The sequence below is a fragment of the Dermacentor albipictus genome, chromosome 3, assembly GCF_038994185.2.
Source record: "Dermacentor albipictus isolate Rhodes 1998 colony chromosome 3, USDA_Dalb.pri_finalv2, whole genome shotgun sequence".
NCBI classification, from domain to species: domain Eukaryota; kingdom Metazoa; phylum Arthropoda; class Arachnida; order Ixodida; family Ixodidae; genus Dermacentor; species Dermacentor albipictus.
In genome coordinates this window covers 148363289-148507467 of record NC_091823.1, presented here as the reverse complement: position 1 = coordinate 148507467, position 144179 = coordinate 148363289, and the positions used below count along the sequence as shown (strand labels likewise).

The following is a 144179-nucleotide window of genomic DNA, read 5'->3' as shown; positions in this document are numbered from 1 at the left end:
CGCAGACGAAATTTCCTTTATTAAATTAGTAGAAAAATACACCACACCTCATTTCATTCAATGATGTGAGCGTTTCTTGGTACAAGAAAAAAACGTATTTTTGCATGAAAACAGCAATATAATCATAGCATTCTACTTTTACAAAATACGCTACAGTGACAAAGCCAACTACGGGTGTATTATATGCACCTTACAATAGCCAAGACAGGATAAACTTGGGTTCATGTGCAGCTCACCGGGAGATACAACTTTGCAATCAACTCATTTCTGCTTGCCGAATATCTGCACTAACATAAGACTACAAATAAAAAGACCCTCTTTTTCATAAAACACCGGACTCAAAATAGAAAATCCAGTAGGTATAGCACAAATTCTCTACACAACACAGCCAGGTTTTGTGCGCCTAGTAGGATTTACTATATAAAGGTTGCAGCAAATTCATGCTTTTGAATATTTACAACCGTGAAAATAAAGATGACAAAAAATAATAGCATTATACATCGGCTTATACTGTAAGCCAATGTGTTTCCGACTTGACGCCAAATGCACATTTAATTTGTTCTGTTTCAGCGCTTTTAAAGGGTTGTGTCTGTTCGCTCGTGCATGCAGCCGCCTTACTGCTACGAAAATATCTGTGCTGCCACATCGCCTGACACTGCCATACAGCGTGGTAGCGTTTTTATTATTCGCGGTAATATACCTAAAGCGCTAGTAAATCTTCAGAATAGACTACTGTTTTTTCGACAACCTGTCTTCGCCAGCGAAAGTCACACTGGTCACACTACACTTCAAGTTACGCAGTACTTGGTATTCTACGGATTTTTCGATGCGACAGGCCACTCGTCATTGGAGTCGTTAAGAACGGTGTTTATCTATGGCAGTACAGCTTTGCTATAATTTCAGATGCTCTCCTGAGGCTTCCGTCTGCCAGTAGTATTTTCGCATACATACGCCCACGCATGCCTAAGAAACGTCTGTGAACTGCCAAGAGAAACGTGGCGCAAAATGTAGCCGTGCCGGAAGGGCCGATTACGCGCCGTTTGTAAACTCGGAACAAAAGCTGATATGCTTACCTGAGAGGTTAAGAGAAATATGGCACAGGTCACTCTCCGCTGGTAGTCTTTCGTATGCATCTGGTCGTCTCTGCGTTGCGATCTCCCATATCACAAGGAAAATGCAGTGCAAAACGCAACACTTCCGGCGCTGCACTTGCTTGATGTCGGCAAAGACGAAATCGGCGACACGCCGCTGCTGGCGGCAGTCGTCCTCGTCGCAATCACACAGCACGGACAGAAGTTCCCACCGTAACTTGCCGCAACGCCTGGTTGCAGTCGCCCCTAACACAGCGCTTTCAGAACCATTCCATAGAATAAAGAACCACCACTCGACGACAACGTACTCGCGCGAGATGCAACACAACTGAAAAATGGCGTCATACTATTGACGGCTTCGGCTTTGGATCATTTGAATCCGCACAACTAGTTTCGGTTTTCTTTCCTTGCGTTAAAACAAAAACTGTTTAGCTCACTGATAATTTTACGTCACGTAAGTAATGCTCACGAATGAAACAGCCGTGAATTTAACACGCGTCTTGAAATACCCGCTACGTTCATTTCGCAGAAGCAAAATTTGCTCGTCCGAGTGCGGTTACGTTTGAAATATCTACCGTTGGGCTGTCGGAGCGTGCTCGAAGTGGGAAGACGCGGCGCAATTGTTCTTAATTTGCTTAGCTATAACGGTGCGGCTGCCCTTGATCTCTGTCGAGTGCAGTTTGCTCTGATGTAAGGTATAACTACAAAGCCGCCGACGTTACTGAATAATCTAGTGCACCTGAAGCTGCCAGAACTCCGGTATTTTCTCCACAATATCTTGCGACTCCGTTCCGCTGTCACCAAATGCGAGCGTAGTGTTTGACGGAGATTTAGCAATACATTTTCCCGAAATATCGTTCACCGCTGTATCACGACGTGGAGAAGCAGCGTTGTTGGTCCTCAGTAAAATTTTCTGTTTATTGCGAATTTTGCGATAGCAGTTATATGGGCACAACCGTCGAAATATATCTGTCGGTTTTACCACGAGCTTACGTATAAAGTCAAGTGCGATAAGATCCCATCCCGCGCCGTTGACTGTGCGCGTTAAAGGAAGTGTTCGAGGCTGAGCCGGGCTGGATGGGCGCCCCAAGTCAAGTATGCAAGGAGGTCACGTGATAAAACGCGCGCAAGCCGGGAGAGGGAGGCGCTAGTTTAGCGCGCTTCTCCTCCTCTAGCCATTGCTCTAGCCCGGTCTTGCGCCACCCTCGCTCTGTTTTGGAGATAATTTCCGATGGGTGCAAAGCTGGGAGTGGGGGGGGGGGGGGGGGGGGCGTGGAGGTAAGGGTGTGCTCAGATAGCGCAGATTTTCGGAGACGCTTTGAAGGAAGAGGCAGCGGAAGCGTTCGGTCCGCTCTGCTCGTGCCCTTCATCACGCCAACGCAGTGAGATCTGTTGATGTTTGCACGTGCGCGCGTGACCCAGTGCTTGCTAATTTCAGGAGTAAGCGAATGTTTACTCCAGTTTATTCAGCCGATCGAAACTACGAACCTTGGTTCGTGCAATAGTTCGTGCAGTGGTTCATGCAGCATTGGGGTGAAACTGCTGTGGTATTGTTTTTATATTTCTAGGGGGTTCCAAAGCAGTGTTGCGTACACTAATATTTGTTTCTGGTCGCGGAACGCAACGCACTGCGGTAGCCCAGTGGCTTTGGTGTTGCGCTGCTGAGCTCGAGGTGACGGGTCCAACTACAACCGCGGCAGTCGCATTCCAACGGGGTCAGAATGCGAAAATGCGCGTATACCGTGGCTTCCGTACACGTTAAATAACCCGAGCTGCTGAAAATAAATCTGCAGCTTTCCATTACCGTGCGCCTCATAACAAGATCTTGATTTTTGAACTTAAATCTTCAAAATTTAATTTTAAGTCGCGGAATTACACTTACAATCGACACTGTTGAGGGCGCCTACTGAACTTATCTCGTTGCTGTGCTCTCTTTAGTAGCCAATACTTTTTTTTAGATTTACTTATGGTCAGAATCCAGTGTGGCAAATCCAGGTCTTCTTTAGCATAGGAAACCAGCTATCGCTTAAGCGTGCGAGGTATCAACAAACGTGGTCAAGGAAAATCAATATATAGAGTGCGAAGTAATTGCAGAACATGACAAGGATGAAAGAATGATACACCGCATTACAACCAGGACAGGAACCCGAGGGCCTGCCTAAAACAGAAGAGTTTATCTGGTATTTCTTCTCCTGCATTAAAATCTTTCTCTCCGCCAGACTCATCTCAAATATCAGAGAAATGGCGATTTTCCAACGACGACTCTTCGCGTGCTATTGAGAGTCAAACGACCCATGCGCAAATGTTGACTCCTGTTTTCTGACTCTACTCGCGTAAAAGTGGGTCTTCGGAAGAAAAAAGAGAGTCAAGTTGCCGTGACTCACTTTTTACTCTCTTTTTTTCTTAGAGTGTGGGCAGGTATGAAACGCGCCTGCATGCCTCTTTGAAAGTGATATTTTTCTTGACTTTAATTCTAACAATTTCCTTTTCTTTCTTCCAGGATGGGCACGACCGCGAGTACGCGGCGTGCTCCCCATCGCAGTTTACACAGCGGAGAATGTTCTCACAGGTTTCAGTGGTGTGTTCTTTGGCACGGCATTTAGCACAAGTTTGGCGACCTCGGCAGCTCTGCGAGCTGTGGCCGAAGCGCTGGCATTTGAAACATCGGAGTGGATTAGGCACGTAAGGCCTGACACGGAGCTTTATGTACCCGGCCTCGATTGATTCGGGCAGGACACTTGAATTGAAGGTGAGAATTAGGTGTTTGGTTGCAATTTCTTTACCATCGCGCCTCATCTTTATTCTTTTCACATTAACAACATTTTCCTCATTGAAGCCCTCTAGGAGCTCTGCCTCTGTCAGCTGAAGCAGGTCATCATCTGAGACAATGCCGCGTGAAGTGTTCATAGTGCGGTGCGGAGTCACTGTCACTTGAACGTCCCCAAATGACACGAGGCTGGATAACTTTTCAAATTGTTTCAGATCCTGGAGTTCCAAGAGGAGATCTCCACTTGCCATCCTTGTCGCCTTGTAACCTGGACCAAGGGCCTCAGTTAAAGACTTTGATACTAGAAATGGGGAGATTGCACGCACTTGTGTGTCTGACTTTTCCGACTGCATCACATGAAATCGTGGGAAGTTGGGTCTTTCACGACCAAAGAACTTGAATACATCTTCGGTGCGCCCTCTTTTGTGAGGGCGATCAAGGAGGGGAGGGAAGGAACTCGCCATAGAATAATGTATTTATTGGCAATAACACCAACCACCCACCGTGGAGCCCTACAAGGGGACGTTACAGGGACTGTAAAAACGGGTCCTGCAAGCGCCATCTGTACGTTATCACTATAACCTAATATGAGATAACCTAGGTTGGTTATTCACACAAGGTTAACCCTTGCTGCCAGGAAAAATTGCAAGTAAACGGAAGCTAGGAGAAGACAGGAAAGGCGGAAAGTAAGAGAAAGACGAAGGCTGGAGGGAGAGCGAGAGACAGGAAAAGGCAACTACCGATTTCCCCCGGGTGGGTCAGTCCGGGGGTGCCGTCTACGTGAAGCCGAGCCCAAAGAAGTGTGTTGCCGCCGCCGGGGGGCCATAAAGGCAGTGGCGTAGCTAGGTCGTCTGGCACCCGGGGCCCATAGGTCTTCTGTAACCCCCCCCCCCCCCCGAGGTGTAGCCGGCGGAAAGAGGGGTGTCTTCAGACGTAAATGACACCCCCCCCCCCTTCCCACTGGCCCCTTGCACCCGGGGCCCACGGCCCCCCGGCCCCCCGGCCCCCCCCCCCTGTTGCTACGCCACTGCATAAAGGTCCAAACACCCGGCATTGGCTCAACCCCAAGTATCTCTTTTTCCCCGGACACGGCTAAGCGGCGCACGGCTTCGCGCGGGAGGGTCCAACCCTCGTGTGCTCGGGTACATGGTGTCGCAACACACCAAACGCCTGCGGACGCAGACGCCCCTGCGGGGGCCTTTTGGTAGAACTTTAGTTTCAGCGAAGCGGGTGAGATAGTCCGTCGCCACGACGATCCACTTATTCCCGGATGTTGACGTCGGAAACGGCCCCAACAAATCCATCCCAATCTGCTGGAATGGTCGACGAGGAGGTTCGATCGGCTGTAGTAATCCTGCTGGCCTGGTGTCTTGCGCCGCTGACAGTCTCGGCATGTCTTGACGTACCGGGCGACGTCGGCGGTGAGACGCGGCCAGTAATACCTTTCCTGTATCCCCGACAGCGTCCGGGAGAATCTGGGGTGCCCAGCGGTTGGGTCGTCGTGTAGGGCGTGCAGTACTTCTGGACGCAGCGCTGACGGTACAACAAGAAGGTAGCTGGCGCGGACTGGTGAGAAGTTCTTCTTCACGAGCAGGTTGTTTTGTAGCGTGAACGAAGACAACCCGCGCTTAAATGCCCTAGGGACAACGCCGGTGTTCCCTTCCAAGTACTCGACGAGGCCTTTTAACTCCGGGTCTGCTCGCTGCTGTTTAGTGAAGTCTTTCGCGCTTATTATTCCAAGAAAGGCGTCGTCGTCCTCGTCGTCTCGCGGCGGGGGATCGATGGGGGCACGTGATAAGCAGTCGCGTCGGAGTGTTTTCTTCCGGACTTATATATTACCGTGACGTCATATTCTTGTAATCTGAGGCTCCACCAGGCCAGCCATCCTGAAGGGTCCTTTAAGTTAGCTAGCCAGCACAACGCGTGATGGTCGCTGATGACTTTGAATGGCCTGCCATAGACGTAAGGGCGGAATATTGCTGTAGCCCAAATGATGGCAAGGCAGTCCTTTTCAGTCGTAGAATAATTGCCTTCCGCTTTTGACAGCGACCGACTAGCATAAGATATCACCCGTTCAAGTCCGTCTTTCCTCTGGACTAGGGCGGCACCGAGGCCTAGGCTACTGGAGTCAGTGTGGATTTCAGTATCGGCGTCCTCGTCGAAGTGTGCAAGTACCGGCGGCGACTGCATGCGTCGTTTGAGTTCTTGAAATGCGTCGGCCTGCGGCGTTTCCCAGTTGAACTCGACATCACATTTCGTAAGATGTGTTAGCGGCTCCGCGATGCGTGAAAAGTCCTTCACAAAGCGCCTATAGTAGGCACACATGCAAAGGAATCTGCGCACTGCCTTCTTGTCGATTGATTGCGGGAACTTTGCGATGGCAGCTGTCTTCTGTGGGTCGGGGCGTACTCCAGATTTGCTGATGACGTGGCCTAGGAATAGAAGTTCATCGTAAGCGAAGCGACACTTTTCCGCCTTCAGAGTGAGCCCTGACGACTTGATGGCCTCTTACACTGTCGCAAGCCGCTTAAGGTGATCGTCGAAATTTCCGGCGAAGACGACGACGTCATCCAAGTAAACAAGACAGGTCTGCCACTTCAATCCTGCTAAAACCGTGTCCATCACGCGCTGGAACGTTGCAGGCGCCGAGCACAGTCCAAATGGCACAACCTTGAATTCATAGAGGCCGTCTGGCGTGACGAAGGCGGTCTTTTCGCGATCCCTTTCGTCGACTTCTATTTGCCAGTAGCCAGACTTGAGGTCCATCGATGAGAAGTATTTAGCATTGCAGAGCCGATCCAATGCGTGGTCTGTCCGTAGGAGGGGGTATACGTCTTTCTTCGTGATTTTGTTCAGTCGACGATAATCGACGCAGAAACGCAGGGTTCCGTCCTTTTTCTTCACTAAAACAACTGGAGACGCCCACGGGCTTTTCGACGGCTGGATGATGTCGTCGTGCAGCATTTCGTCGACTCCTTGTCTTATAGCTTCGCGTTCTCGCGTCGAAACTCGGTAAGGGCTCTGGCGTAGTGGTCGAGCGCACTCTTCGGTTATCATGCGATGCTTTGCGACTGGTGTTTGTCGAATCCTCGATGACGTCGAAAAGCAGTCTTTGTATCGTCGAAGCAGACTTCTGAGCTGTAGCTGCTTAACCACGGGGAGACTTTGATTTATGTTGAAGTCTGGCTCGGGAACTACGGTCGTCGGGGTAGATGCAACAGAATCCAAGAGGACAAAGGCATCGCTGGTTTCCTGAATTTCCTCGATGTATGCGATCGCCGTGCCCTTGTTGATGTGCTTGAACTCCTGGCTGAAGTTTGTCAGCAACACTTTCGTGTTTCCTCCGTGCAGTCGAGCGGATCCCTCTTGCGACGCAAATTTCACGGTCGAGCAGTAAACGTTGGTCGCTTTCGATGACGCCTTCTACGTCAGCGGGTGTTTCGGTGCCGACCGAATTAACAATGCTGGAGCGAGGCGGGATGCTCACCTGATTTTCGAGCACACTCAAGGCGTGGTGACTACGAGGGCTCTCCGGCGGTATCGCTTGATCTTCCGACAGCGTTATTGACTTCGACTTCAGGTCGATGATTGCGCCGTGTTGGTTCAGGAAGTCCATACCGAGAATGACGTCTCGTGAACACTGTTGGAGGATAATGAAGGTGGCAGGCTAAGTCCGGTCATGAGTGGTTATTCTTGCCGTGCAGATTCCAGTCGGCGTGATGAGGTGTCCTCCAGCGGTCCGAATTTGAGGGCCTTCCCATGCAGTTTTAACTTTCTTCAACTGCGCGGCGATGGGTCCACTTATGACGGAGTAGGCTCCTGTGTCCACTAAAGCGGTGACTGCGTGGCCGTCGAGAAGCACGTCGAGGTCGGTGGTTCTTTGTCTGGCATTGCAATTAGGTCTTGGCGTCGGATCACGGCTGCGTCGGGTTGAACTGAAGCTGGAACGTCACTTCATCAAGTCGTCTTTAGTCGGTGTAGTCTTGGCTACCTGACTTCGTCGGGACGGCGGCGTGTCGTTATTAAGTCGTCGAGATGGTCTCTTCGTCGTCTTCATCGGCGGCGGAGGATCTTCGTCAGTTCGACGAACAGCAACCGCACCTCCATCGGTTGCTGCTTTTAGTTCTCCGGATATGGGCTCGCAGAGCGGCCCCGGGCTGGGCTGGTGTATGGTCGGCGCTGCGGCGACAGGTAGCGGCCTGGTGACGGCGAACGGGACGGTCGTCGAGGGCTCCAATGAGTAGCGGCGAGGTAGTCGGCGATGTCACGAGGGCGTTCACCTTCCCGAGGGCGCGGTGCGTCGACGGCGAACCCTCGCAATCCCAGGTCGCGGTATGGGCATCGGCGGTACACATGGCCGGCTTCGCCGCAGTGGTAGCAGAGCGGGCGGTGGTCGGGGGCTCGCCAAATGTCCGTCTTCCTCGCGTAGCTGCGCTGGGCGATGGGTGGGCGTGCTGGCTGCGGCGGCGGTGGACGACGGAATCGCGGCGTTGCAGGGCCCTGGCGCGGTCGCGGAGGGGGACCTTGACGGCGTGCGACGGCGGCGTAAGTCATCGCTTCTGGCTGGGGCTGCGGTACTTGTGGTTGCACCTCAGGAACTCCAAGCGATCGGTGCACCTCTTCTTTCACGATGTCGGCGATAGAGGCCACTTGAGGCTGCGACGATGGCAAGACCTTGCGCAGTTCTTCGCGCACAATGGCCCTGATGGTCTCGCACAGATCGTCCGTGGCCAGTGATTGAATTCCGGCGTAGCTTGTCGGCTTGGTGCGTCGGTCCAATTGCCGGTTCCGCAATTCCAGTGTCTTCTCGATGCTCGTCGCCTCACGAAGAAACTCGTCGACGGTCTTCGGTGGGCTTCTTACCATACCGGCGAAACGTTCCTCCTTTACACCACGCATCAGTAGGCGTACTTTCTTCTCCTCGGACATTTCTGGGTCGGCGTGGCGGAACAGACGGCTCATTTCCTCAGTGAAGATCGCGATCGTCTCATTCGGCAGCTGCGTTCTGGTCTCCAGTAGAGCTTGGGCTCGCTCTTTTCGCACGACGCTCGTAAATGTTTGCAGGAAGCCGCTTCGGAAGAGGTTTCACGTCGTCAAGATGGCTTCTCGATTCTCGAACCACGTCCTGGCGGCGTCCTCCAATGCGAAATAGACATGTCGTAGCTTGTCGTCGCTTGCCCAGTTGTTAAACGTAGCGACCCTCTCATACGTTTCCAGCCAGCTTTCTGGGTCCTCAAATGTGGAACCGCGGAACGTCGGTGGTTCCCTGGGCTGCTGCAGCACGATGGGGGACGCTGGGGCTGCCATTGGGGTTGCCTTGTTCACAATCTTCTTGGTCTTGTCCGGTAGAAGTCCGTGCTCCGGGGGCAGCTGTTGAAGACGGCGGCTTGCTCGGTGGTCCGGGACTACGTTGGTGTTCTCTTTGCGGTGCGGGCTTGGATCACAGCTTGTCGGGGGCGTCCGGTACATGAACAAATAGCCCCTCCACCAGATGTCACGTGGTAGTGACGTTAAAGAACACAGTAGCAGTACTGTGAAAGACAAAACTAGCTTTTATTGGGCGAACCTGTGCCCACAAAAGAGGCTACACTTAAAGCGCAACGATAGCGGCGAACACAGTCGGCGATCGTCGAAAATCTGATCAGCGGGTCAAGCGCGTCGGCTTTTATAGAGCAGTCGTCGAATGTTCCAGACTAATCGTTCGGACCCGCGTGCCTTCCACAAAGTTCTACACCATTCGCGTCAGGCGAATAAATCACATAACACAAGGTTCGGCGACAACAGACTGCGGATAGAAGCATCGATAACTTTCCAGAAACTTCGGATACATGCAAGCACGTCCCGTGCTGTGCGATAAGATTTGTTAGGCGGCGAAACGCGGTCGCCCGATAAATATAAGTACACGTGTCAATATCGTTTATGGATGAATAAGAGGGGTGTTCGCGGTTAGAATTTACTTTGAGGAAATATGTAAAAGTGCTATATAATCTCTGAAAATGGAGTGACCATAGATTTGCTTCTGCATAAAGGCTTTGTACGGGGCTTGTCCTGAAGGCTCCAGTCGCGAGGCGGATTCCTAAATGATGGACAGGATCCAACATCTTTAAAGCACTTGGTGTAGCGGACTGATATAGCGCCATAGTCAAGACGTGAGCCGATAAGACACCTATACAAGTACAAAAGACATTTCCTGTCACTGCCCCATGTTGTACTTCATAGAAGCTTCAATAAGTTCATTGTTTTGAGGCATTTAGCCTTCAAGTATTTATTATGCGGGATGAATGTTAGTTTCGAATCCAGTATGATGCCGAGAAACTTGTGCTCGGCGCTTACAGGTAATCTGCTACCAGAGAGCTCAATAGCAGGACATGGTACTATTCCTCTCTTATTCGTGAAAAGAACACAGGTACTTTTCTGTGGACTCAACCTGAAACCATATTCGTCAGCCCATTTTGCCACTTTATTTAAGGCATGCTGGACATGTCGTTCGCAGATAGTTAAGTTGCATGATTTAAAACCAAGCTGAACGTCATCTACATATACAGAGTATGAGATCGTTCGTGGGATAGCCATGCCCAAAGAATTCATTTTCACAATAAAGAGTGTGCAGCTCAGCCCACCACCTTGTAGAACATCAGTTTCTTGGGTGAAAGACCTTGACAAGGCATAGCCCACCCTAACACGAAATGTGCGGTTAGAAAGGTAACTTTCAATGATACTTAACATACTCCCGCGGATACCCATAGCGGTAAGATCTCGAATAATACCGAAGCGCCATGTGGTGTCGTATGCTTTCTCCAAATCAAGAAATACGGAGAGAAAAAACTGTTTGTGTATGAAGGCATCCCTTATATTTGCCTCAATGGGGACAAGGTGGTCTGCGGTCGACCTGCCTTCTCTGTAACCACACTGGTAAGGATCTAGTAGTCTATTGCTCTCAGGGATATAGATTAGGCGCCGGTTTATCATCTTTTCAACAAGATTGCAGAAACAGCTTGTCAAAACGATAGGCCTGTAACTACTAGGTAAGGACGGGTCCTTACCCTGTTTGAGTATGGGTATTATTGCAGCTTCTTTCCAAGAAGATGGAATATACCCAGCGTTCCACGTGACATTAAAGAGTGAGAGGAGTGTTTTCTGTGTTTCAGGATGCAGGCATTTGATCATTTCATAAATTATACGGTCACCACCTTGTGCTGAGCTGTTGCAACTAGCAAGAGAAGTTTTGAGCTCAGCTAAACTGAACGGGCGGTTGTAATCTTCATTTTGGGCACATTTCCGATCAAGGCGCTGCCGCTCTGCACGTTCTTTGAACTTCAGGAATGACTGTGAGTAATGCGATGCACTGGATATACTCAAAGAGTTCCCCCAGACAGTCTGCTTGGTCTTCCAGGCCATCTCCATGGGTACTTACTAAGGGCAGGGGGTTCGTCTCTCGGCCTTTTAGTTTATTCACCCTATTCCACACTTTTGCCTCGTCTTTGTAAGTATTTATTCTAGATATGTACCGCTCCCAGCTCTCTCTCTTCTCCTGCCTTGAGATTTGACTTGTTTGAAATTAATAAGGTTTTCAGCTGTTGGAGAATTACGAAGCAATCCCCAAGCTTTCTTTTGATTTTTACGTGCATTTCGACATTCGTCATTCCACCATGGGATGCGACGGTTCTTTGCCAGTCCGTTTAATTGTTTAATGCATTTTGTTGCAGCGTCAATAATAAAACCAGTTAGGTATGCCACAGCATCGTCTATATTAAAATCAGAAATGTCGTCCCATCCTAAACACGTGATTTCTCGAAACAGTTCCCAGTTTGCTAATTTGAGGTTCCATCGAGGGGAATGCGACGAGCATGCATCTGGTTTGGTTAGGTTTAATGTAATTGGGAAGTGGTCACTCCCATAGGGTTTCTTGAGAACAGACCACTCCAGGTAAGGAAATAGTGAACTCGAAACGATGCTCAAGTCTATGACCGAGTACGTGTTATGTGTAACATTGTAACACAATGGTTCTTTTTCGTTCAATAAACATGCACCTGAAAAAAACAAAATTTTCTATCAGGCGCCCACGCGCATCGGAACGCGAGTCGCCCCACAGGGGGCTATGTGCGTTTAAATCACCAACGACTATGTATGGTGGAGGAAGTTCATCGATAAGGCTTTGAAACTCTGCTTTAGAAAATTGACAGGAGGGGGAGACGTATATTGAACAAACTGTGACTAACTTACCAAACAGCACAGCTCGGACTGCAACTGCCTCAAGGAGAGTTCGGAGTTTGATTTGCTGACATACAACGCCCTTATCGACTATTACGGCTACACCCCCTGAGGAGGTGAGTGCATCTTCGCGGTCTTAGGGAAAAGTGGAATATTGCCTAAGAAAGTTGGTCTGTGTTACTTTTAGGTGTGTTTCTTGGACACACATCACCTTTGGAGTGAATATGTGAAGGAGTTCTTAAACATCATCAAGATTGTGAAGAAGTCCTCTCACGTTCCATTGTATTATTTGGGTATCCATAACGGGAACGAGGTTAGTGCTGTGAGTTTAGAAAGAGAATTTAGGTTACAGGACCCTTTTCCGGTTCTGTAATGCGATGTTTCTCTTTTTTTGAGCGGTCGAGCGATTCTCGCCGCTCCTTAGGCGCTAGTGGCGCCCTTTGACTTGGTGTCATGTCCATCGCCTCCTACGAAGCGCTGGACACCCGCTCTTGTGAGCGATTTGTTTGTTGAGAAAGCCTCTTCTCAAAGGATGAGGCCCTTGAGGCCACCAGCCCGGAGGTCGACGGCCCCCTCATCGGATGACGGAGCAGCGCTAGCCGCAACCGCCGAAGGGGCAGGTGACGTCACTGCCGGCTCACTAGGTGTGGGCCGGACAGCCGCCGAAGGCCGTTGTGGCGCTGCCCCCTGACGCGCCACTTCGGCAAAGCTATTATTCGGTAAGAAGGATACGCGCCTGCGTGCCTCCTTAAACGAAATGTTCTCTTTGGCTTTGAGTGCCACTATTTCCTTTTCTTTTATCCAATGTGGGCAGGACCGCGAGTACACGGGGTGCTCCCCTTCACAATTTACACAGTGTGGAGTGTTCTGGCATGACTCGGACGGATGTTCATGTTCGCTACATTTGGCACAGGTTAGTCGGCCACGGCAGTTCTGGGAACTGTGGCCAAACCTTTGACACTTAAAACATCGCAGGGGATTTGGGATGTACGTCTTGTATGTGCACCATCCGTCGCTGGTACAACGTCACCATCGGTGATGTCAGAGTTAACTGCAAGGAGTTGTTCGCAGCCAGGGGGCACCATACAATTGTCAGCAGTTCGCATGCGAAGGCGCGGTTCGTGCACGTCGTGGGAATTGTCGGCCTCTGTCAAGTTAACGCGGCTTTGACGGCACGAGATGAAAGCAGACGCCGAAGAGAGAAAGTCCCACCCTAATATAAGCATGTGAGCACAGGAAGTCACCACTGCGAACTGGATATGGTGGTTTAACCCGTCAATCGAAACTCGAACGGTGCTTTGCGCCTATGGCCGAATCACAACATTATTTGCACCACGTAGAAGGGTTCCATTGTACGGTGTAGTAACTTTGCGTAGACGAGAGCACAAGTCAGCGTGAATAATAGAAATAGCTACTCCCGTATCAATCAATGCTGTAACTCGTACACCTTCTACACAAACGAATAATGTATTGACCGAGCACGCTGTAAGAATAGTAGTCTGTGCGAGCTATGCAGCTCTCCCTCCATAAACTGCACCATCCGATCGGTATTCAGGAGTGCGCATGGCCGGTTGCAGGGGTGATGACGAGCGTCGGAGAAGGAAGGGCGAGCGGCGGCGCCCTGGACGGTAGTTGCGAGGCGCTTCGGGAGGTGGCACAAGTGAGCGTGGGGAAAGCCGGCGCTAGTAGGGGCTCAGAGGAAGCAACGGGTCTCACACATTAACGTCGTCGCCACGGCGTTCGTCCTGTTGTCGTCTTCGACAAAGACGCGATATGTACCCGCGAAAACCACAATAAATGGGGCGGAGCGAAGGCCGGGTAGTGTAAAATGCTGTGGCAGGCCGAGGGAGGCTACAGCAACACCTTCTAGAGAACTTAAAGCCTTCTGGCTGACCCTCTCCCCTTGAGCGACGTCACGCACAAGAGGCCAACATAGAAGATCCGTGCAACGTGCTACGAAGCTACGAGCGGCGCACCAGTTTTGAAAATGAAGCGCGGAAGATACACAATGGTTAACCTCGGCTATTCGGAGAAGACCGAGGGGACGAAAGCGGCAACAACAATTCGATTAGTTCCAGGAGCCCTGCCGCTCCTTGAATAGCTTCGGGGTTAAGGGCCGATTTACGCTCGAGCCGCCCATCGCCGCAAGCCGCACCGCACGCGTGTGGTTGCGTGAAAAATTGCACGTATCCAGCACATGTGCACAAATTACCGTTTACACTGTGTGCACAGTGTACACCTTACACATTGTGAACCGAAATTTGTGCACAAGTTCTTGATACGTGCAATCTTTCGCGCGACCGCACGCGTGCGGTGCGGCTTGCGGCGATAGGCGGCTCGAGCGTAAATCAGCCCTAAACAAGTCCCGGCATGCTCGGCCATGCTATTGCATGCTTCCGAACGCCCATTTTTTCTAGACGTGACCAGTGCATGTAGTCTCAACACTTGTGCTGTGCTTGCGATTGTGTGTGCCGCGAGTCTTCACTGCCCCGGAATGTGGAGTGCCATGCCAAGATATGCCTAATAAGTGCTGCGTGCCCGATTGCCAGAGCAATTACATGTACAAATCAACGCAGAAAAATAATGTCGTCAAGTTTCCGCAAGATGAAGAAGCCCAGAGTGCCTGGATTAGGGCGTTACCACGTGCAGACTTTATTGTATTAGCGCACTCCAGGGTAAGATGTTCAGAACTTCTTTAAATAGTTACTTTTGAAAAATACGGAAAGGTTAATTGCTCAATTACAGCAAGTGCATGTACAGAAAGTGATGATTCTTCAGAGTTCGACGCCTGCGAGGATAGACATAAATCTGAATTTATGTTAAGGCACCTTTTGTGGTGTAGCACGAATATTTTATTGAAGTACTGCTGCACGATGAATGACAAAATATTGGATGCCAATGCTAAGGCAAGGAAGAGAAAAGCTGAAACTCTGCACAATAAGGCAGCTGTTTTCGTGTAAATAGCTGCACAAATGTTTTATATCCCATTTTTAAACTCATTTGAGTTGTTGTAAATTAGTGGACTGCGGTAATTAGTGCATCGAAAGCGAAATTATTCGTTTGACCATAATCTAGATTGTAATAAATACATGTGTCCCCAATGAAAATGTTCATACGCAATAGTGAAGCTAATCGAGTGCATTACATTCGTCATTGCCGTGCAGTAAAAACCACAAGTACAAAATACGGAAGGAGAGGTTTTTATGGATTCAATTTACTTGAAGTAATAGGTATGAAGTATGGGGTATAATAAATAATAATAATGATTAACAAAAAACGTACATTACAAAGACGACAAAGCGCGATGCTATAAAAGCTTCTGGCATCAATACATGCACAAGCTTTACAAAGCTGTTTTGTATCTGTGCCTCTAAATAAATGCTTTGTAAGGTGCCTGCTGCTCATTCCGCAGTTTCGACTGAAGAAAACGTGTGGAGTGGTCAATAAAAGCATACGGCTGCTAGGTGAACCAAGCCGCGATCCCTTCACTGAACCCGTATCCCCGAGCGTGCCGATGGCCTCTTGCCCGTGACGTCACTCGCCGAGCACTCCGGCCTTCTAGTCTAAGAGGTGTTGGCTACAGTCGCCAGATGGTTGGGAGCAGTAGTGGGAGCAGGAGGCGCTGTCAGAACGAACGCTGGTTGCATAGCCACAACCTGAGCATACGAGGTCGATGGCGAAGGAGGGGCACAGCTCGCAGCGCAGGTCATGGAGGACAGCTCCTCTTTGATGATGTCGCGCAGGCCAGGATCCGAAGGCTGAGGCTGGAGAACGGGAGGACTGAGCAGGCCACACGCTTGGAGCGCTTCGCGTATGAGAGCCCCAATAATCATACGCAAGTCCGTATCCCAGCAAGGAGACGTGTCACAGGCGACAGGTTGTCAACAGGCGGCCTGCAGTGAGGCCAGATGTTGGCAAGTCGCGATCGTGCACATCGTTAACGGTATTCGGAGTCTTGATCGCCACTGCATTGAACGCGACGTGAGCAATGCCCTCTAGGATATGACGAACTCGATCAGATTCCGTCATGGTGGCGTCAACATGGTGACAGAGGGCGAGGACGTCTTCGATATAAGAGGTGTATGTTTTCGCGCAAAGCTGCATGCGTCCATCAAGCGTTTTCTTGGCGACCTCACAGAGGACGTTGGAGGCACCGAAAATCTGCCGAAGCTGGTGTTTGAATGCCGCCCACGCAGACAAGGTGCTCTAGTGGTTAAGAAACCAAGCCCTGGCAACGTCAGTGAAATAGAATGCGACGTTGCGAAGCTTGTGAAGATCATCCCACAGGCTAGACTCACTCACGCGGTCATAATTGTCCAGCCAGTCATCCACGTCGTCCCTACGAGGGCCAGCGTACATGGTGGGGTCGCGCTGCCGCGTGCTGACGGTCCATGAAGGAACGGCCGGTGGGCAGAGACGGTGACGCCGGAGGCTCCTGGTGGATCTTCTTGGTGCATAGTGGCGGTAAGGTGGAGCAAGCGGCGGCCTGAACGAAGCTCCAGGGAAACTCGAAGGCGTAGAGGACCGAGGGATCGAGAGCAGCCTTCACCACTGTCACGCAATGCACTGTCATGCACACGCGCACTCGGTTGTAACGCCCCCTTAGATAGTATGTATATAAGAGTGTGTTTCGTTCAATAAAGTCCGCCATCTTTTGACGCACTTGATTGCGTGCAAACCCCAACCAGTTGCGAGACAGCTATTAAACCTCGACGGTTTATTTTTCAGGCCACGCGCTGAAGACGATGACGCTGGCCATGATGAATATATACAGATGAAGATGGAGTAATATAATGCACACCATACAGGTGCTCAAGAACTTGCACACACCGAAGCTGAGCCTAAAGCAAGGTAGCCGAGCGTATAGTAGTGTCTACGCTCCAAAATTCAGATAAAATAGAGAGCTTAAAGCTTCTTCAGTACGATATCTTAGTAGTAGTGCATAAAAACGGAACGAAGAATTACGTGCGTACATCATCTTGCCATCGTTCCTCTTGAAACTTGATAAAACGTCACGGCTGTCTTTTCTAACTTTGACCTTGGCTGTATGTGTCGATAAAGAGTACACAAAATATGCATAGCCCAACAAACACGCACTCAAGCCCTTCAGTACAAGTATTTCATCGACAGCTGCCGTCATGACGAATGGGTCGAGCGACACTTCTCCTATGTCAGTCCACTCAGGCTTCCACAGAACTGGTTTACTCATGCATAATGAATACCTGTTCAGAAAATAAATAGAAATACTTGTCCTCACCTGCTGTCGTTCGGAAGCCTGAAAAACATCGCAGAACTGGAATTCCTGGTTCTAGAAAAAAAAATTTAATTTTTTTATTTAACTCCTGCGGGGACGGTAGAGTATCCGTCTCCCGTGCAAGAGGACCGTGGTTCAAATCCCGGTGCCGCGCAATTCTCCACCAGAAAATACAAAAAAAAACCGTGTGTTGAGAAAATTGCACAAACAGGCATGGAGTGCGGCCTGATCCCGGTGACCAGAACCGGTAACGCACTCTCTCACCATAGCAGGATTGGCCACCCTGGTGCAGTACCTGGCCACAACCTCCTATATGAATACAACGATCAAGCCCCGGCCCTCAGTCCCCAGCAGCCGCGAAGCAACTGACCACGGCGGCGGTCAGATCTGTGACGCTGCAGAGGGTGCTAAGAATACCTGGCTCCGGACAGGCCGCCATTGGAATCTGAACCGGGCAACGTTTAACGTTAGAACGTTATCTAGTGAGCCGAGTCTAGCAGTGTTATTGGAGGAATTAGAGGGTAGTAAATGGGATATAATAGGGCTCAGTGAGGTTAGGAGGACAAAAGAAGCATATACAGTGCTAAAAAGCGGGCACGTACTGTGCTACCGGGGCTTAGCGGAGAGACGAGAACTAGGAGTCGGATTCCTGATTAATAAGGAAATAGCTGGTAACATACAGGAATTCTATTGCATTAACGAGAGGGTGGCAGGTCTTGTTGTGAAACTTAATAAGAGGTACAAATTGAAGGTGGTACAAGTCTATGCCCCTACATGCAGCCATGATGACCAGGATGTGCAAAGCTTTTATGAAGACGTGGAATCGGCGATGGTTAAAGTCAAAACAAAATACACTATACTGATGGGCGACTTCAATGCCAGGGTAGGCAAGAAGCAGGCTGGAGACAAGTCCGTAGGGGAATATGGCATAGGCTCTAGGAATAGCAGAGGAGAGTTATTAGCAGAGTTTGCAGAACAGAATAATATGCGGATAATGAATACCTTTTTCCGCAAGCGGGTTAGTCGAAAGTGGACGTGGAGGAGCCCGAATGGTGAAACTAGAAATGAAATCGACTTCATACTCTGCGCGAGCCCTGGCACCATACAAGATGTAGACGTGCTCGGCAAGGTACGCTGCAGTGACCATAGGATGGTAAGAACTCGAATTAGGGTAGACTTGAGGAGGGAACGGAAGCAACTGATACACAAGAAGCCAATCAATGAGTTAGCGGTAAGAGGGAAACTAGAGGAATTCCGGATCAAGCTACAGAACAGGTATTCGGCTTTAACTCAGGAAGAGGACTTTAGTGTTGAAGCAATGAACGACAATCTCATGGGCATCATTAAGGAGTACGCAATAGAAGTCGGTGGTAACGCCGTTAGACAGGAAACCAGTAAGCTATCGCAGGAGACGAAAGATCTGATCAATAAACGCCAATGTATGAAAGCCTCTAACCCTACAGCTAGAATAGAACTGGCAGAACTTTCTAAGTTAATCAACAAGCGTAAGACAGCGGACATCAGGAACTATACTACGGATAGAATTGAACAGGCTCTCAGGAACGGAGGAAGCCTAAAAACGGTGAAGAAACTAGGAATAGGCAAGAATCAGATGTGTGCGTTAAGAGACAAAGCCGGCAATATCGTTACTAATATGGATGAGATAGTTCAAGTGGCTGAGGAGTTCTATAGAGATTTATACAGTACCAGTGGCACCCACGACGATAGTAGAAGAGAGAATAGCCTGGAGGAATTCGATATCCCACAGGTAACGCCGGAAGAAGTAAAGAAAGCCTTGGGAGCTATGCAAAGGGGGAAGGTAGCTAGGGAGGATCAGGTAACAGCAGATTTGTTGAAGGATGGTGGGCAGATTGTTCTAGAGAAACTGGCCACCCTGTATACGCAATGCCTCATAACCTCGAGCGTACCGGAATCTTGGAAGAACGCTAACATAATCCTAATCCATAAGAAAGGGGACGCCAAAGACTTGAAAAATTATAGACCGATCAGCTTACTGTCCGTTGCCTACAAAGTATTTACTAAGGTAATCGCGAATAGAATCAGGAACACCTTAGACTTCTGTCAACCAAAGGACTAGGCATGATTCCGTAAAGGCTACTCAACAATAGACCATATTCACACTATCAATCAAGTGATAGAGAAATGTGCAGAATATAACCAACCCTTATATATAACTTTCATTGACTACGAGAAAGTGTTTGATTCAGTCGAAACGTCAGCAGTCATGGAGGCATTACGGAATCAGGGTGTAGATGAGCCATATGTAAAAATACTGGAAGATATCTATAGCGGCTCCACAGCCACCGTAGTCCTCCACAAAGAAAGCAACAAAATCCCAATAAAGAAAGGCGTCAGACAGGGAGATACAATCTCTCCAATGCTATTCACAGCATGTTTACAGGAGGTATTCAGAGACCTGGAGTGGGAAGAGTTGGGGATAAAAGTTGATGGAGAATACCTTAGCAACTTGCGATTCGCTGATGATATTGCCTTGCTTAGTAACTCAGGAGACCAATTGCAATGCATGCTCACTGACCTGGAGAGGCAAAGCAGAAGGGTGGGTCTGAAAATTAATCTGCAGAAAACTAAAGTAATGTTTAACAGTCTCGGAAGAGAACAGCAGTTTACGATAGGCAGCGAGGCACTGGAAGTGGTAAGGGAATACATCTACTTAGGGCAGGTAGTGACCACGGATCCGGATCATGAGACTAAAATAACCAGATGAATAAGAATGGGTTGGGGGGCGTTTGGCAGGCATTCTCAAATCATGTAGAGCAGGTTGCCACTATCCCTCAAAAGGAAAGTGTATAACAGCTGTGTGTTACCAGTACTCACATATGGGGCAGAAACCTGGAGGCTTACGAAAAGGGTTCTGCTGAAATTGAGGACGACGCAACGAGCTATGGAAAGAAGAATGATCGGTGTAACGTTAAGGGATAAGAAAAGAGCAGATTGGGTGAGGCAACAAACGCGGGTAAATGACATCTTAGTTGAAATCAAGAAAAAGAAATGGGCATGGGTCGGACATGTAATGAGGAGGGAAGATAACCGATGGTCATAAAGGGTTACGGACTGGATTCCAAGGGAAGGGAAGCGTAGCTGGGGGCGGCAGAAAGTTAGGTGGGCGGATGACATTAAGACGTTTACAGGGACAACATGGCCACAATTAGTACATGACCGGGGTAGTTGGAGAAGTATGGGAGAGGCCTTTGCCCTGCAGTGGGCGTAACTAGGCTGACGATGACGATGACGATGATAGCCGCGCAGCGCATGTGATGCCCCGCTTTAACCATCTTCATTTAATGCTTGGTTGACCTGTTTCCCGCATCTCCCGTTCGTTGCACGCTTGTTCAAGCTTCTGTCTTATCTGCCCTACCTTCATAATAGGCACGACAAACGAAGCAGATGACCAAGCGCGATCCGACTTGTGATATCGCTGAGCGAGTGGCAAGGGTGAGCGGAGGTAAGCTCGACGGACGCACGAAAACAACCACTTCCCGCGCTTCACCCGGCTTAAAATTAACAAATATAAATATACAAAATAAGTTAACATATCCGGCAACCACTTGGAGCGCGCATGTCCCTTGAAACCAAAACTAGCATTCGGCTTACGTGGGTTGATAAAGCTACGGGAACAGAGGAGCCTTAACCGACCCAGCGGTCGGTTAAGGCTCCTCTGGCCTACCGGAAGCCCTTGGGTTCAGCGATAGCAGGGGGGAAGTAAACATGCTTAAAATCTCACTGCACTCGTTAACAGCCAGGTATGGCACCGACAAACGAAGCTCGTCGAACTTGCTAAACGCATGTGCGCCGTGATAGCGCGATCAACACGTGACCCGAGAATAGCGGCCGGAAAAAAAGTAAAAAAATAGCTAAAACAAGTTTCATGACGTCTCCTTGACGTGAGGGTCAGCTGATAGGGCGGTTTCACGCGCCGTAGCCGATCAGCGTGCGGGAAGCGAATTCTTTTTTTTCTTTTTTTTTAGAATTTTGTTTGGGAAGCCTGCAACAGAACTAAATCGGAAAGAAATGGAGGGGGTCGGTAAGCTCTTTCATAAGGGAGCCAAATGGAAAAGAGTAAACTCAAAATGTTAAGAGCATCTTTATTTATCATGCACAATGAGCGGAAAGAAAACTTGGCTAGGCGTAACCTATTTGTGGACCGGAAATAATTGCGGAAAGAAGAATGAAGAGTTAGTGGAATTCCTAAGCGCTGATATTAAGGGTTCCGGGAAAGACACCGAAATTATTCTACTAGGTGACATGAATGCGTGCACACACAGGATCTAGGTGGCTATACAGGCAGCAACGGAAAGTCAATTCTAGACCTTTGTGAGCAACATAAACTCGTTATCGTGAACACATGGCCTAAGTGTGAAGGGCAGATCGCGATAGAAGTGGGAAACCCGCAATCGACCATTAATACCGTCTGATAACAGAAGGAATTTATGATAAGTTGAGAGAAATGGTCATTGACAAGCATAGGCAGTGACCATAAACACATCATTTTGAAAATGGGATATGTAGTTGGGAAAGAGAGCAAGCAGCGAAGAAGGACCAGTCCAAATTTAATAGATCTACTAATAACAAATATAGTCATAAGAGCCCAGGAAGTACTTGGCGAATGGCCAAGCAGGATGGGCATATAGTGAGTTTCTAAGTCTAATTACGACAGAAATGCGGAATGAGAAGTAACATGCTCGTTGGAAAAGAAAAAGAAAACCGAAAAGCTGGTGGCACAGGGAGATACGAGATGCGATCGCCAAACGACAGAAAGCATCCAGAGAGCATAGGCAGATGAAAAAAAGCGCAGTAGCCGCAGGACGAAGTAGCCACAAAATGGGAAATATACCGGGAGAAAAAGTCTATGGTTTAGTTAATGGTGCAAGCAAAATTAAAAGGTGAAAGTGAACGTTGGTTGTCAGAAATACGTGAGAGAAACAAGTACGCACCTAGAATATTTTGGAAGCACACGAACTTGTTTCGCAGGAAGTCTGGAACAATACAACATATCCTAGACGAAGATGGAAACAAAGTGGAAGGGGTCGCGGCATTAAACTACATCCGAAAAATAATAGCCAAATCTTTCCAAGACAATGACGAGGTTTTACTTGAGGAAAAAAAAGAGAATGAAAGAGAACCAGATGGAAAAGAAGGTACTGCTGACAAATTTCAAGTGGAAAAAAGCCGAAGAGAAAATTCTTAAGCGTACAGCCACAGGGCTAGACGAGGTTCCCGTTAAGCTAATTAATGAACTAGGACCAATAAGTAAAGAAGCTCTGTTGAAAACAGTAGAAAAGATATTAAGAGATAGACGAATACCAGACAGTTGGCGACAAAGTAGAATGGATTTAATTTATAAAAGTAAGGAGGGGAGAAAGACAGAGTTCACTCGTATTGAGCGTTGACCATCACATCGGTGACATACAGGTTAGCAATGCAAGCGATTAAATCAAATCTGCAAGCATGGTCAGAGATTAATGGTATATTGGGAGAACTTCAGAATGGCTTAGAATCGGTAGGCGTCTGGATGACAACTTGTTTGTCCATACTCAGTGTATTGAAATATCAAGAGTAGACAGGAGACCGTTATGTGTGGCTTTTTTAGACATTACAGAAGCGTATGACAACGTAGGCTCCAATATTTTGTCGGATATTCTGGAAGGAGAAGGTTTAGGCGACGATCGACTACAGCTTTTGAGAGAGATTTACCGAGGAAATACTGTTCGCGTTGAATGGGAAGGGACGAGGAGGGAGGAGAAAGTTGACATCAACAAGGGACTGAGGCAGAGGTGTCCTTTATCCCCGCTGCTCTTTACGATGTACATGGTGATGATGGAAAGGGCGCTAGAAGGAAGTAATATCGGGATTAGTCTCTCATGCAAACAGGCGGGTACAGTGGTAGAGCAGCAGCAGCTTCTAGGTTTGTTTTATGCGGACGACATTGTGTTGCTAGCTAACAAGCAAAGTGATTTGCAACGTCTGGCTAATATTTGTGGACAGGAAGGCGAGAATTTAGGTTTGAAACTTAGCGTTAGAAATCGGAGATTAAGGTATTTAATGAAAACAGTGAACAGACAGTGGCAGTACAGGGCCAGAAAATATCTCGGGTAAAAGAATATAAATACCTTGGTATATAGATAAACGAAGGCAATAGATATATGGAAACACAGGAAAAGCAATAACAGCAAAGGGGAAACGAAATGCGGTCATAATAAAACACAGAGCGCTATGGGGATACAATAGGTACGAGGTGCTCCGGGAAAGGTTAATGACTCCAGGATTTACATTTTCGAAATGCGGTTGTTTGCATGAAGTTAGCGGTACAATCCGGTGTCAGGCGTACACTCGTGTTTCACCTCTTTATGCACTCGCACAAATCTTCGCTGTATACAGATTCAAACTCGTTGGAACAGCTGTATTTCTGTTTCTTTCAGTCGCACGGCCGGAGTCGCCGCTGCCGCGCGGAGGCGAGCGCCATCTGGCGGTGCTGCAAGGAACCCAACGTCGCACGTACTCCGCTGCGATGGGTTCGCTTATTCGGCAAGGGAACAGCCAGGCCGCAGCACCCACAGCCACGAAGCCCGGCTAGGTTCGCAAAGGAAACTGCTTTTAAAACGTTGGCAGTGGCGAGTGTCGAACTTACGACCCCACATTCAGAAGCCGTGTGTCTCATCTAGTAGGCAAATTGTCGCTTGCAAAAGGTGAATATATCTGGACCATGTGAATGTGTTGTACAGGCAGTACAAAATAAATGTCAAAGGAGAATAGTTTCTATGAAGGCTTTGTTGAAGGATTTGGTGATGGTGGAATGAAAGCCGCCTTTAGGACCACATGTAGAGCCGACTCAGAGCCTTGCAGACATAGGAAAATTCCAGTTTCGCCAAGGTTTACTGCCAAACACGCCACATCCCCTATAAGTTTCGGTGGCCGCGGGATGCGCCTTCCGTTGGGGGCGTTCCTTCAACGACCGAAATGCTACCGACCTCTGAGGGCTCATGCGCTTCGCGTCGCACAACACAGACAGGTAAGCAGTCAGTGAGTTGGTAAGGATCTTAAGGAGTGATGACGGGGTTATATGGTTCTTATCACGGTTGATAATGGTTAGACATGGATAAATAAGGTGCTAAAGAGCGATAAAGGCTTGTAATGGTAGGAACAATTATAAGGTTGAGAAGGACCGATAAGGGTCGGATCATGTCTGATAAGACTGACCACCAATTATGGTTAATAGGAGTGAGACCGAATCCAAGGTTGACAACGACCGATAAGGGTTCATAAGGATTTACACAAGTCAGATCAAGTTTTATAAGATTCGTAATGACATCGGGCTACCTGGAGATGAGCAAGTGGCCCAGTGCTTTCGTATAATTAGACAGCTCCAGTGGAGTTTCTGCCTATGTTCTTTAGTGAAGCGAGTCACATGACTATTATTGTTTTGGAACAAGATGCGCCCTGACGTACGTTCGTTTTTAAAGTGTATACACTCTTTAAATGTTTCGACACGTTGGGGCTCATCTTGTTCCACAATAATAATCTGGTTTGATTTCGTTTCGTTTCTTGAAAACTCTGCGCTGGAAGCGGTCGCACCTAATGAAATTAAGGACATTCGGATAAATACGCGCAAAAATGTCCTCGCAGTCGATGGTTTCAACGGGCTCGAAAAATGCGCTTGAAAAATACGCTCGAAAAACTGAAGCAAATCTCACAGCTAGGACGCATCAAAGTGCTTTTCTGTATGTCGATGGATGACGCATCCACAACAGGTGTAATTTATGACATTGATGTCGCCATTCCCAAAGCGGACTTGCCTGTCCTCGTCGAACCAGCAAGTGAGTGCGTTGTCATCACGCATGTGAGCCACCTTGGAACATCGCGCTGCATCAGATTTTCAAAGGAGATTGCTACCATCTCAGGTCAAAGTCGGTCATCTCCGACACCCTGTTCGACCATTCCTACAAAATCCTCTTCAATACCATCAGTGCTTTAGGCTTGGGTATGTCAAGGGGGTCTGTCCAAACTCGTTACTGTGTCCCAGGTGTGTTGAACCTCACGCGGAGGACATCTGCAGGGCTACTGTCCTAAAGTGCGGCAACTGTAATGGTTGCCATGCTGCCTCGTCTAGGGCCTGCCAAATGGTTCGGGACAATTCGTCACACAGGAAGGCTGCTGAAACGATCCAGCGTCGGCGTCACCGAACCTCCTCAAAAAAGGCAGAGACACGGAAGGCGAGGGGCCCTTCCATTGTCACCCCCATATTCTGCAGTGAGGCCACAAAGGGGCTGAACAGCGCAAGACAGTCAGCTGAAAGGAATCCTTCTCAACAAGAATGGCTCCCCAAAGAACCACAGATTGTCAGGCCCATTCGGGAGCCTACTCCGGCCGCTGACACGAAGCAGATCGTCAAGTTATTTCGATGCTGCGTCCCCTCATAGATGCCATTCGAGTGAATTTGTCGAACCTTGGAACCACGTCTGCTCGAAGTGCACTGAAAGTACTGGACGCCTTAAGCCCAGTGCTTGAATCTCTCGAATAAAGACATAGCCAACCATCGCCCATCCTCTCGGGGAAGTCAAGGCAGCGTCAATCATCCAGTGGAACGCAAGAGGACTACAATCACGCCTTTCTGACTTTCGTCAGTGTATATATATATATATATATATATATATATATATATATATATATATATATATATATATATATATATATATATATATATATATATATATACACTAATTTGTTCCCAATCATTGTCATATGTGAGCCTAACGTGTCAAAACCAGTCAGATTATCAGGATACGAGGCTGTTATGCCCGCAATAACGGGTGCATGCAGCAAAGCAAGTCATCGTTTTTATTCGTCAAGAACTGACCTCTGTTCACCAGCCGATTCCGACTCACGATGACAATGTTTGCCTAAAAATTGAAAAGGGGCAAACTCATGTTTACACTTGTAGGCCTTTATATATCGCCTTCAAGTAATTTTGATTCCAAAATATTAACGAACATCTTGTCGGTGTGTCCTGCTCCATATGTCATCATCAGAGATTTTAATGCGCATCATATAGCATGTGGAAGCTCAAGGACAAATGCAAGAGGGCAAAGACTAGCAAACTTCGCCTGCAACCGCGGCCGTTCACTCCTGAATGACGGCAGCCCGTTTATACGAGGCGTGAATTATGACAGCTGTTTTGACCTAGCTTTCGTCTCCAGCTCTTTTACAAGATGTGTTAAATGGTTTTTGGATATCGAGACACACTGGAGTGATCACATTCCCACGTACCTTATCATCAAAGGGATGTCCAGGTCCTTCCCACGGAACACCATTCCATTAATTGACTGGACTAATTTTGCTTCTGCCATGGAAGATGCTTGTCGAGAGGGCTTGTCCTCTGGATTAGAGGAAACAAGTCTGCAATGCGAGACGCCACGCGGACGGTTACGGTTGAATCACGCGGATTTGGATATAGAGTTGGAGCGGCTTCGTGCACTCTGTCGTCGTGCGGAGCGGCGATTCCGGCATACAAAATCCATCAATGACCTTAGGACAGCGAGACGACTACAAAAGAAAATTCAATGTCGCGTGGATAGATTGGCATCTCGACGTTGGACAATGTTTTGCCAGTCACTGGACACCCAAAAGCCACTTTCCCACATCTGGAGAAGCCTGCGTTCCCTCCTGAACAACGCTTCCCATTCAAAGTGCTGGCGCTCTCCCAGAGGCTACTGGATGCTGACGTTGCAAAAGACTTTTGTGCAAGGGTCGCTGGCCAAACAACCAGTCCAGGCTCTCCCGCCCCCAGCGACATCCTTGTTTCGCGTGATTGCCGCATGGATATTCCTTTCACAATGGAGGAACTTGAAGCGGCTCTTGCTCTATGCAGGCGTTCTTCATCCCCGGGACCAGATGGAATATCCTACCGCGCCTTGAACAACCTGAGTAAAGGTACACCAGAGAGAACTGTTAGATCTCTACAACGTATCCTGGCAAGATGGCATGGCTCCCGAAAAATGGAAGACAAGCCACTTGGTCCCTCTCCTGAAGAAAGGCAAGTCCCCACTTGAACTCACCTCATAACCCAATAGCGCTGGCCATCTGCGTGGGGAAGATAATGGAAAAGATTATCCCTGCCCGCTTGGAGTGGTACCTGGAACACTGCATGGCTGGTTTTCGTCGAGATCGCTCATCAGTAGAGAGTGTTGTTGATCTCGCTGCGTACGTCCAGCATCAAAAGTCATATGCAAAAGATTATCCGCAGCTTTGTTCTTAGATATCGAAGGGACACACGATAACATATCTCACAAGACTATCCTAGATGATGTTGAGATGGTTTGCCTAGGTGGTCAAGTTTCTCAATGAATTTCTCATTACCTTTTTATGATATCGTTCTTTAATTGCACCGGCGATGGCCAAACTGCACGACACTACGCCTATCGAGGTGTTCTTCAAGGCGGTGTACTAAGCCCCACCCTATTCAACCTCACACTTATTGGCGCGTTGAATATCTGCAAGCAGCGATCAAGATATCAATGTACGCAGACAACATATGTATACGGACTTCAGGTGTGACACGTCCTCAGATACGTGCAAGACTTCACAAAGTTGCTACTCTGACAGCTATATACCTCCGCAATCAAGGTCCTGAAATCTCCTCAGACAAATGTGCACTGATGGCATTCACTCCCAAAACAATGACACCCTACGCCATCTCAATAAATGGCCAGATAATTTCTTATGAGAAGACACAGATTTCTTGGCATAATCATTGATAGAGGTCTCTCATGGAGCCCGCACGTGACCTACTTGATACAGCGTCTGACAGCAATCTCCCAGCTTTTCAAGTTTCTGGACGGAAAGACTTGGGGAATGTGAGTTCAAGCAATGTTGGAATTGTACAGAGCTCTTTTTCTGGACTTCTTGAGATACAGTTTGCCCGTACTGACCAACATTTGCCGGACAAATCTTCGTGCTCTACAGGCTATTCAAGGTCGGGCTCTCAGGGTTTCTCTTGGTTTGCGAAAATGCACATCGACAGTAGCGACTATTGCAATCGCCCGGGACAAACCCATACAAACACACGTTGCGGTGGAAGTGTTGAGAGTGCCCATTAGGCATTTTGCCCGTGCCCGTTCCCATCATCCGGCAACACTACCGTCAGAAAGGCCGCAGGCATCATTTTGTGCAACGATTTCGGATTCCACCCGCCTTCCATCAGGCTTCAGCCCCGCAACTAAGCCATCGATTCCTCCATGGTGTTTGGCTCGACCTTCAGTGCACTTCACTGTACCAGGAATCAGGGAAAAATCTGAGATGTCATCGCCTGCTCTTAAGCAACTAACTGCTTTTTTTTGGAAGAGAGGTACGCCGACCACGTACATATGTACACTGATGGATTGGCAACTCCCCAGTGTTCCTCTGGAGCCGTGGTTTTCCCAGTGAAAGCCACCCCCATCACTTTCAATACGTGACACCCAACGTCACCGACGGCTGCGGAACTTACAGGTCTTTGCGCTGCACTTCGTCTCGTCAGCCAAAAACAACCTCGAAGATGGTAAATATTCAATGACTCGAAGGTAGCACTGCAGTCTTTGCTATCAGCCCTGCGGCGTGGACTGCACGAACAACTTGCATTCGAGATTAGAGAACTAATCCATACCTTGACTGAGAAAGGACACCACGTGATATTTGAGTGGCTTCCAAGTCACTGCGGTGTCATAGGGAACGAACACGCCGACAACGCTGCTCGGTTGGCTCTTTAAGGCGACGAAGAGGAGCCGATACCGTTATCAAGGACAGATACCGCTAGAAAACTTCGTATGCTCCCCCGTGATATCACGTTCTCCTTGTGGAACGCAGGAAGTTTTCAACACCTCCCCCCCCCCCCTACCGGCTGCACAACCTACTCCTCTCTATGCCTTTGCATTCGAGCTGTACTCTGCCGTTGCGAAGCTACTCTGCTTTGCCTAACATGCCTAGGGGTGGCCTTCACTAAGTCCTTTGCATTCCGAATCGGATGGGCCGACGACGCCTCGTGTGATGGCTGTGGCAACGAGAAGACTCAACACCTTCGCTCTGAATGTCCTCGCTACAATTTACAGAGACGACCGCTTGAAATCGCGATTTGACCACACACGGGCAAAACTAAAGTCCTTTCCAGTAAACCCCTTTTGCTACTCTGAAGGACCCTTTGCAGAAAGGAGTTGCGCCGATGACACACGGCACCGCACTGAACTTCTTTAGGTAGTTCTTCAAATTTACGCCGCATGAGAAATGGCGCTGGCTGTTAAAGCCACAAGAGAGAAAACATTCTTAAAAAGCTGCGTATTTAATTACACTTAGCTACTGTAGAACCTAAAAATATATTTTTTTTCATTGTTTATGGCTAATAATGCTTATAGTCGTTTATTTTATTTGCGTTTTTGCGTTGTTAGCAGCCATTTAACTTGGTCCAGCAACTATGTGCAGCCGGTGTTTTGCTGTGCGTGCTGTTTATTCTGGTGATGTCCACGTTTCTGTCCTCTTTTTTCACGTCTTTGTCGTCCCTTCCTTTGTGCGCACAGGCGTAATGCGTTTTATTCAATATGTTATTCCAACAACTGTGGTTTCTTCTGGGTATTTCCTGCGGGCGCTGATTGTGCAGTCTCCATCTCGCGACGTGAACACACCACATGCGCGCAGCTAACGACGCCGACACTGCCGGAATTCAACATGGCGGCTCTAGCGACGTTATGCGAGCGTTTGAGAGTATAGCTAGAGGAAATCTTCACTATTCGACAAACTGTATTACCGCTAACAATTAAAACATTTTCGCAAGGTAAAAAAAATACCTGTGGGCACCGTAGTTGTGTGGCAGGTTTCCTTCTATTGACGAGTTGTGCACGCTGTGTGCGAGAGTAACTCCTTTTCCGCTCGAAAAGTAGTTGCGCGATCTCCTTTCCCGAAAAGGAACTTTGCCGTAAAGGAGATACTCCTTTGTCGTGTGTCACTGCACTTGAACGCCTTTTCGGTAGATGTCCCCTTACCTAAAGGACTTTAGAGTGCCCGTGTGTCAGGGGATTTTAGAATGCCTACATCACAAGGCCATTGCAGCGGAGGGCGATGAGGGCACTGTTGCACTTCTTTAAGGGCAACAAAATTGGACAAGCAGCTGTAGCCTGACCAGATTTTTATAGTGCTGCAAGTGCTACTGTGCTGCGTGGTGACGGTATGCGGCTGTGATTTGACTGTGATTGTATGTCTACGCTCATTTCTTTTTTATCTCTACTTTGCTATCACCATACCTCCCCCTCCCATCTCGCCCCAGCGTAGGGTAGCAAACTGTGTCTACCCATTTCGTTAACCTCCCTGCCTTTCCCTTTCTTCTGTCTCTCTGCGCTCCCTAGTTCCCTTTCTAGACTATGTGGCGCTGATGACGCGCATGCGGTTCGCGACCTAGAAGTACTAGGCGCGCAGAGTTAACAGGATAAGCCTCAAAGGGTGCAAACTTTTTTTAGAATAGCCCACCATTTTTTAGAATAGAAAAATGAGATAGACAATGCACACTAGCAATGACCCCTACAATCGCTTATCACGCGGAACGTGCACTTAAAAAAATTCTGCTATCTTGAGAGTGGCTGCCACAGAAACGCACACAGTAAATTAGACTCCGGAGATTATTTGATCTATTTGACTACGCTGCGAACTGTTATGCCCGACACTTTCAAGGAACCCCTGCACACGCTTTTCACTTCATTCATCGAGTAACGTTTCGAACATACTTATATCGGTTGCTATTTATGGCTCTAGCCCAAGCAAGGTTGTTCGCCGAGTTCTAAATATTCCCTGCCTCAGACAAGTGCAAACAAACATAAATTTGCGCAAATCTTCATTTTGCGCATTCTGCACTTTTTTTTGTTTTATGGAAGAACGATTTAACAAGTGATTTTATGTGTTCGCTGGCAAAAGCCAACAGCGAAGCAATGGTAGGGAGCCCTGCTTGAAAGGGCATGATAGCCGCTCGATCCCCGCGGCATGCCAGCGCAAGTGTTATTTTATCAACGCGAATATTGAAGCGCGTTGAAAGAACGCGATCGGTCCATTTGCGAGACTAAAGTCACTGTTGGCAGCAAAAGCGCCTATTGGTCCATTTTGGCAGACCACTAACAGGGAGATAACACTTCATTAGCCGGATAGGTGAGTAGGATGCCGGGGACTTAGCCCAGACACCACTCAAAGCTTTCTCCAGCACGTCGCCGATAAAAACCACCAAGTATACAAGCGCGGACAAAAGTAACTGAAACATGGGCGCTGTGCCCTAACTGCCATTAGGTCACAGTTGTGTTCACTTACATTACCCTTGACCAAATGTGTACAGGCCGCATCTTTCTAGAAAAAAAACGAAATAAGTTTTTTACCTGCACAACTGAAATTTGAAGACTGCACTGTGATGTTCGTATGGTAAACTTTGGAGTAAGGTACTCAATTTCAGGCTACGCGTATGCCCAACCAAGCTGTGAAAAAATTCAGCTTTTCCCTGGAACACGTGGCCCTGAACTTTTGATCAAGAGTGTGCCCTTGGTCTTGGTAAGGGCTTGCCGCCGTTTGACAAACCCGCAAGTAGCTATAGCAAATAACGCCAGGCCACGCTGCTATTCGAATATCAATTAAATGTTGTTTAAAGTATGGGCAATTTTCCGCAGACTCACAACGGGCCGTCTCCAATCCGAGTGACCCGGTGCCTTTATGGAAATCAGGTCATCACTGCAAAGTCTTGAACAAACCTCCGTTCCGAGTGTCCTGGAGCTTTTCATGGGGATCTGGTTATCGCTGGAAAGCCTCGAACAAACCTCCGATCATAGTGCCGCGGAGCTTTTCATGGAGCTCAGATCATCGCTGCAAAGCAATGAACGACAAACCTCCAGTACAAATGCCCCGGAGCTTTTATGGGGGTCAGGTCATCGCTGCAAAGCCTTGACCAACCTCCTATCCTTGTGCCCCGGAGCTTTCATGGAGGTCAGGTCATCGCTGCAAGGCTTTTAATAAACCTCCGATCCTAGTGCCCCGCAGCTTTTCGTGGAGGCCATCGCTGTAAAGCCTTGAACTTTCGATCGTAGTGCACCGCGCTTTATGGAGGTCAGGTCATTGCTGCATTACCTTGAACGAACCTCTGATCCTAGTGCCCCGGAGCTATTATGGAGATCATCATCGCTGCAAAGCCTTGACCTCCGATCCTAGTGTCCTGGAGCTTTTATGGAGGTCAGGTCATCGCTCCAAAGCATTGACTAACCTCCCTTAGTGCCCCGGAGCTTTTATGGAGGTCAGGTCATCGCTGCAATGCCTTGAACAAACCTGCGATCCTAGTTCCCCGGAGCTTTTCATGGAGGTCAGGTCATCGCTGCAAAGCCTTGAACGAACCTTCGATTCTAGGGCCCCGGTGCTTTTATGGAGGTCAGGTCATCGCTGCAAAGCCTTGACCAAGGCGTTTGGAAGGCCTTCCAACCGATAGTCAGTCGACTCAAAGGTCAAGTTCGAGCTGCCACACGGGCCGTTTCGAAGGCCGTCGAGTCAATAGTCTATCGAGTCAACGGAGCACCTTACAACTGTATCGAAATCGCGACGGCCTTTGAGCAACGGAAGCGGAAACAGCGCGTACATGCCCTCTCGTTCACAGTGTGCTCGTACTCACGGTTAGAAAAAAACATCAAACCAAAATGCTCTAAAAATACTACATGAGTGTTATTAATTATTTAATAAAGTATTTTTGCCACTTGACATGTGCGAACACACACCAAAACGGCGGCCGCATCGAGCGGTGAAAGCGTTGCCGCAGTTTCGCTACTCCACAACTTGAAAACTAAACATATATGTATGGCGATGTATAAACAAACAAAAGAAATTATAGGGCTTTTAAGAGGTTTTAATGTTGTTTAACTTTTCGTGACATGAAAACGAAAATAAAGATCCGCAGCGCCACACAATTTTGCGAGAAACGCCTGAACCGCTCAACGGCCTTTCAAAAGTGCCGTGTAGCAGCGCGACAACTCCTTTGAGTCGATAGAGTTGTGGTGTTTCGAAGGCCGTCGACTGGAAGGCCTTCCAAATGTGCCCGTGTGACACAGGTATTAGTGCCCCGGACCTTTTATGGAGGTCAGGTCATCGCTGCAATGTCTTGAACAAACCTGCGATCCTAGTGCCCAGCAGCTTTTCGTGGAGGACAGGTCATTGCTGCAAAGCCTTGAACAAACCTGCTATCTTAGTGCCCCGAAACCTTTCGTGGTAAGGTCATCACTGCAAAGCGTTCAACAAACCTCCTATCATAGTGCCCCGGAGCTTTTGAGGTCAGGTCATCACTGCATAGCCTTGAACAAACATGTACCGCGGTGCGCGACAACACGTGCGTCGCTGAAGTGAGTGGTCTCGCAACATTTTAATGCGGACAGAGATAAAAAAAAGCAACATACCTTTATAGCCATGCAATCCTATCAAGCCCGCAGACGACAGAAAATAATCTCGGCTCTGGCAAGGCCTCTTGTCGGGCTTCGTTAATTCGCAAAGGGCGCAAATGAGCGTGTGCCACGTTTCACACAGGTTACATCGGAAGTTTATTAATCGATTGAAGATGAAGACACCTTTGGAACCGCCCGGTCATCTGTCTCATTTCTGACAAAATACTATGTACTATATTACACCATTCGAAATTCCTCGCAAACCCTTTCGGGAGCATGCCATTGACACAGACGAAAGTCCGTTGTAATGAAGCACCCGGCAGGAAGGCGATGCGGCGAACACAGCATTGCGGGCTAGCGAGCAGGCCGTTTTGAGTGTAGCTGCTTTAGCTGTGGTCTCTGCTGAGGCAGAGCCATTTGAAAGCTCATTGATGCCTGCTGACCGAGCCAAAATTGGTAGTTAGCCTTGCTAACTGTGCGGGTGCTTCGTTTCCAAGCATCTGGCCTCAGCAAGATTATAAATTAATGAAATTCTAAGGTTCTACCGGCCAAAACCCCGATTTCATTACGAGGCTCGCTGTAGTGGGGGACTCCGATTTGACCTTGACCACTCGCAGTTCTTTAGTGCACCCAACGCGCAATACATGGCCGTTTTCGCCTTCCACGACAGCCGAGATTTGATCCCGCGACCTAGTGCTTAGCAGTGTAACGCCATGGCCACTAACTATGCCACCACGGCGGGTTCGCCTCAGCAAGTGTAGTCACCAATTTATACCACCTTCACAGGATAATTAATGGCAACACAGTGTCTCGTGTGCGAGGCTGTATCCCGCTGGGGAAGACATCTTGGATAGCGGTACAAGGGAGCAGTACACGACATGCACAATTCCGTAAACAGGCTTTCACACGCTTGCAATAACCAAAATGGCCGAGCTCCCACTGACAGCAATGTTTAAGATGGGAGAAGTGTTCTGATTGCTTGGATGGTGATCATCATAGCGTGTTGGTGAAGCAGCGCAGTGACCAGGACAAGGCAGAGACAATAACACACGTCTCTCCACCTTGTACTTGTCAGAGCTCTGCTTCACCAACACGGTACGATGATTATTCACCAACTCGCCCAACCTTCCACATTACTGAGCTTGGATGGTGCAGGGAACGAAGGGCAGCTGTGACGGTGGCAAAAGCAAGCCCCGCGCCTGGTTTGAAATTTTAGTTTAAGGTCCGCCAACTTGTTTAGACGAGATATGCAGAGAAGCACAGTTGCCGATTTTGCATACTGTCTACAAAGGCCTCGGGAAGGCTAGATTCTGTTCCCCGCTGAAAACGCCGGAAGATATGGAGTAGCCCACGTTCCCCCAAGGCAGGTAAGCGACCTCAGAAGGGCAAGGGAGGCCAGGAGGCGCAGCAGGAGCGGTTGGCCTTCCACCAAAGCCTCGCAACGCCTACTCCGACACCCCTAGGGCTGCTTGCAGGTTTCGCTTACGGTCAGCACCGGGTTCCCAGCACTGCGCGTCTGAAGGAGGCACAAGATTTCGAATACTTTGACATAAAAAGCGTACTTTCATATCGCCTCTGCAAACTGCGCACTTTCCGCGTTCATGTCCATAGCCTCGTTGTGACATCCCGTGACGAGCAATCACGTGACATTATGTCGAGCATCGGAGCCGGGTGCCGTCCCAAAGCGCACCGCGCGACCGCGAGTCATAGTGCCTTGCAAGGCATGACTCCTACTGTAATCAGCCATTCGACGTCAACGTGCCCACACCACAATTACATTTAATAAATTTAGTTCAGTATATTACATAAGTGCAATGGCACTAGCGATTTTGTCAACAACATATATGGGAATATCTTTTGAATGAAGCATAAGATATATTCCTCGAAGTGATGTTCTAAAGATAATGCACGAAGGTTTCATTCATAAGTGACGCAAGCAGCGAAAGTAAAGCTGTTCGTCCAGAGACAGCCTAACGAGCAGCCATATCTCTCCTATCTCATGTTATGATAAGGAATTGATGAACCAGCACCATGTGCTTGTGTCGTGGACGGTAAAGCACTTCTCTCTTCCTTTCCTTTTGTTCAACCGCAGCAACGTCGGTGGACCATCTCCGGTAGATCCACACGCTCACTTCCGGCCATCCTTACGCAGACCTTTGGAACCGAAGACGTACTTTTGCGTCGCGTTCAGGTAACCTGAAAAGGAGCATAGTCCAGGAAAGTCACAAAGCCACTAAATGTTTGGTCACCGCGGCATACAGTAGAACGACACAAGTTCGCAGACCTCGAAGCAAAACTGCCGCTCGAACTCCATCTACCAACCATTTTCCCCTAGTTCAGCAAGCCGGTCAACGCCCGCTTCGCCTACCTGTAATGTGTGGTTACGCTCACAACAACGTAAAGCACAGAGAGAGCAAACGAGTCAAGGAAAGAGAGCTCCGCTCCCCACAGGCGCTTCCACCAGATTCGCAACCTGATGCAAGCATGTTTCCGAGACGAGCCCATTTGCAGCACCCAAGGGAGGAGAGAAACAGACGTCGCAGTTTCGCCCGAAACGCCGCAACCTCGTGCTTTTCCAAATTCCCTGAGTTTTCCAGGTTTTCCCTGAGTACCTTTGCGAAATTCCCTGAGGGACCCAGAACTATTTTTTTATGTCAAGACGGGCTGAAACCACGTCGCCCGATGCTGTCGCTCTCTAGTAAGCATATGAAAAAAATTCAAAGTTATTCAAAAAGAGAATAGAAAGGAAGTGTTACTAAAATGCACAGCAAATAAAATGTCTTCGAAAAAAAAATTGCAAATCGAGTCGGACATCCTAAAATACGAATAAAAAGGAGATGCATAAAGAAGCAAATAATTAGAATATGAGATATTTATATCAACTGATAGCAAGCTCAGTGGTATGAGGCCCGAACTTTGTCACAATTGAGATTCTCTCCCAACAGCTCGTAAGTCAACGTCAACCATCCTGACACACTCTCAGCCCGCGTACGACGCCTCAGTGTTGTGTTTCACTGCTTTAAAGAGTTTATTTTGGTTTGGAGGAGGGACGCCTGCATCTCGGCATCAGCCAGCATTTGCTTTTTTTTTTGAGCTCAAGCTCCTTCAAAACGGCGGCAGCACGCTCCCTTTCCTGTTCATTCCTCAATATGTAGGTTCTTTCTGTTCTTGTCCTCCTTCCGCCACTCGTTCGCCCCACGGCCGGACCATTTGAAGCATCTTCTTGGCCAATTGCACAGTCCAAGTCCTATTTTTCGAACTCCCTAGGGACCACGAAAACGTCCGAAAAATCATCCAGTTGGAAAAAATAAATACACGTCATTTACTGCCCTTAAGGGGCTCAAACCGTCACAGCACATTCGAAAACGCTCTGAAGGCCGGTCGGTACGCGTATTAGGCATATCGGTGCTCGTACTGTAACAGGAGACACCGGATGCACGCGTGTATAATCAAGGAATATATATTGTGTCCCGTGGCAATAGCCCCTTCCCACAATTGTTATGCTTCACTGCAATACTTTTTCGCATGCTTCACCAAGTAACTTTCTGTAAAGAGGCGAAGCTGACTTTCGGGAACCGGCATTATGCAACGCACCGTGCTTTCCAAGCTTCTAAGCCAATCACGAGGAGCACAAAGGTGCAGTCAGTACCAATGCTGACAGCAGCGAATTCTTTAAATGAAAAACACGGCACCCAACGGCAAGGAGCTTAATTGCGAACGTCGAAGCAGCTAGGTCAAGCGTTGCCGCAGTTGTGGCTAAGGCTGCCAGCGGATCTGCATGCGAGAGCACCCGGTTCGAGGCGGCGATATAATGAAAATTGCAGCGGTGGTGGCTTTGATTAATGCCGTTTCAGACCTGCGCTCACGACAAAAAGTCAGGAAAATCGGACGGCGAAGTGGTCTTGCATCCGAAATTTCAGACGTTCTGACACACTGACTGGTGGTGGTGGTGGTGCCGCGAAGCCGTCCAAATTATCGGGTATCCGGAAAGTCGGTCGTTGACTGTACACTGGAAACTCCTCCACCCGACGACAGGGCGTAAAGACGATTCATTGCGATTCCAGTCTGTTACTCGAGCCAGCATTACCGCGACTTTCAACCCTTTCAACAAAATTACCGCTAATTTTCCCTGATAGAGATACAAATTTCCTGAGTATTCCCTGAGTTTTTTCCAGACTACTAAAGATCCCTGAGAATTCCCGGTTTTCCCGGTTGGCAGACACCCTGGCACTGCTTATCAGTCCAACACCATAGCCACTAAGCCACCACGGCGAGTAGCGCGATATGCATCTGCCAAAGGAGCAGAATTCCCACTGCGGCCTTGCGCCCGATGGAAGACGGCGCGCTTCCTCCCCGCCTTGGTCCCTTACTTTACCGGAGCATCATGGCGACGGCGGAAATTTGCCTGGAGTGTCCATATTATATGGACCGCAAACGATCGAGAGTGGAGCGCCACCACTGACAACCGTCGCGAGTGGAAAGGGGAAGATGCGTAGGGACGACAGAACAGGTTACGGCCCGCGCAAAAGAGCCGGACTCAATTAGCCCCGAGAATTAGGAGTGGCGCCCTCTCGCGAGTGACGTCACGGCCAGGACGCCGCTCGCTCCGGCTCGCTCGGCTGCCGCGCGCGCTCGTTCCCTTCGTGTATGCTTGGGGTATGGGTGGTTCGAGCTGTACGTATTGAAGAATACGTCGGCTTCTTTCAGCTGCCATACCTTAACCACAGTTTCTTCTTCAAAAGCGTGTGAGTCGAGAAACTTTGCGGCTTGGATATCGCAAGCTAAGTAGCGTTAAAGGGGTCTACTAGGTTTAGCAATGCATATATGCGCCGTGTCTATCGGTAAATTTTGACTAAAAAAAGAATATCTGCAAATTCAACGCGCGAAGTTGTGTATGATGCTTCGCTAAACATTTAACATTCCTTTAGTATTTAGCTATGAGAGGCATTGCATTTTACGTGGAAGAAAAATATGGTAATTGGCGTCAACATGTTATCTGATTTTAGAAAGACACTGCCCAGCGAAGCTCTCATCATGATTCCTATTACTCTGGTGTGTTGTTCTATTCAAATATCGCCATTCATTAATGCGTAAAAAAATAGTTAGGCGCGCATTTCTTATGAAAAAGTTTGCTGCTACTTTCATCCCCCTCTGAAACAGGCCTCCAAAAAACGAATTGCTCATGGCTGCTAACACAACGGCGCGTCATGTAGAGTATTTACATAGTTAATTCACAAACACCATAGTAGCAATCACCTGAGAGAAAAGTTTCGTTGTTAAGATCGAGAGCCACTCAACTGAAAGTGATGAAATGTTTCATAGTGGCCCTCAGTAGCCTTTATCGACAATATGGCACACCACTGATCACGTAACGGTAGCAATCGACTGTCCGTATGGCGAGGCACGCTATGTTCGCGAAACCCATCAGTTCACTACAACTTCGAATTAAAACCATAAAGCATGTTTTTTACAGCGCCAACTGGAATGGCTAAAGTATTCTCGAGCTACTACACCGCAGCTTAGATTTCATGTATACAAAAGAAAATTCACGGAACTTCTGTCTCACCATGTCTCGATCCAGCGTTATTCAATTATAGAAACGGATAACAATTCGCTTCGTCGGTACATAAATGAAAACCTTGCAGGCAAATTAAGTTTGCTCCAATCCAATCGCAAACATTCATAAAGAAAGCACCACAAGCCTTACATATACTTTCACTTGATTTCTGACCCTCCACTGGGAGAATTTCGATATATTCAATATGTCCCATACTACTAATCATTGACGCTTCGACTTCTTTCTGGCTGCAGCTATGCGGTCCAGCAGGCATACTTCACTAAAAAAATTGGGCCGATTAGCCTGTGTCAGTTCGCCAAACAGATTCGTCATGTATATTCCTCAAGCAGCAATCACCAGTAAATTTCTCAAGTGAGTTTGATTTGATTTATTAATTTCCATTTACACACACACATGTACAGAGGAGTGGTAAGTGGAGGTGGATGAGGGAAAAAAGTCGCACAGACGCGGCTTGAGGTAACCTCACCCCCTTAGGTACAATATGGCTGCATGGGGTAACACATCAAGCGCCATATAAATTACATTTATATAGTGGCCATAAAACATTGCAGTTATACAATATATGAAAGAACAGTGAAATATTTCCACAATAACAATGCAAAACACACTGCGGCATTGAAATAAATAAATGAAATACACTTGGTAATATAGACAAAAAAAGAGGAACATAACTTACATTATTAATCATTAACAAACGCACCCTAAAGAGGTGAGTTGAACGTGTAACACGGAAAAGGAAGTATATATTGGTACATTCCTATTTGTACTCTGTAAATAGCTGTACGCGTTCATTAACTTTACTTCAAATTTCCGCCGCTTAAAAAAAAATAAACCCGTGAAAAACCGCCTAATCTTGACAGGCCGTTAAAGAAGCAAGTGAGGAGTGTAGAATCTAAACTCCAGTATTAGTTAAGTCCCCGTGCTACTGCCGAGCGTTTCTGTGAGGAAATGCAAAAATTCGATATTATACCATGAACTACTCGTCGTGAGCAAACCTATTTTAGCGGAATAAAATCAACGTAACTGCTGTAGAAGTCATATATAGCCAGCTTTGTGACATACTTGTTGCACCGAGGCAGGTATGGTATCATAACTGGATTCCTATAGGCTATGCTTTTGCGATTGTCTATCCGCGCATGAAAAACCCGCAATGGGCTGGTCTGCGTCGCTTCGGCTGGCACTGTAGCGTTGCCTTCGAGAGCTGCATTGTTGTCTAAGAAATTAGCTCTTTGAATAAATGTTCGCAAAGGAAGACGTCGTAAAAATATATTTGAGACGGCCACCATAAGTATACAAGCAGAGAGAACGAGGTCGAACAAACGAAAACACCGCAGAAAGCGCCCGGACAACGCCCGAACTGTAGCAGACGACAGGCGCGAGTCCGTGCCCTGACGTCACGCGAGCGACGCTCGCAGCGCCGCTCGTGTTCGTTCTCGGGGCTAATATCCAAGGGGTCTGGCGCAGAGAAGCGAGGTCGCCGCAGAACGGACATCTAGATGCGTACAGCCTCCCAACTCTTTAACACTATCGCGCAAGCATCAACCGGCCGGTATGTCAGCGCCTATTGACAGCCCGAAGCAACAGGATCAGCGACAATAAGCGGTTGCGCGGGAACTTTACGCAAAGCGCGTCACCCGCTATGCTGCAAGCACGTCTCATATGTGACGCGCTTTGGCATTGGCGGCAATACGGTATCGCTATATTTGCTTCAATGCTAAACGCATCAGCGTCGGCATTCATCGTGAGATGGATTGTCGGTATCAGCACTGGCGTGTTCATAGAGCCTGATCCATTCGTCAACGTCCTGTGTCTCCAGGCAAGAGAACACATCAGGGTGGCCATGTTGGGCAACCGTGACGATTGGAGCAGTCGGACAAGCCGAAGCCGTTGCACAGGCGGTCTAGTCACCGGGAGGCATGGCGACAAGCTTGATGTACCGACCACTTCGGAGTTCCGTGGTGAGGACGGGGATCGCTAACCTCCACCAGAATGTTACGTGTGGAAAGACACAGACGACAGAAGCTATTTACAGGCTATTTACACTGGAGCCAGACAGCCAGGCCGCCACTCTCTCGCGCCAAGGGCACCGACCCACTTCATCGTCGTTCTCGCGGCGGCGCCTCTCTTGAGCATCTCTCGATGATATCGTAATAGTATTTTTTTCCGTCGTCCCCCTGCCTAAAAAAGCAACAAATACATAACTATACTTTGTATTTCTAAAGCAATCGGCTTTAGAAATAAAAATCATGTTGTTGAGTCCCGCTGTGGCGGTCTCCTTATAGTCACGTGTACCAGATAACAGCAACAAATGCCACTGACGCGTAAACACTACTACGCCCGTGCTGCCAAACGCCACTCGCAACTCGACGGGAAAAGAGGGGGAAGCGTGTCTCCCTACATTTCCAAGAGAAACGCCCATTCGGCAGGTTTCGGCGACACGGTCATCGTATGGCATTCAACCGCTGCGTTAGGCTGACTGGCGGCTTCTTAACTTGTCTGCGATAACACGTGACCACCACCTCCACTTACAGTGACGTTCGGATCCTCCTTTTTTTTTTTTTTACGTCCGACGCCGCACCGCACCTGATACACATTTCGAACGGGTCGTACGAAAGGTACTGAATTGATGAATCGCACAGTTAATTGTGCAGCCGACCGCCACCTCTAAAAAAGCAAGAAAGCGGTACTCGAAAGCTTCGCGTCAGTAATCATTTAAAGAAGGTTCATCTCAATTCAACGAAACAAGATTCGCCGAACAAGAAAGGCGGACAGACGATTTACAAAACCGGGAGCCTTCGCATGCGCCAACTGCACGGGCCGGGTAGGTCGACGCGTCGGTGCAGCCGCGACATAAAAGCTGCTGGTCTATGTCACACATATAGTGTGTGTCGTTGCAGCAAATCAAAAATGGCCCAATCGGATAATGGGGGAAAAGACGCACCCCTCTCGCGGCACTCCTGCGTGTCGGGAAAGTCGAGCTCCCAGAAGTTCTCCGGCGTCGACGGAGGAGCATGGTGGGCCCGGTGGCGCGAACACTTGCGCAGCAGGTCCTTGCGCTGGGCTTCGGGCAGGGCCAGCCGCCCGTAGAACTGCGAACGCACGGCGTGCACACTTTAGCGCCATAGTAGGAACCGAGATTTGATAATAGAAAACTTCGGCGTGCCCATATTCGTGTCACTCTACAAAATACCATGTTACCTATATTATACGTGTTACCCTACAAAAATACCACGTTATATATATATATATATATATATATATATATATATATATATATATATATTCATTAAGAAATCTACGTTGACAAACCAGTTTATTTCGATGTTTCGGCTTGATATTTTCCAATGTGGATTTCTTCAAATACTTATACATCTAACAGGAAATGTTATCTTTCAAATATATATATATATATATATATATATATATATATATATATATATATATATATATATATATATATATATATCCGGCCTTCATCAGAACTTTCTGATGAAGGCCGGACCCCGGCCGAAACGTCAATAAACCGCTTCATACGCGCGTCTACTTCACTGTGAATATTTACCCGGACCCAGAACTGCTTTTTTTCTGGTGTATATATATATATATATATGCACGGGGCTGTTGTGGTACTTGACCGGCTCCCTGCACGTAGTGTATGTATATATATATATATATATATATATATATATATATATATATATATATATATATATATATATATATATATATATATATATATATATATGGTTGGTTGGTTAAATGGGGTTTTATGGCGCAAAAGCAGCTAAGGCTATGCTGCGCCAAACACGAGGTGTTATAAAATCCAGTTTATGAAGGAGAAACCTGTATTGGTAATCTATATTTTATGTAAAAATCCCGTGTCGTGTAGTCATACAGTCTTTTAAGATAAATCTGAAACTGTAAAAGTAGACATAGCTACTTCACGTGTTCGATTAACCCTAAATAAATTATTGTATAAAATTATTATTGCAGTCGGGCAGCCATGCGACCAAGATCAGCAGCGTGGGCGATTCGTCGTGAAGGCGCACGGAGAGCAAGCAAGGCACATCGGTCGGGGACCGGGTGGCCTGTTTCTACTTACGCCCAAGCCCAGCGCTCCGGGTGCATGCGTTTCAGCCTTTGCGATTCCACATCTCACCTACTTACGGAGCACCGGAACACCTGGGCCATTAACGGCGTCACGGGGACGGTGGCGATATCTTGTGGCTTTTTTTTCTTTTTTTTTTGACAGAGGAAACTCACCAGACTGACTAAACAAGCAGCTAAACTTCATTGCAGCGTCTTGCTGTAATAGCTCTATGCGCTCTGGTTTAACTCGACATCGCAAGGTGGCGCCACCGACACTGCTGTTGACGTGTACGTCTCCGCCGCTATTCTGTAAGAAGTAATATATATAAGTGGGCAAGGCATTATTCGAATTACTTGCACCTTTTAAATGAATTTCTGAGTCACTGTCGCGGTGGACCCGATTACCTAAACACCCGCCGATTCAATACCGCATATACAAAAGAAACAAGGGCTGCGATATCATGCGAGAAGTTATACGACAGGACATACGTCAACGAGGAGGGAAAGGAGGTGCGGATGAATGCAGTTTACGGCGAGAGCGATCACGGTTCTTTTCATGCACGGTTTTCAAAAAAGGTTTCACTACGCCACAGTCATAACGTGAATATCTGGTGCCGAATTCGCAAAGCTTTTCGTTCGTCAGTGCTTTGTCATTGGCCCGTGATCATCGCTAATAATGCGTCCAGCATCAGGATTGGCTGTCACTTGCACGTACGCACAATTCTAGCGTAAAATTTCTTCGTGTGTGAATGCGGGCCCCGATACCCAGGAAGCGCTAAACAATTACAACGATGCTGCGACCAGGGGCCAGCATGTTTCTCCCGAATAAGCTTCCAGGCGATGGCCGGCAGATGTTCTATTGTAGCCATTTCCTGACCCCGTATTTTTTCAATCCCTTCCACGGGTCGCCAACCATCACCAAGCTAACATAACCTGCGGATTCCCCATCCCCCCACCCCACCCGCCTTCCCATGGGGAGAGCAGACGAGAGGCACACATGCAAGGCGCGGCAGCGCAAGCCTCACCTCCTGGCACTCCTTGCAGTCGTGCGCCGGTAGCCGCTGGCGATCCGCCTTCTTGCGCACGGGGCTGTTGTGGTACTTCACAGGCTCCCTGCACGTAGTCACGATACATGTGCAAGACGCAAGTTTACTTCGTGTAGCGCGCACTGCACCAAAATGAACCCATACCAACTAGCCCAACCCTTAATCCTTCCCATATGCCTTGGGTACCTCAAATATTATAAACGTTTAAGAGCCATCTGAAAAAATTTTCTTTCTTTACTTTGGCTAAAGGGTTTGTACATGAGTAAGTATACGTAACGCGAATTCCAGAACCACCCTCCAAGATATTCAGCGCATCGCGAGTGCCACCGGATCTCGGATGCCAAGTTGAATTCCGGGCTCTGCTTCATCTTCGGCGAACAGTATGACAGCGTTCAAGTTGATCAAAACCGACTCTTCTTTCTTTTTTCGAGCTTTCCGTGACATTCGCACTCGTACTTCAAACGCCGAGTTCTACAAGGAGGCCGCTGCATACGTGCACTATATGAAACTCGGCGCTTTCCGAGGTCCAAAATTTCATTGCGTTTGGCTTTTCGAGGTTTCAAAAATATTTAAAAAGATTCACCGATGAGACTCCTTCGTTACCCCGTCTGACTTTTACGGCGACTTGTTCTTATATCTGGCTGCTATTCCAGAAACCTTTTTTCCGAAATTCCAGAAACCTTTTCCAGAAATAAATGAGTAAAAAAACCTCTGATTTCTTTCTAATTTTGACGCAGACGGGTTTTTCTTCGAGTGTGCGCTATAATGCTATCACGTTATAACAACTAGGCGCCATAGTCACGAGCCTAGCTTTATTTTGCCGAGGCTGCACGCCGCGCCCATGCACGGAACAACGGACTCGGCAGTCGCTAGCGTTCTTACGTACCAGATGGCGCTATAGAGGCGGCGATAGTTGGGCCGCCCTCGCGGACTTTTTACACGCGCATGCATGGGTTAGCGACAAATGCTATGCCGCGGTACCTTCCGAGTGTCGCTACGTTACAACTTTAGATTTCGAAGGACCGAAAAATGCCTTACTCTATTTTCCGAACTTCCCGATTTAACGAAATAACTCGAGCGAAGTCATCACTTCGTTAAATCGAGTTTCATCTGTATATGAAAGGGGGCCGAGGAAGATGACGATGGCTGCTAGAATGAGCATAGTGAGTACCGAGTATTCATGCCTATTCATGCCGAGTATTCATGCTGCTGCGTGAAAACGACTGCGGGCGTTCTGTTGTAGTTCTCGCCAAATGTAAGTACTGCATTGCCCGCTACAGCTTCTTTCGCCAATAGCGTAACTGGTTACAAGTAATCGGTTACTGAAGAAATGAAATCAACTACAGTCGGCGTTACCGAGTTAAGTAACTAATCGATCAATTACAGATCTGCCAAAGATGCAACTGATTACAAGTAGGCTCAATCCATAACAAACAATTCGTCACATGCAAGTGTGCCGACTGTATACTACAACTGCAGACGTGCCAAACTTAGAATGTGAAGAATGCTACAGTTGAAGCAAAATACTAAAATCTGGTTAATTATACTAACTACGTTTTTGTTTAACGGTTCGACATTCACATCGAGGTCAAGCCCTGCCTTGAATATGGTGTCCGGGCCTCTGTCAAGCTGCAGACAACAGCTTTTAGCCCTGTCAACCACAAAACTTGTTTTGGAAAATAAAGAATTTGAATTTGAATTGACTGATTGTTTAACATACTGATTGGTAACGTTTCGCAGGCTTTGTTCTGCGTAAGGACACTGTGGATAGTTACACCGCTTTATGTAGTCTCAACAAGAATGATCTTCGCCCCATACAAATAGAAATGGTTATGACATTTATTTATAAACGTAAAAGCAACCAAAATTACTTTTCCCGTTATACATTGATTTTATAAGTTGGTTTCGTTGCTGCAGCTAGGTCCGAATAATCGACGGGTCCGAAAAATCAGGCTCTGTAAAATCGGTACGCGACAGCCTTTGTAATCTTTTGAAACCAGTTTTTCCCTATACTATAAGAATGAATGAAAAATCGCCAAATTACTCGCGTCAATACAACTGTAAAAAAGGTCCGAAAATCTGGAATTTTACGATAACATTGCAGGGTTCAACAGACTAGGTTCAAAATGTAAGTATAATTAAAGCAACTCAAGGATTCTAAAGGCTAAAATTCAAGGAAGGCGAAACGAACATCATATGAACAAATATTCAAATCTCCTTCTAGCTGCACTTTTTTTGCAGCTTAGCTGCTGCTGAGTTGGAGATGTGCTTCGTGCTCTTTAACTGGCCTTTCAAAGTCGGCTTGCCCAATGTAGTGATGTTATAATAGCCTTCAGGTTTATACAATACAATACAATACAATCTGTATTGTGCATATGGAAAACAAAGTACATATACCAGGCGTATATGTACAGGGTGTTTCAGCGAACACTCAATATTTTTAAAGGTTGCCTGTGGCAGATAGCTCAATTGTAGTTTATGAGCCGGTCTACTCGAAGTGGCGGACACTACTTGCACAGAAAATCGAAATGGAAAATTGACTAGTTTACAAGAATTCACTAATTAACTTTTAGCTAATTATATTGTGACCCATACTGCAGTTTGCAAATTCTAGTAGTGGACTTCGCAAGGCGGATCAACTTGGAACGAATTTTGTCAGGACGACAACAGTTTCGAGATATAAATTCCCGAACTTTGCGTGGAAATGCATTGACGTTCCAGTTACTTGTGTGCTTCAGTGCATGAAACGACGTTTTCCTAACAAATTATACGTCGTCGTCTTTCTTGTGTGTGCTGTTTTGGCGCAAAATTTCTTTAGTACCCTGTAAATGGCACGCATCTTTCGATTATGGTTAGCAGGGTCTAGCTTCACCCAGTGACAATACTGGGCACCGTCCCAGTCAAATGGCTGAAACTTAAGCTTTTCTCCAGGTATTTCTAGAGCCCAAGACCTTAACGTAGAGCAATAATGGCCACGACGAGAGCAAACAAGCAAAATAACAGACAGTTCGTCACTTTGAAAGTTCTGCTGTGCACGAGTCGCTCTACAACCCCAGTTCTCAAAGGATTCAAAGATCAGATTTATCTTCAAGAATTGTTAAGTACACTTTGAATACCCCCTCCCCCCTTCCAAATCGAAGGATTTGCAAGGATTTCAAGGATGTGTACCTTTTTTATCGCAAAAGTTGGCCGGCATGCTGTTGCAGATTGACCGGGATAAAAAAGCGCCATCTGTGTTGTTTTGCTTCGGGATTCGCCCTTGTTTCATTGTGCGAACGAGAGCGGCGAGTGGCACTTACATGACGTGGAAAATTGAGGATCATGGCTGGGCAACCTAATGAAGTATCCTTCGCTACTGAGTCTACCTTTACAATTCCTTGAAAAGAGTTAGTATAAAGGTAGTAATCGAAAACAAATTGTTAGTAACGGCGGCAGTAACGATTTCTGACAGACAGTTACTAGCTCGTTACTAGCTAATTACTAACGCTATAGCAATTTCGAGTGCATTAGAAATAAGTTAGTAATGGCTACGAGCTCATCTTGCCCGTGATGTATTGTGCTGCGTGACGGTATAGTCTCGGTGCAACGTTTTAAATGAAATGTGGTTTCTTTTACAAGTTTACATTAACGGTTAGCGGTATCCCGCAGCACGCATGTGCTCATACGTCAAGTTATAAAAGAATACTACAGCTCTATCCATCCAAATGTGCAGGCGCTCACCGGCACAAAGTGGGATCGCCAAAAGTGCGCTGTACATAGTTTGCAAGCGCGTCACCTTCCTGTCAGTTCTGCGAGCGCCTCCACCAATGCTGGGTACCTGCACGCAGCTACTGCATCGCACGGGCATACACTCGCGCTGCTGCGTTGATATGCCGTCGCTTCTCGCGTCGCGGTCTCTGCGCAAGCTTTTTGGTTGCCGCGCAATAAGTAACACTGCCAAGAAGCCAAACTATTGCAGCACCAGGCATGTATAGGTCTGCACCGTTTATTGAGTTATAACAGGGGAGCGCGAACGAACACCTGTGCTGTCGGGGGAAGAAAAAAAAGGTAATGCCGAGGGCTAGCTCGGAAACTCCGATAAATCGGGAGCAGTCCCAGAACACGAACAAACCTTTTTTTCCAGATTTAAGTGAAGGCACTGGAAAACCAAAATTCGCGAAAAGCAGCGAACGCTTGATTTGTGTTTTACACGCACACGAAGGAAAAAAAACAATTGTGCCCGCTCGGTTGAACCTGTGTGAGAAGCAGGCCGTCTGTGAACGGAGCAACTCAAATAATAATGAGTCGAGAAAGTTTTCACTGGCGCACGCGGAGGAAGTTGCTTTCACTGATTTCGCTGAGGACGGTTACAATTAAGACACAGATGCTTGGCTACCAGATTCCTCACCCAAAATAATTGTGAACCTGCAGCGTTTTGCGGGTATTCATTTCTTGCAGAGTGCAGAGTGAAGTAGTTCACAGACAACACGACGCAATTATAATCATATCCTCGTGCGTCGTGGCTGGCAGCACCTCGGGTGCTGAAGTCGCGTTCACACCGACGATGCACCTTGTCCGCGTCCGCCGGACAAGGCGTGGACGCGTCTTCATAGCGAGCCCGCGCTCCCCAACACAAGCCCGTCCACGTACGAAGGGCCAAATTCGGGGCTTCGAACTTTTGTAAATGCACAGCTGTTATAAGACCATAAGCGTGCGGCGGCGCGTATGCATCGAATCGAACGGCGAACACACAGCGCCATACAAGCGAGGTACACAGCGATGGCAGATGGTCAGAACGGACGACGGATGTGACATCACGTGCAAGCTTGCTATGTATACAAAAAGAAAAGAAAAGAAACGAGTAAAACATCTGCGGATATCCCGGGGGCCCGTGGAGATGGCTTTAAGCAAAACTTCCATTGGTGTTTCTGTAGAAAGCTATTGTTGCTTAGCGATCATTTGCAAGTGGAGCCCGCACAACCCAGAATGACATTTCCGCTGAGAGCCACCTCGCTCAACATAAATTTGTTGAACTATCTCTCTCTGCCTTCTCCTTTTAATCCCTCGTGCCTTATCTCCTGCGCAGAGTAGCAAGCCTAACGTCAGTCTTATTAACCTCCGTCTTTCCTTGTTTCTCTAACTCTCCCTGTTCAGCGCGATCATGCACGTGACATGTACGACGAAGATTGAATCACAATAGAACGACCACACGATGGCATGAAGATGACGGCATCGTGACAACGCAATGCAGCGACAGAGTGGAAACGGCGTAGGTATCACGGTGACAGGACAACGAAGGAATGATCCCAATGGCACGAAAGCGATGAATGAGGATGCATGACAACGCCGCGGTGTTTGAGCTCGCGTGCATCAATCGCTTGCCGCCACGAGCCGCCTTATTTCGCATTATATCGGGTGTTTGCACTATGTCCGGTACGCGTATTTCGAGTCCCCGCGATACACACAGGCGAGAGCGAAAGCTAAGGCGAGGAGGAAAGGAGCCGAGACAACACCTCCTAAAGTCCACTAGAGGGTGTTGGCCGAGCGCCATCACTAGTGGCACGTGAAACCCAAGAAGGCATCGTACCTTGCAGCTCAGTAGCTGTGGCCATCTATGCGACGTGAAATGTGGGTCTGCGTAACATTACGGTTCAAGAACCTTTGCCACTAACCAGCAAATCTTTGCTGGCTGAACTTGAGCAGCGTCTGTGTTTTATCACTCGTACAACGCAAGTCAGTCATTATGGCTGCACCCTTCGTTAATTTCCCGCATCGTGGCGCGTAGCATTGTCTCTGTCTCATGCGTCCCGCAATGCACTGTGATACAAACATTCAAACTTGCTGTAATTTTGTGTTTTTCGCATCGCAGTCACCCAAAGAGACCACAAAGAATGCAGAAAAAGAAACGCTCGTAACTTCATAGCCTCGCTACAGCCTCGGCGGTCCCAGCTTGTGCACCACCCGCTTGACGGTATGTATTTTTTTTTTCGCATGCTGAATAATCTCTTAGCACCATATGGCACTGTAAACGTAAATTCCGTTCCGCCGAAATAAGCGCGGAAGAAAGAATTGGCGCCATATACTATACTGAAACACGGAGTGTGTCCCTTCAGTGCTACGGCTGTAAACATGCGCCCTCTCATACCGAACCCAAAGCACTAGCCGCGTGGTTGGAGGATGGCTGGTCACGTGACCACATGCGCGCCAATAGCACTCGAGTTCCATCAGCGGTAGTCAGTAGTCCCCTCTTTTTCCTCTCGTCTGTTCGTTTCTCCTCGCATGTTGCAGCATCGGCAGAATTCAACGTACGCATCCGGTACCGAGCAAAAGAAAGAAAATTGCGGCGGAACTCGTCTCACGTTGACTGTAGACGGTAATGCGTCAGCATTGAACCAATATAGCAGCACATTCCCAGTAGCACGTATGTGCACTCGGAATTTACGTGCACGTTAGAGAACACCAGTAGGCCGAAATTTTCCGGAGTTTCCCACTACTGCGTGCCTCATAATAAGATCGTGGTTTTGGCACGTCAAACATCATAATTTAACCCTAAGAATACTAATGCCATAAAAAAATGAGCGGCAGTGTGTTGTGTTGGCCCCTCACCTACCCGAGATCTGTGAAGCACGAAAGCGCTTCCAGCTCGGGGCCAGCCGTGACCTGCCCCCTATTTCGAGAGACTCGGCCATCTTACAATTAAGCCCACAACCGCACCGGCAGCGTGCGTGCTCGCTCAGCGCACGTGACCACCCCAACCGGGGCCAGCCACGTTCGGTTCCCATGTGGGACAAGTTGTTTTTTCATCCACTTTAATTTCCATTAATTTATCGTTTCTTTATTTCATTCATTAAGCACAAGTAATTTCCCCTATGTTGCCCTTGGTGTCAGTGTTTGTTGGCTTCTCATGATATGACTAATAAAGATTGGGCCCCTCGGTTAACCCCCTTTCTTCTCGTTCATTACATAACGAGGGTCTCGAATCCGGCTACATTGATGCCTTCAGGTAGCATATGTGGGTGTATTGACCAGTTGCCTGCACCCAAAAAGATCACGTTTTCGTGACGCCTGCGGCATTAAGGACGTTCAACGTCCGCCGCCAAGGTCTGTGAGTGGTAACGCTGGCTAACACTCCCAGGGTTTGTGGGGATGCGCGACTCTCGCGCGTCCCCAGATATCTTGTTTTCCCCCATCTCCTGCAATCCCGCTTTCCCGCGTGGTTTGCATGACGCCCGCGGCGGTCGATGTGGTTGAAGCGCAGCGCGAGAGATGGCGCGAGTGTTGCGCTGCTAACGCCGCCGACAGGCGCGGTTACTTGGGCGCCGAAAGGAAGGTGCTTGCTCTCTTGGGGGGTTCGGGAAGCAAGCGGGACGGACGTGCTGTGCCGCGCGTGCGCCGACCCATGCTTCTGCGAGACCGTCTCGCGTGGCCGCCTTGGAATGCGCCACCGTTCGCGTGACCGTACACGCGAACGACCAGGCGTTGGGATCCAGCATGGGGCGAACATATTCGCTCGCTATGCGGTCGCGGTGAGTCACAAGTCTAGATTTGTCGCACGCCCATCGGCATGTTTTGTGGATAGCAACTCATCTAGCAGGCATTGATCTATGAAAGGTGCAATAAATGCCCTTGTGATTGTTTGCACTACTGTGTTGTCGTTCCTTTGTCCCAAGAGCACGGGAGGAGAACCCTACAGGTTCTACTAGGACACATATATACCCAAGAAAGTGGATGGGGAAACAGCGCCGCGGTAGCTCAATTGGTAGAGCATCGCACGCGAAATGCGAAGGTTGTGGGTTCGGTACCCACCTGCGGCAAGTTGTTTTTTCATCCACTTTAATTTCCATTAATTTATCGTTTCTTTATTTCATTCATTAAGCACAAGTAATTTCCCCTATGTTGTCTTTGGTGTCAGTGTTTGTTCGCTTCTCATGATATGACTAATAAAAATCGGGCCCCTCGGTTAACCCCCATTCTTCTCGTTCACTGTCAAAACGAGTTATACAGGGTGTTTCAGTGAACACTTTGAAAATTTTTTAAACGTTGCCTGTGGCAGATAGCTCAATTCTAGTTTATGAGCCGGTCTACAGGAAGCAGCGAACAGTACTTGTACAAAAAATTGAAATGAAAAATTGACTAATTAACGAGAATTCGCTAATTAATTTTAGCTAATTATGACCATTATTGCAATTTACAAATTCTAGCGGTGGACTTCGCAAGGCGGATCCACTTGGAGCGAATTCTCAGGACGACACCAGTTTCGACATATAAGTTCCTGCACTTTGCAGGAAGAAAGTTCGGGAATTTTTATTTCTAAACTGGTGTCATCTTGAAAATTCGTTCCAAGTGGATCTGCCTTGCAAACTCCACGGCTAGAATTTATAAATTGCAATATGGGCCATATTGAAATTAGTTAAAAACTTAATTGGTTAATTTTTATTAATTAGTCGATTTCCGATCTCAATTTCTTGTGCAAGTACTGTTCGCCACTTCGAGTAGACCGGCTCATAAGCTAGAATTGTGATATCTGCCACAGGCAACTCTTAGAGATTTTTGAAAGTGCTCGCTGAAACACCCTGTATATGAGGCGCCTACTGCAGCGGAATTCCTTTTTCGCGCATCCCTAAGAACACTCGGCGCCATCCAGGCGCTGGTGCCGCGAAGCCTGTGCGTGGCCTCCGAAATGCATTGCGCGCCAGTGCGTGCGAACGCCGAGAATCTTTTCGTCGCTTGCCGCACACTTGATTCAATTTGGCGATGTTCTCAGTGCATACCCAGTGCGTTCGTGGCCCGGCTCCTCAAAGTGTTGGCGTGAAAACCGTTCATTGAAAAGCTGCACATACCCAGTGCATTTGTGGCGCAGCCTGCTAATGCGTCAGGTTGCTGTTTTTGGTGGCCCTTGTGGCACTGTTGACCGGAAATCCATTGAGACTACAAAAAGGAGTATAAGTCGTGCCTCAATCATGCTTCTAGTGAATCGACATTAACTGTTTCCCAAAGACCCAAGCGTCCTAAGGCATTTGTTTTATTGCGATAGCAATTATATGGACACTCCAGGTGCAATTGTGCCGTTGCCCTGAGGTTCCGTTTAAAGTCAAAGGGCGATAAAACCGTAACCACGCGAAAGTATGGGGTATGTGCGAGTGAAAGCGTGCGAGGGTAAGCCGGCGACCACGGCTCAATCTCGCGCACGCAAACGAGGAAAGCGGGGAGGAAGCATATATATATATATATATATATATATATATATATATATATATATATATATACACACACACACACACACACACACACATTTGCGTTTGCATGCTCTCTGATGACAAGGAAAAGACTATGGCTAATAGGCTGCACTACTACGTATCAATGAGAATATGCCAGCATGCAAAAGAAAAATCGAAAAGTGGAGGACAAGAATAAAAAACTAAGAATGCTATCAAAACTGGTTTGAATTAGCGCTTCGCAACAAAAGGCATAGGTCATATTTTGTGTTCACATACTCTCCTGCGCTCAATTGTGCTGTCGTGGTGCATTTACTTATTTGTACATTTCAACCTTGAAAAAGTAGTCAGTTTCTCGCATAGCATAATTGTATTATCCTCCCGTCCACTCTCTTGGGCATTTGTGTACGTGCAGAAGACTAGCCCTGGCCAGTGTTAACCAGCGCCACCACTCACGGCCATGGCCATGAACGGCACTGAGGTAGTGGTGCTGAAGGAAGCCTCAGCATAGGCTCCTCGTTGCGGCTTTCCTTGTTCACCGATCAACTCGTCTCCCGTCTTCAGGTATATCCTTTTGTATTCTTCAAAATGCAATCATGACACACATGCATGCATGACATGCATGAGCGATCTGTGAAGCCTTTGCCATTGACAAAGAAACAGGGAGGGGCATGTCATGGGTCACTTCTCTGTTACGCTGTTTACACAGAAACTCCACTACCGAACCATATTGGTATCTGAAACAGCCTCGTCCTTTTGTGTTATTCCATTTCCTGCAATACTGTTTCACAGTTTGATATTTAATATGGCACCTCGTCATCAAATATCAACAGTTGCCAGTCATTGCCCCCCTCACTTCAGTCTCGTGTTTAATTAAGCACTGCCTTGCTCAATACAGTGTGTAACAGTTCCTTCCTCACAAAGCTAGAATGATGTAAATATGACCTTATCTAAAAGCACGATGCAACCAATGCCTCACATGAAGCGGCAACAACGAACAGTTTGCAGAATACCACAACACATTAAACTTCTACACTCACAAGACAGAGCACAAAAGCTTATTTTCGATGTCTGGCAACTTCTCACTCAATGATCTTCACGATTGAGGTTTCATCTTGAAGAACAAACAAACCTATGCCTAACTTCAATAGAGCCATGCAACTTTGTGACAAAACAACAAAGCCCTCACTCTTGACTGCTGCTGCTGCTGGCTTCTTGAGCATGGTTGGCTCCAGCATTGTCGGAATCTGAAATAGTGGTGCCCAGGTGTGAATGCTGCGAAATATATATTTCCAAACATATATTTGAATAGGAAGGCATATAATCTATACTTCCTGCTAGTACTAAACTGTAAGGCTGAAACTTGAGCATTTAGCTTGGGGCTAAATCTAATTGTCCTGCACAAATAGTGCACTCAAAATGCAGGTATGCTTTATGAGACAACTGTTCAACTAGTTCGATTGAAATTAGCTGTATTTGAAAGATAAATTCTAGTGACTCTAGGAAGCAAAATTTTGATATTAGCATGGAATCTTTTGCTAAATTTCCTCAACATTGGTAACTTAAGAAAGACTGAAACACAATGCTTTACAAATTGATAAATCTGCACAAAAAACAGATATCGCAGTTCTGTAAACTGCATTTGTTAGAGCACCTCATGTGGATAAAGTTGACATATAAATTTACAGCCTATATGAAATATAAATTTACAGCCTATGTGAAATTTTTATGACATTTTGAGGGGGTTTAAAAGATATCTATTCACAAATGAGTAGCACATTTTACAGTTGTGTGTAATACATCAATTTTGTCTGCTTTATGCATATTATTATGTGCAGTTTACAGAATTGTGAGTTTTTCATTTCCAAGTTAGAGTTGTAAATTTTACAACTGACTTTTCTTAAACTTTGCAATTTTCAATAATCTTTTTTTAAAAATTGGCAGCCTAAATAAAGATTTGCTTCCTGCAGTCCCTAAATATAAATTCTTTTTTTTTTACCCTTTAAGTGCTATGAACAAGTCTTACTCGGCTACAATTTTTTTGGCAAGAAAATGCCAAGAACGAATCTCTCTCAACGTATTTGGGCACCTTTTCTAAGCTCTGGTAGTGGTTCGGGTTTATCCAATCCATTTTGACATTCTGGAGAGTACTCTCTTTGGCCACTAAGGTACCTACGAAGTCCAGTTCTTCCAGCAGGGATTATAAAAATCGCCGCTGCCAATCACATGTTGTTGCCCCCTCAAGTGTGCATGTTCTTCAGAAGCAAGCCTTGCCCGTCTTAAGGTGCTGCACTTCGTGGACTTTATCCCATCTACAGCAGTCAAAGAACATCCAACAAGGTGGTGCATTGTCTGTTGCAAAGTCGAAACAACACTGGCAATAAAGTTCAAAAAGTAACATGCTTCTGGTGTAAGAAGGGTGGTATGGGAACTTGCCCTGTATCATGTTTTGGGATCTATAATACAAAAGCACTATTTTAATTCTACAATGCCATTCTTTGAGAAATTTGAATTTCTGCACTTGCAAGCTTTTCTAAGCAAATGCTTGTTCTAAAATGTACCTTAGCATTGAGAGGTTGCAACAGATATGAAACCCTATCAACTCTGGCATTTCTAGTGAATGTAAATGGTTCTAGTTACTTTGTATTTTCAGACACAAGTTCCACATTGACTACCCCCCCGTATATATTTTGATTCTGCAAAACATTTCCTATCAAGATGAGTAATAAGAAAGAATGTCATTTATGGAACGATATTTCAGAATCTTTTGCTGGCAGTTAAAGCATTAAACTGCAATAAATCTCATCAAAAGTGATGGAGGGGTTGCCGAGAAAATGAATTTATCTACTCCCATGTATTCAGGTAGGAGCCCCCAAGATAAGCGTTCCTCTTAAAAGGATAACAAGGAAGCTTGAGGAGAAACTATGGATCGTGCAATGAGCAATGGAACAAAAAATGATAGGCATAACATCAGGAGATAGGGTTATGGCAGTATAAATTAGAGTTCAAACACAGGCAGCTGATCCTTCGACTGAGATTAAGAGGAGTGATTAGGGAGTTGAGCAGGTCACGTAATGTGTAAAGCAGATATAACAAATGGTCTGTCAGACTATCACATCATGTCACAAAGGACAAAAAACAGTCAAGGGCACCAGAGGACTGGGTAGATTGACCAAATTAGAAAATCTTCAAGCATAGCATGGAGTATGATGATGCGAAGACAGGGGTAATCAAGAATCACTGGGAGAGGCCTTCAGCCTGCTATGGACCTAAATATGCTAATTAAATAAATGAATAAATAAATAAATAGCACTGACAATAGTGATCGGAAATGGCACAACATGGGTACAGGCAACCAGGCAAGTGACAAAGGGCTTTGAATATTGTTATTATTTACTGGGCGAAGGCCTGCCTGCAAAAGAATAATAGCAGCCATACAGGCAGCATGGTCAGTTGTCATCTGATTGAATGACATTGCCGGTAACGCACCTTTGCTTATTGGGTGCCATTGTAAGTACCAGGTCATGGAGGTGTGCCGACTCACCTATCTTGCAATGCATTTGGCACATAAAACTAATGCCTCAACAATGCATTATGCCTAGCTTTCTGCCTAGCTTTTTGCCTAGCTTTCTGCCATGCTCTTTTTTTCCTCTGCTCATCTCTTCTCTTGTTGGCATCTTTGTGACATGTTCTCATTTTTTTGCCCTTCAGAAGATGCAAGTGCTTAATATGCAGGCCACTGTAGGTGCAGGGTAGGGGAAAACACTACCACACAAGAAGGAACAGTGCTCGCCAACATCACAAAACTTGGAAGTCTTCACTAAAACACGTCATCAGAGATCGTTTTTACTTGTTTTTGGCAGATGGGAAACAGCACCAGGGTGTCTACCAAGTTGACATTTACAAATTCCCCGAGTTTTCCAGGTTTTCCCTGAGTGCCATTGCAAATTTCCCTGAGTGATGCAGAACTGTTTCATATCAACACGGGCTGAAACCATATCGCCTGATGCTGTCACTCTCTAGTAAGCACATGAAAAAAAAGCAAATTAATCCAATTTTAATACTAAGAAGCAGTGTTTATGTTATTCAAAAAGAGAATAGAAGGCAGGGGTTAGCAAAATTCACAGCAAATAAAGTGTCTTCAAAAACAATTGCAAATAGGGTCGGACATTATCAAATACGAATAAAAAGGAGATGCATACAAAGGTAAATATTTTCTAATATGAGCTATTTCTATCAACTGATAGCAACCTGAGTTGGATGAGGCCTGAACTCTGTCACAATTGAGATTCTCTCTCAACAGCTCGTAAAAGTCAACCTCAACAGTCCTGACATACTCTCAGCCCGCGCACGACGCCCGAGTGTTGTGTTGCACTGCTTCAAAGAGTGTATTTTTGTTTGGATGAGGGATACCTGCATCTCGGCATCAGCCAAAGCTTTACTTTTTGAGCTCAAGCTCTTTCAAAACGGCGGCAACAAGCTTCCTTTCTCGTTTATTCCTCAAAGCGTAGGTCACTTCTGTTCTTGTCCGCCTTCCGCCACTCGTTCGCCCCAAGGACCATTTGAAGCATCTTGATCAGTTGCACAGTCCACGACCGATTTTTCGAGCTCCCTAGGGGCCGCGAAAACGTCAGAAAAATCGGCCAGTTGGAAAAAAATAAATGCGTGTCATTTACTGCCCTTAGGGGCTCAAACCGCCACAGGCACGTTCAAAAACGCTCTGAAGGCCTGTCGGTACACATATTAGGCATACCTGTGCTCGTACTGTGACAGGAAATGCCGGGTGCCCGCGTGCATAATTAAGATATACATACTGTATCCCACGCTTGTTATGCTTCACTGCAATACTTTTCCGTAAGCTTTACCAGAGTCCTTCCATGTTTTTAGAAGGACTCTGGCTTTACCGAGTAACATTTCTGTGCAGAGGCGAAGCTGACTTTCACGAACCGGCATTATGCAACGCACCGTGTTTTCCAAGTTTCAAAGCCAATCGCGAGGACCACAAAGGTGGAGTCCGTGCCATTGCTGACAGCAGCGAATTCTTTCAATAAAAAGTTCGGCACCCAATGGCAAGAAGCTTCATAGCGAACGTCGAAGCAGCTAGGCCTAGCGTTGCCGCAGTGGTGGCAACGGGTGCCAGCGGATCTGCTTGCGAGAGTGCCGGTTCGAGGCGGCGAAGTAATCAAAACGGCAGCGGTGGTGCCTTTGATTAATGCCGTTTCGGACCTGCGGTCGCGGCAAAACGTCCGGAAAATCGGACGGCAAAGAGTTCTTGCGTCGGAAATTTCACACGTTCTGATACGTTGACACTATGGGGTACGAGGTGGCGCCGCGAAGCCATCCAAATTATCGGGAATCCGGAAAGTCGCTCGTTGACTGTGCACAGGCAACTCCTCCTGCCAACGACAGGGCGTCAAAGACGATTCATTACGACTCCTGTCTGTTACTCGAGCCAGCATTACCGCGACTTTCGACCCTTTCAATAAAATTGCCGCTAAATTTCCCTGATAGAGGACCAAATTCCTTGAGTTTTCCCTGACTTTTTCCAGACTACTCAAAATCCCTGAGATTTCCCGGTTTTCCCAGTTGGTAGACACCCTGAGCACAGTAGGCCTGTTGCTGTGCTTCAGAGTCACTATGTTGTCAGTACTCTGACATGGCACAGAAAGCCTGTGACACCATCTCTGGCAGCCCAGCCCTTTACCTGTAACAAAAGCGAATGTGTAGGGGTATGCAAACAGTGATTTTCGAGACCCAATCGAATAGTGCTAGAAGCAAATCAAATCAAATACTTTTTGTATAACTTGCAGACTACCATGGAAAACACGGGGAAGGCGGGAGATGGAAATTCAAGACGATGAGCAAAACGAGAACAAGGTAAAAGCGGGAGCCAACGTTTTGACAAGTGAACTTGTCTTTTCCAAGGCGACATGTGCTTTCCTCGGCACAGTATATATAGGTAAGGTACTTCTAAAGGGGAGAAGACGACTAGCCAGCCACAAGAAGAGGTGCACCAGCAATGGCTGCGATGGCTCTGGCAAGACTCTTCCACCTCTTCTCTCGCTTGTTTCACTGATAGCTGCATTCATGTGACAGTGAGCATGATGCTGAATGTCAACAAATCTTTTGTACTACTTGCTGCTTATGGGTAGGTCAGCTCAATGCAGTAGTTTCAAGGTACACTGTGACCTCACCGAAAGTGGAGAATATCATGAAGTATTATGTGAAATAATACCAGGCTGAAAAGAAAGCTCCCCATTTCAAGAAGTGACAACAGAGAAGCAGGCTTATCCTGTGTCGACGATCAAAAGGTGCAAAATGGAGGAAAGATTCGTTGACGTGGGCAATGCAGGCTCATAACAGGGACTAGAGAAGGATTAAACCTTTCCCTGATGGTTTGTTTTGCCAACTGCTCCTCAGCCCTTGTCATTTTTTTTTCATGCTGATTCAGAGAACATTTCACACTCATATAATCTGATTCTCTGTCGTCTTTTTTTTACCAGTTCAGAATTCAAGCTGTTCATGAATTCCTTCATCTGACAAAGTACTGAAGGACCTGCTACACTGATTAGCCATTGTAGGCCCACTGAGCTTCAGCTACTGCTATTTTTTTTCTTTAAAGGGGTTGGTTCAGCAGACATATTAAGCTATATAGAAACACGCTTTTCTCTTGCTGTGTTGTTCCAATCAAGAATTCATCCCCAGTTCCTAGACCCCTTCGTCTGTCAAAGAGTGCAAGGACATGCCACACTGATTCACCATGGCTGCTCTGCTGAGACAGAGCAACAGAGTACTGAGACATCTGCTCCACCTGCTGTCAGGAATTTAACTTGCATGCCTTGAGTCTTTAGATTACGTCTCCATAGATGGCACAACAGCTATGCAACATTCTTTTTTGCACGAGCTGTTTCAGGAAAGGGAGGGAATACGCCAAAAACACAAAAGGGTTGGAGTACTCAGGAGTGGTAGGGGTTGTGCAAGGGTGGGTGCTTGAGTTATCTAGGGAGTAATAGCCTGAGAGTTAAGGGGACAGCACACAAAGCTGCAGCTTCCCTCTAGACACTCTAGAGGGTGCAGCTGGTTCTGTCTTGAAAAAAAAAGAAAGACAGACAAGGAAAGATAGCGCTACGTAATTAGTTTTAAGGAACTCTCTGCAAATTAACTTTTTATTCCTGAAACAAGCCAACACAGGAATCATCTTCCCACTCCCGTGGTCTCCATCACTGATCCAGAAGTGTTACGGTCTGCTGTCTTTGACATTGTGCTGGTCTATTAGAATAGGTTATTTATCCTGTTACCACTCCTCTCTTTAACGCATTATAGCCCTGAGTGTAGACAAATGAAAAAAAAATCTATGCTAATACTGACTTGGCAACTGCCAAGTTTTTTTTTTTTCATAGGAGTGGAAAACCCCACTGTTTTAAGCCTCAAAAACACTTGCAAGGACCGTGGTAACTCCCGCGAACATATTAGCAAAACAATTTTTCAGAAAGACCTAGAATGAACGTTGATACTTTGAGCGTGATATTTACATTTCTCATTAGCTCTCAATGTCCTCCGTTCCGGAAGGGCAGAGAAGCATCAGTGGAGGTAATGCCCGGCAATGCCCTGCCTATGCCGTTACAGCAAGAGAGCTCGTCACTGCATCCTACAATGGCCACAGCATTTACGCTACACAGTAGACACAGCTGTGCATGGCACGGATGGAATGCATGATCGCATGATCCAGCCAGGCTGTGCTATGTAGTGTGGACAGGCTTTGTCCGGCATCGATAGTAGGCCAATCCAGACTGCGCCTACATTGTAGCGCTGAATACAAAGAACTGCTAGCCAGGAGCGGCTGGGAGTGATTGTGCACTGGCAGAAGTCTCTTGTAGATGCTAACTAGATTCCTCCCGAGGTACAGCAGGCACAGCATACGTGTGGGCTTAAGTTACGCCACAGACCCTTGTGATGGGGATTCTGTTCTGCTCAGCACCAAAGATATTTAAGGGATCTTTTTTCGTCGTTGCAGAGAGGCACGTTTCCAGTGGCACTTATCTAGCTACCCATGTTGGTGTCAAAGACATCACTGAAGAGTGGTAAAGGCTATGAGGCACATACCCAGTGCTCCAAGCCACTGTCAAAGAGTCTCATTGAACAGCTCTGCAGTGACCCATGTCTGGGTAAAAGAGGTTCATTGAACATATGTACACACTGCCATGCCATATACTCAGTGACTCAAGTTGGCCCAATGGTTGGTTTCGAATCTTGTTCCCTCAGCACAGCAGCCTGATGCACTACCCATTCAACCATGGACTACCCAGTGACCCGATATCTTCGAAAGGTGCGTGGAACTGTCAGGGCCAGCGTGTCTCGAAATATTACGCTCCTGACAGAACTTCTGCAGAACACCGATTCCAAGGTAAATGATATCAGCCGGCGCATCAACTTTTTCAAATGCACGCAAGCTGAGCTCCGCAAGCTGATTAAGGATATCCTCGACTTTATTGAAGAAGACTCTGCAGAGAACGAACTCGAGGGTGTTGCTGACTACAATGAGAAGATCCTCTACACAATCTCCGATGCCCAGTCGTCCTTGAGCAACACCAACAGTCTGCCAACATCGGCGGCCAATCTACGAGCAGACAGTCCAACCACCAGGCAGCAACCAGCCAGAGTAGCAACAGGCAGGCTGCTGTGTTGCAAGGCCAGGTCAGTGCACCAAGTTAACAGTCGGTCGCGTCCCCGAGGCTACAGGTGCCTAGGTATGCTGCTGATTTACGTCAGTGGTATATGTACTTCCAAATTACATATACTAAAATTGGAACAATACGTCAGTGGAACGAATTCTGGAATCACTACAGTGCAACGACCCACGAAAACCACAAGCTGCCACTTACAGAAAAATTCAAGTACAGTGAACTTCCGTTAATTCAACTCCGATTAATTCGATTTTCGGTTAAGTCGATCCAGACTGAAGGTTCCAGCCAGTGTCCAGACATTTCTATGGGCCCGAACCCGAACTTCCGTTGCTTCAATCTGAAAATTGACCTTCGCCGGATAATTCGAACTTAACTGGTCAGCTTCGCCGCAATACGGCTTTTTTATGGGGTGAAACATACCAAGAATGGAAAGGGGCCTCTATCACGGACCATAATACGTGTAGACGCGCACGCGCCTTCTCCAGTAACAGTATGGGCACCTAGAGGCCTAATAAGCATACTGGCAGCTATTCAGTGATGTTTCTGACGTTGCTGTGGCGATTTGAGCCCTCGTTTCGCCCGCTACGCGTGTCCAGTATATGAGACCACTAGCGATGCCCAATACACGTTCCTTATTTATACGCGCGCACACGCGCCGTGCACCGAGCGGCGGAGAAAGACCATGTGTGTTTTGGAAAATTTAGTGAAAAGGTAAGGCGGTAAGATGAAGCGATTAAATGTCAACAAAAGAGCAGAGGTCTTTCTAAATTTCTGAAAACCTGCCGGTAAACTTATCAGGCGTCTCGGTGCTCGTACTGTGATCGGAGATGGCGCATGCGCGTGTGTAAATAAGGAACACTTGTTATGTCGCGTGACAATGGCCCCATTCCCCCCGCTTTGTATGTTTCACCGCATAACACAGCTGTATTGCGGCGAAGCTAACCTTGAAGGCAAATGCTTTCAAGTGAATTAACGGCGTGTTTCGGCGTTCTTGCTGCTCTTTATTTCGACCCGCCGGATAGTTCAACCAATTTTATTGTTCCCTCAGGATCTAATTAACGGAAGTTTACTGTATTTAGTGCCGATAGCAACTACCACATCGTTGTCAAGATATTGAGAGAGCGTAAGCGCGCTCGAAGGCCTGGGAGTACCACCTAATCAGGATACTGTGGTGTTCAGCAAACTCCTGATGAGGTGCCTGCTTAAGGACATGGCAATTTTGTACCGGCAAAAGAAAAAAGTCGCAGTTTCGCCCGAAAGGCGAAGCATAGATTGCAATAGCAAATTAGTAGACAGCTATACGAAGTAAGGATAGTAGTTTTATCGGCCGCATGAAGTTACAAACATTCGTTTACTAACTAAATTAACCATCACGGTGTCCCGCGCGCACAGGTAAACATGAACACATCGCGCTCGATGACCGCGGAAACTCGCTCTCAAAATGCTGGAGTAAGGCAGCGCGGTAGCGGCAGCGGGCGAATTGACCTTCGTGTTGTCTCTCGCTTCAACACGAACTAAACGTCGACAGCACAGTGCATACGAAGCTACCGGCACTCGACGCATGCACTCGACGCACGCATGCGAGAATGAGCCCCGATTGTCAGCTGACCCTCGCAAGCTTTCACTCGCTTGTATGGAGCACGGCGACGATGTTATCGTGACGGCAGAAATGCGCTTGGAGTATCCATATAGTTGCTACCGCAATAAAACGAGGAGGGTACCCAGGATACGACACCTGAGCACGACTCCTGAAGCAAGAACACACCAGGCAAAAGACATTTTGTTGTTTTTGCGAATTCAGGTCGAAGTGTTAGAGGAAGGCAAGCAACAACACTAATTTTTTCAAACCCACCACTCAACTACGAAGGCTGACTTTCTGAAGAAAATGTCAAAGCGTGCATCTAGCATTCCATCAGTGTCTGCTAGCAGCGACAGAATCCGTGCAGCCATGTTCTCCTCGCCCTATGTGAAAGAGTAGCCAAATGTTACTGGTTATGCACTATGCAAGGACAGTCTTTCACAACAGAGGTCTGAGCTCTCCAGGTAGGACTGCCATCAACATCACCAGTCCTTCGCCTGGCTCCATTCATGGGCGCAGATGGACTACTTCGTGTTGGTGAGCTACTGGACCTGCCCAATGCCTGTACTGGAAACTAGGAATCCCATTCTCTTGCCTGCTAATCACAATTTCACCCACTGCTCATGCAAGCTGCTCATCGCACTCTTGATGGTGGCATCAAGGTGTTAAGAATGGCGAGCTGCAATGCAAGATTGCCACCCAGTTACGACCGGGGAACAAGACGCGCATCCCCCACTCTCCGTCGCTTCAGCTAGGATGTGTTCGATGAAGCGGGCTTTGTGCTGACACCGCCGCCTTCCTCTAGCCTCATCGCCGTTGTGACGGAATGAGTTCAGCGGGCGAACTATTGTGTCCAAACTCCCCAGCGCGGACCTGATCTGCTACGCGTGCGCGAGCTGCCGCGGGAAAGCCGTTTTATGTTGCTTACCACGCACCGACCGGGACGCAGGACAACGAGCTACCCAGAATGGCTCCGAGCTACCCGGAACGGCTCCCCTCTGACGTCGGTTCCGGACATTCGCCCGTGGGTGCCTTTGTGTGTGTAAACTGTCCTGCGGGGCGGTGGCGAGTTGACAATGAGTAAACGAACGTTCGTGTCACCTTGTATCGCGGGAGGACCGAGTGTTTAAAAACTGCTGTGGTGCGAATGCTCGAGACACTCTTCTTAAGCAGTCATGTTGGACTGACACTCTTTTTCTTAAGCAGTCATGTTAGACTGATGCACTTTTCTCAAGCAGTCATGTTAGACTGATTTAAATACTGTAAATAAACCCATATTCCTCGTTCTCGATGAGAAGCAGTTCTTCCCTTCATCAACGTCCTCAGCGTGGATAAGTTGGACGACGGCATGGGCTAGCTACCTTCGAATTCATACCGGACTCCAATCTTGACAACGGATCACGAGCGATGGGATTGAGCCCCCAATCCTGACAAAGGTCACACTGACTGAGCTTCGGGAAAGATTCTGGCTGGTGAAGGGACGAAAGGGAAGACCATAAAGACTTATCACAAGTCACCCTGCAGAAGATGGCTGCTGACTGCAGAGTGTGCCCCAGCAGCACCATTACCACCCGAGCAATAACAGGTATGCGCGTTTTCAGTTGTCGGCATCGACTACTGTGAGCCCCTTTATGTTCGTGAAGCTGGTTATTTTGTCAAGGCCTTCATTCTGACATTTGCATCCACCATAATGTGCTATCCACCTCAAGCTAACGTCAGATATGACTGCGGCAACCACATTGCTTGCCTTTGATCGGTTAGTCGCGCGGCAAGGTTTTCCGTCAACGGTTTACTCGGACAACAACCAGACATTCCGTTATCGTGTGCAGAGCTTCAAGGCACTTGTCCTTGCAATATACGCCACCACAATGTGCATACACTGGAAGTTTATAGCAGAATGAGCTCCCTGGCGGGGCAGATGGTGGGAGTGCCTTATTCGATCCACTAACGGCGCTTTGAAGCAGTCTCTAGGGCGCAGTAGCCTCGACACAGAAAGCCTCACGATGATTTTATATGAGGTTGAAGTCGTCATAAAGAGCAGGCCCATTACGTACCTTGAGGCCAACCCCAACGAACTGCAGCCTTTAACTCCAGCGCACTTTCTGCTGGAAAAACGAGCGGTCACCATGACGGAAAGTGATTCTACAGCAGAGATATCAACTTGTGCTGAGCTACAACAACGTGCTTAGTACCAGAAGCATCTTATCATGAAACTTTGCCAGAGATTGAAATGCACATACCTGTTACAGTCGAACCCAGATATATCGAACCCACATATAAAGAATTATTGTGTATATCAAACAGCTGTAAAATTCCCTTGAATATCCCATGCAAATGTCTAGGGCTGGTGCACAATTATACAGAATTCCCGTTCACCAGTATATTCAATATATTGAACGTGACAGCATGCCAGAGACCTCAAAGTGCACAAAGTCTTCTGGTACCAGGAGATGGAGAAAAGAATCAGCGGGAGGAAAGTATCGAACAGCACGCTATTTCCAGTGACTCTAAAGCGCGTGGCAAAGCAATGCCACCTAGAGAAAAGTCTAAGAGGCGTTGAGCGAAGGGGGGAAGGAGAAAGGAGGCGAAGCGACACGGTGACCGGTAAGCTTGTGCATCACCCGTGTTCACGAAGTGGAAATGGAACACCACTGTAACATTTTTTTTTTTTTTTGCGCTTCTTGCATGCCTCATGTGTGCAGTCAGCTGAGCCCCGTCGAGCTGTTAGGCTAGTCCGCATGCTATCTCGAACATCCACATTCCTTCTCTCCGATTTTCGTGGAGTCATTATGCAGCAGTATGGAAAGCACACGGCTTTCGCACCTCAACAGTCTTGACAAGCTTGAGATAAGCATCTTCAACTTCATTTCACAGAAGAAACAAATCAAGATGAAAAATTTTTTTTTCACGAAAATAAAGTGTGCTTGCTTTTTTTCCAGAGTCGCGTGAAGTAACTAAGCGGCCTTCAGACGCACCAATTGGTAAGCCGCAATTTGTCTCAGGGCCTATTATTTTAATATCAAATTAGCTACATATCGAACTTTTTTTTAATCCCTTTCAGATTCAATATATCCGGGTTCAACTGTACTGTTCAGATCAGCACACTACCACCCCAGACTAAGCTTCATCGCAGATTCACGTCAGCGACATTGTGATAATGTGACGAGTGACTTCGCTGCATCCTGGATGAGCATGTTTCGATGCACCTTGCAACAACCGGCCACATAGTCAGTCGCCCAGTACTGAAGTTATACATATTAGACACTACCACATAATCTCAATCACTTTTTTTCCCTCCTCCTGGAGGATGTTTCAAATAAAAGAAACGGGGCACAGGTCTGGCATTTGACCTTGTCGCATTATTGCCCCGGCAGAAGAAAAGCATCGGCCCGATGCTTACTAAACTAGAGAGCACAGAACAAAAGAGCAGTGTGTGCACATGAAGTGCCGGACAACACTGGACGTTATGCGAAGTGAAAGTGTAGAAGTCGCGTGAGGGTCGGGACTCCGCCCCCTTAACGCACAAAATACAGATTGTGGCGAATAACATGGACTATCTCCGAGTGGTGCTGTCGACGCCGAGGCGAAGCAGCACCATCCAGAATGACCTCGTAGTTTACTTCCCCAATGCAACATAGCACTTTGAAAGGTCTAAAGTGTCGACTAATCAGCTTCTCACACAACCCCTGGCGACGGAACAGAGTCCGCAACCAGACTTGGACACCTGGCTGGTACTCGACTTGCCGATGCCATAGGTTGTAGCGCCGTGCATCTGTACCCAGCTGCTTCGTGATGTGTATGCACACAAGCTGGCGAGCTTCCTCTGTGTGTTCAGTAATTTGCACAGCGTTGGCAGTAAGTGAAGCGTCGATGTCGTGCGGAAGCATTGCATCTAGCGTGGTCTGGACCTCATGCCTGTAGACAAGATAGAGCAGCGTGAATCGTGTGGTTTCCTGAACGGTGGAGTTGTAAGTGAATGTAACGTATGGCAGGACCTGATTCCATGTTTTATACTGAACGTCTACATACACAGACAGCATGTCAGCAATGGTTCTGTTCTACCATTCCGTCAATCTGTTGGTCTGAGGATGGTAGACAGTCACCTTGCAATGCTGCATGCAGCTCAGCTTGAAGATGCCCTCTATCAGTTGGGCTGTAAAAGCAGTTCCTCTGTCGATGATGACGTATGATGGGGCACCATGTCTGAGGACTATGACTCCTATAAAAAACTGCGCACCTTCATAGGCTGTTGCACAGTGTACAGCTTTCGTCTCGGCGTAGCATGTTAGATTGTCCGTGGTGACTTGTTTCTAGTGGCTGACAAGGGAAAGGGTCCCAGCAGATCAACGCCGATTTGATCAAACAGCATGCTAGGTGGTGCGATGGGTTGGAGAGACCCCTCTCCCCCAGGCTTTATAGACAGCAATTTTCTGCCTTCGCCCTCATGGTAGTTTTCCACGTAACACTTGACCATGGTAGAGAGTCTGGGCCAGTAGTACATCTGCCATGCTCTGGCAAGAGTATATAAAAATCCCAAGTCTCCAGATGTGGGGCCACGATGGAAGGCAAGGAGAATGTCATCACGGAGGTTTGCAGGTACAACCAGCAGATACTTTTTGTCACTGGCACTCGAGTTTTTCTTGCATAGGACAGCCTTGCGAAGGCAGAAAGTCAAGAGACTGTGAGAAAGGTATTGAGGTATTGTAACATTTTTGCCTTCTAGGTGATCGATGAGAGGACGTATTTTGGTGTCCTCACACTGCCGTAAGGTCCGGTCAGATGCGGTGAGGCAGGCACGTACCCAGGGGGGGGCCCGGGGGGGCCCGGGCCCACCTTGAAATCAAATGGCATACCCCCCCCCTCCCCTCCCTCCCCACCCACGCCACCACTCCTCACACATTCCTAAAGCGCTGCCAGATCAATGTTGAGACTTGGCAGCTATTCATCAGTCAGCATTATGCTGCCTTTTTCACTCCTTTTAGATGGCGGTACATAGTTATCAGCATCTCTTGGGATGTGAAGGCCAGTTTTCTCATAGATTCGGCGCCCGCGCGATTAACTCGAGATGCGTTCATTTGTCACCATCCATTCAACTGTCACGCGCATAGCTGTTGCTTTTGTTAGTTCAACCTTCTTTGTTTAGGCTCATCCTGGGACCAGGAAAGGGATGCGGCTGTTAGTAAGCTGGTCTGTACTCTCGTAGAACGAGTTGCGGGTGGAGAAAACGCCAATTGCGTTTAACTTTTCCTTTTGCTTCAATATTTCCTTGAATGACAGCTCGCCGCGACGCTGGCAGATGCCCGGAGTCATATACACGTGATGTGGATCAGATAAGGTGGGAAATAAAATAATGTGAAACAGCGTCCATCACGAAAACCTGCAATAACCCTTAAACCCATAATCAAGATGACTGTCGCCCGTTACCTCGTCTGGTTTTTCCCTAATTGTATAGCACTTTTCATGCAAAATTGGCAACTGCAAACAAAAATCGCAAGGAGTTGAGAAATCAAGCGATCTACTAAGGGAGAGAGCCAAGGCAACAACCAAACTTCAAGGAAAAGCGAATTTAACAACAAATCTAACAAATATAACCGTTGCCTATGAAAATATTTATGGATCAACATCTTTTTATTTAAAAAGGAAGTAGAGAAAACGCCGTCGGAAGCGGAGAACAATTACGTGTTTTGAATGACGCTTCTACAGTTATCGGTCGAACCGCCTCACGTCGCCACTTCTCTATTGTGCTTATGTGGGTGTTTTTCTAACCTTTCGCGGTGGGCGCAGTACGTCTACAATAGCAGTATCCTGCGCTCTACGCGGTTGTATGGGACTGGCGGCCACACAGCAGTATGCAACTTCCCAAATAACAACACGAGTCGTTTTCGCACTTGGAGCAGTAAACGAGGAATCCAAAAGAACTGTGATTGTTCTGCAAATATAGGTTTTGCTATAATTCTTCCAGAGCTAATACAAAAAATGTTACTATAGTCGGAGACAACTTAAGTCTACAATGAAGCCTCGCCCACGCCCTCATTACAACCAGCCACTGTTCCTCCACGAGGCTGCAAATAATCCGTACTTCAAACTTTTCCTGTCACCCAAATAAGGCGGTAACCACAAAAAAGCAAAATTATTAGCGCTTAATTTTGCACGTTTTCCCTCGCCTATTACAGTGGAATGACGAAAGCCTAATTCTTTATTGAACTCAAATGCTTGCTTCGCTGCAACTATTTATTGTCAAGTTTCACTTCAGTTGGCAGTGAAGTTTCATGAGTAAACCGGCTCAGCAGAGAAAAGAACTGTACCGCAGACTTTTGAAGAGTGAAATATACTCAGACTCCGTGCACTTTGTCCATGTCTGTTGCACACCTCATTGCTTCCGCCGATGGAAAGACTCTTCAAGAACAGCGGACGATCCGGAGCTATCAAGCACCACGCCATTTTGATAAAGCCGCATGACGATGATTTTGTTTGCTTCTGTGATTAACTGGCGGAGTAATATTGCCACATGCGTGTGGTATTTGTTTTAACGAGGCGCGTGGGTGCCATCACTCCAGAAAAGAGGAGGAAGTACGAACTGGGCTCGCGCTGTGAATCTAACTGGTCAGCGCTGCAAGCGTTGTTGTAAATATAACATAAAAATAGTTTCTCACCTTACTGACTCGTCTTTCGCGTAAGAATATCTACAGAGGTTCTACAGCTACCTTAATTCTACACAAGAAAAGCAGGGCGATCCCTATAGAGAAAGGGGTCAGACAGGGAGACACAATTTCTCCAAAGCTATTCACGGCTTGCTAAGAAGAATTCAAGCTATTAAGCTGGGAAGGCTTAGGAGTAAAGATCGACGGCGAATATCTCAGCAACCTTCGGTTTGCTGATGGCATTGTTCTATTCAACAACAATGCAGATGAGTTACAACAAATCATTGGAGACCTTAACAGAGAGAGTGTAAGAGTGGGGTTGAATATTAATATGCAGAAGATAAAGATAATGATAAATAGCCGGGCAAAGGAACACGAGATCAGGATCACCAGTGGGCCTCTAGAGACTGTGAAGGAGCACGCTTACCTAGGTCAATTAATCACAGAGAACCCTGATTATGAGAAGGAAATTCACAGAAGAATACAAATGGGTTGGATCACATACGGCAGACATTGCCAGCTCCTGACTGGAAGCTTGCCATTATCATTGAAAAGTAAGGTGTGCAATCAGTGCATTCTGCCAATATGGGGCAGAGAGTCGGAGACTGACAAAGATGTTTGAGAGCAAGGACCACGCAAAGAGCGATGGAACGAAGATTGCTAGGCATAACATTAAGATACAGAAAGACAGTTGTTTGGATCAGGGAGCAAACGGGTATAGACGATGTTCTAATTGGCATCAAGAGGAAAAAATGGAGCTGGGCAGGTCATGTAATGCGCTGGTTAGATAACCGCTGGACCATTAGGGTTGCAGAATGGGTTCCAAGAGAAGGAAAACGCAATCGAGGACGACAAAAGATTAAGTGGAGTGATGAAATTAGGAAATTCGTGGGCGCTAGTTGGAATCGGTTGGCGCAGGACAGGGGTAATTGGAGATCGCAGGGAAAGGCTTTCGTCCTGCAGTGGACTTAAAACAGGATGATGATGATGATGATGATGATGATGAAGGTGGTGGGCCCCCCCCCCCCCCCCCGAAAAAAAATCCTGGGTACGTGCCTGCGGTGAGGGCTCCAAGGAATCCACCATCTTCGTGCATGTCATTATTGCAAGGTTTGACGGGAGTGCCATAACGTGTCGGCATCTTTATGCTTGCTGTCCAATTAGTAGACAATGGCAATATCGAACTCCTGCAGACGGAGACTCCATCATGCCAGTCTCCCGGATGGGTCTCGCAGATTGGCCAACCAACACAAAGAATGGTGGTCTGTCACCACCTTGAAATGGCGACAGTGGAGATAAGGCCAAAATTTCATGAGGGCCCAGACAACTGCTAAACACTCTTTCTCAGAGGTAGAGTAGTTGATTTTGGCACGTGAAAGAGTGCAACTGATGCAAGCGATCACTCGCTCAACACCATCCTGGTGTTGAACAAGTACAGCACCAAGACCGATGTAGCATACGTCGGTATGCACTTCGGTTTCAGCATCCTCGTCAAAGTGAGCAAGGACAGGTGGTTCCTGCAGGGGCTTGGTGAAAGCTGCGTCTTGCCCATCAGACACCGCAAACACGACAACATCATCTGGATACACTAAACAACTGTGCCACTTCGGACCGGTCAGAACAGTGTCCATCATTTTCTGGAACATTGCTGGTGCAGAACACAGGCCAAATGGGAGCAATTTAAATTCATGCAGTCCATCCAGGATAACAAAGGCAGTTTTTTCCTGAGCTCATTCATCAACTTTGATTTGCGAATATCTGCTCTTCAGATCTATGGATGAAAAATGCCTGGTTCACCGCAGTCAATCTAATGAATCATCGATCGGTAGAAACGGATAAACGTCTTTTTTTGTGACATTATTAAACTTTCTGCAGTCAACACAAAACTGAAGCATTCAGTCTTTCTTTTTGACAGGGACCACCGGCGACGAGCAAGCGCTTTGGGACGGTTGTATAACGTCATCATCTTCAAGCATTTCTTAGGCTCGTGCATTAATCCCATTGCTCTCTTTCGCCGAAAAGCAGTAGAGTAGTTGTCATATAGGATGAGAATTGTCATAGGTGATACAGTGTCTTGTGATAGGCATCTGGCATACCTTAGAAGAAGATGTAAAGCACTCTTTAAACCGAAGCAGCAATTTCTGCAGCAATTTCTGCAGCCCTTTCTGCTTTTCCTCTGAAAGGCCTGAATTGAAGTCAATATTGCTGGATGCCGGGGCTGGGCTGTCCATTGTCATAGACACACAGCATTCAGCAACGTCTGCTAAGGGCTCAGCAAAAGCAATAGCAGTACGACGAAATAGGTGCCGATGCCGCTGGTTGAAATTCATTACGAGAAGTGCACCTCGAAGCATGGCGAGACTACGGGATGCACAGACACCGTGAGTCAGCATAAAAGAGAAACACTGGAGGATGATTGTCAAAGTGAAGCTATAGCTTGTCAATGGGAAGCTGCTTATTGGTTAGCTCCATTGGTCAATATTATGACGTGTAGAGATGTTGCCCCGTTACACTGCCACCAGGGTCAGTCGACATTACAAACCACAATAAAAACCTTTCGAGGACTTGTATTGTGCGCTGGTATCAGTATTGGCCCACCGACTCACCTTCATTGACTACACTGTCTGTGGGATGAGCCCACGTTGCTTGGATAAATAGCTGACCATGCAAAGTGGAGGGAACAGCCAGAAAAAGGTTCACTTTGAAAGTGGATTTTAAGCAACATACTATTGCCAGAGGTTGACGACAAACTAACATCCCGACAAAGTTCTATAGTGAAATATTTTTCCAGTGCACCAACCTGGGCAAGAACTAATTAAAATTCTAACCTATAATAAATAATAATAAATATATTATAGCACTTTTGTGAAGAACAAAACATAACTAGTACTTGGAGTATGTCAGCCAAAAGCTGTGAAAAACTAACCTTGTTTAACTTCAGGGGTGCCACCATTTTCCAGAGCACCTGGCAAGCCCGAAATTGTGGCCGCAGGTGGCGTCTTGAAATCTTGCAAAAGTCCGGGTGAAACAAATGTCTCGTCTAGGTCGACGTGCTTCCTCTGCATGGAGAAAAGCGAGTCCTCCGTGAAATGAGTGTCCACGTGTGTCTGCGACAATTCCTTTTTTGTGGATCTGCTGGAGGACCTGGTTGCAGGGACTGTTGTACGGTTTATTGAGAGGAAGTACCTGCGAGACAGCACAGAAGAAGAGACGATGGTAGACGTGAAATTTCCTTGAAGGAATACTGATGCACACTTCCAACATTGTAGAGACCCTGTCACAACCTTCTCACACGAAAAGTGTGGTACTTAGGAAGATTAAAGGTTGAGAAACACTTTAAACAAAATTTAATGTGGTGTTACACACTTCGTTTCATACATAGCAGGCAATGCTGCAGAAACTACACAAGTAGTGCGGCCATTTATAAGTCTCCCTCCGCACTTTTCCCACTGCAGTTGTTCTTATTCTGCAATACTTTTTATGGAATAGCTACTTCATATGCCGACAACTTGTGGACACAAGCTTATGGCAGATGAAACAATATTTGTGCACTTTTGTGCTTCCAGTATGTGGCACTTCATTAATGCAAGTTTTTAAAGCTTTAGCTGTAAAATCAACTTCACGAATTCCCGGAGCATCTCTGGGGGATAGTATCTTGTCACTAAGCCCATCCCCCTTGCGCAGAAGGAATCATCAGCTCTAGTGTTTCTCAGAGCGCTGCGAGATGCCTGCAGCCTCTGCAATATCGCAAGTTGTTTAGCAACACGACAAACAGTACAGCAGTGTTTCCTGCCTAATGTGTTCCGGCACGCACACCTTGATGGCTTTTTTGCCACTCAAACATTTTATATCGAAGAACACTTGAAGTAACTTTTGCCTTGGCCAACATGTTCTTGTTTTTTTTTGGCTGCGTTTAGTTCAGTATTCTTAGCTTGCGTTGTGTCAGCACCCAATTTGGTGTTTTTGTTGTGGCCAATTATTACTGCCTTGTGTGGCATGAACAGTGATAACATGAGTAGCGGTATAGTTGTACTAAATGCAAGACCGTCTATCTTTCCTGTGCTGTATAAAGTCTAACTTTGATAAGATCCTATCACACCTCGTGCGCCGCCTGCTGTGGGTGCTTGGAAGGGAGTGGGGGTATCAAAAATGACTGATTGCATCATCCCACTGTGGGTGACGCTATCAGTCATGGCAGCAAAGTGGATGCAAAAGCTTCGTTTTATACCACTGATGTAAAGATATAGTCGACACTGCATGAAACCGAACCTTTGGTCACCAACTCTCGATGTCAACAAGAATATTTTTTTCTCTTAATGAAATTCATGTTTTCATGATGGCATGATAACTCGCAAAACTTCACAGCCTCTTCCATGGCAAAAATCCGTCAGCAACTATACTTATTTGCATAAAAGATCCAATTCCAATATAACGAAGTAAAGTGCCAGTTCTACGGACTTTGTTATATCGAGGTTTAACTTATATAAAGACCAAGAAGTTTTAAATAAATAATAAAGTGCAATGCTTATACATCTCAATACTGCACAATGGGCTATGAAGGATGCCACAGAAGACTTTGGATTCATTTTGACTACCTGAAGTTCTTCAACGTGTTCCTGAACCTAAGTACACATGCTTTTCGCATTTTGCCATGATTGAAACACAGCTGCCATCGCTGGGACTTGAACCCGTGACCTCACAGGCTACAGCAGAACACCGCAGCTACCGTGGCAGGCGCAAGAAGCTTTGATCACACAGTGCATAATAGTGTTCGTCAATGTTGCATGCACATTGTAACTTCACCTGTATTCTAATTAACCACCAGACAAAGTAAAACAGCCCTTTGCAAGGTACATTGCAAAAATAGTGATCCTTGAAATAGTGTTTATGGACTGGCAAGACCGTAATATTGTGTTGTGAATTCCTCCAGGTGGAGTTAAATTACCATTTTTAGTGCGATGTGCAGCGAGCACTGCCAAAAATCTGACATGTCCGACCAGACAATGCTGACTCACGCATTAATTAATTAAATTCTAGCATATTTTTGTGCCAAAACCATGGTATGATTATCAGACACATTATAGTGGGGAACTGCAGATGAATTTTTGACCACCTGGAGGTTCTTTAACATGCACTTAATGCACAATACACTGGCATTTTTGCATTTTGCCCGCATCGCAATGCAACCGCTGCAGTCGGCATTTGATCCCGCGACCTCATGCTAAGCAGCTCGATGCCAAAGCCAATAAGCAACAAAGGGCCACTTGCATATGCCGCACCTTGATGATACTACACGTGTGACAATGCACTACAACAAGCTTTTGGTTTGTTTTGCTATCATTTTTTTTCTCTGTGAGGGGGGGGGGAGGGGGTAGGGGGCTGAGGCTGGCACTAAGATTTCTCATGGCTGCAAAACCTCTGTACTCGCACGATCAGATGACTGCCTTCTTTCTTTTCCTAAAAGCAAGATTCACCATGAAAGGTCGTTTTTATGGCAGTACCCAGCAAACCATGACGTGACACTTGAGCCCACTAGCATGGAGCGACCGGAGCATGGCAGACACATCCATGGCAGTGGGCAGCTTCCTAAAGGAACTACTTCAATGGAGACAGGGTGGATGTCGGTGTACCCCTGTTCCAAGTGCAGCACAGTTGCTTTCCTAAAGGACCTTATAGCACACACTTTTTAAGAGAACAAGCCCAACGTACTGTACAGCACCAAGCCACAATCATCTATGCCGAAAGTTACTGCACAATACATTGTGGAGAATGGTAAACTTGGAAGGTCTATAATGGCTCATTACTTTCACTGTACCTGCAAAGAGAACATAATGCCAGCATGACATGCCCGTACACAAAACACATACAGGCAACAACACTGTCTGAAACAGTTCACTAGGGCTCACCTGTCAGATAGCTTGGTCTGTTTTTTCCGTTTTGCTCTGCTCGGAGGCTGAACAATGGACACATCGGCAGCCTCGGTAGGTGACGCACGCCGCTTCCTCAAAAGGGAAAGCTTGCTGCCGCTCGGCAACACTGATTTGGGATCCAAGTCATCGTCACACACAGTCACTTCAGTGGCAGGTAGACCAGAGGAGCCCACCACTTTCACCGCCACCTCACTCGTAACAGGGGCCGCAGTGCTCTTCGGTGCAGCAAACACATCAAGTAGACTGGGCGATTTGTCTCCATCATCCATCACATTGAGTATCTTGTGGCATGACACTTCAGACAGAGATTGTGCAGGAGTCGTGCCTGACGCAACACTTGTTGGTGGCACCTCATCATCGTCCCATGTCTCACGGGGCGGCACAGGATGTGCAACTTTGTCCTGCTGGAGAAGACTCGGAGACCCCTCTGACTCAGCATCGGTGATTCTGTCTTCCTGTTCATCTATACCCAGCAGGCTTGATTCACTCTCAGGTGCTTCAGCGCCTGTTTTTTCTTGTTCCTTTGCACAATCAATGAACCTTTGATTGTTTGCCACTTCGGTAGGTGCATTTCCCCTCGATCGAACGGAATCCTCACCGCTGCTTTCCTCTTTCTCCGCGATTGCTGAAAGCGGCGGCTGGTACGACGTAATTTCATTAACGACACCACCACAGTAGAGTTCTATTTCCAGTGTCTCTGGCACCGTCTGCACCGCGAGTGGTGGCAACTTTTTGCTTTTACCGTTTATCACAGCCGTGCACATGGCTGCCTCCAGGGCTTCCTCGCACTCAGCAGGCTCGTCAGTGGTGGTAGGAGAGGGAGGTACAAGACAGCTTGTGTCCCTTGGCGAGTCTTCTTGCAGAACCGAGTCCCACAATTTGGGGCTGACCGAGCAGTTCAGCAACTGCCGTCTACATTCGCTCCTGGTTGACCGTTGTGGAGTGCCACTGACAACGGGGCTGACATTTCTGTTCACAAAGAAGAAAAAGAAAAGGACTAACTTGGCATGCTACAGAGACTAGTGCAGTGGTCAACTAGAGCGATAAATAATGTAATCCCAAAACCAACAAAAAATACCTTTTTTGCAACATCAGAAAAAGCTTCCCTTTAAAAGAAATGTCTACCAATCTTTGATAGTTGTAAAAAGTTCTGCTTTGCTTAAAAGCAGATTCCGATTCATTTTCGCCATAAATAAGAAAAAACTAACCCAAGGCGATCATTTTCAATATCACCCACATTTTTTGACAGACCCTTTAAAATAGAAAATAGTAAAATAGCTGCATTCACTCTACGACATGAAACCACATAAAATGCTTGGCACCTGCTCGGCAAAGCATGATGTGGGTATTGCCAAGACTTGCTGCGCCACATTTTTACATTGAAGAGCCCCTAATGGCACTCCTATTTACTGAAGACTGTGTGCTTACTTACTGCTGTTATTTCACCCAGAGTTACATTTTTGTTTGCATGCACATGTGTGCATATTGTCTTCTGCAACTGACCTCCCCAAATATTATAGACCATGCTCAGCACGAACATCTGTTAATCTTATTAGAAACTTAGAAACTAAGTTTAACAAATGTGCACAGGGATTGTTAGGAACTAAACAAAGACATCCAGAATTTATCTCAAGAAAGTCCATTTTAAATGACTTCTGCTATAATTATCACATTGCCCAGAATCGCGCACTCCACAGTAGTCATACGGGAGCATCAATCACTGGTGCTCCCATGTGCACACAGCCTACCATCAGGCTTTTCTGCACATCTCTAGTTTAAAAGAATATCTAAGAATAATAGTAAAATTAGAGACAACAGCAAGCAATAAGTTAAACTGGATTGTTAAAGGGGCCCTGAACCACTTTTTATCGAAGTGGAGAAAGGCATTTGAAGTGAAAATAGGCTATTTCAAAAATACTTTGCCGCAAAAAGTACTTCAATGCATTCAGCAAAAGCGGTGTAATTGGCAATCAAACGCAGCCTCCGTTGTGCTCCCGTTCCTTCTTCAATGCCTTGCACTGTGAAGGCTGTGGCGCAGTGAGTTGTGTCCACAACGCTCAGCTTTGTAAATGTCACCGTGGCACGCAGTTCAAATTTCATTTTAGATGTTAACGTAGATGCCACAACTTCTGCCTTTGGTGCCTACAACGTGCTTAACATAAGACAAACATGGCTGTCCTCAGCTAGCCACAGCGCGCTTAGCCAGTGGACTCGTGACAGCACCCCCCGGCGGCCGCTGTATCTAGGGAACGTCACCAACCATAGCTTGATGTCAGCTGTTGTCCAATAGCCGCCGTTTAAGGGAATGACAACATAGTGCGTCCAATGATGAAATAGTACGCCTACAAGCGAGTGAGGACAGGGCCTTCTGTTGAAAAGAGAGCATTTGAGATAAAGGTGACCTCGCGATCCCCTTGCGAGCTCCACGCACCACGTACGACACCAAACCTTGGCTGAGATGTTCACAGCAACGTGTGCTATCCGCAGACTACACTATTTCACCAAGCCCGAGGGGTGGTTCAGGGCCCCTTCAAGATAAACCTTTACAAAAGCGAAAATTTTGCTCTTACCAAGAACAGAGGCTTTTGTAGAACAAAGGCCAAACTGAGGCAAAAATACAAAAGACAGGTGACAGCACTACGCTTAAGTTCCTACAAAAGTTCCCTGTGCCTACTTTTGTTATTCCGTTCATTGTTTTACGGCTACACGTTCTTCCTATATTATCATTGCACTGTCACAGCCATGTAATAATTCACTGCCTAGTGAGAGCGTATGCACCTCCTAGTGCAGTTGATTCTACTGTTTACTCATAATTGCTTTCAGGAAGCTTGCCAAAAAGAAAAAATGGCAAGTTTCACCAAAAGGTGAAGCATCGAAAGTAATAGTAAGGTTTAACCCTTTACTGCACCTTGTTGCATTCGCGCAACATTCTGAGGAACGGCGTTAAAAACCGAAGCAAAGTCTGTTTGGAGCTGCCTGTACACGTTGTTGCATTTCCGCAACATTAGTCTGTAAAACGAGCCGCCTAGTGCTGCAATGTGTGCTCATCCTCCTCCTCTTCTACCAAAACAAACGTGGCGGAGGCTGCGCGCGCCCGCGAGCAGTGATATAGGTAAGTTTTACAAATTGTAAATGTATTTCTCCATAAGACAAAGCGCAAAAAAAAATTCTGACGCTAAGCTCCACATCCTCCTGACTCTGTAGATTCAAAAAAACATTGTAATTTCGGAATAGTTTGTTCCTGGCGATGGAACGTTGCTATGTTGCACAAATGCAACAACGTGTACATGGTTTATTTTCTTCGGAAAGGGAAATGGCTCCCAAACGCTGGTATGGGCAAGCAATTCCTCCTGATAGTCAACGCAGTGACCTTTCAATTAGCCATGACAACCACGAGTGTAAGTCCGTTTCGGTTCAATATGTGGGCAAGATGTTTTCTGGTCGAATCTCCTTTTTTTCTTTTCAAAAGAAGTCTGTGCATCTGCACGTTGCCATGTCGTGTCGTTACGGGCACAGCCTTATGTCTGTGCTTCTATGTTCTAAATTTTGACAATCACCCACTAAAACACTTCATTGTTTCCTGGCTGCATGGGAATCTGCATGACGTACTGCACGAAGTGTGGGAACCACCTGTGCTGCACAAGCATGTATAACTGCTTCTTTTTCTTCCACACTAAATCATAGGAGCACCAATTATTGTCACGTGTAAATAAGCATCTGAGTACGAATCACACGAAGTTTATCTTTCACTTTCAACTTCTTTGTTTGCACGTTGTTGCACATATGCAACGTACCCTTTCTCTGCAAATTCAAACCACATAAATTCGCTAAAGTAAGTTTGCATGAGGGTACAGCTACTGTTACGCTTCCCTACAACTCCATGAATAATATTATGAGGAAACAAAAAATTGTGCAGTAAAGGGTTAATGTTGCACATGAACTCCTCGCGCAGTGCTCTAACAATATGTGGAAGCCATCTAGCGTAACGCAGCACGCAAGACAGCTGATGCTGCACAGAAGGAGCAGCGTGCTAGCAGATACGAGGTACGTCACATAGCTAGTGCAGTGAGGGATGCCAGCAGCAGTGTTACCAGCGTCGCAGCTCAAGGGTACACAAGATGATATCGACAGAAAAAGTTTGGCAGCTGCCAGCTCCCTATGAAAGGATTACATAGATTTAGACCCGTTCTGCTCAGAGCAGAGTGTGCACCATTATGTGGTATGCACACAGCTCTTCAGCAGGAACACTAATGTGTATGTGCCCAACACTCATGCCAGCAGCGGAAGTTTCGGCAGAGCTGACTGAGCGAAACGCAACAATATAACCACTTGGCTCTGTTGTTCTTGCAGCCAAATGAACTGTGTTTCACTGGAGGCTTCCTAACTCTCAACGCGTGGCCCATGTACGAACCGTCGATACCAAGACAGCACGATGGCAGCAATGCCAATAGAGACAGTGCAAATGCACCTAGAGTACTAACAAAATTGATATCGCAATAATAAATTTCATTTAATTTAATTAAAATCCCAAATCTTGACAATAGGTGAACTGATGAATTTTAACATCAACGTCATATTGAGCAGCTAGGAATCTTGAAATTGTGCATCTAAAGAAGTGCCGAAAGTTGGGTGAGTTGGTGTGCATTCATATTTGAGAAAGTTCCAAGCCCCACGAAAAGACACAAAGGACAGAGCTTTTCCGGTCTGTCCTATCTGCCCTTTGTCTTCATCTTTTCGCACAGGTTGGAATTTTCTTAAACATGAACACCTAAAGAGCGCAACACGGGCATTATTACACACCGCCCCTCTTAAGATGCAACCAACATGGCCAGGAATCAAGCCCACCGCCTTGTTCTGAGCAGGGAATGCCATAGCCAATATGCTACTGTAATTCGTGAATTTTAAGTGTTTGCTCAGTACTAGTTCATTTTTCTTTTTTCAATGAAGAAGGATTAGTGCCTCACATTGCAAAGGTACCAACAACTCAACCTAGCATGTCATGAAAACTTTTCTTGTTTAAAAGTAGCCAAATATGGAAAGAGAAGAAAAGACAAATCTGTGACATCGCCTTGACACAATAACTCTGCAATTTTGGTGTGGACTACAAAGAAGGAAAGCTTGGTTTTCATTTTCCTTGCTGGCATTCAAGCTTCCTCCAGCACATAAAATAGAAGAAATAGCTCTGAAAGAGTACTCTATTAATATGAAGTTATCTACTGTGTCATTTTATTCATTGCCTTACCTAATATTCTATATTTAGGGGAAGAGAGTACAGCTTCCGTCAGAATGGAAACCCAAGCACACACATGACCCTACATTAATCTCAGAAAAGATGGCCAAGTTTACAAGTTCTGGAAAATACAATCAGAAAGAACGACAGAAAAAGAAGAGCAAATGCTTACTCACAACCCTAGTTTTACCAACTGTACACAATGGACATAGACACTTGTCAGTATTAGTAATAGTACCACCTAGTTCTCTCTGGAAAAATAAAAGTGCATCAGGCATTTTTTCACATCAACACATGAAAGAAAGCACACCATCCCTAATTAAAAGTAAATCCTGGGGTTTTACATGCCAGAACCATGATCTGATTACATTGCAGTCCACTTACAATGATATCAAGAAGAATGAAAAATCCAGTCATTATAACCGATCATCGTTATATCGGGACTGCCATAAAGAAAAGCTGCCGAACATACCTTTACATTAGAAGGATCTTGATGAGGGCCATTTGGTTCATATTTAGAACCGAGGTTAAACAGCGCGAATAAAACATGAATAAAACAAGGAGTTGTTTTATTCATGCTGTTTAACCTCAGTTCTAAACACCTTTGCGGCTCCGAAACCAAATCTGCCACTTGCACTAAAATATAGCCTTCTATAAAGAAGCCTGTGAAAAATAAAATATTTATTTATACCTCTAAACAGCACATCAAGCGTTAGGCATGCTGAGATAGTCAGATATCCGCACTTGCTTTCACAGGAATTTTAGATTCACAACTGCGGTGTCCAGCTGCTGTGGGAACACTAGCGACAATAATTAAGCATGCATGAAACCAATGAGCGACTTGATCGACGACAGCGCACTTCGTGTAGACATCGGGGTCGGTTTTAAAGATCTTGTTGCCCCCACCACACAATGCCACTGTCTGTCGTGACAATGATCACCTTGTTGGAGATCTCTTCGCATTATGAGGCAGCATTATCTGCACTCAGAAACTTCTCCATCGAAGCACCACCTGTTTCATCGTCAGTAGTAACATGCTTACAGAGCTCCGTAATGTCGGTAGCTGCCACCGTGTTGGATCCAGGGGTTTTGCCCAGGCGTACGAAGCCTGCCTTTCCCGTTGATTGACATGGCCTCTGGTTGCAGTCATCACGGTCGCGGCGCTCCTGTGTGCGCTCACACTTTGGGCCTTGCAAAATTTGTAGCTTCATCCCAAGCGATACAACACTGCGCTTTGTTGGCGTCGTCTTCTGTTTACTGTCCACTACAGTTTCAGTGGTGCATTTACATTCACGCTGAGAAGGGGGCAAAGAGCGGGTGCCGCTTCGCTTCATGCTGGGCTAGTTCCCCCAGGATCATGTCCGTGTGTCGACACAAAACTCTAGCCTTCTCCTGCGGTGTTCACTTCAGACGCCACCAGCGTTCGTGCTGTTAAGTATGCGCCGTGATTGACGCATCCATACTAGAATAAAATGTCATTACGTGGGCCGATCTCAAAGATAGTGCAATGCCGTGCCTACCCGGGGCAAAGGTGCAGTTCACCGCTAAGGAGCCCACATACACAGCTTCGCTGGTCATCTTCCTTCACAGAGTGAAAGGGCACTGAGTATCTTTTGTTTCTCTCCTCACACTTGATTGTGGGCAAAGCAGACTCGAGGTGACTAGCGCCATCTTGTACTGCGCAGTCGGAATGCGCTGTACGGTTATTGGTGGTAGGCACGAATGCGTGTAGGCAAACATATCACCCCATCTTGGCATTTCTTTAAAAGAAGCTTAAGAATGCAAATTTAATTATTATTCTGCATGAAAAACGCCATCCAGAAGGCAAAATTTTGATCATTGTATCCGATATGCGATGAATAACATATCGTTATATATGTTTCTTTTTCTCATAGCCATAATGTATAAGTTGACGCTCTTAAGTCAGCTCATCGTTATAACTGATATATCATTATATGTTGTACCGCTAAAAGTGGACTGCGCTGTATGAGGCACGCTGACATTATCCCTGGTTGGACAGACAGTGTAATGAAGCTGTAAGCTGTTGTATTGGTGCTCTTCAACTCTTGTAGGCCTTACTATTCACGTCAAGAAAATAATCAACAGAGGACGAATGAGGGAAATCTCAGCTCGGAGCCAGTGCAATAAAAGGGGGGTTTGTCTTTATCAGGACAACAGCTTTTTCTTGCTGTGTTGAACGACTATTGCCCTGATGAAATCTTGTCGTCCTGTTGAAGCACTGGCTCTGCCCTGACTCCCTTTGTTTGTCCGCTGCCAATCAAGAGGCTGGCTCCCTAAAGTTTTGCCCCGCCACCAAAGGTGCAAAGCATGTCAACGGTACTAGTAGTTCTAAGCGGGCTGAAGGACAACCATGACAAGGAAACACTCTGTGTTTGCACCATGACCAACCGCCATAGCTCTCGAGATTAAAAAGCAGGGAAGCAAGAATAAAAAGATCGTCCAATAGGATTGAGGTTGAGCAGACGCATTCCCCAACTTCCCCCTACAATTCCTGTCCTCACCATTGCCTGCAAGGTTGCCTTGAACCCTAGTGCAGTGGGAAAGTGGCAAGGGCTACAGTTGCGACGGCACCGGCAGAGCCACGGAGCATGTGCTCTGAGCATGGTGAGATTAGTCCATTAGACTCCACCTTCCTGTGGCCGACTCTCCTGCTCATTTACGACAGCCATGCATTAGGAGTTGCAAACATGACAGACATTGGTCTTCAAAGGCCCCTCACCAGGCCCTATAGCAAATTTTGGTTACATGTTGTAAGTCATTATGTGCCCTGTAGGGAGTGTTCTACTGCAAGGATTTTTCAGATTGGTTCATTAATGGCAGAGATATAAATATTGGAAGTGTCACAAACCCGTGATGTCGGGAAGCAAGCTTCACTGCCAACATACACACTTTCTCGACTCACACCTGTCCAGCCTTCACAAGTGAAATTCCTTCCCTGCATTCTCCACATCGGAGCCAAAGGATTTCATCACATTTATGTCACGAGCCCCACCTTCCTCTCTATTTTTTTTTCTCTTGCGCTCTTGCCGCATGCACTTCCCGTGACAGTCTAGCATGCAAACTGTTGCATTTTTCTCATTTCACGCTGTGCACGATTTCGCAAACTGGGCATGAGAACATGTGCATTGTTGCGTGGCTGCTTCTGCAAGGCACTGAAATGGATCCCTCGATGTGTGCACAATTGGAGAGTTCTGCTTTCCGTATGGGCGATTACATGACATGGGAACAACCAGACGAAGTGGAAGTATATCTGTGTTGCTATGGCGTTGAGTAAAATAAGAACTTGCAGACATTCAATCTATAGGTCTTACTTTTTCCCTAAATGTTTAATTGCCCACTGAAGCAACAGAACAAATAACTGCTATAGACTTGAATAATTCTCGAAGTCATGTGTCACGGTTAGTGATGTTTCAGCAATGCAGATTACGCAGGTGCACTTGTGCATCTGACCGTGACTTCGTTTTGGAGAGGGGTTCCCTCAAGAAGGAGGGCATGCAGCATTTGGTTTGCAATTTCAGGTGTTTTTGCAGTTGCAGCAGTGTAATACTATCCAGGCATGATTGTCAGTGCATGAAGTATGCACTTTGCTTGTTTGTTTAAAACGGCCAAACCTAGTAAGGGCCCTTTAAGACTCTCAGTTGATATCACAGCGCAAGTCATGTGCATAGGTTATTGTTGCCCGCATCTTATTGCGCTGTTTATGCCTCAAGATCCAATTCTCATTTTTGAAAGACAACAGGAGCAAGGTCCTGATAAAGGCCGGATGCAAATTACTCGAATTTTCCAGCACAAGGTTGCAGTTTGGTGCAACCATAGTAGAAGCTGCATCACTCTCCTAAAAAACTTTATGAATTATAAATCGAAAACAACACTGCCAAAGTGAGCAAAGGTCTGTTGTTTTTTTCTCTCTCTCTCTCTTCCCTTTTTCCACAAACAGCACACAAGTCTTGCTCTAGAAAAGCATTAAAAGGCCCCTAAACCACTTTGAGCACAAAGGCAACAGAGAAGTTTCTCTCTTGCCTTTGCTACTCTCCCTGTGGCCACTCTCCTCCTCACCACATGCTTCTCTAGGAGACACATGGAAACTACATGTGTCTTCTAAAGAAGCACTCTTGCTTGAAAAACGCATCAGCCTCCACTTGGCACTTGGCACTCATCACAGCACTTGGCACTTTTGAGCGACACGCCACTGCCGTCACACGTGCAGTGCAAAACACTCATCACCAAGTTGAATCATCTGACTGTGCGCACAACAGGCAACCAAGACAAAGAGAGAGAGCAGGCGTGCGACTTCATGGCAAGGGCCTGCTAGAAGACCGATAGGAACTGGTGTCCCTCATATACGAATCAACTGACTGTTTTTGTGCCACATACACCTAGCACAACTGAAGTAGCTGAGTGTCACAATTACACAAAACAGGTAGCGCACATTAAGACTACATGGACTAAATGGACTAAAGCATTCAAGCAGCTGGGTTCCTTCACTGGATATTAAGAATGTCACCACCACAAGTGAAACTAAACACTTACAAAACTTTAGTAAGGCCTATTGTTGAGTATGCAAGTCTAAGCGGGGAACCTAGCCAAGTCTACCTAGTTGAAAATCTAGAAAAAAGTGAAGGATAAGGCACTCAGATTTATCTACAGTAAATGCTCGTGTCACATCGATGTAACCGTTTTGCGCATCCAAGCACACATCCCGACTTTGTCCCTTCGGTAGCATGACACTGTAATGTTTATTTCCTTACTTTATCGTGGAAACATAAAGAGTGAGAAGGAGGACTACCTAAAGCCATCATACCAGCGTTCTGGTAGAAATAACTACAATTGCATCCGGCTGCTTATAGCGTAGTACGACACTTTCAAGCATTCTTCTTTATTTCCTATCGCAATAGAAATGTGGAGTAGACTGCCAAATACTGACGCGAATTCCACTAACGCTGATGTGTTCGTTCGCAAAGGTGAATCATTCATTTAATCGCTGCTTGATCAATGATGTTGGTTTTATGACATGCTTATTCCCACATGTTCACGGTTTCAGCTTTTTTTTTTTCTCTCCTCCTTGCCTTTTCTTTATAAAATGTGTTGAGATTTTCTGCGCAGCCCAGAGGCTATCCGTACACATTTCCTGCATGAGCCTGAGCAAGGCTTACGGGATATGTAAATAAAATTTAAAAAATATTAACCAATTGGTGCCACGATGCGTGAAGACCAGAAGTGCCTAGAGAGGAGCACGCTATGATTGTTTTCAAAATTAGCAGTGATGGTCTAGGGGTCCTTGAAAAATGCAGATGTTCTTGAAAAGAATGAAAATAGAGTCAAAGCAAGGAATGGATTCCTACCTTCCACGAAGCTCTTTCTCTTGTGAAGAAACCTTTCCCTCTGCAAACAGAACAAGAGCAGGTAAGCGAGCAGAAGAGCTTGCAAAACCACAGCAAGCATCAAATCAGAACAGCGCTGCCATTAGCATCCTCCTCGCGTGCCCCTAGCGATATCAAAGTAATTGAGAACTTTCATCTTTATTCTTTAGTTGATTGGCACGACCACACAGAGCACAGCAATTTTTCTAAAACACACAGAATCAAAATGACATGCAACTGAGCTGGGTGAACACTGGGATAGATAAGAACCACAGAAGGATTAATCAACTGGTTGTAAAGAATGCACTAAACGATTCTTCAAAGGGTTGTGTGAGTCCACAATGATTAAAATATCCATGGTCAGAGTGATGAAGCAAAAAAAAATCTGAATATTGAACAGGCAAGCAGATTATCAAAAGAACCGTGACAGCAGGAACGAACATAACATATTGCTGAAACATCATGCAGAAACAAAAATATCTCACGTAAGCTGGTGTAGTTGAGCAAACCTTGCCAACAGTGACTAAGGCACTCAAGTGAGCAAAACAACAAGAATTTGCAACAATGCATAGTAATGTGCAGGTTTACTGTCGACTATTGTGCCCGTGAAGACATAGCCAACCAATGACCGCTGTTACAAAAGCATTCACAATGTGAATGAAATGTAAACCCACAGCGAGCCGAAAGTGGCAAAACCACCACAGGCTGCTGTTGGAGGCACATCGAGATAAAGCACTGCAAGACTGGGTTACTTAAACACAAATTTGTCTGCATAAATCACCAAACAGGCGATGCTCTCAAAGTTTCCAATGTCAATGCTTCTGTCGCACACCTTGATGTTGTAAGCCTGCAATCGGTTTGGTGGATGTCAGCCTTCTCCCTCATCAAAGCACAAACGGAGTTTTAAACTATTTAAAATCAAAGAGGAAAATGCTGATTGTGCTGTATAAGGTATCTCTACTGAGGAGTGCCATCAACTTGACAGGCCACCCATGGTGCAGTTCACTGCACTGTCCAGTGCCATGCAGCAGCTGCTTACCCTCTTCAAATAAACCTTCACAATAAATTTTAGCGCAAACAGGATGACACAAGAAGGAAACAGGACGAGGTGCTACCCGCAAATGACACATGTCAATTCCCTACTAAATTGTCTCCATGTAGATTCCCTTGATGTGTGGCATAGGATACGCCGGCCAGACTGGCTGCTGTGTTGAGCACCCACGAGAGCATCAGTGGTCTTTGCCAACAGGAACCAGCTCACATTTAGCATGACAATGCAAACTGTGCCCGTGTCAAGCTCTTTTCACCAAGACCGTGATATTGAGAAGCAGATGGAATACCAATGCTCGAGAATTATGAGAAGCATTTTTATGAGATCACTCAAAATATGTAAGTGCTGCTTCTATTATTACTCTGTACAACACAGAATTTTTTTAGAATCCTTTGTATGATTTGTTTTCTTGATCAGTCTATCATGATGTCTTCTCTGTGTGTGGTGCTTAGGTCTGTTTTCTTATAAGCAGGGCTGTGACGTAATGAAGATGTCAGTTGAGAGCAGTGTCTTGTTCTGTCTCCTTCTTAATGTCATCCTGCCTGCACAAAAATTTTTTGTGAATAGCACGTACCAACTGACCAATCAATGCATTTTGCTGTACCGGTTATCTGTTCTACTCAATACAGGACCTGCAAATATTCATTTCTTCCCCTTGATCTCGGCTAGGTCATCTCTTATGTGATACACACTGTCCTCTTTCTAAAATGACCACTTTTATTGCAGAATTATCATGTTCGTTATAAGTTCATTCATTAATTATGGGGTTTTACGTGCCAAAACCACTTTCTGATTATGAGGCACGCCGTAGTGGAGGACTCCGGAAATTTCGACCACCTAGGGTTTTTTAATGTGCACCTAAATTTAAGTACACGGGTGTTTTCACATTTCCCCTCATTCGTTATAAGTTCGTTTGTCTGCATTTCTTAACCCTACCTGTCAGTTTTTATTCTACAGCTCATAGTGCTGTCCTTAGGCTCCTTACAAGTTTCTTTGTCATCCTTTAAGTTCCAGAGCATTACAGTACTGTTGGCACAAGGCACAGATCATAGACTTTACAAGGATGCCAGTAAGCTTCCAACATTGCGATGTCATGCGCTTCCATGCTAATTTCAATGCACTCCAAAATATCCTCCCGCAATCAGAACAAAACCAGCCATGTCAGGTAACCCCACACAGTCAATCAGACGTACCAAGCAGGCTAATCTTGGTCTCAAGCTTCTCGATGATCTGCTGGTAGCTGGCCTTGTAGCGCTCAAAGGTGTCCTTGACGGACGCACAATGTTGGCAGGAAACATTGCGCAGCCTGTTCAAAGGAAAGTAACCCCACAAGTCAGCAGCAGAACACTGAATGGCCACTCCCACTGAGCTATTATTAAATGTTTGCGTATGTGTCATATTATTAATGTATATGTTACAAAATGTATCTCATTGCCATTTAATGGGCAAATATTTAATGCATGTTAATGGGCAAAGGGCAGTAGAGATGGAACCTCAATGCTGAAATTATCTCCATTACAGTTATAACCTTATGCATAACTCTAAGCCCAGCAGGCGAACAGCTTGTATTGTTAAAAGGGCACTTACATCTAAAAAATGAAGTGACAATTTAGTGGTAAATGCAGGAAAAATGTGTTTGCATTACGTCACACCTCTTTGAGGTCTCTGATCCATGATTTAAACCACGTCCACCACTTTGCAAAGTGTTGTTAAGGAGATCACTTCAGATCACTTGGGAGACGCATGCGTCGCTGACGACAGGGGCATCTCAAATTTAGTGCTGCGATGGGACGAATGTCTGACTTTCCGAATCGCCCTCACGCACGCGCGAGCGTGCGTGCGTGGTGCTGGCTAATACTCCCAAGGTTAATTCTATTAGCAAAAACATAAATACCCAAGAAAATGGATGGGGAAACAACACCGCAGTAGCTCAATTGGTTAGAGCATCGCATGTGTAATGCGAAGACGTGGGATCATTCCCCACCTGCGGCAAATTGCTTTTTCAGCCACTTTCATTGCCATTAATTTATAATTCCTTTAATTAAATTAGTAAGTACAAGTAATTTCTGCTATGCCGTCCTTGATGTCTTTGTTTGCTAGCTTATTATGACATGATTAATAAAAATCGGGCCCCTCGGTTAGCTCCCTTTCCTCTCGTTCATTAAATAACGATCGAGAGTATCAAACCCGGCAACCTTGGTGCCTTCAGGTAGCATGTGTAGGTTTATTGGCCTGTTGCCTTCACTCAGTAAAATCACATACTTGTGACGCCTGCGGCAGAGAGGATGTTCCACATACGCCGCCAAGGTTTGTGAGTGGTGGCGCTGGCTAACACTCCCAAGGCTAGTTCTAGTCGCAGAAACATAAATACCTAAGAAAGGGGATGGGGAAGCACTGCGGTAGCTCATTTGGTTAGAGCATCGCACGTGTAATGCGATATATATATATATATATATACATATATATATATATATATATATATATATATATATATATATATATATATATATATATATATATATATATATATATATATATATATATATATATATATATATATATATATATATATATATATATATATCACGACCACATAAAGCCAAAGCTGACAGGCAATAAAGCCAAGGAAAGCATAACAGTAATTAGCTGTGACTGAGATTGAAATGTAGAAAATAATGAGAAAAGGGAAAATGAAAGTGGATGAAAAAATAGCTCATCAGCGATGGGATACAAATCAACAACCTCTCTATTACGCGTGCATTGCACTATCAATTGTGCTGCAGTGATGACTACCAATCCATTCACTAGCTTGGGTATTCACGTGTACTAGTTCTAGCAGTGGGAGTGTTAGTCAGCACCACTCAGGGCCAGGGAGGATGTGGAACATTATTTTTTGCCCGATGGTGTCTTGTAACCGGTGAACTTAGAAGAGCAGGCACATGATTACATATGAGTGATGTATGTATGTATGTACACACAGATACATACACACACGTGCACGTACACACATGCTCTTCAAAGCTGTCTCATCCCCTCTCCACCACAAGACCGGCTTCTCACACACACACACACACACACACTTTTTCCCACTTTGACACCCTGTAATGCTAACGCAATTATATGTGCTTCAATGTTCCAAAGCCAAACTGAGGCTATGAGAGCCACCATAGTGTGGAAGCTAAGGATCAATTTGAACCACACTGAGTTCTTTCTTGAGCACCAAAATCTCATAACATGAGTATTTTTGCATTGCACTTCCATGAAAGTGCGGCTGCCGTGGCTGGAAATAAAAACCTGCTACCTCGTTCTCAGTCTTGCTTCAGTTTCACAGTCAGTTTAGATTGATAAAGCATTCTTTCCAATGTCTATGATGATTAATAACTTCACGGGTAGAGGTTCTTCATGAGATCAGAAAATGAAGGCCAAGCTTTCATTTTGTTCTTCTTTAATTTTGCATGGAAACCTCAGTGCCGGCTTGTCAGCGTGAGGTCATGGATTTCAAAGCAGCACTTTCTTATATGTAGACCATGCTGGTCCAGCAAAAGTTCTTGAAATTGCTAAAGTGAACTTCCTTTGGCTCCTTTATAAATGCAATGCAGTCCCTCCTTATCAATAAAAATTTAACTGGGCCCAACAGGACACTGTCAAAATTCATGACATCACAGAAAGCTGGTGCAGAAACTTCAGAGGCGCTGTCACCACTTGTTTTGCAATTTTGCATCTTTTACAACACACCAAAATTCCCCTTGGGGCAACTTTCTTTTTATTGTGATAGCAATTATATGGACACTCCAATCGCATTCTTGCCATCGACGTCGCCGTGATGTTCTGTATAAAGTCCAGGAGCGATAACACCGTCGCCGCACACCGTATGCTGTACGTGTGAGTGAAAGCTCATGAGAGGAGCTGATGATCGCAACTCAATCTTGCACACGCAAGGGGGGAAAGCTGAGAGGAAACGCACCCTCTTCTGTGGGGCGAAAGGCCGTGGGGGGATGAGAGGGAGAAGGGGGGGTGGCGTTGTGCTTTGGCAGCAACTGAATATTTTGTGACCGCGTGCAAGGGGAACCGACGACCATGGCTTAGTCTAGCCAAGCATGGCATGACATGGCAAAGTGGGGAGGCAGCACAGGATGGGGGGCGGGTAGCGTTCTACTTAGACAGCAACTGCATACTTTGCTCAACCGTGCGCGCCCTATCTTGAAAGCAACCGCCATACCTTTGTGCACGCTGTCTTCTCGCCGCTCAGTTTGTGTTGAAACAACAGACAGCATGAAGGTCCCTTTGCTCACTGCTGCTACTGCACTACCTCACGCCAGCATTTTGCCAGAGAGCGTCCGCAGTCATCGAGTGTGAAGCGTTCATGTTTGCCTGTGGGCCCTGGCACCATGCATGTTAATTTAGTTTGTAAGCGAATATTTCCAAGTTTATATGGCCAATAAAACTAGTACCCTTACTTCGTATAGCTCTCTACTAATCGATGCTTCGCATTTCGAGCGAAACTGCGACTTTTTTCTTTTTATATTGCGGAAACACAATTTCCAAATATACTGCTCAACTAACATTTCCCTTTAGTATATAAGCAAGAGTAATGTGTGTGTTTCTTGCGGCTGCATTCGTGTAGTAGCCACAGCTATCACAAGACTGGACTGAGTCAGCGTGTCATGGGATTCGCATGTTGACCACTTATGCAAAAAACTTTCAATGACCACAGGAGCTCTATCGCGTTTCCGTGCAATTCTCCCAGTGGAAGCCAAAAAACAAATTTATTCTGCATTGTTCGCTTCCCATATCAATTACTGTATTCTCGTATGGTTGACCACTACACAAAGGAATATTACGAGGATTTGTTTATTACAAAAGAAAGTTGTTCGCAATATCGCAAATATTGATTATTTAGCTTCCACTGAATATTATTTCAGGTTGTACAACATTATGAAAATACAATATATGCATGAATTTCGTGTTTTGCATTCATTCTATGTGTCTTCACCCACTTTTAAAAACTTTATTAGTACAACAGCACTGCTTCAGCAAAATACCAATGTTCATACACATTCTTTTGACTTTCGGATAATTCCGCGTTTCCGCACTTTTTACAAACTGCAGTCTCTAAAATATAATCTTCCGTTAATCCTAAATAAATACAAAGATATAGTAAAGCCCACACTGACGTTACTTCAACAGCTCTTTTCTTAAAAAGAAATATCATACCTACCACTATTGTCGTGAAGCTACGTACATTCATAATTCTTTTTTTCTTTAACAGAAGCTAAATACTCCTGTGTCGGCTTGTATTTCACATTGTAATGTTTTTGGAATGTGATATCTTTTCATGATGTATTATATGTGTTTCTGTGTATGTATAGACCGTTTTTTCGTAGGCGCCGCCATATTGTGAACGCAGTGGCGCCGCCTATGAGCAGCACCATACTGGCTTGGGTGAAAGCGGTCTTTTGCATGGCAGGTATACGCTCGGCGGCAGGTTCTGGCGTTTGTTTCCGCGGTCGTGCGGTCTGTTGAGTATGACGTGCGTCTTCTACGTGGTAAACGGTTCTGTGAGACGTGCTAAAGTGGCTTAAGGCGTCATGGCCGGAATTTCTGCTGCCGATGAGGTGGACGGAACACGCAACGCGATGTGTGCGCGCATATTCGAGTCTACAATCAGCCTCGGAGATGAATTGTGTATTTCTGAATGTTCCAGTCACTAATGTGACCTTATTGCAGCATTATCCTCTACTTCTAAGCTGCGGTTTAGGAGCCGTGAAACATACGCGACGATCGTAACAGCGTGAGCGTGGGTACCGTTCTGCTACGATATGAGCTGTGATGTTATACTTCGACAAGCATTCAAACTGTTCGCTGCAGGTTACATTGCGTGACTACTTGGTTCGATGGATGAGGTTTCCGCCCCTGAATAAGATAGTTTTGGCAAGTGATAGCAGCATACCTTACTGTCTGAATTACGCTTGTCCAGCAAAGGGACTGTTTACGAACTGCGCGAGCGTCCTAAGCAGCGGTAGGTGCTGGATTACATATATATTTGTTCTATATACCACATGGTCCAAGCATACCGCATGAGCGGTTATATATTTATAAACGTTGTGCGGCGTGACTATGCGAGGCCCTATTGCGGCGTTAGCCCGTTTTCTCTTGCTTTTTCGAGAAAGAGGATGATAACCGAATTTCTTTTTCGGTTGTGTTCGTTCCGTTCTATACGACGCACTCACACGCATTACGGAAATTTTGTCCTCAAAAATAGGCATCGCATTCTTCTTATGCGATCCCTCATATATTATGGCTGTATGCAGGCCAAAAAGGCAATGCCGAAGCACACAGCTTACATATGTACCGTGCTGGGTCACCAACCGCGGTGATCGCTGTGTAGAGCAGCGCCACCGGCCTCATGCAGGAAGGCTAGCGTAGACATATGGTAATTTGAAGCCTACTAGACTTGAAATGCGCGAGAACGATGCCGGTGCATCACATATATTTGATTGCGCCTGCCGCTTAGATGTTTCGTGGTTGCCTTAGGTAGGCCGTGCACGAGGATGCGCTCTTATGCTTTATGTCTTACTCCCTATGCCAAGCGATCAGATATTGAGCAGATTTACCATTTCATGCTGCTAATACAGAGACACCGGTTTTCTTTGTTGAATTAAAACTGATATAAGCAAAATAGTTCACAACACATACACACACCACGACTGATAATGTGCGTGCACCGCGGCTGATAAAACACGTCACATTTTTGCGCCCCCAAAAGATATTTCCGCCTACTGTAGAGACCGATGCACCGAAAGGCTTCCCTGACGACCTTATATGAACGGACACGGCGTAAATTTCACAAAGTACCATCTAAAACATCTCAAGATCGTTCCGCAGCACGCGACAGCAATACTTTGAAGCAGCGCCGCGCCGGATCGCCCAAGCCAGAGAGGAGGAAAGGCTCTCCGCACGCCCTATCCTCCTCGCCCGATGAAAAGGTCTATATGTGAATTCATATATATGCATGTATGTGTGCATATATATGTGTGTATGTGTATATATATGTGCATATGTACATATATATATATATATATACACGTACATTATTTTCCCTCTTTCTTTCGTTATACATGACTTTGATATGTGTGTGTGTGTGTGTGTGTGTGTGTGTGTGTGTGTGTATGTATATATATATATATATATATATATATATATATATATATATATATATATATATATACATACACTGGCATTACATGCGTTACATACACTGGCGTGTATACATGCACGCCAGTGTATGTATACACACACACACACACACACATTATTTTCCCTCTTTCGTTATATTTGACTTTGATATGTATGTGTGTATGTGTGTGTGTGTGTGTGTGTGTGTGTGTGTGTGTGTGTGTGTGTGTGTGTGTGTGTGTGTGTGTGTGTGTGTGTATATATATATATATATATATATCTGCTTCTGTATATAAAGCATTATATCTGGTATTATGTATTCTTATTCTGATGAACTGTTATTTTCTGTTCCATACGTTTTTGTTTAACGGTTCGACATTCACGTCGAGGTCAAGCCCTGCCTTGAATATGGTGTCCAGGCCTCTGTCAAGCTGCAGACCGCAGCTTTTAGCCCTGTCAACCACGAAACTTGTTTTGGAAAATAAAGGATTTCAATATAATGTCATGCTCATGACACGCCTACCTCCTGGCCGAAACTGGTTAGTAAAAACGCAAAATTATAGTAAATCATTTAGGCCGCGCTGATGCTTGCCACTATTTATTCTAGGCTTTATCGCATTTGGACCTTCGTTCAAGACAAAAGCAAAAATAAAGTTGAAATTCACTTTACTCCTTGAAAAGAAGGCACTTGTACTTCGATGTGCATGAATTTCAAAATGCAGGCACCCCTGTGCACGTCAGTGTGTAATAACAAAGAACAAAAAAAGATACACAAAAAAACACAGGTGCAACAACATTCATCAATGGCAACTCACTCTCGATCCTTTTCGCAGAGGAGTGAAGTCAATGACGAGACTTGCTTCTGCAGGCCTGAAAATGGTCAGAACAGAGTGAGCAACGCATTCAATACACGTCATGCACTGCCTAACTAATGACACAAACATCACATGGATGGATGATTGATAGATGGAGCTTAAAAGGACACTACAGAGAAAAACTGTTTCAGCTGCATTAGTAATTTACCTTTCCACAATACCAAAAAAATAAGCCGCTCTTATTGTGGCATTAACCAGAACAGGTGCAAGAACAAAAGGTGGGTGGCAACACTGCTTCAAAGTTCCCACATCGCCTAATCGGGACATGATGCATTTTGATGTGTCTGCCCTGGCCTAGTTAATTTTTCATCGACAAAAATGGGCTGCCCTGTATTTTAAGAAAACTAAAGATTGAACGTGACAGTGATTTTTCTTTATGGGGTTTATTCGCATGAAGATGTCTCAAGCCAAAGAGTGCCATGACTATAACTTATCAGGTTTTAAGAACCTTTACTAAGCCAGAATGACAAAAAAATACTTTGAAATTCTTGATGTCACACTGATATACTGACAGTGAGCCCTCAACATGAAATTCAGAAAGCAGGACCTAGACCTTCACTTTCTTAAGTGATAGCTTTCTTCGGCTCTTCTCCTCACTTTGTGGTTTGTCTTTTTCTGCCTTTCTAAGGGAGCAGAGTCAACTTGGGCCCCTCGGAACATGTTGGCTGCTGTCTTGCCAAGCAGGCAACGTGGGCCACCCATAGCTGGGTATGCACCTGAATAGACAGCTTCGGTCACTAGGTATGTACTCAAATAGACAACTTCGGTAGTGCATATGCTATACTCGTATGAGCTCATTCTCGACCCATCCTCCGTAATGGATGTGCCAAGGTGACACAAGAGATGTGCAGCCAGAAACACATTAAATCAATAGTCCCCCATCCACAACAGGCACCTTTGTGTAAAGCGTGGCTGCTTGATGGACAGCCATTACAACAAAGTTGCTGCCCAGATTCTAGGGATAGTGGAGGTTGCTATAGGATTCCAACTGGGATGCTGTGACTGCAACAAGATACACTGTGTTGTGATATCATTTGGCATTGTGTGCAGCGAGATTGCCATTTCGTGCATCTGCCAATGTGCCAATAGGGTTTCATTATTCACGAGTAGCATGGGAATATGCAGCAGGTCACACACGAAAGCTGTCGCTGCCATCAACGACCTTCATCAATTGTATCTGCCACAGTTATTTAACCAACCTATTAATGCAAAATTAATGGAGATAATTGTGAAAGATCTCTCTATGAGTATAAATTGGTATAGAGTTCCTGTCTAGTGTTCCTTTAATGTCACAAAGCAACACATTGGCTATATGTAAGAAGCTCTAGAGGAGTGCTCTGGATTAACTCTGACCACATGGCATTCATTAATGTTCACTGCAACCTTAGTACACGTGCCTGATGGGCAATTCGGAAGACTGATTTGATAGGAGAGTTGAAATATATGTATGTGCTCTCGAATTTTAATGCAAGTGTGTCTTTCATGCATGTGTAACCTTGGCGCAGTAAAGCCAGCGCCCATCCTGTGCACCTCATGTATCCGTCAACTCTGGGATTTTGCGCGGCAAAACCACGATGTGATTATCAACCATGCCATAGTGGGGTCTCCGGTCTATTTTAACAACCTGAGGTCCTTTAGCATGCGCCTGACAGCTAACATACAACTAATGAACACAAGGATCTCTGTAATTCTGCCCCCATCAGAATGTGGCCGCCGCAGCCAGTATGGAACCAGCAAGTTAAAGTTCAGCAACGTAATGGCATTACCACTAAATGATTGCCACAGGGACATGTATATGTCTTTGTTTTCCCTAGCACTGTAAACATGCATCAAAACAACAGCAACCAACTAGCCCAGCTTTCAACATTAGCTAACACGAAACATTTTAGCGGCAATGAATCAGTAAGCCTGCTGATGACTATAGCTGTCTCATTCAGTGGTAGTAACTGACACATTCTGCTAGACTTGGCCAGACAGCCTCATTAAAGGAACATTACAGTAAACTTTATATACATGATAGGTAAATAACATACATAATTTTTTAGATTTATTAGACACATCGTATAGTCACTAATGCACCATTCGGCTTCTAGAGCTCAAATTTAAATGTCATAAGCAGAAGGAGAAGAAACAGCTGGCTATACCACCACTGTTCACATGAACTGCTACACCACAAGAAACAATACCCTGGTCCCCTTCATTTGATACCCAGGAAATTTTGTTGACTGCACCAAAATTAAATGCCAATCATGTTTCATTGCTTTCTTTAAAGAAAGCATTGTAGCCATCCATATGAACCCAGCGGTGCATCATTAAGCAGAACTAAACGAGTCACACTATCCATACTGTCAGGTACCACATTGATGAACAGCTCCATGAGGCTGTATTTTGTAATGATCAGTTTAATTTTCCATTCTCTTGGCCCAAAGTCATTCGCTCATATAGCACCGCACCGACCTCATCATCACAATGCACCATTTGGTGCAAGTGATAAAAGTAAAAGAATGGAAAATGAAGTGAATGCTCACGGATTATTTTTTAAAGTGCAGTTTCCTGTTGAGTATAATCTAGATGGTCCTACAAACACCGCCTGGCAGGAAGCTGACTTGACGCCATGCATTAATTAAGCTGAAGCAAAGGGTGCCCACAAAGTGTAGATTTCATTCAGATTAAGTTCATTATGCTTCATCGAGTACAAGAATAATCGCACGCGCGTCGAGTTCATGTGTATACCTATTCCCATAGTATTTCAATTAACATTAGTTGGAAGTCAGCGCGGTGTGTGTCTCTCGCAACAATCCCATTTTAAACATGCTCTAGCAAATTCGAAAATGTGCTTGTTTCGAAGGGCAACTCATCGCCCAACTCAAATCCGTTCAGCAATTAACAGTTTCACTAACCATCAACAGTATCGTCGTAATTAAGCGACGAGATCGACGTAACTAAGTTGTAAGAACCGCATTGACTAGCGGTGCGTTGAGTGCTGACCATCAGTGCACGAGTCCCAAAAGGTAACTTGAATAGCCACCACTCGTGTTCTGATAACAGCGGTTACACTGTCACATTCTTCAAAGTTTCTACGTTTCTAGCATTTAAAGTGGACGTCCGGACAAAACCTACAGACGCGCACTGTGTCGAAGGACAGAGCATTTCGTTCAGCCTTAAAGCTCTGAGCTGCTTTCGTTTGGCAGACACAAAGGTGCATGTTTCAGTTTGACCAGAGATACAAATCACATGTGTTTACGCAGAGAAAATTAAGTAACTTCCAGGTCACCCACTGCGCTGGCGCTTTCCTCATGCAATGCGATCAGCTGCGCCGAGATTACTTCCATGGCAACCGTATGGCGCCAGCGCAAAAACACATATAGAGAGAATAGCAATGATTTTTTTTTTTAATTATGGGGTTTTACGTGCCAAAACCACTTTCTGATTATGAGGCACGCCGTAGTGGAGGACTCTGGAAATTTCGAGCGCCTGGGGTTCTTTAACGTGCACCTAAATCTAAGCACACGGGTGTTTTCGCATTTCGCCCCCATCGGAATACGGCCGCCGAGGCCGGGATTCGATCCCGCGACCTAGAGAATAGAAATTATAGAAGAATGGTTGAAGCGTTATAGTTTCGTATGACAGGCTCCAACGGCACTGCCGTACCTTGAGTTACGCCAATGTGTGCGCTGTACACCTGCTGCAGCAGTTCTTTGATGGACGACTGATTACAGTTCTGGCCTCCATGACGACCAGGCGATGAGGCATCGAAGAGCTCCATTGCTGCTGGCGCTATCACGTCATATTTGTTCAACCCGTTAGCACGCACAAGTTCATCTCACACAAAATCACGCGCCAAATCGCCCGAAGCCGCGAACGGATAGACTTGGATACGCTTGGATCAGTGTGTATCTGTTTTTTTTTATTCTGCGGTGTAGCTTTCTTTTTGTTCATTCTAAAGATATAGGCAAGTACACTGCGCATCATAACAATAAATAATAAGTATATTTTTATTCTTTATAAATCTGTAATTTTAAATCACTGGGTAAGTTTGTTTAGTAATTGAGTGATTCGCAACTGAGGCTGAAGCAGTTCAACAATAACTATCATTACCCACTTCCTTTTCCTCTTTTTCTAGCCATCTTGCGAACGGCGACATGGTATGTCGAGGTGTTTTGATTCATATTTAATAATGTTGCACGCGCGGTACACTACAAATATTCTTAGATTGAGACAAATGAGATCTTACTCTTTGTTGTTTTTGCTGTTACGACCATTGATGACTAACCCAGTGGTTTGATATCTCCAGGCTGCCCACAAGACGTTCCGGATAAAACAGAAGCTCGCCAAGAAGCTCAAGCAGAACCGGCCGATTCCACAGTGGATCAGGATGAAGACCGGCAACACCATCCGGTAAGTTCTTTAAAATGTCTTACGTTTACGTTTGTTTATCGTGTCGACGCCCGTGGAGACTCCGATACCTTTGCTTGTCGGCAAAGGTCTCATTGGCGGATACGTGATGCTGGTGGTGAGCACCATGCCGTAAACCGAGACTGGTTCGATACTTAGAGCTAGGCTCATCGCGATCGCTAGTCCTTTGCAGCCTGTCAAATAACACGCGTTCTGGTTGCATGTGTCATTGTGACCATCAATACGACGGCACGCTGCCCTGTATGCTAGTTGTCAGTGCGAGTGATGGAAGGGCTGCAGTCAATGAAACCAGGGGCAGTTACCTGCGTGGTTTTTCCACATTATTAAATAAATCAAGCGATCGCCTACGTGCCAGCATACTCGCAACGGTGTTTCCGCGGCATGTAGCCTTAACAATAACGTGACCCGTACAATTAATGGTTTTGGAGGTCCCAAGCGCTTTGTTTTAAAGGTGTTCGACTGTATGTGTATTCTTCAACCCTTGGCACTTTGCTACCCTGCATTGTGGCTGCTTGATGGGAAGTAGCACTATGAAGCCTCGTGGTGAACATTGTGGGATAGCTTTATTCAACCATAATGCATTGAAAACATCTAGTTGCATATGTACGTTCACTGACAGCTGTAAGGCTCAAAGCTCTTTCAAGCCAGAAGGGGAGTTTGGGCAAATGCATGTACTACTCACCATGCTGACTGAACTGCCATCCCATGCACACTGGCATTCCCTCTAGTAATTTTTGTAGGGAGCTCCATGCCTGCCATCACCCAGCTGCATGGTATATGCTTGTAGTATTCACTCATGCGGTGCCCATTAATCTAAGCTTGGTGGCATTGGCATAGCCACATATTCCCAGATTTTTGGTAAAGCTAATGAAAAATCTGTGAAAAAAATGGCTGTGGCTTAGGTAAGGTTAAGCCCAGGATGCGAAGCATACTAGCCTTTATTTTAGTTGTTGAACCACTGTTTAGCCTGGTGAACTGCTGTTGCTTGGCTATATTTGGTTCGGCTAGACGAAGAAACAACTCATGCATTACTGCTTCGCCTTCAAGAGTGGAACGCGACAGCGTTCCCGTCGACCCGCCAAGGGGTGTAAGACAATGGGCTACAGGGCAGCGACTACGCGCCCCGCATTGGACGCGGTGAGCGTCGAGCAAAGCAGCGTTCGGCGCGGCAACAAAATGTGCGCCTGAGCAAGAGACGCACGCCTTAGAAACAGCTCGTTTCTAAGGCAACACCGCATTCACTAGAGGCGCTTTTGTACCGCATTGAAGCATCGCACTCGTGGCTTAGTGGTAGCGTCTCCGTCCCACACTCCGGAGACCCTGGTTCGATTCCCACCCAGCCCGTCTTGCAAGAGTAGAGCCAAAGCCACTTCTCCTCTGTCGTGACGTCACGGTGTCACGTGGTTTCAAGGCGACACCGCCGCGCCTGAGGACCTGGGTTGAGCTCTCGTAATATGCTTCGCATAAAAGCATCGCTCATCAGTATCTTGCCAATACCCCTGAAAGTCTTCCAATGTTGAAAGAACACCAGTAGGCTTTCTGCTTCGAGCAAGATTTTCTGAAGTTGGCAACAGCACAGTTGCAATATGTTGCTTGTCAGTTTGTGCTGTTAAAGGTTCACTTACATTTATGCTCTTCGTATTAAGGTAAATCATCATTAATGAAGTATGTATTCCAGGAAGGTGTGCTCTAGGCAAACTTTTCTTTTTAAAGCTTGCTACTGTTCCCCCGTTTCACCTTTGGGTGCCTTGTTTGCAGAATTGCAAATTGCTTCACAGGTTGACAAAGTTATGCACTGGGCTGTAAATGCCGAATGGCTTCCATGTGACCTTCCAGTTTAACGCTTTCTTGCATCCTTGCAGCTACAACGCCAAGAGGCGTCACTGGCGCCGTACCAAGCTCAAGCTGTAAGGAGGTGCCCAGAGTGGCCAAGTGCCGGGGAGTTTGCTGTGTGATCGTCTTCTCATCATGCGTCCCTCTCATCACGTCGGTGACGCCACCTGGATTGTCTTGATTGGAAGTAAAGTGCTCGAACTTGGCTCATTGTAACTATGGTGGTGTTGTTTCTTTTCACAAGATCTGTTGAGCACATTCAGCAGCCTTCCTTTAATTAAAGAAAGGTGGGGGGGAAGCACGGGCACCTTTCATAAGTGTTGTTAGCCTAGCAGCTCGTGCGAGTGCCATCAAGTAGTTTCATACATAGCAGGGAACGCCATGATGGGTAGACAAGACTTGTGTTTGTAAATTGTGTTTGTCACACATGAACATGTTACACCGTGTATTTCAGTGTCACATTAAGCTGCATATTTTCTGTTGGAATATTTGATGAAATCATGACAGTGAAGGTGTTGCAGATCTGAAACTGTTTATCAATAAATGGACAGAGTGATATGTTTCTGCCACCAGTGGCCTAATTTAAATTTCAAAAGATTAATTAAAACCACGTGATTATGAAGCATGCCATGGCAGGTTAATTCTGACCACCTGGGGTTTTTTAACGTGCACCAAATAACCAGTGCCCTGCCCACATGTAAAGCCCAAAAGTACACATTATGCAATCTCACAACCTTATCTCTACAAGTTGTAACATATGAAATGGTTATTACGTAGAAAGCATTGCAGATTCAAAACTGTAATGCAAAGTGCACAGAAAGTTCTATAGCCTCCCTGGTTGTTGCTTCTGCGTCATTGCCTGCTATTCATTAAATGGAGTACAAGTGTTTGAGCAGTGCAGCATATAAAGAGCGAGAGCTTTTATTTATTGTGCAGTAATGGATCCACGTGATAACCACTGATTTATGCAACCACATTGCCGTCCCAGCTTAAGTTTTTCTGTACTGCATGTAGAAAAATCCTGTCTTACAATCTCTTTCTGGAAGAGCGCACATTGTCTGCTTAGGTGCACTGCTCTGCAACTTTGCCAGTGATGCAGTGGTATACGCTACTCGTATTGCAATGCAGCCAGGCAGACAATTTCTGCAACGCTTGTTTAGATAACGCACTCATCCACACTTCCGGTGCTTCGAGGTTTTACCTCAATTCAGCCTTGCACTGCCATATAATTTGCTCAGGCTGTAGAGCAATTGCCCTGGCACCAGGCTTGATTCCTGGAATGAGATTTTTTCCCCTACATGTAGAGTTGGCTGCCTAAGGAAACTGACATGAGGAACCACTTGTAGCATTTTGTTAGTCAGATGGCAATTTCTCTTCCACGATACCTCGTTTTGCGAAAGATTGTCGCAAGAGGTATCACGACGACAGTGTTGGTGAACATAGTCAAACACATGCATGTTTCATCAAAAGTCCTTTATTCACACACAAGTGCAGCTTTGCTCACATATAATACCTGGGTTTGAGATTCTCGCAAAAGGATCACGACAGTGTTAGTGAACATAGTCATACCAAAAGTCAATTTACATACAAACGCTGCTGTTGCTCACTGGTTATAATGCACTATTTTTGTACAGGATGTATTTTGGCTGGCAATGAATAATGGAAGCACTCTGCTTTCCTTGTTAAAGACTGTTTATGGCAAGGCTGACACTGTTGCAGAAAATGGTGACAAAATGGAAGATGAGAAGGAGTCGATCAGAGGCTCTCATCGACTCATCTTCCAAGCTAGAACAGCATCTGGCATCAAGCATTGCCGATGTCGGTCACTGCAGCTTACACAAAGTCCACAATGCTATTCCAAAGGGCTTAGATGCTTTTGGATCTGATGTAGAAGTAAGAAATGTTTACCATTACTTCAAATCTGCCGTCTGTTCAGAGCTATTCAGAGAAAGCCAGGAAGTCCTAGGTACTCCATCGCATGTGTTTTTGCGACGTGTCGAACAGGTGGCTCACTTTACAAGAATCACTGTGCCGTATTCAGGAGCAGTTTGATGCCATTAAGGACTAGTACTTTGAAAAAGCAAACAAGACTGGCCAGCGATCTGCCACCCAAAGTCTTCATAAGAAACTGGCTGCGGCATTCTCGCAGAAACCACTCTATGCAAAGATACTATTCCTGAAGAACCGTGCTGAGCTATTCACTGGCTTGCAGAAGCTGTTTCAGAAACAAGAACCACTTGCACATTCTTCATGTGGAATTGTTATTAGTTCAGCGAGCTCTTGGCCGCTTCTTACGCAGTGACGCCTACCAGGGCAAGACAGTTGATGATCTGAAGAGCCTTAAACCTGCAAGACTCCACACTGTGGAAGACAAAACACGAGTTGGGTATGGATACAGATGACACAATGCGGACCTGGGACATCCCTGAAAGAAAGCGCTTGCGACTTGGGGCCCGCGCTTTTTACATAGCATGCTCACAAGACTTACTGCAAAAGCTACCTCTTGAAAACAAACTGCTGCAACGTGCAAGCATTCTTGGCTTGCACTTCACAGATGCAGACTCGGAAGTCCGCTCACCGCGATACCTTGTTTCACAACTACCACAAGTGCTACAGCTGAATGAAGTATCTTCATTAATTGACGAATGGTACGTGCTCAAATGCGATCCACTGAACAGCAGCGAAGTTGCAGTGCCTGAAAGGATTGACAGCTCATGGGCTAAAGTATTTCAGCGGAAATCAGCTGCTGGTGAGCAAAAGTACCCACTGCTTGCAAAACTCGTGAAAGCCCTCCTGTCTCTCCCGCATGGTAATGCAGATTGCGAGAGAGGGTTCAGTATAAATAAGCATCTGCTTGAGGGCCGTGCCTCTTTGTCTGTTAATAGCCTGAATGGACTACAGCAGGTTGAGACATATTTGCAAAGGTACAACGGGGATGCCACCAAAGTACCCCTGTCACCTAAGCTGGTCCGATGTGTAAAGAAGGCAAGGACATGTTGTGCAGATAGGCTTGAAAAGGAAGATTTGGAGGTGACGAAGCCTGCAACCACACAGACCCAGCCCAATGCCTTTACTTTGGAACAACTGAAAAGGGGCTTAAATGAAAAGGTTGCATCATGTCGTGCATTGCTTAAACGTGCAGAAGAGACAGTCTCTACTGGCTTGGCTCACAAGAGCGTGGAGCAGGTTCAAAATGGGCAGCAGTTGTTAGCTGAAGGGAATGCGAGCCTGGCTACTGCACTTCTCGAGCTTGACGAGCTGAAAAAAAAAGCAAAAGGCACTAACGGAAAGAACTTCCCATGTTTTCATTGTGGAATATGTGTGGGTTAAATGTAAAAAAATCATTATTCATGTTTTAAAGCTTATTTTGCAGTGTAAACAAAACATACTCAAATGGTGCGTGTAGGCACGTCTAAATAGCGAAATTATTTATAGTTTTGATACAGCTGTGTATGTCTAGTCATTCTCTTATGGCCGACAGCACAAAATTGTGCTTTGGCATTTCTAGTCACTTTTGTACTATGTTTTATTGCATAAAACTGTTCTCCAGTACCGTTTAAGAGAGCTATTTAAAAAGGCAAATAAAGTCTGTCTGCAACATACCATAGTTTCTTTGCTGGAGGCACACGAGCTAAATGGCTGCGCTGCGTCGTTCTTGCTTGTGTCTATTTACTCTAAAGAAATACTGAACAATTGTGCAGTAGTAATAAGCTGCACCAAATGTCATGCATTTGCTTTTCTCCTGCTCCAACTGATCCAAAACGCAAAATTTTGTGCTATAGAACTGCAACAAAATGCCAATGTGGCTGCTCCTAAATTGCTACAAACCAGCCTTTTTCCTGCTCCAAAAGTTGCTCCAAATCTGAGATTGGCTGGACCACCACTGAGAGAGGTGCAATTCTTGTGGCGACTGATTACGGCAAAAACAACCATGTCTGTGCTCTAGAACGGTAGCTCTTCATTTGTCTCGCAATTTTCAGAGCATACAATTTCCATCACAGTGGCACTCATGGTTGTTGCAGGGCCAGTGCAATGGAATGCAATGGTACTGAGTCGTTAGAGTAGGTCCTTCTGATCATTGACACGTCTAAGTGCTCTGCGTAAAGCGTGTAATTTATTATAAGGTTTTAAAAATGCACATCGCTGCCGATCGCAGCGCACTGCTCGGCGGAATTTTAAGCCACCCCTACTCATATGACCGAAATAAACCATATGACGTCAGTGGGGCGAGCTATCCGATTGGCTGACCAGGGCGCGTGATCGATAATTTTTCTAACTTTATGGTAACAAATGATCTTCGTAATAGTTGGAATGTTAGTTAATTTGTTTTTATAAAAAGAAAGTAGCATAAAGAGAATGCACAAGAACAATTTTTCAGTACACTTAAGCACTTCCGGCACACAGCAAGTGTCGTCTGCTTGCGTTACAACGTACTCCATTTTGACGAGAGCTCCGCGGCCAGAGTTGGTGTCAGTCTTTTCGCGAGCACTATGATTCGACTTTGTTGCCTTGTGGGCTGCAAACGTAGCGACTGGCAATATGTCAAGCTGCGACATCGTGTCCCTCTGCAAGGCAGCGTACGAGCGAACTGGCTGCTGCGCAGTATTTGCGCGTTTGTGGCCATCACTTTACACCGTAGGATTACTAACGCAATAGCGTTTCGCGAGTCCCGTATTAGGGCAAACGTAAGCGCAAGGGGACAGGATCTGGCCGCTTGACTGTGCCGTAACGGGATGAGCCGAAATGACCAGAAGGGCAAATGTGAATGGTCTGCACGGTGCAGCCACCTGGTGGCATAGAGCTCAACCATACACAGTAGCAGCAACGAAGCGTTTCCTTCTTTGCTGCTGGTGCGTACTTTTCACAGGAGTGTAATCATAAACACGTTGTTTTTATAAATGTTTAAACTGTTTTACACTTCGTTAGAGCAATATTAGCGCTTTGTTTGACTGGTTAAGCGCTGTGCCAACAAGTGTCTGGACCATGCAGACCGATCAGGCCGCTCACGTACGTCTACGCCAAAGTTCCGTCATTAGCTTGAGTTTATGCCTCCAGTCATTGGCCGAAATGACCAGCTTGCCTGTGGTTAACGGAATACCAGACACGTTCGGCGCTACGACAGAATGCTCGCAACGCACGCTGCTTCGATAGCTCTCGCTTGGGGTCGACAGCCAAGCAGCTAGCGGAGAGGTTTCGCAAGGTACCTGGTAGTGAAGCTTCCATAGGAGCCCATACGTTCAAAACATGGCGGTTCATCGGTGGTCCATGGGGCTTAGCGCCATCTGTATGTGGTGGGAACACTTCCGGCGGAAGAAAAAATATTGTGACGCCATGTCCGTTAAAAGCAGAAGTGACGTCATTTTGTTTTCGAAGGCGCGAAATTTGTTTTGTTGTTCTTCCTTTGGAGCTATATATTCAAGTACCCTGCCATTCGACTTGATGGGTGTTTCGAGCTTTCAGCGTGGAAAGCGATGCAGGAAAAGGCCAGCCGTACGGTTGTCGAAATCGCATCTCTGCACATAACATACTTTCTTTGGAGGCCGACGAAAGCTTTAGGTGTAGAGTGCTGATCCTATTGTTGGATGCCAAGCCCGTCGGCCAGCGTGGTCGCACGAAAACAACTACACAATTATCTGGCGGTCGTAACTCACTACATTTGACTGAACAGATTAAGAAGCAATGAAGCTACCCGCGTCACCAAATTCAGACAAACTTTGACAAGCAAGAAAGCACAAACTGTGAGGGGGGCGTATTTCAACAGTTGATACGAGTGCGCCTTTCTGCCCATTTCAAGACGTGCATTGCATTGCAAGTGAAAGTGGCGTCAACGCCCCCTGTAGCTATGGGTGCTTAAAGGAAATGCATTTATTAATAATAATAAAATTAAACTTGTATTTTCTTAACTCGTCAAGAATGTATAAAATTGTCTAGGAATTTTATTTTCGATTAATGAATCTAACTGGGTCTCGTTTGAATTAAAAAATGCGTTTTTCTTCCCCAATGTTTGTTCCCTCCAAACATAGTCGCGCTTCAATCGCTGCTCCCATAACCCCCCATGCTGATGTCGGTGACATCTGTACTGAACCGCTTTTCGCCCGAAGCTTCGCGACCTATTTGAATCGACCTTGGGTTTCGCGCAGGCGGGGGCGGGCTCCAAAACACCCGGAAGTGGACGATGTGACGTCGCATCGTGACGCAGGACCAGTGAAGGCGGAGCTTAGCCCCGCTCGCTCGGCGAACGAGTTGAGGAGGAAAAGCATGGCTGGGGAGGAGGGTAACTTATAATCGCTTGTAGCTCCATTAATATGTAACGCTTCACTTAAATTGTGGTGCGAATGTTCTACTTAAGCTGTACCCTACGCGTCTACAAAATTTGTCCGAACCGTTTCAGGGGCCCTTTAAGAATGCTGCGATGCACTTTTATGTGGAATACTTTGGCAAACATGTTAACAGAAGGGGAAAAAAGTCAGTAAACATAGGCGCAATACATGCTGCGACATGAGCACTGCAGAACCTTGTACAGATAATCAGCACTAACTGCAAACATTGAACAAGTTAGAGCAAACAACTCGTACTAAACCTTCCATGCTACATCACATTTAGTGACCAGTTGCATATTACATAGCTTTGCAATGTCAAGCATTCCATTAGCACATAACTCGCCATGCTTTTCACTATATTTGTACGTACGACAAGTTTCCAATATTACAATGAGTCCACTCGACACCCTTCACTCTACCAAGTTGAGCACAGTTACCCACTCGTCTGAAGAAAATGCTACGCTTCTCAAGAATTGTCATAGAAGCGCAGTGACCACTCCTGTCGAGGTTTGGCACTGCGATCCACTTTTTCAAGTCGAGGAACATTGTAGAATATGAGGTTAACCCTTTAACAGGGCGCAACATGAGCTGCTGCTATCTCAAATTCGAAAAGTTCGTTCTTAAGGCCCTTGAAAGTCCTGTTTTTTTTTTACTGGTGCTTGAAAATTCGTTTTGAAAACCAAATCTAGAATGGCTAAGGAAAAGTCATCCGCAAGTATAGAAGCATGCACAAGAAAGCCATCCACAGCACTTTGCATCACTGTTCCATTAAGATTCACCAATTAATTCATACTTCCAGCACTACATTGCAAAGCTGAATTGGTACTTGAAACGTGCTGAGCATCAGGAGAAGAATCATTGATTCGTGTTAAGGTTTCACAACCCTGTTAACTGGCCATTACAGAGCTTTGAGCCTGCACACATCAAATACTGCACGAGCAGCTAGAGCTTATTCTGTCCTATCCGTATATTCGCACATTATGTACCTATTGTGCACCCAACCACCTCCAATCTCTTTGGCCTGCCGCAATGACTTGGCGAGTATGGCTTTTGCTAGCCACAATGGCCACGTTGCAGGCGGAACGCAAAGGCACTCGTGTGCACCCTGCTTTGATTACACCTAAAGAGAAGCACCAAATCAGTTTAGACAAATAATGCATTCTTTTAAAACCGCATTTTCAGCAATTTTGCTGTAGCAGGTTGGCTATTAGAAAAGAAAATTTAGGCCAAAGTTCTACTGTCTGACTTTCATGCCAAAATCTCAGTGCCGCCATGCCAGCGTGCTGTCACGGTTTTCAAAGCATTTTTTCATATTTGGGCCGCGTTGGCCTAGTAAAAGTTTCTGAAACTTGCCACATTCAATCCCCCACTCCTCGCAGTGTACTTTTACCAACAATTAGCTACATCCTAGCAGATACTGTCAAAATGCATGATGTCATGGTGAGTTGCTGCAAGGCATCACCAGTCTTTCCTTTCTTGCAGCTTTTCTGGCTTGCCAAGCGTCTTCTCATGGTGAGAGTGACTTCACTGGTACTGTAAAAGGGGTTACCTCCAAATACAGCTGAAATCATCTATTTAGTGTGGTCCAGGTGGTGATAGCGAGGAACATGCCAAGTTCCACAAGTGTACTTTCCCCCACACGATGTTAGACATAGCCCTAGGACTGGAAATAATTCAGGACCGTGCAAGTTGATGTCGCTATCCTCACCCCCATCTCTTCTTTACTGCTACACTCTCGTTGTTTGCAAAGCCTGCCGTCAGCTCAATTGTGCCACGAAACAGGAGGTTGGCTACCTTTTGTAGGGTGGCCCAGTAGTGTGCAAAAATGTATTTCTGGTGTTTCACACAGCCCTTATTACCCTGGAGCCCTTCACAAGAGCGTCTTTCGTAGCCTTCTGCATTGCTCTGGGACATCAAACCACTTTTCATCAATATTTTTCAAACAATATATGGACTCCCCTGAATATGCGAAATTCAGACCTCATTACTACAATTGCCCTGTCAGCAGGATTCTTCTGAAAAGTCATCTCTGGATGTGCAGAAATACAGGTACAATGCAAAATGGTCATTACCTGTACACACACTGTCGCAGAGGCCTATATAAAAGGCAAGAGCTTTGGAATCTTTAGGATTGCCTTGACGGGCAACTCATACGTTTCGAGGATCAACACTAGAGAGCCACAGGCAAAGAAAGCTGGCTGTAATGAACGGTGAAAGTGAGAAGTTTTGACTAATGACACAGTAACATCCATTAGCCAGCAGGCCACGCCCACTGCAGCTGTAGCCAAGTGCTTCCTCGCGAAACATGCATAATGTCACACTTTTCTTTGAACGGTGATGTGCATATGCAGAAGTGAGAAGTTACAGTGAGCTCAATGAGCATTGGAGTCGTACACAAGACAGCTTGGGTCACAGCCTGCTTGAAATCCATAACTGGAAGCTGTGTCTTTCAGAGCACTGGTACAGCCAGTAAAGACACGACTTGTTGCACTTATGCACAATCACTGGGAAACACAACGAATGACGAGAGTCTCCATGAGCCAGACGGTCACTCCGCCACTTTTTCCGTGCTTGAGCTCCGTGTAAAAGGTGCGAGATGATGAAGGTGTCATGTAATTGCATTGAACAATGGCAGGAATGTTGCGATGATTTAGGGCGACAGGTGACCGGGCTGTCCAACAGGCAGGATCTTGTCAGCATAACAACCGAGCATTTTCTAGCAGAGGGCTAGCAGTCTTAACCAAGCGCTCTCCAGTCGAAGCCTGCACCGTAAAAACCGATAGGCGCACAAGGATGATCGTGATGGATGTGCGACATCCGTCAGCGCTTGGCGGGAACCCCAGTGCGGCGACTGAGGATGACGTAGTCGGCTGCGTCCCCCGACGGATTGGTCTCGTCGGTGCGATAGCCGAGGGCTTTCTGGTAGAAGGCCAGCGCCCCCGTGTTGTTCTTGAAGACGGTGAGCACGGTCTTGCACATGCGGAAGTGGGCCGCCAGATGGTCCAGCTGGCGCATCAGGTGCGAGCCCAGGCCCCGCCGCTGCACCTGCGACTCCAGTTGCAGCTCGTAGCAGTAGAGCACCGACATGCCGCCATCCATGTCAAAACTGCAATGCACAGAACGAGATGGCCACAGTTGCAAAAGGCAGACATGACATAACAGCCAGTTTGAGGTGCGACCTGTAGAGAGACTGCACAGAACGTCCAACACAAAATTCAAAAACAATTCAAGGATTTCCAGGTTGCTGAAGGCCAAGATTCAAGGAGGTTGAATCAAACTTCGGTCGTACATATAAGCTGACCAATATTCAAATGTACTTCCGAGCTGCATTTCTTTAGAGCTAAGCAGCCACTTGAATTGTTCTTCAGTTGGCTTTTTGAAGTCGACTTTCCCATAGTGCCGATGTCGATGGCTTTGTGGCACATCATAAACTTCACTCGACCGAGGGTTAGTAGTGTCTGGCTTCAACCTATGATACTCGTCACATTCAAGCTAAACGGCTGAAACTTATACCTGTGCCACGTGGGCGCAGAAAATGGCATTAACTTGCCAATGCCTCAAATTTTAGTGCGATTTTCGAGGTGTCACAAGGACCTGCTTAGCGACATTAAAGCTTAATGCCATTCGCAGAGTAGTGCGCACTCATAACTCACTTGGCCATCAAATCCGTGTACTCATTCCCAATGTCTCCACATTCAGACATTACTAAAAGAATTTGTAGTGAAAAAAAATTAATATATTCATCACTTTCTTTTAAAAAGAGTTCTTTTCTCAAGGCATAGTGCATTCTCAGAATCATCACAACTCACTTGGCCATCGAATGCATGAAAAGCTTCGGCTTCAAACAGTTTGTAGCTGGGTGCAAAAATGACATTGCTGAACTAAACTACATAAAGTACGCCTAATAATGTGTTTCACACCATTTCTTAAGCATTCGCTCCATAAATAATTTTTTTTAAACTGTATTACGATTGGCAAGCAACCTCGACTGTTTCACTTCAGCTATTGCCATTGCAACATTTATTTAATGTCATTAAGCATGTGCATGTACATAACAGCAACCGAAATATAATGGCATTAAGAAACTTAAGGCCTTACATTTTCAATGGCATTAACCTCGCCCATGTGGCATGGGTAATACTTTCATCCAGGCGTTTCTAGAGCACAGGCCTTGAAAAACAGAGCCATGACGGCTGCAATGTACACCAACTAGCGATACAACGGTACAGCTTGGTCACTTGATATGGCTTCGTCTAGCACCACGGTGGCAATGGCGATTTAAACAAGACTGTTGCCAGTGGCTGGGGACATGGCAGACTGCAATCGCTTCGCAGAACTATCAAAAATGAATGTACAGGATCTTTTTCCAACAGACAGTGTTGCCGATGCAGAGTTTGTTACTTTGAATGTTCAAAGTCACCCCCAACCCAAATTTTCAAAGAAATCAAGGAGCACATTTATTTTCAATAACTGTTAAATCTCTTTTTTTTTGCAAATTCAAGGATTTTCAAGGATTTCAAAGAGATGAATTCTGTGCAAGCTAGATCAAATCAAATGCTGAGATTTAATGTGCAAAAGCGACACACTGTGTAAGAGGTGCCGCAATGTGTGTGTGTGTCGGGGGGGAGGGGGGGCTCTGTATTCATTTCGAATCACTGGGGTTCATTAACATGCACTTAAACCTAAGTACTCGAAGGTTCTTTTATATTCTGCCCCCACTGGAATGCAGCTATAAGTGGAACCCCCAACGTCATATCCTGTAGCTGAATACTATTGCCACTGAGTCACCACCGCAGGTAACCTGTAGAGCTTTCTTCATACATGGGTTGCCTCTAACTCCAATATTCAACACAAATAACAGACACATAAGACAACTTGCAAATGAAAAAATGTTCAACCGTGTCACACAAGGTACCAGTAACAGAAGTGGACGCCTTCGTTTTTTGGTTTCCCTCGCTCTACTTCGGATTCTTGTCCTCATCCATCCCTAGCTCACAGTAAGACTTGGCCAAATTCGACTTCTTACCACGAGTGTGCGCTGCCTAAGCACATAGGCCACAGCAAGTGATAAACTATCATACAACTTTCTTTTTTTCTTTATCTGAGCAAAAGAACTCTGAACTAGTGGAAGCTAACTAATGGCTGGATAAAAAGATTTGCAGTTTCGCCTGAAAGGCAAAGCATTGGCAGGAACAGCAGACTGTTAGAATATGTATTACACAAAACAAGGGTCGTAACTTTATGGGCAGAACGAACTACAGTGAACATTTGATTACTGACTAAACAGGTGGTTTCACTCACCCAAAGAAACACATGAACATAGTTCAGTCAGGGACCACAAGCACCACACCGCAAGATGTCACGCAGTTCACCCTTCAGCCGTCCTGTGCACCAGCTTCCTTTACGATTTCACTGTGCCATGCCTCCGAAACTCTGCCGGCCACACAATCTCCAACACTGCATCTCACATAAAGTTCAAAGTACACAGATTTCTATGGTCTTTTCTTTGGCTTTTGTTTCCTTTACTTGTCACACTTACCTGTACCTATACTCTTCCCTGCAAAACCAATATAAGTGACCTCATAAGTTGGTCACCTATACTGTAAAAACTACAAATATCCACTTTTCTGTGGCTGCAAACGTTACGGGCACAATCGTTGAAAAAGGAATCTCTGCTTGGGCAGGCACCATTGGGCAGGCACCATTTTCAAACAGCAGACCCCCGAAGCCATTTTCCCGACTGATCACTTTTGAGTAATACAGTAAGACCTCGTTCGGGCTTGACGGAACCCAAAAGAATATCCAAATTAACTGAATGCCGAATTATCGAGGGTAATAGAACAAGAAGCAAATGCTTATTACATCAACACACTTATATTTGCTGAATATATTAGCGAATTCAGTTTGTATCTTTACCAGGAATTTTTACTGCGCCATACGATTGTCGTCGTGTCAGCTCAGCGCACACAGGTACAAAAGTCTCGCGACTTCCTTTGCAGTACAGCCGCAGTGAAAGACCTGTGACTTCATCCAAGGCATACCTTTCACTACCACGCATACATCCCAAATATTTTGTCACCAGTGAGCCGCTCAGCAACAGCATCGCAACATAGCCAGCAAGTTTGACACCAGTGTGTGGGCCACAGTAGAATCGCTCATTATCCTTGAAAGCTTCCGCAGTGTTTGACATTGTGCGCGCATTGCGCCGAGTCAAAACGAAGATACTCTTTGCCACAACCACTGTGGCCGGAACTGCCATCGCTATCGATGCAATTGTGGATAATGACCACACAATTCTGAAGGTACACGCACACCGAATCGCACTGAAGCTACTGTTTGCCATAACTGCTGCAGATGATGTCGTGGTCGCTGCCGATGAAATCGTGGATTGCAACAACTGAAGGCGCACACGGCCAAAGCACATCGAGTCTAAAGGAAAGCCTCAACCACTACGGGCGAAACTGTGGTTGCTATCGACGCAATCATGGATATGGCAACTAGCAGTTCCGAAGGCACACAGTCAACGTGGTGTCGTGCATGGTGACAAATGCAAGAATAAAGGCTATTGAAGGCACAAACGGGCACGAAGCATTTGTTCCTGGCATTCCCATACGGTTTGAGCTGGTGACTATGACAATGTGGACTCTGCCGCTTCGTTTCGGTTGGATGCTAGCACCTCTCCTGCTCTCTTGGGTCACACATTTGCAATGCTCCAAGGTGGCCTCGCTCCGAGGGTTGTCCGAAGTAAACGGTTTGCAGCCAAATACGTCCAAATTAACGAGAAATTGAGGAAATTCAATTATGCATATGCCTGCCGAGACCCGAGGATGACTCCGAATTATCCGATTTTCCGAATTAACGAAGGTCGATTAACAAGCTTTTACTGTACTTTCATATCCGCATGCAAACATTCAGCACGATGCCACATCCTGTCAGTGTAGCTACTTTTCCTACTTGTCTTTTTTTTTTTTTCAATTAAAGTCAAAGCCCCACAAATCCTAAAAAGGAAGCACTACTGGCAAGTACCATAAATTTGCTATATACTATAAGATTTGCTTCTACAATCCAGTTTTGTTCTGGTGCCTAGAAGGTAGCTGCATCATCACGACATGGTACATTCGCTCGCTCTGTTCTCACAATCACAGCTGCTGCCACAAGTACAGCCAGCAGAAACAGACACAGCATTCTTGTTTGTTATATTTTTTTTTATAATTAATGTCATCATACTTAGCCTTATTGTTAAACAATGTTGGAAAATATCACTCCATGTCATCATGCAGCAATAATGCCAGGTCCAGCATTCTGAGATCAACTTTAGTATCAAATAAAGATGTCTGACAAGTCTTTTCTGACCTTCTTACTTGCTAAGTGTGATTTTTCTACAACTGAGAAGTGCGCACTAAAGTTTTCTACAGCTTCAAAAATATGTGTCAGTACTCGTTTAAAGCCGACAGGAGCCTGGTGAGGCGTGTCATTCCTGCTGTGAGTTCCACTTCCATCAATGGACAATCAACACGCACCGAAAGCGCGATGTGCCGAGAAAACAGTTCCTGCAGTCGCTACGCAGCACCAGAGCTCACCGGAAGTGGATGAACCCGACCGGCGAGTCGTCCTCCTCTAGGCGTGCCACCAGGTACCAGGCGTCTCGGTGGCCCAGCTCCTTGCGCTTGGCGTTCTCGCTCCAGCCCCACTGGCTGGCCTCGTAGAGCTCACGCATGTTGCGCGACACCAGGTCAAAGGCCCACTCACGAAGGTCATTGGGGGCTGCTGTGGCACGGACGCAGCTCACTCGTACCTGCAGTCCAATTTATTTAGATGTGCCTCAAAGGAGCAGAGAAATATTCGTTTACTGAAAAATTTGTGCAGGAGTGAGGCATCGCAAACTATCTTTTTAAGGAATGTTAAGAATTGAGAAGCGAAAGTAGCAGTTCTTGCAAAAAGAGTTGCAGTTTCACCAAAGGCAAAGCATCGACTGCGATAGCAAATCATATTAGACAGGCATATGAAGTAAAGTCAGTAGTTTTACGGCTGCACAAACTTACAAACACGAACACATCTTGCTCGATGACCGCAAGCATTCGCTGTCAGAATGCTGGCGTGATGCAGAGTGGCAGCCGCAGCTAGCGAATTGCCCTCTGTGCTGCCTCTCGCTTCAATGCAAACTAGGTATGCAAGAATGCCGCTCACACAAAGCCATCAGGCTTCTTGGGTCACCTAGCCTTCGCACCCACCCCGGATTACCTCCAAGGTAGGGCATGCGCCACCACGCTCAGCCATGCCACGTGCAGCCGCGACCAGAGTAGAACAGGAGATGCGTGCTAACCTGACCTTCCCAACCCCAACCCCCACCCCTTGCCCATGTGAGAAGACACCATCGCATCAAGCCACCATCCTTCTCCGCTCACACCTCACCCTCACATGCTTTCCCTCGCACCTACAGCACACGACAGGCTGCCGTGATCTTATCACACTTGGATTTTATGCAGTCTCACGATGATGGTGGACATTCACCTGGAGTGTCTAATTGCTACTGCAATAAAACGGAAAATATCAAGGTGCTTGGCATTGCAATCACAAATAGGTTCTGGAACTATTATGCTTGCTACCTGGTCATGAGAAGCAAAGTTACAGAGGAATAAAAATAGGTTAGAACGCATACGGGAGGCATTGCCAAATCGCAACTGACAGCTTATGACCATCTTTGAAAATAAAGTGTACGATCATCCCATTCTACTGGCACTAACATATGGGGCAGAAACTTGGAACTTAACAAACAAGCTCAAGAACAAGTTAAGGACCGCTCAAAGAGCAATGGAACAAGAAATGTTAGGGGTAACGTTAAGAGGCAGGAAGAGAGAGCTGTGGATAAGCGAGCAAAAGAGGATAGCCAATATTTTGGATAGCCCTATATTTTAGCCAACATTAAGAGAAAAGAATGGAGCTCAGATGGCCATGTAATTAATGCAACGGACAGATAACTGGTGCGCCATTACAGTTACAGAATGGGTGCCAAGGGAAGGGAAGCGCAGTCGAACACGGCAGGAACAAGGCAGTGTAATGCTGATGTAAGACGGGTAACTGGAGACCGCTGGAAGAGGCCTTCTTGCTGCAGTGTATGTAAAATAGGCCACTGACACTTGCAGTGTAAAAAAAATGTAGATTCTTGCCTGCTTGAGACCCTGCCCCCCCTTTTTATGGACTGCTTTCTCCACAGCTTTGCAAAGGAAAACAGGCTCCTGGTTCTTTCGTAAGCGAAAAATCAGGTGCTTTCACTGCTAATTACGCTTGGGCAACACAGCCCAAATAAAAGAAAATACATTAAAATACGTACTGTCACACTGACATATTAGCACTGCAATTGGGTCCAAAATACAGATGTAACAAGTGTTTAACCCTAATTTTCTTCACTAGAAAACAAATGTTCTCAGTCAACAAAATCAAAATAGACTTTGAAGAGTATTTTGTCAATGGGAACTGGATTTTCCTTAATGTCATTGCCTTCCATTTAGCAACAGCAGTTCGTGTTACACAGATCACGGCAAGAAGGGAACACAAAACACAGAGCAAGGCACGGACCCTGAGGTCATCCCTGGTGTACACGGCTGGCTCGGCAATTGCTGCTTGCAGCGGGTCAGGTGACTCGTTGGCCGTTCGCACGAGGAGCGGCCCTATGTTGACCTGCTTGGTGGACTTGCGGCTGCGGACCATGGTGACTCCCACCTCAGTGCTGGGTCCTGCATGGTAGTAATATGTAACGATCGCTTCTTTAGACACAAAGACGTGTTCAATTATCTGCATCATTTTTAAGGGCTAACAGTACGCTTTGCCATTGCCATCAACATCCCCACACAATATTACAGTGTTATACTCAACCACACAATCAATGAATGAATAGAATTTATTGATAGGAAAGACAGAGGTCGACCTGAGCTAGTGCGCTCTAGTCTGCTACTCTGCACTGGGGAAGAGGGAAGGGGAGTGAAAGTATTGGGATGGATGATGATGATAAGAGAAGTGGTGAGTGCTTATGTACATGAGATGGTTGCTTTGCTAGAGCCGCTCGTCGAGCTTGGTGTCCTGCAGGAACGTCGACAATACTTTTGTTGCACGCCACACAATCAAGAGCTCAATATTGCCAAGGCAGATGACAAAAGAGGAAGGGCCTGCAGAGTAGGGTCCAAAATTAGATCAAATTCTAGATACACGCCGGTCAACAACGCTTGCCGTATGGTCACAATTACAAGCTTACTTTCTTTTTTCTCAACCACACAAGGTAATCTGAGTGATGGACAGGGGTTTAGAATTATTTTTATTAACATTTTGTCATAAATATCCCACTATTTTCATTTCAGTTTTATAATGCTCCATCAAGCATCCATATCTTCACTCTAATTTGCTTTGTATTACATTGCATTTATTGTAATTTGTCTTTACTGTAACCAGTGACCTCTGCTGACAAGTGACTATATTTACAGTTCCAGTTGTTTCTTTTCTGCCTGTTTCTAGCATGTTATTAATGATTTTGGTTTATTTGTGACAGCTCCGACAGCTGAAGCATTGTGAAACAAAGTGTGACATAGTCTATTCCTTTGTAATGACCGCATGCTGTACAGGAGTGGGAACTCATCAAGCGTTAATAATTTCGTTCATGCCCTCCATAATAATTTCAGAAATGAAAATAAAGGTTATCATTATTATTATTATTAGTAGTAGTAGTAGTAGTAGTAGTAGTAGTAGTAGTAGTAGTAGTAGTAGTAGTAGTAGTAGTAGCAGTAGTAGTAGTAGTAGCAGTAGTAGTAGTAGTGTATATCACATTTTAGAGCAACACAGTAGTTGTGAGAGACGTGAAAGTTGTGGTGGTAATGAGGAGCTACTCAAATGTGCACCCAAAGCACAACACAAGCATTTTTGAATTTTGCCCCCATCAAAACGAAGCCGTCATAGCCGGAAATTGAACCTATTAACTTGTGCTCAGCAACCGAAGTAGGACACACTACCCCTTAATAGCATAATAGCCAAGCACATGTGATTAAAGACAGGCACAATAACAAGGAAGCACAAGACTATGTGCCTTTCTTTTACTGTGGCCCATGGGGTATTTGCTTCAATGGCATGCCAATGCACAGACTCTATGTCTGCTTTCGGGACTGAATTTGATGCTGACTTCAACTCTATTTTCAGCACTGGTCACAAATGCACTTTCAAGATTGACTGACACTGATCAGCGTCTTTTTTAATACAGGTTCCTCAGCAGGAGTGTCACAATTGCAGCTGTAATAGCACGTGCAAAATTAAGTGTCTGCCAACTATTCACCGGACATGGCTGAGATGGTTTGCACTTCAACCACAACAAAAATGGAATACCAACACACTGAACTGTTATGCAGTTCTCCTTCTTTTTCGTCTTGATGACATCAAATCAAAGTGCACAAGTGGCCATCAACTACAGAAGAGCATATGGCAGAGTTGCTATACTGCGTGCACTTATTTACGTAAATTCATTTTCGTGACCAAAACAATATCCCTTCGTGTGAGACACTCATGTATGCACTATGTTTACTATATTAGTGCCATAATGGTCCTCAGCACTTTTACGGCAGTCACTGCTCTACAGACCTTCATGATACATTTTCACAGATGTTTCTTATCTGCCTCCAGCTGCATCCACTTCCATTGTTCCATCATTGTAAGCACAAACTGCACAGACCTTTTACTTATCACTCAATGATGCACTGCCCACCTGAATTTACAGTTGCCGACAAAATCTTATGAACCGCAGGTTCTGAAAAAAGAATCTTAATATAATGATGATGATGATAATAATCTATTGGCATCACCTACAGACTTTTTCATCGGGCAAGGAGGATAGGGCGCGCGGCGAGCCTTTCCTCCTATCTGGCTTGGGCGATCCGGCGCGGCGGTGCTTGAAAGTATTGCTGTCGCGTGCTGCTGAACAATTTCGCAATGTTTTAGATCGTACTTTGTGATATTTACACCACATCTGTTCATATAAGGTCGTCAGGGAAACCTTTCGGTGCATCGGTCTCTACAGTAGGCGCATGCTCGAAAAAAGGTTGTGCACTCACCACGGCACTGTTCTTGCTAAAATTTTGCAGAATGATCGCATTTTGGTGTCTACTTGATTACGTATAGCATTTGGCACAGTTAATTGCCTGGTTTTTAAGAAAAAAAAAAGTCCAAATTCGCATGCGCTTATGGGGATACAAGCTGCTACCGCGACAGCTGAAGCATAAACTTGTTTCGCCGCCTGCCGTCAGCTGCAGAAAGCAGCATTTCAGGGAGGGCAGCTGCCTGTTCCAGGAGCGGGCCACACACGGCAGCCCTCCCTGACATGCTGCTTTCTGCAGCTGATGGCAAGCGGCAAAACTAGTTTATGCTTGCGCCATCAACTGACCTTTTCATAACTTGCAGTGATCTAAAGGCACCCTGTTTTTTGCATTGTAGCACACATGTTCCGTTTGTTTATGTGAAATAAGGTTTTGCTTCCTCAGTAAACACCACCACTGCCGCCTCACTGAAATGATACGTGGTACTTGACTCGGCCATTTGCAGTGCCATATGCAGTCAGGTGCACATTAAATTACAACGAACCGAGATGTCTATGTGCATGCAGTTTAATTAACTTAATTGTCACGACCACTTGTATGTCGTTCGTTTGCGATTTACAAGCTGCCCAGATGACCTAACATTATGTAGGAACAGACGTTCGACGAGCTAATGAGACTCTCGGCGATCATCGACTCTGCTTGCCGCTATCGTTGTGCTTGATGGTTACTTGTTTTGCAACGGGCTGCACGAGAGTGATTGCCCGCGCCAGTCAGTATATGCGCTCGATTTCGCATTAAGGAGTATCGCAATTGTCGGTGAATTTTTTTTTTCCGATAATCGGAACTTTTACACAACAGCGTAGCGAGCAAAACAAGTTTAGTATTGTTTCGGCTTACCTAAATGCTGTCCAACGAGCTCAGTGACGATGAATGGCATTGCCGCGGAATGTTTACGTCAGTAAAGGAGGCGCTGGTCTGCGCTGCGGAACTATCGTAAAAATATGGACTACATCACACGTAAACTTTTACGCTAACAGCGGATTTCACGTTTAGCGAAACGAGCCAATGACCGTACGTGGACCACACACCAAGGCGGCAAAAACATTTTCTATCGTGATGTGTCCCGTTTAACGGGGCTGGCAAGTAAACATGCATTCCGCAGTTGCAAACTTAGCGTGTCTTATCCTGCCACTCAATCGTTTATTTGGTTTAAGCGAATAAAACCGAGTCAGATAGCTACGTTGCTCAACTTCAAAAGACGTCAGTACCAGTGGATATAAACAAGGAAACTCTGGGCAGCGAGCACAATGCCAGACGACAAAGTCGTTGTAAATGAAAATATAAAACTTCGCGTCACTCGGCTCTTAAAGGGCAAGGCTTCACGTTGACAGACAACCAGCTAACAGCGGAGTGAACAATAACGTCCTTGAACGCAAACGAGCAGTCACCGGGAGTAAACATTGGCGGTTTGTAGAAATAACGGGGCGTCTCTCATTACCCAAGAGCGCTAAGCTATTGGCAGCCCAGCCACAAGTGAAAGTCGTTCGCGAGAGCAATTCTACAAAATAAGGAAGCCGGGACCAGCATCGTACTTACTTTAGTGAAGTTCAGCAAACGTAGCGCGCGCGAAAAACATTAGAACGCGGGAAACAGACCAGCGTAGAAGCGGCCATGCCCTGATGGCACTGGCGATACACCTTTCCTTGTTTGCAAACACGCAACCCATCAGCCGCGTCAGCGGAATGGCCGCTGGTTGGAAAAAGAACAGTAACAATCAAGCAAGAACCATCCTCGTTTAATTTGCGATGACGTATCTGCAGTGGCAGCCACCGTAGCTTTTTACCAGGCAGGCATGGGAAACTCCTTCCATGCTATTCTAACCATCCTACCACTTGCACACGTAACCATCGTAGAAGAGAGAGAGAGAGATTTATTTACGGAAAGGCAGAGAGGTTGGCCTGAGCTATATCTTGCACTGGCCTGCTACTCTACACTGGGGAAGAGGGACGAGGAGGGAAAGGGCTGATGAATCATGATGGCATAAGGAAGAGATGCGTATATACAAATTCACAGAGTTGTGGCCCCTCTAAAGCCGTGCGTCCAGCCCAGTGGCTTGGAGAAAAGCTATAGCGGCTCTGGTTACCACGGCTGCGCTGTTTGCATTAGGCCCAGGACCAGGCACGTACCCAGGGGGGGGGGGCCCGGGGGGGCCCGGGGGGGCCCGGGCCCCCCCCCCCTCCCCATCCACGCCACCACTCCTCACACATTCCTAAAGCGCCGCCAGATCAATGTTGAGACTTCGCAGCTGTTCATCGGTCAGCATTATGCTGCCTTTTTCACTCCTTTTAGATGGCGGTAGTTATCGGCATCTCTTGTAATGTGAAGGACAGTTTTCTCGTAGATTCCGCACCCGCACGATTAACTCGAGCTGCGTTCAGTTGTCACCATCTATTCAACCGTCACGCGCATAGCTGTTGCTTTTGTTAGTTCAACCTTCTTTGTTTAGGCTGATCCTGGGACCATAAGAGGGATGCAGCTGTTACTCAGCTGGTCTGTACTCTCATGGAACGACTTGCGGCCGGAGAAAACGTCAATTGCGTTTAACTTATCCCTTTGCTTCGTTGTTTCCTTGAGTTACGGCTCGCCCCGACGCTGGCACATGCCCGGAACCATATACACGTGATATGGGTTAGATAAGGTGGGAAATAAAATAATGTGAAAGAGCGTCCATCATGAAACCCTGCAATAATCCTTAAACCCATAAGCAAGATGACTGTCGCCCGTTACCTCGTCTGTTAATTTTTTCCCTAACTGTATAGCACTTTTCGTGCAAAATTGGCAACGGGAAACGAAAATCGCAAGGAGTTGAGAAATTAAGCGATCTACTAAGGGAGAGCCAAGGCAACAACCAAACTGCAAGCAAAAGCGAATAATAAAAAAAATTTAACCGCTGTTTATGAGAATGTTTATGGATCAACATCTTTTTATTTAAAAAGGAAGTAGAGAAAAGGCCGCCGGAAGTGGAGAACGATTACTTGTTTTGAATGACGCTTCTACAGTTACCGGTCGAACCGCCTCACGTAGCCACTTCTCTGCTGTGCTTATGTGGGTGTTTTTCTAACCTTTCGAAGTGAGCGCAGTACGTCTAGAATCGCAGAGTCCTGCGCTCTACGCGGTTGTATGGGACTGGCGGCCGCACAGCGTTACGCAATTCGCGGAACTGTCAAAACTGATCAACAAGGCGAAAATAACTGATATTCGAAACTATAACATGAGAAAGACTGAAGAAGCCGTAAAAAATGAACGCAGCCTGCAATCAGTAAAAAAGATACCTGGAATAGGACAAACCATGATGTATGCACTAAAAGATGAGAAGGATAATATCATCAGCAATCTCGAAGATATAGTAAAAGCAGCGGAAAAATTCTAAGCTGACCTGTATAGAGTACCCAGAGGAGTCCCGATAGTTCACTTAGAAACAGTAATGAACAGGATACAGAAACTCTCCTATAACTAGCGATGAGGTCAGAAGGGCCCTGCAAGACATGAAACGATGAAGAGCGGCAGGATAAGGTGGAATAACAGTCGATTTAATCAAAGATGGAGGAGACATAATGCTTGGAAAACTAGCGGCTCTTTATACGAAGTGTCTATCGACTGCAAGGGTCCCAGAAAACTGGAAGAATGCAGACATTATACTAATCCACAAAAAAGGAGACGTTAAAGAATTGAACAATTATGGGACCATTACCTTGCTCCCAGTATTATATAAAATATTTACCAAAATAATCTCCAATAGAATAAGGTTAACACTGGATTTTGTCAACCAAGGGAACAGGCTGGCTTCAGGAAGAGATACTTTACAATGGATCACATCCATGTCATCAACCAGGTTATCGCGAAATCTGCAGAGTACAATAAGCCTCTCTATGTGGCTTATATAGATTACGAAAAGGCATTTGATTCAGTAGAGATACCAGCAATGGTAGAGGCACTACGTAATCAAGGAGTACAGAACGCTTACGTAAAAAGCTTAGAAAATATTGCTACATGCGTGAGGTATCTGTTTGTTTGAACGAGGCGCGTAGGCGCCATCACTCCAGAAAAGAGAAGGAAGAACGAACTGGACTCGCGCTGTGAATCTAACCTGTCAGCGCTGCCACCGTTGTTGTAAATATAATCTGTAAATAGTTTCTCGTCTTACTGACTCGTCTTTCGCCTTAGAATATCTACGAGGTTCTACAGCTACCTTAATTCTACACAAGAAAAGCAGGGAGATACCTATAGAGAAAGGGGTCAGACAGGGAGACACAATTTCTCCAAAGCTATTTTCTGTGTGCTTAGAAGAATTCAAGCTATTAAACTGGGAAGGCTTAGGAGTAAAGACGAACGGCAAATATCTGAGCAACCTTCGGTTTGCCGATGACATTTTTCTATTCAACAACAATGCAGACAAGTTAGAACTAATGATTGGAGACTTAACAGAGAGAGTGTAAGAGTGAGGTTCAATATTATTATGCAGAAGATGAAGATAATGATAAATAGCCGGGCAAAGGAACAAGAGATCAGGATGGCCAGTCGGCCACTAGAGACTGTGAAGGAGTACGTTTACCTAGGTCAATTAATCAGAGGGAACCCTGATCATGAGAAGGAAATTCACAGAAGAATAAAAATAGGTTGGATCGCATACAGCAGACATTTCCAGCTCCTGACTGGAAGCTTACCATTACTATCGAAAAGTAAGGTGTGCAATCAGTGCATTTTGCCAGTGCAATATGTCCAGTGCCAATGCATTTGCCAGTGCATTTCTCAGTGCATTTTGCCAGTGCATATGGGGCAGAGACTTGAGAGCAAGTTAAGGACCACGCAAAGAGCGATCGAACGAAGATTGCTAGGCATAACGTTAAGAAAGAGAGTGGTTTGGATCAGAGATTGAACGGCTATAGACGATATTCTATTTGACATCAAGAGGAATAAATGTAGCTGGGCAGGTCATGTAATGCGCCGGTTAGATAGCCGTTGGACCATTAGGGTTACAGAATGGGTACCAAGAGAAGGAAAACGCAATCGAGGACGACAAAACACTAGGTAGAGCGATGAAATTAGGAAATTCGCGGGTGCTAGTTGGAATCGTTTGGCGCAGGACAGGGGTAATTGGAGATCGCAGGGAGAGGCCTTCGTCCTGCAGTGGACATAAAACAGGCTGATGATGATGATGATAATGACGACGACGACGATGATGATGATAATGGAGGTGGTGGGCCCCATAGAGTTACTATACTGACTCTAGAGGACAAGCTACCCATAGGGCCCATGCATTAAAATCGGGAACCGCAAGAGCGCCGCCATGTTGCTACGCACCGAGGTTGCCAGCTGCTGAGACGCTTGCTAGACTTGGTGACAGTAGTCAGTTTTAATCCGGCAACAGTAGCTGCGTAGCAGCATGGCGTCTCGCTTGTAGTGTTGTGATGTGAGCGTGCAGCCGTGTTTTGGGCTTTATAAGTCGGTTCTTTATTCTATGTTGCGGGATGGTGTGGGTGTGGTCCATGTTGGCCGTACAGCTGGCAGTTATGCATCCGAGGGATGATCCTGTTCAAGTTTCCGGCGGTATGCGGTTTTCAGCGGTCACGCCTGTTGCAGGAGTGTCACTCGACGACGTTACGAGCTCGAAGCTGTGGTCAGATTCCTCGTTGGCGTTCCGTAATTCTCTTCGCACGGGCGCGGTATGTTGCAAAAGCCGCTTTCGCGATCTATCGTCGTCACGATAGATCGGGTTTTTTATTAGTATAAGTAATGATCCAGCTGTAGGGCACATGTAACCGACAAACGGAAGTCTCAGGAGAGCACCTGAGATGATAGTAGAGCAGGCGGCGCAGGAACTCTAGGGCACCCGAGGGACAGTGGGGGGGATCAAAGCTCGAAGCAGAACGATACGTAGGTTGGGGCCGCCGAGGCAGGCGTGTGCCAGGGAGTGTTCGCACGGACAGCTCCCCTGGCATGCGCAGCCGTGCCTCGCAAGGTCGAGATACTTTAAAGGCACCTGCGCCCATGATATTTCTTTTGCCTCGGCGCAGTGAGCACGATTCACGAGAATAATGTGGAGGGCATCCGGTGCAGTCGCAAATGCATCATGACAAATGTAGCTCGCGTCGCCTGGCGTCTGTAGTAATATCAGAGTTGGTTGTATGAACTTTATGCATAATACGCTTTGTTACGGTACCTTAACAGAATGGGCCTAGAGGACGGTGTTGGTACATTTTTTCGTACCGCCCTAATCCTATACCCCCACTACAAACACACACATACCCCCTTTTTTATGTATACATACAATTCCTTGCCATGACGGACCATAGCATCCTTTATTTTTGAAAAATAAAGGAGGCTATAGACCGATTGACCAGTTCAAGTTGTCAACTTGTCAGTAACTATCGTAGGAATCACTGTAATAAACACAATTCCACGATCGGATTGTTTACTTTCATTTTTTGTTGTAACACTGAGGACTACATAGAACTTTATTTTGTATATGTGAGAGAAGTATATGGATATCACTAGCTTACGCCAATGTGCGATACACAGACAAAGCAGCTGTTACAATATGAACTGCATTGAGGGCCACACAACACATACGTAATTAAAGGTGCAAAATATAGGGGGAAGTTTCAAAATACGCTCTAGCACTGCAACGTATAACATATATTGTATGTGTACAATAAATATTCAACAATACAATGCATCAATGTCCCATTTGCCTTCAAGTTTATTATGAAGTTCAAGTTTACTGAAGTTTATTATGAGCATATGTACAACAGGAATCTAACACACCCGCAGTCAAGGTGGCTGTTCGAGGTGTGCTGGCTGCCTCAGTGCAAGAAAAAGAAATTGGGTAAATGTCGACACCAGTGCCACTGCTTCTTGCCTCTGACCTGCACGTGGCTATGCGGCATCTTTGTGCACAAGTGTGCTGGCGTGGCGAGGCGTAGGAGTCATCCGAGAGAAAGAGTATTGTTTACATGGAGAAGTGGCTGTTCACATTACCTGTCACTTTCCCTCAAATGTTTTCTTGGCGACTAGGGTGACACACCCGCAGTCAAGGTGGCTGTTCGAGATGTGCAGGCTGCCTAAACGAAAGAAAAAGAAATAAATTGGATGAATGTCGATACCAGTGCTATTGCTTATTGCCTCTTACCTGCATTTGTCTCCACGGCCTCTTGGCTTGCGGAGTCTGTATGAGGGAGCTGCTGTGGCTAGGCGTAGGCATTGTCTAAGCAAAAAGAAAAGGCCATTTAAATGGGGAATTATGGAAATAAATGCAGTTGTTATGTCTGCTTCTTGCACTCTTCTTGCCTAAAAGTTTTCAAACATAGTGTCCAGAACACACCAGCACTGTGACTGCTTCTGCTTTTTACCTGCAGGTGTTGCTGCGAGATCCTTAGTATGGCTGCGTGCAGCATTGTAACACTTGGTGGAGGCATTTGAAGTGGTAGCCAAAAATATAAAGAATCATCCTTGCCTGCATGAATGCTTTCACTTTCTAAATGCAGTGGTAAATATCACTATCAGTGCAAGGCCATAGCTCGAAACTGAATTTTTCCTTTAGTGCTTCTTAAGGCGTCTGATGTGTCCACATTAGATGTGATGTGTTTGTTTTTATTTATCCCAGTGTGGAGAGAGCATCATTAAATGTTTTTTTTTTATTTTTGCGTGTCTTGTTTTTTGGTTTATTTCTGAATTTATCATGATGCTAAAGTGACTTATGCAATGGCAATCGGCTTTTGTTTTGCAGAAAAACAATGCATTTCCTGACCCATTGTATGACATCCCCTCACTCACATAATTTTGCAGAGTATTCTACCTATATTGACTTGCTTGACCTCCACTAAAGAGTCTTGCATTTTCGAATACGACTCTTACCTTAAAATCATTCGACACTTCTCATAATTTCTGTACCTTGGGCTTCTGATACTCTGCAGTCACCATTTTTACTTGTTTCTGACTAGAAATATCTTCTTTAATTTAGAGCTTAAATTTTATTTTTGGAACACATGGAAGGGCTTTCCATTGCATATCTGCATAAAAGGGAAACATGTTTCATTAAACATTTGCAAAATCCAATTGAATATTGATGAATGCAGCTTGCAGTGTGATATGACTGAATGAGCGATAAAAGTAACTCATCTCACTTGGTAAATGAAAGCACATATTAGTTTGATGCACAAGATACGTTACACTAACGTGGTGGGTTCTCTTGCTTATACAGCAAAATAATCGGTGCGCGAGAAAAAAATTATTTTTGCATAATCCTTGTACACACTGACTTAAGGAAAATGAGCTGGAGCTGTCCACATGATGTACTTATTTTACCTGCGAGTATGGTCAACAAAAATGTGTCCCAGCTGCTTAGTGGTATTCGGGATTATGTGAGTATTGCATATGTGCCTGTTGTCGAAAATAATTGAATTTTGAATACGCTCGCAGGGATCTGATGTGCATATCTGCAGTTTATGGATACATGTAAAAGACTCAGCGTCAAGTGCAAGTGAACGGTCCCACAGGCCCGGAGTCGATCATGCAAATAGATTCGCTGCACAAATTTGTGACCAAGAAAGATATTCCACATGAGATGGCATGCAAGGAAGCGTTGAAAATATTGCACAGTTAATAAAACGCCTACGCTATTAATATGTGGGTTGATGCACTCGTTATGCAAAACGGAGGTGAGGCGTGCAGACAGGACACAAGAGTAGAGTATTTACAAGAAAACAACACGAGCCCCGCCCACTTCTCTACTCTTGTGTCCTGTCTGCACGCCTCACCTATGTTTTGCATAATGAATCCTTACCAACTAGCTCAGCTTTCTGTCGTTCTAAGTATCGATGCACTCAATTTCGTCCACATTAGGCACTCGCCTCTTGATTACTTCGTGGCACAGAAATACTCGGCATCAGGCTGTTTTTCTGCTGTGGCCTTTGTAGAAGCATGATTGTTCAAAGTGCAACAATTAAACAGATTGTTTTAGTTGCTTGTGGCTTCGCCAGTACAATTCCGGTGCGCTGGTCCGCCTGTCCAGCAATTTCCTACTGAAGGGAAACCTGCAAATAAAAACACCGCTCCGCATGCAGAAAAATGCTCTACTGTGCCGCTTGTCAAAGGATTGTGATGTACCACAAGAGCTGCCTACTCGCGTGATATTCTCAACAAGGAGATACATTCGTTTACTTACATGTGAAGGTATATGCCAGACCACTTCGGGGCTTCGGTGGCACATAAGGCACGAGTGTGCCATAGCGTCCGATGTCGACGCGCGATCGCATGTCAAACCTAAACTGTACGAAACTACTACGCACCCAAAAAACAGATTCGAAACCGAAATTCCCGTCATCCTTTAGTGCATGAATGCGTACATCGTGATTTGTATAAGTCACGGACTTACCGATCGCTTTCTGTAAACTTAATATTAACGTACCGCCTTCATAAAGCCATCAGGTATGCGTTTTTAGATGACAAAGCATAAAGTGACGTCTACCTGTTCTCAGCTCTTTCAATAGTAATTGCGCTGGCCACATTGACCAGTAGCAACAGGGCGGCGCCCTAGAGGTTCCCACTTTTCCGGCCCAGCTTTTCCTCTAGAGTTGTTCTACTAACTCTATGGTGGGCCCCCCCCCCCCGAAAAAAAATCCTGGGTACGTGCCTGCCCAGGACCTAAAAGAAACTCGTCCGATAGCGGTCTCTCATGGATCTTTGCAATGAAAGAGACAAGTTGCTGTCATTCTTGTGCTTAGGCGGGACACACACAAAATATATGTTCAAGTACGTTTCTGGCACCTCACAGCATTCACAGTTTGGGCTAGTATCACTGGCACTTATCATATGTCTATAACGGTTGGTGAATGTGACACCAAGGCGAATCCGGTGCACCATGCTCATGTGGCTTCTTTTGAGCTTGTGAGGCATACGAAATTTCATTTCTTGGTCCCATTTGTGTAATCGCTTGTGTCGTCGATCTGGTTGGGTCCAGTGTTCTAACGTAGAGTTGCGGTTTACACGACGAAGTAGGATGTTTGTGTCTGTACGTGAGAATGGAATGCGTACTTCACAAGCATTATCTAAAGCAGTTTTCGCTTCAGCGTCTGCCTGTTCGTTCCCAATCAGGCCACAGTGCGAGGGTATCCACTGAAAGGTGACATTGTGGCCATTTCTAGTTCGTGGTCGAGGTGAACGTTCTGTAATTTCTATAGCCATGGAATAATACGGGCCCCGTCTGAGGACACAGTCAATCGTTTGAAGAGCTGGCTTGCAATCGCAGAATATTGTCCATGCGTGAGGAGGCTCCCATCATAGAAGAGGCACTGACAAAACTCTATGGCCCACACTTCACCCAAGGTTATTCGTACGAAGCACAGTACCGGCAATCGATGCGCTACTGAGATATAATTTTCACTTCAAAACAACTGTAAAGCATAGCAGTGTCTTTAGAATAGTATGATATTTTATTTATTTTTTGATGCACTTTTTGTCGACCTTCGAGGCAGTGCGTCCCTTTGCCAGCTGCATGGAAGAAGGAAAATTTCTTCCGTCCTCCATGGCTAGCTTCAAGTCGCAGCATGCCATTGCTGTGAAGCCAGATTTTAATTGATAGACGGCTAGAGCTTGAAGATGTGCTTAGGAAATCTGTGCAGAATCGGTTTCTGGCGTGGGACGCGTGAACTGGCAAATAGGTATATGTGCTCATTACGTTACAAGGCCTCTGATATACACTGTCAACGCAATTCTTCTTTCTCTGGCCGTTAGTTACTGGTTTTCATGAAACATTTTCTATACAGTCAAAAACTTGCAAGACATTGACAACGTATATACCTTACATATGTTAGCATGTAATTATCTCTCGAAAGAATACTGCAGTATGGTGGTGCACCCACATGCGCGAGAATATGTGGCCAGTGGGGTGAAAGTTTGGAACTAATGATGTGAGAGAATGCTGATGGCCGTAGGTGTTCTTTGGCTGATGCACCAGCAGGGACACGTGTTGATACAACGGCCACTGTGGCCTACATCTGATTTGCCATGACACAGCAAAATCATATGTACTACGTAAACTGCGCCACACCGGCAAGACAGACTTTCTTCTCTTTCTTCGTGCGCAAATAACAGAACTTTGTGTTTTGTTGGAAGTTGGAAGGTAGGCGGCTGCGTGTTTGCACTCATTGTCAGCATGTCATACGACCAGTTTTACTTCTTTCATTGTTTTTCACAATGTTTCACATCAGGCATATTGTTCAAGTGGCTCGATATGTGCCTTCCAAGCATATAGTTGACGCTCTTGTGTAGAGGTTTTACCAGCATTCCCATTTGCAAACTTGGCAAAACTTATTGAATAATCTAAGCTTCCTAAATCGTTCTACAGTAATACACTTTTCGTGATTCTGGAGATGCAAGAAATGTGGTGAGACAGAATTTTCAGTGGAGAGAATCGGCACCTGAAGGGGATAGTACGGCTTCAATGCAGTTCAATCCATGTGGTTTGTGCAGTAAATCCAGATCCATATATACGGGAACATAATATTTTTTTAACATCTATTTCCCTGCTTGAACAGAATGGCCATCCCAGAACAAGCTGAGCTGGTCTACATTGATGAATAAAAATTTCCAGCAATTGCATTATATTGTATTGCATTTCTGAGCACAATCATAATATGGTTACTAGTAGAGTATATTATACTCTACTAGTAACCTATTTTACCTGTGCTGTACAACCCTAAAAACTAGTATGCCTAAGCATGTCTTCACATGTAAATATACCAATCACTTTCGTCAGGCCGTTCTAATGGTTTCAAGTGGCTACAATGGCTATCACTGTGCACTATTTAGCCGGTTTGTCTTCGCATACTGTGCTACTTTGCAATTACGCAACATGGTCAAAAGAGAGGGCAATGGCCTGAATCTTTCGGAAGACGGAAGAATGCAAAAATTATGTGAACTAAAGGTGTACGTTTTATTCAGGCACCACAAGAAAGGGACAATACAGAGTACAGTGACAACCAATTGTTCATTAAAGGCGCCGCAGAGTTATCACTGAATATGGTGCTCACTCAAACACCACGCACATGAAAGGAACAAGTAATTGCACCTTAGTGCAACTTGGTTCGTGACAAGTTTGTCAATTCGTGAACGCACGAGCTAGCTAACGCAAGATAGAATGTTATTCGTGATGAGTAACTAAGCTGAAAAAATAATTTACTCAACATAAGCTTATTGTGCTCTTGCTTGAGCTTGAATGAAGCGCTGTTACCACGTTCTCACTTCACAAACAAATACTAAAATCCTGACTTATTTTTTATGTACACAGAGTCCAGACTCGATGATCGGTCAAGCGTATTTTTCTGTCGACTTTGAGGCACAAGAAACATAATAGCGCCAGCACTCACCTCTGAGCCATTGCGTGTGCTTAGAAGATTAGCAAGCACACACATTGGCAGTACTGTAGCTTGTAATACTCTATCAAACCTTCAGAGCAGCGATCATACCCCCAGCCAGCCTTTGTGTGTCATAGCTGATACGTGCCACGAATTCACATAAGGTATTTCATATATATACAAGTATGAGGTAAGGACAGCACGGTGTATTTAGGTTAATGAAGCCTTGCTGGAGGCTAGGATATTGGTATTCGATCGTAAATGTGTTGTTTACAACCATTCTCAACAAGATGTTGTGACACGCGCATAACAATTGTTGCGCACCTAATTGTAGCACACGCAATACATTCGGAGTCGTCATGGCGCTCGTTTAAATACATTTTAAAAATAGTTATCGAAACAGGAAAAAAGAAAGATGCTGCATTGAATTTGTATAACCCTCCCTAAAAAATTCTATGCTGTACCTGAATTTACTGGGAGCTAGTTAATTAAAGGGCAACTATCTTAACCATATATTTACCCATATTACGATAGTGTCATTTTCAAATGGCATTGACAGTCCTAGCTGTCATCAGTAGGATTAGGAATTCATGAATAATTTTAAATAACCATAAACGAGATGGGTAATTGCTTCGTGTGACGTCACGACGAGTCGATGACGTCAGATCCTACACTACCATAATGTAAACGCGCAGTACACGTGGCGCTAATGCCAAAGAAGCGAAGCTGATGTCTCCTGATGGCACAAGCGCAGCTTTTACAGATTTTCCTAACTGGGTAGCAGCGATTTCAGCGACAGCGGCGGTGTAGTCTCTGACGTCACAAACACACGGTGGCCAGTAAAAAGTCATGAGTCGGGAACACAACCAATCTTTGAAATTCATTTTCAGGAAAACTAAATGACTTGCAGCCATATCGTTAGGCACAGATAATCAGAGTGCAAAAGAGAATGCATATTCAAACATTTTTTTAGGATCAGTGGACATAGTTGCCGGAGTTGCCCTTAAGCATAGAGTTTCTCTATAGTGAGAAACTCTATGCCCTTAAGCATTATCTCTATGCCCTTAAGGCACCGCTTTGCTAGGCGTGCATTCACTCTGCAAAATGACGTCTGCTACACTCAAACGTTGAACGTTGTAGGCGGCGCCACGGTCGAGGGGGGGGGGGAGCGCGAGAGAAAAGCGGCTTTTTGTGCTCAAAATTTTGCCCTGTGCCGGAATTTTGTTGCTACGTTTGTTTTCTGATTAGTTGCTTTTTTATTAGTTGTTTTTATTTTGTGGTCACGCCAGGTCAAAGGGCACGACCACCGTCATCATCTGGCGACTGCTTTACGGATGGATGGATGGATGGATGTTATGAGCGTCCCCTTTGGAACGGGGCGGTGGCTTGCGCCACCAAGCTCTTGCTACTATGCTGCCTAATATCCTACCTAGGTTAACCCATGAGAAAAAAAAACACGCTATGAACTACCACGTCCAAATTTTCTGATACCCTATTGCGAACTGTGCTTTTGTACGTCTCCGTCCTTTGTCGTTTCCCTACTTTTCTTCCACCAATCCTCCAATCGCCTCTTACTGATGTCTATTGCGGACCTGTTTGCTTTACCACTGCTCCCGCTGAACCCAAGGGCTTCAAGGAGGCCAGTGGTGCCTAAATCGACCGCTGGATAGATGTCTTCACATTCTAATAAAATATGCTCCGTCGTTTCCCTAGCTTTACCGCAGCAAGCACATGCTTCTTCTTCCTTCTTATATCTCGCTTTATACGTGCGTGTTCTAAGGCATCCCGATCTCGCTTCGAAAAGTAATGAGCTTCCCTTTGAGTTATCATAAATGGTTTCTTTCCTAATTTCGTTTTTTCCCCTTAAGTAGTTACTCATGGCAGGTTTCTTTTCCATTGCCGCCACCCATGAGATTAATTCAGCCTCTCTGACTTTCCGCTTGACTTTCTTTGTTGCTGTGTTGCCCACCCCACAGGCCGCATACTTGCTGGTAAGCTTCCTAGTTCTTTTCCTCCACTGTGAATCAATGTTTTGCCTGTACAGATACCTGAACACTCTCCCAGCCCATTTACTTTCCTCCATATTCCTCAGCCGTTCTTCATACTCAATTTTACTGCGAGCTTCCCTCACTTCAAAACTAGTCCAGCCCATATCCCCTTGCACAGCTTCATTTGTAGTCTTCCCGTGAGCGCCCAATGCGAGGCGACCCACTGACCTTTGGTTCCCGTCGAGTCCTGATTGTACCCCTGATTTAAAGCAAACAACCGCATTTGCAAAAGTAAGTCCTGGAACCATTACCCCTTTCCACATACCTCGGAGGACCTCGTACCTATTGTATCCCCATAGCGCTCTGTGCTTCATTATGGCTGCATTTCTCTTCCCCTTGACTGTTATGGTTTTTTCCTGTGTTTCCATATATCCGTTGCCTTCGTTTATCCATACACCAAGGTATTTATATTCTGTTACCCGAGGTATTTCTTGGCCCTGTATCTCCACTGTCTGTTCACTGTTTTCATTGAATACAATAACACCTGATTTTCTAACACTAAATTTCAAACCTAAATTGTTGCCTTCCTGTCCACAAATATTAGCCAGACGTTGCAAATCACATTGGTTGTTTGCGAGCAACACAATGTCGTCTGCATAAAATAAACCTGGGAGTTGCTGCTCTATTACTGTACCTGCCTGTTTGTATGAGAGATTAAACCCGATATTACTTCCTTCTAGCGCCCTCTCCATCCTCACCATGTACATCATAAACAGCAGCGGGGATAAAGGGCACCCCTGCCTCAGTCCCTTGTTCATATGAACTTTCTCCGCGCTCCTCATCCCTTCCCATTCAACGCAAACAGTATTTTCTAGGTAAATCTCTCTCAAAAGCTGTATACAATCGTTACCTAAGCCTTCCCCTTCCAGAATATCCCACAAAATGCTGCGGTCTACGTTGTCGTATGCTCCTGTAATGTCCAAAAAGGCCACATACAACGGTCTGCTTTCTGCTTTTGATATTTCAATACACTGAGTAAGAACAAACAAGTTATCATCCAAACGCCTACTTATTCTAAAGCCATTCTGAAGCTCTCCCAGAATGTCATTATTTTCTGCCCATGCTTGAAGCTTTAATTTGATTGCCTGCATTGCTAGCCTGTATATTACCGATGTAATGGTCAACGGTCTATACGAGTGAATTCTGTCTTTCTCCCCCTTACCTTTATAAATTAAATTCATTCTACTTTGTCGCCAACTGTCTGGTATTCGTCTATCTTTTAAAGTTTTTTCAACTGCTTTCACGAGAGCTTCCTTACTTTTTGGTCCCAGTTCATTTATCAGCCTAACGGGAACCTCGTCTAGCCCTGTGGCTGTGCGCTTAGGAATTTTCTCTTCCGCTTTCTTCCAGTTTAAATTTGTAAGCACTAGCTCCTTTCCCCCTTGGGTCTCTTTCATGCTCTTTTTCTCTTCAAATACAACCTCGTCCTTGCCTTGGAAAGATTCGGCTGTTACTTTTTGGATGTAATTTATTGCTGCTTCTCCTTCCAGTCTGTTTTCATCTTCGTCTAGGATATGTTGTTGTATTGTTGTTGATTTCCTGCCTAATAATTTTATGTGATTCCAAAATATTCTAGGTGCGGCCTTCTTTTTCTCACGTATTTCTGACAACCAACTTTCACTTTCACCTTTTAATTTTGCTTGCACCAGTATTTGAACCATAGACTTTTTCTCCCGGTATATTTCCCATTTACCGGTTACTTCATCCTGTGGCAACTGCGCCTTCTTTGCCTGCCTGTGCTCTCGAGATGCTTTCTGTCTTTCGGCGATCGCTTCTCGTATCTCCTTGTTCCACCAGCTTTTCGGTTTCTTTTTTCCTTTCCAATGAACGTGTTGTTTCTCTTTGCGTATTTCTGTCGTTACTACACTTAGAAGCTCACCATATTCCCACCCCTTACTTGGCGACTTGCCAATTTCTTCCTCCACTCTAGTGACTATATTTGCTATTTGTTCAGCGTTCAAATTGCACTGCAGCGCCAGTGCAGTGCCTCCTCTAGGAGGCACTGGCCAGTGGTACTCTACCTCTCCACCTGTGGCATCAGTATCGTACCCACGTATGCCCACGTGCCCACGTTTCAGCCCGCGCGGTTTGTGTGAAACGGTTGTGTTGCGATACACCGAACGCACGTGTACGACCTGTCAGCCATGGCTCGGATGAGTGCTTCAACAGTAAATTTTCTAATCAAATACATGTCCGTGACCACTAACGTAGACTGGTTGCGTGTATCCATCATGGTGGTTGCAGACGTAATCAACGAGCGGCGGAAGCGGGAACGCAAAGCCGCCCAACAGATCCCGAAATGACGACGTCAGTCCGCTGTGCGTCAGGCGGACAAGAAAACGAAGCAGACGACCACGGATCGCAGTTCGAGCTGCCCGAGTCTGCGTGGCGCCGCGCACTCCGGCAGCCCTCGCAAGCGCCCACGGAGCCTCGGTGAGGAAGGCACGTGTTCACCACACGACTCCAAGTTCATTGTGAACCTCGACGTTCGCGGCTACAAGCGTGAGGAAATCTCCATCAAGGCAGTCGGCGACCGCGTCGAGGTGAGCGCGAAGCACGAGGAAGAGAGCGAGGACGGTTCTAACTACGTGAAGCGCGAGTTCACTCGGCGGTTCACCCTCCCCGAAGGAGTGAAAGCCGAGACGGTCACCTGCGCCCTGTTATCGTCCGGCGTGCTGGCCATCGAAGCGCCCAAGCCGGAGCCTCCCAGCAAGAAGCCGAAGACGATTCCCATCGCTGTTGAGTCGTCGGTCTAGTAAAAATCAGAAGGCACCACCAAAGCTGCACTGGCGTCGTGAAGAGAACATTCCCGCATTTTGTATTGTTGTCATCTTTAGGATCATGTCTTTCCGTTCGCAATGTGCGTCCACATTCCGCAACTTGAACATCATGTATCTTGCAAAGTAAAACGTCTATTTTATCCCAAATGCAGCTAGCAGCATTGTTGTTTATTTCTGCACCTGACCGAAAAGTTGCTGCTGGCGGACAGGCTCAAAAGGCTTAAGAGCTAGGCCTTCAGCTGCAAAAATTTGCGAGAAAATAGTTTTTTTCTTCTTCCTTATTTCCCTCTTTCTCTGTTTTTGCAATGGGCACTTCCTCTTTCGATCTGTGAACACATACATGCAGTGGCTGCTTGCAGTACTACCACCTCCCATCGCTTCGATTGCGAAATTCCAGAGCAATAAATGTTGAAGTGGCAAAGAAACAGCTTTTTTTTTTTTGTAGATTTGGCGCTGTAAAAACTTAAGGTTGGCTGTACGACGTCGTTCAGTGTCACATAATTTCAATTAAAATGTACAGATATGTGCTATATATCCCAATTGGTTAATGGCACTCTTGTTTTATTGCTTCCTGCCTGACCTGAACCATTGCATGTGAGCAAATAAAAAATAGCCAGAGAACTCTGGGCCAGTGCCAACATTATGTATTCGGTTCAACTCGTGTCCGTAGTGCCTTTCATTTTCAAAGCTTTGGCTCAAGTTATGTGGGACACCCTGAAAGACAGAAAATTCGGCCGGAACATAATCAATCCTTCATTACATAGTAGCGGCACATACAGTCATTTCTCTGCACCCTTAAATCACCACAACAGGCGCATTATCATATGAGAAAAAGAGTAGATGCATTCCTGAAGCCCATCGCCAAAGAGTCATTGGGTCGGCGTGGGCCAGGCCCAAGAAAAACCCGTGGTTACAGAATGCTGCATAAACTATAATATTCAATCTATGGTCCCTGCAAGCCACTCACTCATGATGGTGAGCTATGGGACAGGCAATATTTCAATGCATCCTTTGAAATTGATATTTCAAAAGAAGTGGCTGGCAGTGCCTTGAGGGGCAGGCAACAACCCATACACTTGAACCGTCCCATAGCCGTGGGAAAGATAAAGGATAAGAAATTATGTAGAGGCGAGAGGAAAGTTACAAGAAAATCAAGAAAGAAAATAGGAGGATATAATAAAAAATTCACTGACAATTACAATACTCCCTAATGCAAAATTTGAGCGCAGTGCTGCAAGTGTTTTCATTTCGCGATATATTGGCTGGCACTGACAATATGTCTCATGCGGCACGTTGCAAACGGAGCAAAGTCTGGCACGGCTGCCTCGCTGATCGCGAGAGGCAGTGCATGGCTGATGCTTGGGTGCTATTCGCAGCAGCCGCCACATGCAGACCTCCACACATGCAGCGCTTTGCTTCCATATTTGGTATCGGTGGAGTCATCAACCAACAGATGACGCACGCTACTCTGGCGCCATCATCGCCGCAGAGCTCGTCTTGCATGGCACTACACTTTTCTTCCTTTGCTTTCATCATACCCTCGTCCTCCGCTTTTTGCCTCATGGTTCCGCTGCCTGCTCCTCCTTTGCATTCCTCCTCGCGATCTCTTCATTATCGCCGTCTTTTGTGTGCCGCTGTGATCCGTGTTGGCTTGGTTACGCCAAGGGTGCTGACACTGAACACAGGAACTGCCCTCTAAAATCCCGACCAACTAGAGGCTCACAGCTAAGGCCGCTGGACTCCTGGACTGAGGGGATCACCCACTGTACAGGGGAAGAGCTACCTATGCTCGTGTGCTCTCTTCTATAAAGCTTACTCTCTCGCTGATAGCTAGTCATTCTCATAGTTTTGTCTGCATGGAACGCAGTGAACTTTTATTATTTTGAGTGTGCTGTGGCAGAAGTCCTTCTGTAGGCTGACCATGTTTGGATGGTTTCGTGCTTGCTGCCACTAAAGGCAGCAAGCACGAAGCCTCGCTAGCTGAATGTGCGTGCCTCCACCTTCCTCCATGCACCGCATGGCAACTTCCGTGCGCTACATTCCCAAGTAGTACTCATTTTTTAAGAACTTAATTTCTGTTTCCTGTTGCATCAGTGTCTGATTAAATGACCCCATATGTATAAGTACTTAATATGCGTGGAAGCTTCACGTGAGCTTAGTGAAGTGCCTGGAGTCTCCCCTATGTTTGAAAGCTCGCAGAACAATGGCGCGCACTACACCTGCTATTCCATTGTACGTACTCCTCCATTAGTACCTTACATTTCCTCTAGACGAATGTGTGGTTGAAACAGTTCAAGTGATAAAGTGTGCTGTCATGCTCCTTCATTGGTGTAATCTGTGTACAAGACAGCATGCTGAATATATATAGCGTACAGTACCCTTTCGTTTTACGCAGAAGTTCGACAGAGGTTACCCAATAAGCTATTCCGATCTGACAGCCAGCCATCGTGAGAGGGCGTTATGTTGGGTCCTTGGCAATGCGACTGTAAAACTAGTTTTCAGGCCGTCCAGTCCTAACTTGATATTTTTTTTAAAATAAGTACGGGTCTGGACTGTAGGCTACAAGTAGACCTGCACGTTATGCGTTTTGCCCCTCTTCCCTCTAAATCATTTCCCATCTTAGCCATCGCAGCTGCACGGCACTGTGCTACTGAGCATTAGAGTTCAATTACCAGTCGCCATGGCCACATTCCAATGGGGGAGAAATGCAAAAGAACGCTTGTGTACCACCTTCTTCAGGTGCATACTAAAGGACTCCGGGTGGTCAAAATTAATCAAGAGCCCTGCACTACAGCATCCCTCACAGCCTAATGAACAGCTTCTACATGTTAAACCCCACAAGTTAACCTTTCTTTTCGCCCATCTTAATCTTCTCTCTTTCCCCCTTTCCTTTCTTCCAGCTGACAAAAGGAATGTGCCTCAGGCTGACCTCCCAGCCTTTCTTATCATTAAACGTTTCTTCCTTGCTTTTAACAATCAATTAGCAGCATTGTTGTGTTCAAACTTTCCACAGTAATAAAGTTGGTGACGAAAACCGAGTAGGCAAACGTTTGTGTGTAAACCTTTATTTATGGTAATTACAGTATTGGCATGAACATATACAATGTGTATACAATCGGCAAAAAAAAGTTCATGGCTTGGCATACCAATGTCTCCATGAAGTGATTAATGGTTGCAGAACAAGGAATGTTGCTGAAGCCGCAGTGCCTTCATGATAATGCTTGAATGCAGAAATAATGAGGGTACTAGTACACACATCTGCACTCACAATTCTAGCAAATGGAAACATCTGAGGTAGGCTGATGAAAGCATTGCCTGAAGTACATATTACAAACAGTCAAATGACTCATAATCATTAAAAATTTTTCACACTGAATTGTTGATACAGGAGCACATGGAGGAGTTACCTTTCAGACCGAGATGGACAAGTAACCAAACATTCCAAACAAAAAAAAAACACCTTCTAGAAGTCAACATGCCAGTTCTGAAACAGCATTGGCATTGAGTTGTAGGATGATTGATTGTATATATGAATATATGGCATTCCTGAAAAGCCACCTGAAGAACTTATTAACGGGTACCTTTTGTATGTTATCACACCTATTTTCAGCCCTATTACACAGAGATCATTAGTTTCTAATGTGAATTCCATTATTTGTTTTTCAACTCACTGGAAGGACTGTTCGGGTGACTTAGCCAGGCAAAGTCATATTTTTGTGCCTTTTAAAATTTTTAAGCAATATTGTAAGCTGGCATTCTGTTTGTCTGGTCCCAACTGTCTCTTCTGCTGTTGTGGCGATCCGAGGTGCCTTTCCGCACCCTATCGCCAGCTCTTGCGTGATGACGGCCATTTTCCAAGCTTGATCTCTGGGAACCGCCGGCCCAGCGGCAACGTGGTGGACGTGGCTAGCGTGTTAGAGTTACTTTGCCATGCAAACCATGCTTCTTCCACCTGGAGTCGAGCAACACGCGTAACCAAATGTCACCAGCATGCATCCCCACTGACCTACCCGTGATCGGCCCCAGGCATCATCTACCTCGAGCTCCGAACTGCTGAGCACTTCCTCGCCATAACAGATGTTCCACAGGCACGCTACGAGTTTTATCTCGGCACCCATAAGCTATAGTCAGCCCCAGCTACTAGCACTATCCTCCTACTCCTCATAAAAGCCACTTACACAATGTGGCCTGTTGAGTACTCACATCAAAATATGCCAAGTCTAACAATGGCACAAAGTTCTTGGTCACTTTTATTTGCCCAACAAGAAGGCACTGATCGCTGAAAACACTGAGCGGTGTGACACTGCAGTGCGTAGGGCTGCAAGACCAGTGGCTCCTTGCTTTAGAAATACAGACCTGCCAACCTTAGCATTTGAAAAATACTGCAGTCGAAGCCAGAAAATAATATTAACGTGAAAAATACCAAAAGCTGTTCTATTACTGAAGATGTTGACTATTTATTTAGGAAACTTGGAAAGTGAGTTCTGTAGGGATGCTGCGAACAGGCATTTTACTCTATAGTTGCAGCAAGCAGGATCTGCGCCAGAGACATATTAAAATGTTCAGGATGTTTATTCATTAAGCGTTCACATAATGGCGGCCGATAGTTTGGTTCCAAGCATGTTATTAAGTAGATGGTGCTAGCATGGGTAGGTTCGATTATGTTTTTGTCCAGAATGTTTTTTGTCCAGAATGACACCCCCGGAGATGACAGCATAGCAGCCAGTTCCTGTCAACTCAGCAGCATGAACAGGATGTCCATTCCTCCCAAAAAATGCGCAGGACAAAGTAAAAAAAAAATGGCTGTGGCTTAACTAAGGTTAGGCCCAGGATGCGAAGCATACTAGCCTTTATTTTAGTTGTTGAACCACTGTTTAGCCTGGTGAACTGCTGTTGCTTGGCTATATTTGGTTCGGCTAGACGAAGAAACAACTGATGCGTTACTATGCTTCGCCTTCAAGAGTGGAACGCGACAGCGTTCCCGTCGACCCGCCAGCGACTACGCGCCCCGCATTGGATGCGGTGAGCGTCGAGCAACGCAGCGTTCGGCGGGGCAACGAAATGTGCGCCTGAGCAAGCGACGCACGCCTGAGCCTTAGAAACAGCTCGTTTCTAAGGCAACAACGCATTCACTAGAGGTGCTTTTGTACCGCTTTGAAGCATCGTACTCGTGGCTCAGTGGTAGCGTCTCCGTCTCACACTCCGGAGACCCTGGTTCGATTCCCACCCAGCCCATCTTACGAGAGTTGAGCGACGGCGCGAGTTGGAGCCCCGTTTCTCCTCTGTCGTGACGTCACGGTGTCACATGGTATGGCATGGGGTCAAAGGTCATTGAAGGCGACACCGCCGCGCCTGAGGAGCTGGGTTGAGCTCTCGTAATATGCTTCGCATAAAACGAGGAGCTGCATAGCGCCACATCTTACTACACCCCGGACACGGAGGAGCAACTGTGATTTTCACTTCTTTCCAAACATGCGTCAAGTCTACAACTTCCAAGCAAAGCATCGGCAGTGCAAGTAGTTGAGAACTTTGGACTGCATGCTGTGGTGTTTTCTGAACTGGCTTTGGAAAGTCTTGAATGTAATCGCCCACTTTACCTTTGTAAAACACTAGAGGTAACACCTTCAAATGATGACTCCCTGTCGGTGAGGACGCTTGTTCATGGGCATTCTGTACCCATCGACAGTCTAGGCAGTCAGGCAAGTCTGCATTCTATAAGTGCAGTAGAAAATGCTGTTCAGAGGTTTCATGACATGCCTGTTTACATTAGTGGCTCCTCTAAAGAAAAGTTCAATGATATACATCCCGAGTTTGCATATGATGATGTCTGTGGAATGTGGCGTCATAAAAAATGCACACTGCTTATTGATGAAAAAAATATGCAAGGCTTGTGACCGACTGAAAGATGTGCTCCGAGATCATGATGCCAGGCGAAGAAAATAGAACAAAGTGAAGCATGTTTGGCTCATAGCAAGCCGATCAAAAAAGGCCCAAGTTGAAACATTACGCAAAGCGAGAATTGCCTGTTATAAATCTAAGGTAAGACTTTTCAATGGGAAAAAGAACGTGGAAGCAGAAC

The 144179-nt window shown here is 45.9% G+C and overlaps 4 protein-coding genes, 2 long non-coding RNA genes and 1 other non-coding gene across 8 annotated transcripts in view; 3 read left to right on the top strand and 4 right to left on the bottom strand.

Moving 5' to 3' along the window:
* LOC135896691 (uncharacterized) overlaps positions 1 to 1408 on the bottom strand; it is a 9500-nt gene extending 8092 nt beyond the window's left edge. Inside the window, exon 1 of the long non-coding RNA XR_010562780.2 lies at positions 1074 to 1408. This is a non-coding gene — a long non-coding RNA (uncharacterized lncRNA). The remainder of the gene's footprint in view (positions 1 to 1073) is intronic.
* Positions 1409 to 35527: 34119 nt separating this feature from the next.
* LOC135896660 (uncharacterized) lies at positions 35528 to 100100 on the bottom strand. The gene is made up of 10 exons (XM_065425145.1): positions 99874 to 100100; positions 96163 to 96217; positions 89365 to 89477; positions 87103 to 87142; positions 76486 to 77478; positions 73506 to 73765; positions 54865 to 54922; positions 44461 to 44548; positions 42288 to 42435; positions 35528 to 35964 (listed from the first exon to the last, which is right to left on the bottom strand). Exons 1-10 carry the CDS (start codon positions 99986 to 99988, stop codon positions 35897 to 35899), a joined length of 1938 nt encoding a protein of 645 aa, XP_065281217.1. The 5' UTR covers positions 99989 to 100100; the 3' UTR covers positions 35528 to 35896.
* Positions 90091 to 90163, top strand: TRNAT-UGU (transfer RNA threonine (anticodon UGU)). Its single transcript has one exon. It is a non-coding gene; the product is annotated as a tRNA-Thr (tRNA).
* A 2445-nt stretch (positions 100101 to 102545) lies between the features above and the next one.
* LOC135896661 (uncharacterized) lies at positions 102546 to 110828 on the top strand. Its single transcript, XM_065425146.1, has one exon. The coding sequence runs from the start codon at positions 104860 to 104862 to the stop codon at positions 105799 to 105801; it is 942 nt and encodes a 313-aa protein (XP_065281218.1). The 5' UTR covers positions 102546 to 104859; the 3' UTR covers positions 105802 to 110828.
* Positions 110829 to 110970: 142 nt separating this feature from the next.
* Positions 110971 to 122612, bottom strand: Naa40 (N-alpha-acetyltransferase 40). 2 transcript variants are annotated; one of them, XM_065425149.1, is made up of 4 exons: positions 122456 to 122612; positions 118368 to 118525; positions 116372 to 116586; positions 110971 to 111897 (listed from the first exon to the last, which is right to left on the bottom strand). In XM_065425149.1, exons 2-4 carry the CDS (start codon positions 118497 to 118499, stop codon positions 111612 to 111614), a joined length of 633 nt encoding a protein of 210 aa, XP_065281221.1. In that variant the 5' UTR covers positions 118500 to 118525; positions 122456 to 122612; the 3' UTR covers positions 110971 to 111611. The 2 variants fall into 2 exon arrangements, with proteins under 2 accessions (XP_065281221.1, XP_065281220.1); XM_065425148.2 differs by lacking the exon at positions 122456 to 122612 and adding an exon at positions 121757 to 121903.
* A 3960-nt stretch (positions 122613 to 126572) lies between these two features.
* LOC135896678 (uncharacterized) lies at positions 126573 to 130320 on the bottom strand. The gene is made up of 3 exons (XR_010562775.1): positions 130083 to 130320; positions 128049 to 128123; positions 126573 to 127980 (listed from the first exon to the last, which is right to left on the bottom strand). It is a non-coding gene; the product is annotated as an uncharacterized lncRNA (long non-coding RNA).
* Positions 130321 to 137619: 7299 nt separating this feature from the next.
* LOC135896667 (alpha-crystallin A chain-like) lies at positions 137620 to 138076 on the top strand. The gene is made up of 2 exons (XM_065425153.1): positions 137620 to 137627; positions 137728 to 138076. Exons 1-2 carry the CDS (start codon positions 137620 to 137622, stop codon positions 138074 to 138076), a joined length of 357 nt encoding a protein of 118 aa, XP_065281225.1.
* Positions 138077 to 144179: the final 6103 nt, after the last annotated feature.

Excerpts from the sequence above, each read along its gene's own strand:
- LOC135896660 (XM_065425145.1), bottom strand. The coding sequence starts at position 99,988 with ATGGAGCTCTTCGATGCCTCATCGCCTGGTCGTCATGGAGGCCAGAAC. Across the intron at positions 96,218-99,873 it reads ACACATTGGCGTAACTCAAG|GCCTGCAGAAGCAAGTCTCG; the intron begins GTACGGCAGTGC and ends GACCATTTTCAG. Across the intron at positions 44,549-54,864 it reads AGCAGCAGCAGCAGTCAAGA|GGAGCCTGTGAAGTACCACA; the intron begins GTGAGGGCTTTG and ends GACTACGTGCAG.
- LOC135896661 (XM_065425146.1), top strand. The coding sequence starts at position 104,860 with ATGGATACAGATGACACAATGCGGACCTGGGACATCCCTGAAAGAAAG.
- Naa40 (XM_065425148.2), bottom strand. The coding sequence starts at position 121,796 with ATGCCATTCATCGTCACTGAGCTCGTTGGACAGCATTTAG. Across the intron at positions 118,526-121,756 it reads GCTCGTTGGACAGCATTTAG|GACCCAGCACTGAGGTGGGA; the intron begins GTAAGCCGAAAC and ends ACTACCATGCAG. Across the intron at positions 111,898-116,371 it reads GTCGGGTTCATCCACTTCCG|TTTTGACATGGATGGCGGCA; the intron begins GTGAGCTCTGGT and ends TGTGCATTGCAG.